A 108,582-nucleotide genomic window follows, 5' to 3' on the forward strand; every position below is an offset into this window, starting at 1 on the left:
GGCCAGGGTGAAGGGGCTGGTGGTGATGGGGAGGCGGCAGCCGATGGGCGGCATGCGGGTAGGCTTGACGGTGGCGGCGGCGGAGGCAGATGCGGGGGCGGCAGCAGGTTGGGTGGGAGGCCGGGTGCGGGGTCCAGGTGCAGATGCGGAGGTGGATGGTCGAGGCGACGGCTGACGAGCAGCGGAGGTCGATGGCTGAGTCGCGGCGGTCGTAGTCGGTCGGGGGGTGGTGCGGCGGGTGAGGTGTGAGATGCGGGATGACGTGGATGGTGCAGGTGACGAGTCCCGGGACGAGGTCCCCTCCTCGCCGGCGGAGTCGAGCTCGAGGGCGCCAAACCGGTTGGAGATGGAGGTGCGGTCCTCGGCGCGCCCCATCCTCGGCCGCTTCACCGTCCGGCGGGGGAGGCTGAAGCCGGTGTCCATCGGCACGTCCCGGGGGGCCGCAGGCTCGACAGGGATGAGTGGCAGTGAGGGGGAAGGCGCTGAGAATGGTGAGGAGATGGGGTGAGAAGCAGAGGGGGTGAAAGTGCAAACTGTCGTGGTCGTCATGGTGGTGGTCGTGGTGGTGAGGGTTGCTGCCATGGTGACGTCCGGGGTGAAGGGGGTGTCGGAGCAGAAGCCAGGTGGCACCATCTGGTGATGCTTGGACTCCGACACCTTCGTGCAGCGCTCCTGGGTGCGGATCCCGGTCCGGCTGGGGGTGGGGGGCGGCGAGCATCCCTCTGCTCCAGCATCGCCCGAGGCACCCGTCCGGTCTCGGTGGCCACCAGGAGGCCTGGTGTAGTCCCTCAATGGCGGTTGGAGTCGGCCCTCAAAGTCGGAGTCCCCCAGGGGCGGGTCCTCCCCGGACCCCCCCTCGGCCATGCCGACGAGAAACAATCAAGTCGGCAGGCCAAGAGCCACACCTGGGAGGAACTACTCTTCTCGGCCACCTGGTGACAGCCCCAGGAAGCAGCAGCAGCAGTCAGCAGTCAGTTAAAGGTGGAAGAAGATGGAGTGAATATAATAGGAGTGATGCTGAGTAGAACTTGTAAATAAAAATAAAATAATAATTAGTGGAACCCGAGGGTTGAATTTATTTCTGCAGAGTCCCCCCAGCAATGCCCAGGGGGGGACCCTGTTGCTTGCTGCTGAGAGTTACCAGATCCGGATATGCACCCAGCAGCAAGTCTTCGCACCAGAAACGACTGGTCGGATTATAAAAGCACGCGAGGAAAACTCGAATTAACTAAGGAAATCCCTGCAAACCACTCAGAGTAGCACCTAAGAGCAGTTTGAAGGGAAACCAGAGCACGGTTGAAACTTTGAAAATCCGGACTATATAGGAAAAATGTGCGGACCACCACTAATGGTGAAAATAGCGTACGGTCGTGCAGCCTGAAGCCGCGAATCGTCCGAAAATCGCCTCGTGGGACACGGCACTCGATATTTCGTGAAACCCTAGGTATGTTGCTAATGGAAAAAAGTTCCCCTCTCGACTGTGCCGTGGTGCCCGCCTTTTTGCCGAGGCGGACGCGACGACCCGAGTGCCGCCACGCGGCAAACGGTGTAACCAAGTGCCGCCACGCGGCAAACGGGGTAACCAAATGCACGCGGCGGTCGACCGTCGCCGTGGGTACAGAAACAAAGGAAACGAGGTGCGAGTAGAAACGGGCAGTTGTAGGAAGAAATTGTATTTGCATTGTTGGTGTGTACTGTCATGTAGTGTGATGAACTGGCACGGGAGTGTTATGTCTGGGGAAAGAGCTGTTTCGGAGGTAGAAGTACATAACCTCAAAACACGTTGATGAGGTGGTCCGAGCTCCAAGTGAAATAGAAAAGCGAAACACTGCGCAGCATACTTACCTGGCGTAGGGGCTACCCTGATCAAGCAGGGGGTTCCCCCAGGGTGAGGCTCTTCCCTTGCACTTCGGTTGAGCTGACCTCTGCGATTACCCCAAATGTGGGTAACTCGGGCGCGTAATTTTTGGTAGTCGGGACTGCGTTCGCGCTGTCCCGGTGAAAAAATTTCAACTTAGTAGTTGTGAAGTAGTGTTAAGAATTATGTACAGTGAAGTGTAATTTTTTTTTTTTTTTTCATCTGTGTATGGTATGTAATGCATTCGTAGGTCTCAAGTTTACGGTGCCTTGGCGAACAACCCCACCGTCTTGAAAGTGCGGAAGGAAGGTACGTAATTGTGCATGGTAATAGTTGAAAAAAGAAAAAAAAAATTCCCATGAACGATACTTGTCCAATTCGATTTTTCAGATTTCCCCCTCCCCGCCTCACCCCCGGGCCCAGTGGTTTAACGGTAACCGGCCCAGTGTGTAAACACTGGGCACAACAAAAAATTGTTTAAAGACTCATCAAATGTTCCCCTCCACGGAAATCTTTAGTAAAAGGCGAAAGATTTATGCGTTTGAAGGGAAACCAGAGCACGGTTGAAACTTTGAAAATCCGGACTATATAGGAAAAATGTGCGGACCACCACTAATGGTGAAAATAGCGTACGGTCGTGCAGCCTGAAGCCGCGAATCGTCCGAAAATCGCCTCGTGGGACACGGCACTCGATATTTCGTGAAACCCTAGGTATGTTGCTAATGGAAAAAAGTTCCCCTCTCGACTGTGCCGTGGTGCCCGCCTTTTTGCCGAGGCGGACGCGACGACCCGAGTGCCGCCACGCGGCAAACGGTGTAACCAAGTGCCGCCACGCGGCAAACGGGGTAACCAAATGCACGCGGCGGTCGACCGTCGCCGTGGGTACAGAAACAAAGGAAACGAGGTGCGAGTAGAAACGGGCAGTTGTAGGAAGAAATTGTATTTGCATTGTTGGTGTGTACTGTCATGTAGTGTGATGAACTGGCACGGGAGTGTTATGTCTGGGGAAAGAGCTGTTTCGGAGGTAGAAGTACATAACCTCAAAACACGTTGATGAGGTGGTCCGAGCTCCAAGTGAAATAGAAAAGCGAAACACTGCGCAGCATACTTACCTGGCGTAGGGGCTACCCTGATCAAGCAGGGGGTTCCCCCAGGGTGAGGCTCTTCCCTTGCACTTCGGTTGAGCTGACCTCTGCGATTACCCCAAATGTGGGTAACTCGGGCGCGTAATTTTTGGTAGTCGGGACTGCGTTCGCGCTGTCCCGGTGAAAAAATTTCAACTTAGTAGTTGTGAAGTAGTGTTAAGAATTATGTACAGTGAAGTGTAATTTTTTTTTTTTTTTTCATCTGTGTATGGTATGTAATGCATTCGTAGGTCTCAAGTTTACGGTGCCTTGGCGAACAACCCCACCGTCTTGAAAGTGCGGAAGGAAGGTACGTAATTGTGCATGGTAATAGTTGAAAAAAGAAAAAAAAAATTCCCATGAACGATACTTGTCCAATTCGATTTTTCAGATTTCCCCCTCCCCGCCTCACCCCCGGGCCCAGTGGTTTAACGGTAACCGGCCCAGTGTGTAAACACTGGGCACAACAAAAAATTGTTTAAAGACTCATCAAATGTTCCCCTCCACGGAAATCTTTAGTAAAAGGCGAAAGATTTATGCGTTTGAAGGGAAACCAGAGCACGGTTGAAACTTTGAAAATCCGGACTATATAGGAAAAATGTGCGGACCACCACTAATGGTGAAAATAGCGTACGGTCGTGCAGCCTGAAGCCGCGAATCGTCCGAAAATCGCCTCGTGGGACACGGCACTCGATATTTCGTGAAACCCTAGGTATGTTGCTAATGGAAAAAAGTTCCCCTCTCGACTGTGCCGTGGTGCCCGCCTTTTTGCCGAGGCGGACGCGACGACCCGAGTGCCGCCACGCGGCAAACGGTGTAACCAAGTGCCGCCACGCGGCAAACGGGGTAACCAAATGCACGCGGCGGTCGACCGTCGCCGTGGGTACAGAAACAAAGGAAACGAGGTGCGAGTAGAAACGGGCAGTTGTAGGAAGAAATTGTATTTGCATTGTTGGTGTGTACTGTCATGTAGTGTGATGAACTGGCACGGGAGTGTTATGTCTGGGGAAAGAGCTGTTTCGGAGGTAGAAGTACATAACCTCAAAACACGTTGATGAGGTGGTCCGAGCTCCAAGTGAAATAGAAAAGCGAAACACTGCGCAGCATACTTACCTGGCGTAGGGGCTACCCTGATCAAGCAGGGGGTTCCCCCAGGGTGAGGCTCTTCCCTTGCACTTCGGTTGAGCTGACCTCTGCGATTACCCCAAATGTGGGTAACTCGGGCGCGTAATTTTTGGTAGTCGGGACTGCGTTCGCGCTGTCCCGGTGAAAAAATTTCAACTTAGTAGTTGTGAAGTAGTGTTAAGAATTATGTACAGTGAAGTGTAATTTTTTTTTTTTTTTTCATCTGTGTATGGTATGTAATGCATTCGTAGGTCTCAAGTTTACGGTGCCTTGGCGAACAACCCCACCGTCTTGAAAGTGCGGAAGGAAGGTACGTAATTGTGCATGGTAATAGTTGAAAAAAGAAAAAAAAAATTCCCATGAACGATACTTGTCCAATTCGATTTTTCAGATTTCCCCCTCCCCGCCTCACCCCCGGGCCCAGTGGTTTAACGGTAACCGGCCCAGTGTGTAAACACTGGGCACAACAAAAAATTGTTTAAAGACTCATCAAATGTTCCCCTCCACGGAAATCTTTAGTTTTTTTTTTTTTTTTTTTTTTTTTTTTTTTTTTTTTTTTTTTTTTTTTTTTTTTTTTTTTTTTTTTTTTTTTAGGGGCCCACACACAAAAACATCATTTAATACATAAAGATACATACAAGGCAGTGGACAAGAACACTGTACAGAACATAAACACAAAGATGAAGAACATGACGATGCTGGACCCCGCCAACACGGAGGTTCTTGAAGGTCCCGGCTACTTGTTGGGTGGAGGGGGGGTGAGGGACTGCTGGGGGTGAAGAGATGCTGATCCAGGAGCCGCGCAGCTGATGGAGGCCGCGCGGAGAAAACGGCGATGCTGATGACGATGGGAAGAAGACGGAGTGGCGATGTAGATGGTGAACTATGGTGGCGGGTCCGCGGAGGCTACCGGTGGACGTGGAGGTCTACGCCGTCATCTACCGGGCCCACCGGCCGCCGGGACGTCGTCAGCGTCGTCGTCGGAGTCGTCGCGTAAGTGGTCAGTCGAAAAGAGCGGTCGTCGTGGGTGGGGTGCAGGAGGCAGCGGCTCCGCAAGTTGAAGGATGAGGGGGTTGTCGCTGCGTCGGCATCGGCGTAGGAAGTAAGTTGTCATGGAGCGAAGGAGAGGGTGAAGGTGGGGCAGGCCGGAGTCTGCCAGGAGAGTCAGCCTGGAGGTGGCGCGGGGGAGTCCGAGAAGGAGACGAATCCCCAGGAAGTAGGTGCGGGTAATGGGGCGAAGGTTGAAACGGGATGAATGAACCCACACGGGGGATGCGTAGGTGAAGCGTGGGATGACGTAGGAATGAAATGCGGTGATGCGAACCGGGAGGGGGGTGCCAGATGAGGGTCGCAGTATCGGTGCCAGCTGCGCCAAGACCGCCCTGGATTGAGTCTTCATGGAAGCAAGGTGCGGGATGAAAGTGAAGGTACTGTCCAGGGTCACCCCCAGATAGCGGACCTCGGGTGACCAGGGGATGGCAGTGCTGGAAACTCGTGGGGGGTGGTCCTGGCGTGGGTGGATGCGTGAGAAGAGAATGGATTGGGTCTTCGAGCAGTTCAGCCCGATGCCGTGCGCGAGGAACTGAGTAGAGAGTGATGTGAGCCCGCGGCTCAGGCGGTCGCCGAGCATCCGCTCGGAGACGGAGGAAGCGAGGAGGCAAGTGTCATCGGCGTACTGAACCAGGTGAGTGCCAGGTGGTGGTTGCAGGTCGGCGATGTGAAGGGTGAAGAGAAGGGGTGAAAGGATGGCGCCCTGGGGGACGCCGGCCATGATGTGACGGGGGTCGGAGAGTTCGCCCTCCACCCGAACCCGGAAGGTACGACCCCCCAGGAACGAGCAGATGAGGCGTATGAGATGAGGCGGAAGGTCGGTGGCGGAGAGACGGTGAACGAGTAGTGAATGGGGCACGGAATCAAATGCCCGGGCAAGGTCCAGAAGCACCATGCCCGTGTGTTGGCGCCGTGCGAAACCTTGGACAGCCAGCACCTCCACACGGGCGATGGCGTGGGAGGTGGAGTGACGTTTGCGGAAACCGAACTGGTGATGGGGGAGAAGATGCAAGAGGTTGACGTGAAGGAGAAGGCGTGTGAGAATGGTCCGCTCTGCGACCTTAGAGACGATGGGTAGAAGAGAAATGGGGCGGTACGATGATGGTAGGGAAGGGGGCTTCCCGGGTTTGGGTATGGGTGAGACAATGGCCACTTTCCAAGGGGTGGGGAAATGACAGAGAAGGAACATCGCGTTGATGATGCGGGTAAGGAAGACCGTCGCCTTCCGAGGAAGAGCACGGAGGACGGGTGCAGGCAGAGAGTCGGAACCGGGGGCAGAAGGGGGCTTGAGACGGAGGAGGAGTGTGCGCACCTCCGATGGCGTGGCGAGAGGGAATGGCAGAGAGTCCGGAAGAACGGGCAGAGTGACGTGATGTGCGAGGGGGGGGGGGTGTGTCCCCGTCGTCCGAAGACTCGGAGGAGAGGGTGGGGGGGTCAGCGGAGGCAAACGTGGTCGCGAGGTAGGCAGCGACCGCCTCCGATCGCTCAGGGGCAGTCTCCGCCACCCCGGCCGAGTGGGTGAGTGGGGGAATAGTGGTGGGGACCGATCGGAGGCGCCGGACGTAGGTCCACAGAGAGCCGGATGCAGAGGCGAGGGAGCCGAGACGCCGGGTCTCCAAATGCGCCTTCCACGCCGCGACCATCCGGCGGCACCGGCCCCGCAGCAGGAGGAACACCATCCGTGTCAACGGGGACCGGTTGGCCTGCCACAGGCCGCGGAAGCGGTCGCGCAGGACCACGGCGTCACGCAGGTAAGGCGGGAAGGGGGTGATGCGGGTACTTGGAGTGGCCAGCGGAATGTGAGCGGAGGCGGCCGCAGAGACGGCCCGGGTGAATGACACGACGTTGGCGTCGAGACGGTCGGGGGTGTCGAAGGGGAGGGTGAGGTCGAGTGATGATGAGAGGGTGGTCTGGAACCCATTCCAGTCGGCGTTGCGGAAGTCGAAGCGGGGAAGGTGCGGGTTGGAATGGGGGTAGAAGTGAAGGGAGCCGAGGACGGGCAGGTGATCCGAGGCCCCGGCGGTGAGCGTGGTGAGACCAGAGATGATGGGGAGCGGTGTGGTGAGGGCGAGGTCGATGATACTGGGATGACGGTGGTGCTGAGCGGGGAAGAATGTGGGGGTGGCGGGGGCGCAGATGGAGAGGTTAGTACGCCGGAGGAGCTGACGGAGGGAGCTGCCTCGGCGGTTGGCCGCGACGCAGCCCCAGTAGGGATGGGTGGCGTTGAAGTCCCCGGCCAGCACGACATGGGCATCGAGCCGACCGAGGGCGACAACGGCGGCAGAGGGGAAGGCAAATTGGGGTGGGAGATACACGGAGACTAGAGTCAGGGAGTAGGGCTGTCCGAACAGGCGCACGGCCACAGCCTCAGTCGCGGGTGAAGGTGGAATGTGTCGGCGGTGATGGGTGAAGGTGTCGCGCACCAGGAGTGCCACCCCACCCCCCCGACCATCACGGTCGGAGCGGTGGACGGCATATCCCGGGACGCGGAGGGGTACAGCGGGGGTCAGCCAGGTCTCTGATAGGAACACGACATCGGGTGAGTGCTCGTCGACGAGGTGAAGGAAGTCGAGAAGCTTAGGGAGCAAAGAAAAGGCGTTCCAGACTAGGAGCTTAAGGGGCGGCGGGGGATCCATCGAAGAGACTCAGAAGCGCTTGGAGGAGCACCTCGAATCTCTCCGAAGGGGACTTGGCATGGGACAGGGCGGTCAGGGTGCGGCGAACGAAGGGAAAGTACTGCCGAAACAGCTGGATGAGGTCACGTATGATCGTAGTGAAAGAAGTGTCGTCAGCGTCCGGTCGGTGAGATGAGGGGTCCTGAGGTGCAGATGGTGATGGCCCGTCGCGGGAGGGGAACAGGGTGGCGGCGGCGGAACCGCGCCGAGTCCAGGCGTTGGAGGTGACGGCGGGAAAGGCACGAGCGTCGGTCAAGTTTGGCGGTCGCGGTCGCGGTGCCGGGGTGGCCTCAGGCTGTTGTCGGGGGGGGTGGCGTCTGAGGTAGGCCTGGTTCACCCGGCAGTCCATGGAAGTCGCGAAGTGCGCCTCGCCGCAATTGACGCACTTCGGAGTCGTCGATGTGCACTCGCGGGACCGGTGGGGCCCGGCACACTTGAAACAGGCCACCGGCCTCTCGCAGCGTGTGGATGGGTGGCCGGCCTGCTGGCACCGGTAACACTGCGGGACCCGCCCGCTGCCACGATAGCGTTCGACGGAGACCACCCAGCAGCCCAGGGAGCGTAGAGCCAGGAAGGGAGCTGCCTCCCCCAGGTGGTGAGTATTAACCAGGAACGGACGGGTCGTGGCGGTGTCGGTGACGCGGAGCGGAGTGACGGAAGCAACGGGTAGGTCCAGGTCGAGGAGGGCGGCGTGCACCTCCTCGGGGGTAGTGGTGAGTGGGAGACGCTTCAGGACGAGTCGGTCCCCCTTCTCGTCCTGTCGCAGGTGCGTGAAAGGCTGATGGCCGAGCTGGGTGAGGTGGTTGTATAGGAAGGTGTGATCAGCGGCGTTAGAGGTGTAAAAGGAGGTGCGGCCGTCGACGGAGGTGATGGATAGCTTGCCAGAAAGGAGCGACTGAAACGATTGGGCCAGGGTGAAGGGGCTGGTGGTGATGGGGAGGCGGCAGCCGATGGGCGGCATGCGGGTAGGCTTGACGGTGGCGGCGGCGGAGGCAGATGCGGGGGCGGCAGCAGGTTGGGTGGGAGGCCGGGTGCGGGGTCCAGGTGCAGATGCGGAGGTGGATGGTCGAGGCGACAGCTGACGAGCAGCGGAGGTCGATGGCTGAGTCGCGGCGGTCGTAGTCGGTCGGGGGGTGGTGCGGCGGGTGAGGTGTGAGATGCGGGATGACGTGGATGGTGCAGGTGACGAGTCCCGGGACGAGGTCCCCTCCTCGCCGGCGGAGTCGAGCTCGAGGGCGCCAAACCGGTTGGAGATGGAGGTGCGGTCCTCGGCGCGCCCCATCCTCGGCCGCTTCACCGTCCGGCGGGGGAGGCTGAAGCCGGTGTCCATCGGCACGTCCCGGGGGGCCGCAGGCTCGACAGGGATGAGTGGCAGTGAGGGGGAAGGCGCTGAGAATGGTGAGGAGATGGGGTGAGAAGCAGAGGGGGTGAAAGTGCAAACTGTCGTGGTCGTCATGGTGGTGGTCGTGGTGGTGAGGGTTGCTGCCATGGTGACGTCCGGGGTGAAGGGGGTGTCGGAGCAGAAGCCAGGTGGCACCATCTGGTGATGCTTGGACTCCGACACCTTCGTGCAGCGCTCCTGGGTGCGGATCCCGGTCTGGCTGGGGGTGGGGGGCGGCGAGCATCCCTCTGCTCCAGCATCGCCCGAGGCACCCGTCCGGTCTCGGTGGCCACCAGGAGGCCTGGTGTAGTCCCTCAATGGCGGTTGGAGTCGGCCCTCAAAGTCGGAGTCCCCCAGGGGCGGGTCCTCCCCGGACCCCCCCTCGGCCATGCCGACGAGAAACAATCAAGTCGGCAGGCCAAGAGCCACACCTGGGAGGAACTACTCTTCTCGGCCACCTGGTGACAGCCCCAGGAAGCAGCAGCAGCAGTCAGCAGTCAGTTAAAAGTGGAAGAAGATGGAGTGAATATAATAGGAGTGATGCTGAGTAGAACTTGTAAATAAAAATAAAATAATAATTAGTGGAACCCGAGGGTTGAATTTATTTCTGCAGAGTCCCCCCAGCAATGCCCAGGGGGGGACCCTGTTGCTTGCTGCTGAGAGTTACCAGATCCGGATATGCACCCAGCAGCAAGTCTTCGCACCAGAAACGACTGGTCGGATTATAAAAGCACGCGAGGAAAACTCGAATTAACTAAGGAAATCCCTGCAAACCACTCAGAGTAGCACCTAAGAGCAGTTTGAAGGGAAACCAGAGCACGGTTGAAACTTTGAAAATCCGGACTATATAGGAAAAATGTGCGGACCACCACTAATGGTGAAAATAGCGTACGGTCGTGCAGCCTGAAGCCGCGAATCGTCCGAAAATCGCCTCGTGGGACACGGCACTCGATATTTCGTGAAACCCTAGGTATGTTGCTAATGGAAAAAAGTTCCCCTCTCGACTGTGCCGTGGTGCCCGCCTTTTTGCCGAGGCGGACGCGACGACCCGAGTGCCGCCACGCGGCAAACGGTGTAACCAAGTGCCGCCACGCGGCAAACGGGGTAACCAAATGCACGCGGCGGTCGACCGTCGCCGTGGGTACAGAAACAAAGGAAACGAGGTGCGAGTAGAAACGGGCAGTTGTAGGAAGAAATTGTATTTGCATTGTTGGTGTGTACTGTCATGTAGTGTGATGAACTGGCACGGGAGTGTTATGTCTGGGGAAAGAGCTGTTTCGGAGGTAGAAGTACATAACCTCAAAACACGTTGATGAGGTGGTCCGAGCTCCAAGTGAAATAGAAAAGCGAAACACTGCGCAGCATACTTACCTGGCGTAGGGGCTACCCTGATCAAGCAGGGGGTTCCCCCAGGGTGAGGCTCTTCCCTTGCACTTCGGTTGAGCTGACCTCTGCGATTACCCCAAATGTGGGTAACTCGGGCGCGTAATTTTTGGTAGTCGGGACTGCGTTCGCGCTGTCCCGGTGAAAAAATTTCAACTTAGTAGTTGTGAAGTAGTGTTAAGAATTATGTACAGTGAAGTGTAATTTTTTTTTTTTTTTTCATCTGTGTATGGTATGTAATGCATTCGTAGGTCTCAAGTTTACGGTGCCTTGGCGAACAACCCCACCGTCTTGAAAGTGCGGAAGGAAGGTACGTAATTGTGCATGGTAATAGTTGAAAAAAGAAAAAAAAAATTCCCATGAACGATACTTGTCCAATTCGATTTTTCAGATTTCCCCCTCCCCGCCTCACCCCCGGGCCCAGTGGTTTAACGGTAACCGGCCCAGTGTGTAAACACTGGGCACAACAAAAAATTGTTTAAAGACTCATCAAATGTTCCCCTCCACGGAAATCTTTAGTAAAAGGCGAAAGATTTATGCGTTTGAAGGGAAACCAGAGCACGGTTGAAACTTTGAAAATCCGGACTATATAGGAAAAATGTGCGGACCACCACTAATGGTGAAAATAGCGTACGGTCGTGCAGCCTGAAGCCGCGAATCGTCCGAAAATCGCCTCGTGGGACACGGCACTCGATATTTCGTGAAACCCTAGGTATGTTGCTAATGGAAAAAAGTTCCCCTCTCGACTGTGCCGTGGTGCCCGCCTTTTTGCCGAGGCGGACGCGACGACCCGAGTGCCGCCACGCGGCAAACGGTGTAACCAAGTGCCGCCACGCGGCAAACGGGGTAACCAAATGCACGCGGCGGTCGACCGTCGCCGTGGGTACAGAAACAAAGGAAACGAGGTGCGAGTAGAAACGGGCAGTTGTAGGAAGAAATTGTATTTGCATTGTTGGTGTGTACTGTCATGTAGTGTGATGAACTGGCACGGGAGTGTTATGTCTGGGGAAAGAGCTGTTTCGGAGGTAGAAGTACATAACCTCAAAACACGTTGATGAGGTGGTCCGAGCTCCAAGTGAAATAGAAAAGCGAAACACTGCGCAGCATACTTACCTGGCGTAGGGGCTACCCTGATCAAGCAGGGGGTTCCCCCAGGGTGAGGCTCTTCCCTTGCACTTCGGTTGAGCTGACCTCTGCGATTACCCCAAATGTGGGTAACTCGGGCGCGTAATTTTTGGTAGTCGGGACTGCGTTCGCGCTGTCCCGGTGAAAAAATTTCAACTTAGTAGTTGTGAAGTAGTGTTAAGAATTATGTACAGTGAAGTGTAATTTTTTTTTTTTTTTTCATCTGTGTATGGTATGTAATGCATTCGTAGGTCTCAAGTTTACGGTGCCTTGGCGAACAACCCCACCGTCTTGAAAGTGCGGAAGGAAGGTACGTAATTGTGCATGGTAATAGTTGAAAAAAGAAAAAAAAAATTCCCATGAACGATACTTGTCCAATTCGATTTTTCAGATTTCCCCCTCCCCGCCTCACCCCCGGGCCCAGTGGTTTAACGGTAACCGGCCCAGTGTGTAAACACTGGGCACAACAAAAAATTGTTTAAAGACTCATCAAATGTTCCCCTCCACGGAAATCTTTAGTAAAAGGCGAAAGATTTATGCGTTTGAAGGGAAACCAGAGCACGGTTGAAACTTTGAAAATCCGGACTATATAGGAAAAATGTGCGGACCACCACTAATGGTGAAAATAGCGTACGGTCGTGCAGCCTGAAGCCGCGAATCGTCCGAAAATCGCCTCGTGGGACACGGCACTCGATATTTCGTGAAACCCTAGGTATGTTGCTAATGGAAAAAAGTTCCCCTCTCGACTGTGCCGTGGTGCCCGCCTTTTTGCCGAGGCGGACGCGACGACCCGAGTGCCGCCACGCGGCAAACGGTGTAACCAAGTGCCGCCACGCGGCAAACGGGGTAACCAAATGCACGCGGCGGTCGACCGTCGCCGTGGGTACAGAAACAAAGGAAACGAGGTGCGAGTAGAAACGGGCAGTTGTAGGAAGAAATTGTATTTGCATTGTTGGTGTGTACTGTCATGTAGTGTGATGAACTGGCACGGGAGTGTTATGTCTGGGGAAAGAGCTGTTTCGGAGGTAGAAGTACATAACCTCAAAACACGTTGATGAGGTGGTCCGAGCTCCAAGTGAAATAGAAAAGCGAAACACTGCGCAGCATACTTACCTGGCGTAGGGGCTACCCTGATCAAGCAGGGGGTTCCCCCAGGGTGAGGCTCTTCCCTTGCACTTCGGTTGAGCTGACCTCTGCGATTACCCCAAATGTGGGTAACTCGGGCGCGTAATTTTTGGTAGTCGGGACTGCGTTCGCGCTGTCCCGGTGAAAAAATTTCAACTTAGTAGTTGTGAAGTAGTGTTAAGAATTATGTACAGTGAAGTGTAATTTTTTTTTTTTTTTTCATCTGTGTATGGTATGTAATGCATTCGTAGGTCTCAAGTTTACGGTGCCTTGGCGAACAACCCCACCGTCTTGAAAGTGCGGAAGGAAGGTACGTAATTGTGCATGGTAATAGTTGAAAAAAGAAAAAAAAAATTCCCATGAACGATACTTGTCCAATTCGATTTTTCAGATTTCCCCCTCCCCGCCTCACCCCCGGGCCCAGTGGTTTAACGGTAACCGGCCCAGTGTGTAAACACTGGGCACAACAAAAAATTGTTTAAAGACTCATCAAATGTTCCCCTCCACGGAAATCTTTAGTAAAAGGCGAAAGATTTATGCGTTTGAAGGGAAACCAGAGCACGGTTGAAACTTTGAAAATCCGGACTATATAGGAAAAATGTGCGGACCACCACTAATGGTGAAAATAGCGTACGGTCGTGCAGCCTGAAGCCGCGAATCGTCCGAAAATCGCCTCGTGGGACACGGCACTCGATATTTCGTGAAACCCTAGGTATGTTGCTAATGGAAAAAAGTTCCCCTCTCGACTGTGCCGTGGTGCCCGCCTTTTTGCCGAGGCGGACGCGACGACCCGAGTGCCGCCACGCGGCAAACGGTGTAACCAAGTGCCGCCACGCGGCAAACGGGGTAACCAAATGCACGCGGCGGTCGACCGTCGCCGTGGGTACAGAAACAAAGGAAACGAGGTGCGAGTAGAAACGGGCAGTTGTAGGAAGAAATTGTATTTGCATTGTTGGTGTGTACTGTCATGTAGTGTGATGAACTGGCACGGGAGTGTTATGTCTGGGGAAAGAGCTGTTTCGGAGGTAGAAGTACATAACCTCAAAACACGTTGATGAGGTGGTCCGAGCTCCAAGTGAAATAGAAAAGCGAAACACTGCGCAGCATACTTACCTGGCGTAGGGGCTACCCTGATCAAGCAGGGGGTTCCCCCAGGGTGAGGCTCTTCCCTTGCACTTCGGTTGAGCTGACCTCTGCGATTACCCCAAATGTGGGTAACTCGGGCGCGTAATTTTTGGTAGTCGGGACTGCGTTCGCGCTGTCCCGGTGAAAAAATTTCAACTTAGTAGTTGTGAAGTAGTGTTAAGAATTATGTACAGTGAAGTGTAATTTTTTTTTTTTTTTTCATCTGTGTATGGTATGTAATGCATTCGTAGGTCTCAAGTTTACGGTGCCTTGGCGAACAACCCCACCGTCTTGAAAGTGCGGAAGGAAGGTACGTAATTGTGCATGGTAATAGTTGAAAAAAGAAAAAAAAAATTCCCATGAACGATACTTGTCCAATTCGATTTTTCAGATTTCCCCCTCCCCGCCTCACCCCCGGGCCCAGTGGTTTAACGGTAACCGGCCCAGTGTGTAAACACTGGGCACAACAAAAAATTGTTTAAAGACTCATCAAATGTTCCCCTCCACGGAAATCTTTAGTAAAAGGCGAAAGATTTATGCGTTTGAAGGGAAACCAGAGCACGGTTGAAACTTTGAAAATCCGGACTATATAGGAAAAATGTGCGGACCACCACTAATGGTGAAAATAGCGTACGGTCGTGCAGCCTGAAGCCGCGAATCGTCCGAAAATCGCCTCGTGGGACACGGCACTCGATATTTCGTGAAACCCTAGGTATGTTGCTAATGGAAAAAAGTTCCCCTCTCGACTGTGCCGTGGTGCCCGCCTTTTTGCCGAGGCGGACGCGACGACCCGAGTGCCGCCACGCGGCAAACGGTGTAACCAAGTGCCGCCACGCGGCAAACGGGGTAACCAAATGCACGCGGCGGTCGACCGTCGCCGTGGGTACAGAAACAAAGGAAACGAGGTGCGAGTAGAAACGGGCAGTTGTAGGAAGAAATTGTATTTGCATTGTTGGTGTGTACTGTCATGTAGTGTGATGAACTGGCACGGGAGTGTTATGTCTGGGGAAAGAGCTGTTTCGGAGGTAGAAGTACATAACCTCAAAACACGTTGATGAGGTGGTCCGAGCTCCAAGTGAAATAGAAAAGCGAAACACTGCGCAGCATACTTACCTGGCGTAGGGGCTACCCTGATCAAGCAGGGGGTTCCCCCAGGGTGAGGCTCTTCCCTTGCACTTCGGTTGAGCTGACCTCTGCGATTACCCCAAATGTGGGTAACTCGGGCGCGTAATTTTTGGTAGTCGGGACTGCGTTCGCGCTGTCCCGGTGAAAAAATTTCAACTTAGTAGTTGTGAAGTAGTGTTAAGAATTATGTACAGTGAAGTGTAATTTTTTTTTTTTTTTTCATCTGTGTATGGTATGTAATGCATTCGTAGGTCTCAAGTTTACGGTGCCTTGGCGAACAACCCCACCGTCTTGAAAGTGCGGAAGGAAGGTACGTAATTGTGCATGGTAATAGTTGAAAAAAGAAAAAAAAAATTCCCATGAACGATACTTGTCCAATTCGATTTTTCAGATTTCCCCCTCCCCGCCTCACCCCCGGGCCCAGTGGTTTAACGGTAACCGGCCCAGTGTGTAAACACTGGGCACAACAAAAAATTGTTTAAAGACTCATCAAATGTTCCCCTCCACGGAAATCTTTAGTAAAAGGCGAAAGATTTATGCGTTTGAAGGGAAACCAGAGCACGGTTGAAACTTTGAAAATCCGGACTATATAGGAAAAATGTGCGGACCACCACTAATGGTGAAAATAGCGTACGGTCGTGCAGCCTGAAGCCGCGAATCGTCCGAAAATCGCCTCGTGGGACACGGCACTCGATATTTCGTGAAACCCTAGGTATGTTGCTAATGGAAAAAAGTTCCCCTCTCGACTGTGCCGTGGTGCCCGCCTTTTTGCCGAGGCGGACGCGACGACCCGAGTGCCGCCACGCGGCAAACGGTGTAACCAAGTGCCGCCACGCGGCAAACGGGGTAACCAAATGCACGCGGCGGTCGACCGTCGCCGTGGGTACAGAAACAAAGGAAACGAGGTGCGAGTAGAAACGGGCAGTTGTAGGAAGAAATTGTATTTGCATTGTTGGTGTGTACTGTCATGTAGTGTGATGAACTGGCACGGGAGTGTTATGTCTGGGGAAAGAGCTGTTTCGGAGGTAGAAGTACATAACCTCAAAACACGTTGATGAGGTGGTCCGAGCTCCAAGTGAAATAGAAAAGCGAAACACTGCGCAGCATACTTACCTGGCGTAGGGGCTACCCTGATCAAGCAGGGGGTTCCCCCAGGGTGAGGCTCTTCCCTTGCACTTCGGTTGAGCTGACCTCTGCGATTACCCCAAATGTGGGTAACTCGGGCGCGTAATTTTTGGTAGTCGGGACTGCGTTCGCGCTGTCCCGGTGAAAAAATTTCAACTTAGTAGTTGTGAAGTAGTGTTAAGAATTATGTACAGTGAAGTGTAATTTTTTTTTTTTTTTTCATCTGTGTATGGTATGTAATGCATTCGTAGGTCTCAAGTTTACGGTGCCTTGGCGAACAACCCCACCGTCTTGAAAGTGCGGAAGGAAGGTACGTAATTGTGCATGGTAATAGTTGAAAAAAGAAAAAAAAAATTCCCATGAACGATACTTGTCCAATTCGATTTTTCAGATTTCCCCCTCCCCGCCTCACCCCCGGGCCCAGTGGTTTAACGGTAACCGGCCCAGTGTGTAAACACTGGGCACAACAAAAAATTGTTTAAAGACTCATCAAATGTTCCCCTCCACGGAAATCTTTAGTAAAAGGCGAAAGATTTATGCGTTTGAAGGGAAACCAGAGCACGGTTGAAACTTTGAAAATCCGGACTATATAGGAAAAATGTGCGGACCACCACTAATGGTGAAAATAGCGTACGGTCGTGCAGCCTGAAGCCGCGAATCGTCCGAAAATCGCCTCGTGGGACACGGCACTCGATATTTCGTGAAACCCTAGGTATGTTGCTAATGGAAAAAAGTTCCCCTCTCGACTGTGCCGTGGTGCCCGCCTTTTTGCCGAGGCGGACGCGACGACCCGAGTGCCGCCACGCGGCAAACGGTGTAACCAAGTGCCGCCACGCGGCAAACGGGGTAACCAAATGCACGCGGCGGTCGACCGTCGCCGTGGGTACAGAAACAAAGGAAACGAGGTGCGAGTAGAAACGGGCAGTTGTAGGAAGAAATTGTATTTGCATTGTTGGTGTGTACTGTCATGTAGTGTGATGAACTGGCACGGGAGTGTTATGTCTGGGGAAAGAGCTGTTTCGGAGGTAGAAGTACATAACCTCAAAACACGTTGATGAGGTGGTCCGAGCTCCAAGTGAAATAGAAAAGCGAAACACTGCGCAGCATACTTACCTGGCGTAGGGGCTACCCTGATCAAGCAGGGGGTTCCCCCAGGGTGAGGCTCTTCCCTTGCACTTCGGTTGAGCTGACCTCTGCGATTACCCCAAATGTGGGTAACTCGGGCGCGTAATTTTTGGTAGTCGGGACTGCGTTCGCGCTGTCCCGGTGAAAAAATTTCAACTTAGTAGTTGTGAAGTAGTGTTAAGAATTATGTACAGTGAAGTGTAATTTTTTTTTTTTTTTTCATCTGTGTATGGTATGTAATGCATTCGTAGGTCTCAAGTTTACGGTGCCTTGGCGAACAACCCCACCGTCTTGAAAGTGCGGAAGGAAGGTACGTAATTGTGCATGGTAATAGTTGAAAAAAGAAAAAAAAAATTCCCATGAACGATACTTGTCCAATTCGATTTTTCAGATTTCCCCCTCCCCGCCTCACCCCCGGGCCCAGTGGTTTAACGGTAACCGGCCCAGTGTGTAAACACTGGGCACAACAAAAAATTGTTTAAAGACTCATCAAATGTTCCCCTCCACGGAAATCTTTAGTTTTTTTTTTTTTTTTTTTTTTTTTTTTTTTTTTTTTTTTTTTTTTTTAACAAAGGGAACTCCCACTGAAGGGAGTTACCCACCAAAAAATTCATCTTTAATATAAAAAGCGGATACAGGTGAACACAAATAAAACACAACATAGAACACGAATACATGGCCACAAGGGCGAATGGTGACAATCTTTATTCAACACTGACGAAACGGGGCCCCTCCGACGATACCGTCCTAGAGGTCCAGCTGCTTGTTGGGCGGCGAATCTTCTGTGGGCTGCCGGGGGCGACTCGGGGCGCAGAAGGTGCCGGGCCGCAGATGAAGACGGTCCGGAGCAGTGGCGATGGTAGGCAGTAGTTCACTGAGAGCAGAGATCGTGATGGGATGATGCCTGGTAACATTCCTCAGAGCCAACCGTGGACGTGGTGATCACCGTCGTCAGCTGCCGGGCCCACCAGCCGCGACTGCACCAGCGTCAACGTCATCGGGGTCAGGGCGTCTCAAATGATCGTAGGTAAAGAGCGGTCGGCGGGGGTGAGGGGCGTCAGGCAGGGGCTCTGCAAGGAGTCGGATCAGGGGGTTGTCAGAACGCCGGCAGTGGCGGAGGAACTTCTTAGTCACCTTGCAGAGCAGCTCGTGTAAGTGCGGGAGCCCAGTCTGGTCCAGGAGGGTCTGCCGTAAGGTGGCGCGAGGGAGACCGAGCAGGAGGCGGGCACCGAGAAAGTAGGACCGGGCGATCGGACGGAGGTTGTACAGAGAGGAGTGGACCCAAGCCGGGCACGCGTAGAGGAAGTGGGGAAGAACGAAGGAACGGTAGGCAGTCACACGAACGTCGAGAGGGGTGCCGGATGTCGGTCTGAGTACGGTGGCCAGCTGAGCCATGACGGCACGGGACTTGGTGCGGATGGAGTCGAGGTGCGGCAGAAAAGTAAAGGTATTGTCTAGGGTGACCCCCAGATAACGGATGCGAGGCGACCAGGGGATGGCTACGGCGGAGATGACTGGCGGGTGGTCGTGGTGTGGATGAAGTCGGGAGAAGAGGATGGATCGTGATTTAGAGTGATTGAGCCCGATGCCATGCGCGAGGAACTGATTGTTGAGGGAAGTGAGGCCGCGGCCGAGACGGTCGCAGAGCAGCCGCTCGGAAACTGAAGAGGCCAGGAGACAGGTATCATCGGCGTACTGGACAAGATAGGTGCCGGGAGGGGGCTTGAGATCAGAGATGTGGAGGGTAAAAAGTAGCGGTGAGAGAATGGCGCCCTGGGGGACGCCGGCGGAGATGGGGCGGGGGCCGGAGAGGACCCCCTCCACCCGAACCCGGAAGGTGCGACCCTCCAGGAAGGAGCAGAGGAGGCGGACGAGATGAGATGAGAGGTCGGTGGCAGAGAGGCGCTGGAGGAGCTGGGCATGCGGAACGGAATCGAAAGCACGGGCGAGGTCAAGAAGCACCATGCCCGTGTGTTGCCGCCTGGCGAATCCCTGGACCACCAGGTGCTCCACACGGGCAATGGCGTGGGTCGTCGAGTGGCGGGGGCGGAAACCGAACTGGTGGCGGGGTAGAAGGTCCAGGGTGGTGACTTGAAAGAGGAGACGGCGGTGGATCGCCCGTTCCGCGACCTTGGACAGAATAGGAAGAAGCGAGATGGGCCGAAAAGATGAAGGGAGAGACGGGGGCTTGCCAGGTTTGGGGATGGGTGAGACGATGGCGGTTTTCCAGGGGGTGGGGAAGTGGCAGAGGAGGAACATTGCGTTGAAAAGACGGGTCAGAAACACAAGGGCCTTGCGAGGTAGGGCACGGAGCACGGGGGAGGGCAGAGAGTCGTGGCCAGGAGCAGAACGGGGCCGAAGGCGGGCGAGCAGGGTGCGGACCTCGGAAGGCGTGACGAGCGGCAGGGGGAAGGTGGCCGGAAGGGGGGGCAAAGTGACGTGGCGAGACAGGAGGCGGGCCCCGTCCTCGTCGTCCGAAGACTCGGAGGACAGGGAAGGGCCGGGTGCGGATGCGAAGGTGGTCGCCAGGTAGGCGGCCACCGCCTCGGATCGCTCCGAGGCCGTTTCCGCCACACCCGTGGGGGTGGTCAGCGGGGGGATGGTGGTAGGAACCGAGCGGAGACGACGGACGTGAGACCAGAGGGAGCCGGAGCAAGCAGAGAGGGATTGGAGACGCCGAGTCTCCAGACGGGCCCTCCACTCCGCGACCAATCGCCGGCAGCGCCCCCGCAGCACCAGGTACACCCGCCGGTGCAGCAGGGAACGACTAGCCTGCCAGAGGACGCGGAAGCGGTTGCGCAAGGACAAGGCGTCCCGGAGGTAAGGCGGAAATGGGTCGACAAGGGGACGGGGGGGAACCAGAGGTATGTTGGCAGAGGCGGCCGCGGAAATGGCGTCGGTCAGCGAGAGAACGTTGGCGTCAAGGCGGGCAGGGGTATCGAACGGAACAGACAGGTCAATGGCAGCGGAGAGGGAACGCTGAAAACCGCCCCAGTCGGCCTTGGGAAAATCGAAGCGGGGGAGGTGGGGGTTAGAATGGGGGTGAAAGTGAAGTGTGGCAAGAACAGGCAAGTGGTCGGAGGTGCCGGAGGCGATGGTGGTGAGATCCGAGAGAATGGGGAGGGGCGTGGACAGTGCAAAGTCGATGATGCTGGGTTGCCGGTTGAGCTGGGCCGGAAAAAATGTCGGGGTCGGAGGGGCATAAAGAGAGAGAGGAGTACGCCGAAGGAGTTGCCGGAGGGAGCTGCCCCGCCGGTTTGCGGCGGCACAGCCCCAGAAGGGATGGGTGGCGTTGAAGTCCCCGGCCAGCACGACGTGGGCGTCGAGCCGACCGAGGGCGACAACGTCGGCCGTGGGAAAGGCGAACTGAGGGGGGAGGTACAAGGATACCAAGGTCAGGGAGTACGGGAGGCCGTGCAAGCGCACAGCAACCGCCTCGGCCGCGGGGGAAGAAGGGATGCGACGGCGATGATGTGAAATGGTGTTGCGGACGAGTAACGCCACCCCCCCGCCCCGACCAACGCGATCGGCACGGTGGACCGCATACCCGGGGACCAGGACGGGGGCAGAGGGGGAGAGCCAGGTCTCAGAAAGGAACACGACGTCGGGCGATCGCTCGTGGAGCAGGTGCAAAAGGTCGTGGAGCTTAGGGAGGAGGGAAAAGACGTTCCAGATGAGGACACTAAGGGGAGGGGCGGGATCCATCGAAGAAATTCAGAAGGGCCTGGAGGAGCACTTCGAACTTCTCGGTGGAGGTGCGGGCTCGGGAGAGTGCCGTCAGGACAGTCCGGATGAGCGGGAGGTACTGTCGGATGAATGAAATGAAGTCGTGAATGAGGGATGAAAGCGACGAGCAGTCTGAGTCGGAGGCAAGCGGTCGAGAGTCAGAAGAAGGAGCGGAAGGAGGAGGGTGCGAGGTGGCAGAGGGGGGAACAACCGGTACAACGGGGGGAGGGCGTGCCCAAGCATTGGTGGAGAGAGCAGGAAACGTCTTGGGATCGGACAGGGACGGGACAGAGGGCCCGGTCCCCACGGCAGTCGTCGTGGCGTCAGTGAGTCGTTGAGGGTGTCGGCGCAGGTAAGCCTGAATCACGCGACAGTCAGTGGAAGTAGCGAAGTGGGCCCCGTCACAGAGCGTGCAGCGTCGGGTAGTCGAGGTGCAGTCCCGAGACCAGTGGGGCCCAGCGCACTTGAAACAGGCGAGGTCCCGGTGGCATCGGGAGGACGGGTGTCCAGGCCGCTGGCAGCGGTAGCACTGAGGTACGCGCCCCGAGCCGCGGTATTTCTCAACTGCCACCACCCAGCAGCCCAATGTCTTCAACTTCAGGAAGGGGGCTGCCTCACCCAGACCGGATGTAGTGACCAGGAAAGGCCGGGTCGTTGAAGTAGGAGAGGTGCGCATGGCCACCACAGATGCCACAGGTAGGTGCAGGTCGAGCAGGGACTGGGTGACCTCGTCAGCCGTCGTGGAGAGAGGGAGTTTCTTGATCACAACTCGATCGGCACGCTCGTCGGGGCGGAGATGGGTGTAGGGTTTATATCCGAGGCGTTGGAGTTCGTCAAATAGGAGCTGGTGGTCCTGAGGGTTGCTGGTATAAAAGGAGGTGCGGTCATTGACGGAGGTGACAGAGAGAGGACCGGAGAGGAGAGACTGAAAACGTTGTGCAGTGGCGAAGGGGCCGGCTGTGGGCGTGAGAAGGCAGGCGATCGGAGGCATGCGAGGCGTGCGAGGAGTGGAGGTAGGCGGGCGAGGCGCCGCCGAGGAGGAGGCACGAGGCTGCGAGGCTGGAGGGCGGGGTGGAGCACGAGATGAGCTGGGACTCGTCGAAGAGGGGCCCGGGAGAGTGGTGAAGGGCACAGGAGGAGGTTGCGTGTCGGGCCGGTGCCGTTTAGCATGCTGCTTGCGGCGGGGCTTGGCAGTCAAGGGTCGGTCCGAGGAGGCAGCCCCAGCGCCGTCGTCGGTGTCGGTATCCGGTAGACTGAGGAGACTGTCGTAGCGGTTGCTGGTAGGGACGGCATCGTCGGAGGAGTGCTGGTCGGGGTGGGCGCGCTTGACGGTCTTCGTGGGAACGATGAAGCCGGTGTCCATGGGAGTAGCAGTCGCAGCAGGAGGAACGGCGGCAGGCGGTGAGTCGGTCGGCAACAGCGGAAGAGAAGGCGCAGGAGACATGATCGGTGAAGTGATGCAGGCCGTGGTGGTAGTAGTAGTCACAGTTGGTGGTGTTGGAGCAGAGGTAGTCGTAGGCAGAGCGAGGATGGTGGAGACGTCCAGGCCGTGAAGATGTTTCGTCTCGCTGACCTTAATGCAAACAGTCTGGGTGCGCAGCCCGGCCGGCGCGGGGGAGGGAGGCGGAGCCACCCCCCCGACCCCAGCAGCGCCCGCCTCCCCAGACCCGACTTGCATGGTCTCCAAGCGCTGGCGATGCGGTCCACAGTATTGTCGTGGCTGGGGTGGCCGATTGTCAGTAGTCATCACATCGCCAGAACCGGCCTCGGCCGAGGGCCTCGGACCAAAGTCGTCCCCGCCCTGGTTCGGCGTCATCGGGAGAGAGTCCATTCCAAACTCTCCCCTCGGCCTCCCCAATAGGCTACAACTTGGTTGCCGGGAGTCACAAGAAGTGGCCTCGGCCGATGGCCTCTGACCGAGGTCGCCCCCGCCCTGGTTTGGCTTCATCGGGAGGGAGTCCATTCCAAACTCCCCCCTCAGCCGCCCCAATAGGCCGCGACTCGGTGGCGCACAGCACTCACAAGAAGAAGATCTAGGATCTAAGAACTAGATCTACACAAGAGCACTCCTGGTGGTCGACTCAGGAACTAGCAGCAGCAGGTCTCGGCGGCTCGCTGAAATTGCTGAAAGGAAACCAGTTAGTTAATGGCCAAAAGTGCTCAGATTTGCTTCAAAAAGCTTTTAAAAAATTCCCCTGAACAGTTTGATGCCTTTGAAGGGAAACCAGAGCACGGTTGAAACTTTGAAAATCCGGACTATATAGGAAAAATGTGCGGACCACCACTAATGGTGAAAATAGCGTACGGTCGTGCAGCCTGAAGCCGCGAATCGTCCGAAAATCGCCTCGTGGGACACGGCACTCGATATTTCGTGAAACCCTAGGTATGTTGCTAATGGAAAAAAGTTCCCCTCTCGACTGTGCCGTGGTGCCCGCCTTTTTGCCGAGGCGGACGCGACGACCCGAGTGCCGCCACGCGGCAAACGGTGTAACCAAGTGCCGCCACGCGGCAAACGGGGTAACCAAATGCACGCGGCGGTCGACCGTCGCCGTGGGTACAGAAACAAAGGAAACGAGGTGCGAGTAGAAACGGGCAGTTGTAGGAAGAAATTGTATTTGCATTGTTGGTGTGTACTGTCATGTAGTGTGATGAACTGGCACGGGAGTGTTATGTCTGGGGAAAGAGCTGTTTCGGAGGTAGAAGTACATAACCTCAAAACACGTTGATGAGGTGGTCCGAGCTCCAAGTGAAATAGAAAAGCGAAACACTGCGCAGCATACTTACCTGGCGTAGGGGCTACCCTGATCAAGCAGGGGGTTCCCCCAGGGTGAGGCTCTTCCCTTGCACTTCGGTTGAGCTGACCTCTGCGATTACCCCAAATGTGGGTAACTCGGGCGCGTAATTTTTGGTAGTCGGGACTGCGTTCGCGCTGTCCCGGTGAAAAAATTTCAACTTAGTAGTTGTGAAGTAGTGTTAAGAATTATGTACAGTGAAGTGTAATTTTTTTTTTTTTTTTCATCTGTGTATGGTATGTAATGCATTCGTAGGTCTCAAGTTTACGGTGCCTTGGCGAACAACCCCACCGTCTTGAAAGTGCGGAAGGAAGGTACGTAATTGTGCATGGTAATAGTTGAAAAAAGAAAAAAAAAATTCCCATGAACGATACTTGTCCAATTCGATTTTTCAGATTTCCCCCTCCCCGCCTCACCCCCGGGCCCAGTGGTTTAACGGTAACCGGCCCAGTGTGTAAACACTGGGCACAACAAAAAATTGTTTAAAGACTCATCAAATGTTCCCCTCCACGGAAATCTTTAGTAAAAGGCGAAAGATTTATGCGTTTGAAGGGAAACCAGAGCACGGTTGAAACTTTGAAAATCCGGACTATATAGGAAAAATGTGCGGACCACCACTAATGGTGAAAATAGCGTACGGTCGTGCAGCCTGAAGCCGCGAATCGTCCGAAAATCGCCTCGTGGGACACGGCACTCGATATTTCGTGAAACCCTAGGTATGTTGCTAATGGAAAAAAGTTCCCCTCTCGACTGTGCCGTGGTGCCCGCCTTTTTGCCGAGGCGGACGCGACGACCCGAGTGCCGCCACGCGGCAAACGGTGTAACCAAGTGCCGCCACGCGGCAAACGGGGTAACCAAATGCACGCGGCGGTCGACCGTCGCCGTGGGTACAGAAACAAAGGAAACGAGGTGCGAGTAGAAACGGGCAGTTGTAGGAAGAAATTGTATTTGCATTGTTGGTGTGTACTGTCATGTAGTGTGATGAACTGGCACGGGAGTGTTATGTCTGGGGAAAGAGCTGTTTCGGAGGTAGAAGTACATAACCTCAAAACACGTTGATGAGGTGGTCCGAGCTCCAAGTGAAATAGAAAAGCGAAACACTGCGCAGCATACTTACCTGGCGTAGGGGCTACCCTGATCAAGCAGGGGGTTCCCCCAGGGTGAGGCTCTTCCCTTGCACTTCGGTTGAGCTGACCTCTGCGATTACCCCAAATGTGGGTAACTCGGGCGCGTAATTTTTGGTAGTCGGGACTGCGTTCGCGCTGTCCCGGTGAAAAAATTTCAACTTAGTAGTTGTGAAGTAGTGTTAAGAATTATGTACAGTGAAGTGTAATTTTTTTTTTTTTTTTCATCTGTGTATGGTATGTAATGCATTCGTAGGTCTCAAGTTTACGGTGCCTTGGCGAACAACCCCACCGTCTTGAAAGTGCGGAAGGAAGGTACGTAATTGTGCATGGTAATAGTTGAAAAAAGAAAAAAAAAATTCCCATGAACGATACTTGTCCAATTCGATTTTTCAGATTTCCCCCTCCCCGCCTCACCCCCGGGCCCAGTGGTTTAACGGTAACCGGCCCAGTGTGTAAACACTGGGCACAACAAAAAATTGTTTAAAGACTCATCAAATGTTCCCCTCCACGGAAATCTTTAGTAAAAGGCGAAAGATTTATGCGTTTGAAGGGAAACCAGAGCACGGTTGAAACTTTGAAAATCCGGACTATATAGGAAAAATGTGCGGACCACCACTAATGGTGAAAATAGCGTACGGTCGTGCAGCCTGAAGCCGCGAATCGTCCGAAAATCGCCTCGTGGGACACGGCACTCGATATTTCGTGAAACCCTAGGTATGTTGCTAATGGAAAAAAGTTCCCCTCTCGACTGTGCCGTGGTGCCCGCCTTTTTGCCGAGGCGGACGCGACGACCCGAGTGCCGCCACGCGGCAAACGGTGTAACCAAGTGCCGCCACGCGGCAAACGGGGTAACCAAATGCACGCGGCGGTCGACCGTCGCCGTGGGTACAGAAACAAAGGAAACGAGGTGCGAGTAGAAACGGGCAGTTGTAGGAAGAAATTGTATTTGCATTGTTGGTGTGTACTGTCATGTAGTGTGATGAACTGGCACGGGAGTGTTATGTCTGGGGAAAGAGCTGTTTCGGAGGTAGAAGTACATAACCTCAAAACACGTTGATGAGGTGGTCCGAGCTCCAAGTGAAATAGAAAAGCGAAACACTGCGCAGCATACTTACCTGGCTCGTGGCTACAATTGCGGACAAAGGGCTTGAAGTAAGCGGTTGAGCATGATATTCAAAGAGAATAGTTAGGGACAACAGTAAGTACAGATTATACCAGGGGATCGAATAGGATCCAAACTTCCTCCCTTTTCAGTTTTCAGTTTTCATTTTACACACTCCGACGATTACCATTATTTCTCACTAAGTTCCGTTTCTCACCACCGCGCGGCAGCACCGTCTTCGCACTGTGCTGCCGCCTGGCGCCCATTCCGCGAACTCGCTCTGTTTCTTCTGCTGTTCGCGATGTGCCGAATTCGCCGCTCGCCTTTCTTCCTGCGCGCAGTTGTCTGATGATGCTGTGTCGCCTTTTGTTTTTCTGTTTCTTGTTGCTGCTCCATTATTCCGCCGTTTTTTCGCTTACTGTCTCTCCTGATGCTCAACTCGCTACTTCTTGCTGTCCGCAATGTCTGCTCGCGCGCTGCCTGTGCGCGCGCATTTCTTTTGCTGCTCCCTGCCATCTAGTGGCGGCTTTTGCAACTGCTTGTCTCGCCTCGCGCGGTCTTCTCGCTGATTTCGCTGCTTTTGTGCAACCATCGGTCTTTATGTTTTGTTTTCGTCCTTTGCATATCTTGATAGTATATTTAATCCAGTTTGCTGATTTATATTGTGTTTTCTGTCTCCATTATGGCAGATAAATTTCGCAAATCTGACCGACTTTCTGACCGCCCTCGCGACTCCACAGTTCGCAGGGCGAAAATCACCTATACCAAAGATGACCCCGGCCAAGGCCGCAGTTGGCGCCGAATGAAGCCGACCCCCCCAGCTCCTACAGGCTCCTCGCAGGCGAGTGCAACAAGCACTGATGATGTTGACTCTCAGTCTTCGCGAGTGAGCTCCGACCACGAAGAGGAACTTTTGGTTACCAAGCAGCCTGCCGCAGCTTGCTATGGCATGCGGCCTCCTGCTACTTCCTCCAGCTTGGTTTCTTTGACCACCACCACGATTACGACTACTGTTTGTTCCGCCCCGATTTCTGCCTCGGCCATGTCTGCTTCGAGCCTTTACTCGCAGCCTGGCCCCTATTATGCCTCCACTCTTGCCAGTGGGGTGCCTGCTGATTCTGACACCTGCTCATCTCTGCCACTCGGCCAGGCCTCTGTGTCTGCCGCTGTTCGCCCTGCTTCGCCCTCTGCTTCGCATGGTCTCCCTGGGCCCGATTTGACGCCTTTTTCGCAGCCTCGGTCAGCCGCGCCTGAGTCTGGCATGCTGCCGCCGCCGATTGTTCTGCCCTCTTCTGACCACTCTGCGCGGTTGCCTGCTGTTTCTTCTGCCGACATGTTCTCGTCGCCGCTGCAGGAAGCCTCCGTGTCTCGCGCTGGCCATGGTGCTGCCGTCCCTTGTTCTGCACCCAACTTGTCTACGCGGCCTGACGCCACGGCGCCATTACAGGACCTCCCTGCTTCCGCGCAGCCTGGTATTTTCGACCCCTCTCGTGCCCCCGACTTTCAGTTCGGCGGCGCTCTGAGCTTCTCGATGGGGCCACCTGCTCCTGACACTTCCTCTGGCCGTTTGGGGAAACGTCAGACTGACCTTTGGGCGGACGACGAGTATGACTGGTCTGCTGCTCCAACTGGTGACCGTCCTCCAGCCCCGTCTTCGCCCCTACACGGCCTGCAGCCGCCCATGCCTCAACGCGCCTACGCCAAGCGTGCCAAGCGTGCTGCTACTGTGGTCCACACTTCGCAGATTGCTGGTCCTTCTCATGTGGACGTGCCGTTGATCTTGCCTCCGGTGTCTGTGCACGGTGGTCCTGAGGGCCGCCCGACGACGACTCAGTTGCCCCCGCCTCCCGTGTCTCGGCCGCCGCCGCCGTCGCAGAAAATGCCGCCGGCGCGGCCCGGCACTGATCTTCGCCCTCCAGACTCTGGAGTGGCTCGTGGTGCTCGTGCCACCAAGAAACCGCCGTTGATTGTGCGCAGGGGCGGTTTGTCCCCGAACGCCATTAAGGAACTGGATGCGCTGCGCGCAAAGTTCTCTCAGCCCTTTGTTGCCACGCATTATGACTCCACCTCGACTTTCCAAATGGCAAATAAGGAGGACCATTTTGCCATGACCAACTTGCTGCGGTCCAAGGGCGAGAAGTTCCACACCTGGACGTGCGCTGAGGACAGGAATGCCAGGGTGGTCATCCGCAAGTTGCACATAGACACGCCGATTGAGCACATTTCGGGGGCCTTGATGGAGAACGGCATTCGTCACTCCAAAGTGACTCGTCTCGCCAGCCGCTCTGCCTTTCCTGAGCCGTACCCACTGTTCCTGGTGGTGTTGGAGGGCACCACTCAGGTGGCTGAGGCTATGAAGATTCGCCATCTCGGCGGTGTCGGCGTGACCATAGAGCCCTTCCGCGGTGGTGGTGGGACCGTCCAGTGTTTTCGGTGCCAACGTCTGGGACACTCGTCGCATACCTGTGATGAAGACCCGGTCTGTGTCCGGTGTGGCGCTGACCATCCCTCGGCTGCCTGCCCTGTCCCTAAGTCGGACCCGCCGAAATGCGTTTTCTGCGAGGGCCCACATCCTGCGAATTATTCGCGATGTCCTGAACGGCTCCGTCTCATCCAGGCCAGGGAGTCCAGACAACAACAGCGCCAGCCACCTGTTCCTGCCGCACAAGCTCCGCGGTTGATCCCCCCTGGCATGCAATCGCGTCGATCTGGAGGCCGCTCTTATGCCGATGCTACGTCGCGTCAGCCGTCACAGCAACCGCCGCCCGTCTCTGGCCCTGAAGATCCAAGTCACTCCGAGTCTCTTCGTGACCTCCTTGACTTTTTCAAGCGGCTGGACATCTGCACATGGTTCAAGCGAGTCATGGCTGCGATTCACCGCTTTCAGGCTGCCTGCTCCTGGACTGCCAAGTGTGACATCATACTTGGACTCCTGGATCAGGTTCAACGCGCTTTTTCGTCCAGTTCTGAGGCCTTACCACCTACACACTGACATGCAGTACACTGTTCTTACCTGGAACATGCGGTCGGTCTCCTCACGCTTACCTGACTTGCTGGTCCTTCTCCATCAGTTCCGGCCTGCCTTGGTGGGGCTGACCGAGACTTGGTTGACTGCGGCAGATGACTTCTCCTTACCTGGCTACCGCATCCACCGTGCTGATCGTTCCTCTGGTCCACGTGGCGGCGTTGCTCTCCTCGTGCGGCAGGACATCAAGCATCATCGCCGTTCTGTTCCTCATCTCTCGGTGGTGGAAGCTGCGGCCGTTCGGTGTTCCGGCGCGGGTGCGTCTTTCACCTTCATCGTGGTTTACATGCGGCCGAAGACTCCCTTTCCCGCTGCCGAGTTGACTGCGCTCTTTCAGATGGATGCCAACTGCCTGATGGCCGGCGATTACAACTGCCGTAGCACCTCGTGGGGCTGTAGGACGACCGACTACAGGGGACGGGGTCTTGGCCGTCTGGTGTCACACCTGGGCCTCCAGATTTTTGCGCCGTCGGAGCCCTCTTACCGGCCTGCTCGTCTGGATCATGCTCCTTCTGTCCTTGATTTCTTCATCGCGCCTCCTTCTATGAGTCTCATTGATACGGCTGCTGTGACGTTGTCCGACTCGGACCACTTGCCTGTCCGTACTCTTCTTGAGCTGGCTTCCTCTTTGGATTCTTTGCCGCTCCACTGGGATTTTCGCCGTGCTGACTGGCCTCGCTATCGCCGCCTCCTTGATGATGGTCTCGACCTCACGGCTGTTCCACGTGATGCGCAATCTTTCGACCAGGCAGTGGATTCTTTCACGCTCCTTCTCAAGTCGGCCGCGCAGCAGGCCATCCCTTTGCGACCGCCGCGGCACGTCGGTACCCCGTTCCCTCGGGAGTTGCGTGCGCTTGTCAGGACTCGTGACAGGGCGAGGGAGCGGTGGCAACGCTCGCATCAGGAGGCCGACTTGGAACAGTACAAGTGTTGGAGGAGGGCCGCCCGGCACGCCATTCACCGTTGGCAGGCTCAGGACCAACTTGAGAAGCTCCAGGCACTTTCTGTCACGTCGGGCTCGGTGTGGACCTACATCCGTCGGCTCAAGGCTACCTCCCGTACGATTCCGCCTCTTACTGTTGGCGTTCGTCAGGTTGACTCTCCTGCGGAGCAGGCGGAGGTCATCGCCGCTCATTTCGAAGGAACGTTCCAGGTGCCGCGTCCCGTTCTGGGCGCAGGCCCAGCTCACACGTTGCCGACCTCCTTTACTTGCGTGGCGCCCCCTCCTGTTGAGGGGTGGATGCTCACAACGCCCAAAGAGGTCGGGAAGATCTTGAAGACTGTGCGCCTCTCTGCGGCTCCTGGACACGACGGCATTCCTCCACGACTGGTTACTTCGTTGTCCAGGAAAGGAATCGTCTACCTGACCGTCCTCATTAATGCTATCTTCTTGCTGCTCCACTTTCCGACCTCCTGGAAGCACTCTGTTGTGGTCCCGGTGCTGAAGAAGGATCAACTGCGTCATTTTCCGGCTTCCTATCGCCCCATTTCGCTCTTGTCGATCCTGTCGAAGGTGGCGGAGCAAGTGTTGTTGTCCCGTCTTCGCGTGGCCGTCGACGTCCTGCAGTTGTTGCCTGACCATCAATTTGGTTTCCGGAAGCGGCACTCGGCCATGCACGCTGTTGCGCTCCTCGTCGACAAGATCACAGCGGGTTTCAATAGGTCTGAGCACTCCATGTTAATCTCCTTGGACTTGGCAAAGGCCTTTGATTCCATTCAACATCCGGCGCTCCTTCACAAATTGCGCTCCTTTGGTCTGTCCGAGCGGCTGCTCACCATCCTCCACAGCGCGCTTCAGGCTCGGACGTTTCAGGTGCGGGTCGCCTCGTCACTCTCCACCACGCGGGACATCACCACCGGCGTTCCTCAGGGGTCCGTGCTCAGCCCCATGTTGTTCGCGCTGTACGTTTCCGACATTCCTGCTGTTCCGAACACTCAGATCGTACAATACGCTGACGACACGACCTTGCTCGCTTCTGGCACGGACGCTTATCTTCTGCGTGCGCGTGCACAGCTGGGCCTCAACGTTCTGCAGGACTATTTCTCGCGCTGGGGGGTCTCCGCCAATGCTGCTAAGTCCACGGCTCTGTTCTTCACCAAGCGTCGGAAACGTCCGCCCGCGCCCCTCACGCTTTGCGGCTCGCCTATCGCCTGGTCCGACAATGTGCGCATTCTTGGGTTCCATCTCGACCGCACTTTGACCTGGCACGACCACGTTCGTCAGTTGGCCGCTCGGACACGCACCGCTCTTCGTGCCGTCCGCTCCGTTCTCTTGCCGGTCAGCTCCATCGAACTGGACCTCCGTCTTTTCCTTTGGCGCACGCTCGTCCTTCCGGTTCTGTTGTACGGTGCCGTGGTGTGGGCCTACGTGCCCAAGTTCTGTTTCCGGCCTATCGCCTCCACCTACAACTTCTGCCTCCGCTTCGTCGCCGGCCGTTCCGTCCGCACGCCTCTTCCGGAGCTGTACGAGTTCACCGGCTCTCCTCATCCCGGCGATCTCGTCACGTCGCTGGCTCGGAACTTCTACTCCCGCACGCCGCGCCACCACAACCCCCTCGTCTCGTCTCTGGCCGACTACGACCCGACCGTCTGGCACCCCCATCGGCGTCTCCGAGACTTCAGCCTCGAACGCCCTCCATAGCCCTCGTGTGCTGCCGCCTGCTGCCCTCCACCGTCTCTGTGCAGTGTGGTGTCCTGCAGTGTTGTGCTCGCGTCATGGCCTGTCCGTTTTAACCTCTGTTTGTGTCTACTGCTCTCGTGAGCGAAGCTGCGGCCCGTGCTGCGAAGAACCTGTGTTTTGTGTTGAGTGGCCGCCGTGTCGGCGAAGAACCTGTGTTGGTGTGCCCCTCCGTCGCGCCGGTTTCGTATTTTGTTAAATATATTGAGTGTGCTGTCCATTTGCTACTGTAACTGTATTCGCCTAGTTATGCATTGTTAATTACTGCCGTGTTTTCTGTATTGTAATATTTAACCTTTATTATTCACTTGTTCCTTTTATTTTGCTGTACTGTAATTTTATGATTAACGCAGGGTTTTTATTATTTTCCCTGTAGCATTGCTGTGTTGTTTTGTGTAATGTATTATGTATGCTCATTATTGTTAAGTTGATGTATATGCTTAAAGGAACGGGCTAACCGTTGGGTTAAGTTTGTGTACAGTGTCTGTTTGTGTACTTTATTGTAAAGTGTACATGTCTTTCCGGGATGAATAAAGTCATCCTAACTAAAAAAAAAAAAAAAAAAAAAAAAAAAAAAAAAAAAAAAAAAAAAAAAAAAAAAAAAAAAAAAAAAAAAAAAAAAAAAAAAAAACTTGCACTTCGGTTGAGCTGACCTCTGCGATTACCCCAAATGTGGGTAACTCGGGCGCGTAATTTTTGGTAGTCGGGACTGCGTTCGCGCTGTCCCGGTGAAAAAATTTCAACTTAGTAGTTGTGAAGTAGTGTTAAGAATTATGTACAGTGAAGTGTAATTTTTTTTTTTTTTTTCATCTGTGTATGGTATGTAATGCATTCGTAGGTCTCAAGTTTACGGTGCCTTGGCGAACAACCCCACCGTCTTGAAAGTGCGGAAGGAAGGTACGTAATTGTGCATGGTAATAGTTGAAAAAAGAAAAAAAAAATTCCCATGAACGATACTTGTCCAATTCGATTTTTCAGATTTCCCCCTCCCCGCCTCACCCCCGGGCCCAGTGGTTTAACGGTAACCGGCCCAGTGTGTAAACACTGGGCACAACAAAAAATTGTTTAAAGACTCATCAAATGTTCCCCTCCACGGAAATCTTTAGTAAAAGGCGAAAGATTTATGCGTTTGAAGGGAAACCAGAGCACGGTTGAAACTTTGAAAATCCGGACTATATAGGAAAAATGTGCGGACCACCACTAATGGTGAAAATAGCGTACGGTCGTGCAGCCTGAAGCCGCGAATCGTCCGAAAATCGCCTCGTGGGACACGGCACTCGATATTTCGTGAAACCCTAGGTATGTTGCTAATGGAAAAAAGTTCCCCTCTCGACTGTGCCGTGGTGCCCGCCTTTTTGCCGAGGCGGACGCGACGACCCGAGTGCCGCCACGCGGCAAACGGTGTAACCAAGTGCCGCCACGCGGCAAACGGGGTAACCAAATGCACGCGGCGGTCGACCGTCGCCGTGGGTACAGAAACAAAGGAAACGAGGTGCGAGTAGAAACGGGCAGTTGTAGGAAGAAATTGTATTTGCATTGTTGGTGTGTACTGTCATGTAGTGTGATGAACTGGCACGGGAGTGTTATGTCTGGGGAAAGAGCTGTTTCGGAGGTAGAAGTACATAACCTCAAAACACGTTGATGAGGTGGTCCGAGCTCCAAGTGAAATAGAAAAGCGAAACACTGCGCAGCATACTTACCTGGCGTAGGGGCTACCCTGATCAAGCAGGGGGTTCCCCCAGGGTGAGGCTCTTCCCTTGCACTTCGGTTGAGCTGACCTCTGCGATTACCCCAAATGTGGGTAACTCGGGCGCGTAATTTTTGGTAGTCGGGACTGCGTTCGCGCTGTCCCGGTGAAAAAATTTCAACTTAGTAGTTGTGAAGTAGTGTTAAGAATTATGTACAGTGAAGTGTAATTTTTTTTTTTTTTTTCATCTGTGTATGGTATGTAATGCATTCGTAGGTCTCAAGTTTACGGTGCCTTGGCGAACAACCCCACCGTCTTGAAAGTGCGGAAGGAAGGTACGTAATTGTGCATGGTAATAGTTGAAAAAAGAAAAAAAAAATTCCCATGAACGATACTTGTCCAATTCGATTTTTCAGATTTCCCCCTCCCCGCCTCACCCCCGGGCCCAGTGGTTTAACGGTAACCGGCCCAGTGTGTAAACACTGGGCACAACAAAAAATTGTTTAAAGACTCATCAAATGTTCCCCTCCACGGAAATCTTTAGTTTTTTTTTTTTTTTTTTTTTTTTTTTTTTTTTTTTTTTTTTTTTTTTTTTTTTTTTTTTTTTTTTTTTTTTATTGAATAAGTGGGGCCCCTAGGGGCCCACACACAAAAACATCATTTAATACATAAAGATACATACAAGGCAGTGGACAAGAACACTGTACAGAACATAAACACAAAGATGAAGAACATGACGATGCTGCTGGACCCCGCCAACACGGAGGTTCCTGAAGGTCCCGGCTACTTGTTGGGTGGAGGGGGGGTGAGGGACTGCTGGGGGTGAAGAGATGCTGATCCAGGAGCCGCGCAGCTGATGGAGGCCGCGCGGAGAAAACGGCGATGCTGATGACGATGGGAAGAAGACGGAGTGGCGATGTAGATGGTGAACTATGGTGGCGGGTCCGCGGAGGCTACCGGTGGACGTGGAGGTCTACGCCGTCATCTACCGGGCCCACCGGCCGCCGGGACGTCGTCAGCGTCGTCGTCGGAGTCGTCGCGTAAGTGGTCAGTCGAAAAGAGCGGTCGTCGTGGGTGGGGTGCAGGAGGCAGCGGCTCCGCAAGTTGAAGGATGAGGGGGTTGTCGCTGCGTCGGCATCGGCGTAGGAAGTAAGTTGTCATGGAGCGAAGGAGAGGGTGAAGGTGGGGCAGGCCGGAGTCTGCCAGGAGAGTCAGCCTGGAGGTGGCGCGGGGGAGTCCGAGAAGGAGACGAATCCCCAGGAAGTAGGTGCGGGTAATGGGGCGAAGGTTGAAACGGGATGAATGAACCCACACGGGGGATGCGTAGGTGAAGCGTGGGATGACGTAGGAATGAAATGCGGTGATGCGAACCGGGAGGGGGGTGCCAGATGAGGGTCGCAGTATCGGTGCCAGCTGCGCCAAGACCGCCCTGGATTGAGTCTTCATGGAAGCAAGGTGCGGGATGAAAGTGAAGGTACTGTCCAGGGTCACCCCCAGATAGCGGACCTCGGGTGACCAGGGGATGGCAGTGCTGGAAACTCGTGGGGGGTGGTCCTGGCGTGGGTGGATGCGTGAGAAGAGAATGGATTGGGTCTTCGAGCAGTTCAGCCCGATGCCGTGCGCGAGGAACTGAGTAGAGAGTGATGTGAGCCCGCGGCTCAGGCGGTCGCCGAGCATCCGCTCGGAGACGGAGGAAGCGAGGAGGCAAGTGTCATCGGCGTACTGAACCAGGTGAGTGCCAGGTGGTGGTTGCAGGTCGGCGATGTGAAGGGTGAAGAGAAGGGGTGAAAGGATGGCGCCCTGGGGGACGCCGGCCATGATGTGACGGGGGTCGGAGAGTTCGCCCTCCACCCGAACCCGGAAGGTACGACCCCCCAGGAACGAGCAGATGAGGCGTATGAGATGAGGTGGAAGGTCGGTGGCGGAGAGACGGTGAATGAGTTGTGAATGGGGCACGGAATCAAATGCCCGGGCAAGGTCCAGAAGCACCATGCCCGTGTGTTGGCGCCGTGCGAAACCTTGGACAGCCAGCACCTCCACACGGGCGATGGCGTGGGAGGTGGAGTGACGTTTGCGGAAACCGAACTGGTGATGGGGGAGAAGATGCAAGAGGTTGACGTGAAGGAGAAGGCGTGTGAGAATGGTCCGCTCTGCGACCTTAGAGATGATGGGTAGAAGAGAAATGGGGCGGTACGATGATGGTAGGGAAGGGGGCTTCCCGGGTTTGGGTATGGGTGAGACAATGGCCACTTTCCAAGGGGTGGGGAAATGACAGAGAAGGAACATCGCGTTGATGATGCGGGTAAGGAAGACCGTCGCCTTCCGAGGAAGAGCACGGAGGACGGGTGCAGGCAGAGAGTCGGAACCGGGGGCAGAAGGGGGCTTGAGACGGAGGAGGAGTGTGCGCACCTCCGATGGCGTGGCGAGAGGGAATGGCAGAGAGTCCGGAAGAACGGGCAGAGTGACGTGATGTGCGAGGGGGGGGGGGTGTGTCCCCGTCGTCCGAAGACTCGGAGGAGAGGGTGGGGGGGTCAGCGGAGGCAAACGTGGTCGCGAGGTAGGCAGCGACCGCCTCCGATCGCTCAGGGGCAGTCTCCGCCACCCCGGCCGGGTGGGTGAGTGGGGGAATAGTGGTGGGGACCGATCGGAGGCGCCGGACGTAGGTCCACAGAGAGCCGGATGCAGAGGCGAGGGAGCCGAGACGCCGGGTCTCCAAATGCGCCTTCCACGCCGCGACCATCCGGCGGCACCGGCCCCGCAGCAGGAGGAACACCATCCGTGTCAACGGGGACCGGTTGGCCTGCCACAGGCCGCGGAAGCGGTCGCGCAGGACCACGGCGTCACGCAGGTAAGGCGGGAAGGGGGTGATGCGGGTACTTGGAGTGGCCAGCGGAATGTGAGCGGAGGCGGCCGCAGAGACGGCCCGGGTGAATGACACGACGTTGGCGTCGAGACGGTCGGGGGTGTCGAAGGGGAGGGTGAGGTCGAGTGATGATGAGAGGGTGGTCTGGAACCCATTCCAGTCGGCGTTGCGGAAGTCGAAGCGGGGAAGGTGCGGGTTGGAATGGGGGTAGAAGTGAAGGGAGCCGAGGACGGGCAGGTGATCCGAGGCCCCGGCGGTGAGCGTGGTGAGACCAGAGATGATGGGGAGCGGTGTGGTGAGGGCGAGGTCGATGATACTGGGATGACGGTGGTGCTGAGCGGGGAAGAATGTGGGGGTGGCGGGGGCGCAGATGGAGAGGTTAGTACGCCGGAGGAGCTGACGGAGGGAGCTGCCTCGGCGGTTGGCCGCGACGCAGCCCCAGTAGGGATGGGTGGCGTTGAAGTCCCCGGCCAGCACGACATGGGCATCGAGCCGACCGAGGGCGACAACGGCGGCAGAGGGGAAGGCAAATTGGGGTGGGAGATACACGGAGACTAGAGTCAGGGAGTAGGGCTGTCCGAACAGGCGCACGGCCACAGCCTCAGTCGCGGGTGAAGGTGGAATGTGTCGGCGGTGATGGGTGAAGGTGTCGCGCACCAGGAGTGCCACCCCACCCCCCCGACCATCACGGTCGGAGCGGTGGACGGCATATCCCGGGACGCGGAGGGGTACAGCGGGGGTCAGCCAGGTCTCTGATAGGAACACGACATCGGGTGAGTGCTCGTCGACGAGGTGAAGGAAGTCGAGAAGCTTAGGGAGCAAAGAAAAGGCGTTCCAGACTAGGAGCTTAAGGGGCGGCGGGGGATCCATCGAAGAGACCCAGAAGCGCTTGGAGGAGCACCTCGAATCTCTCCGAAGGGGACTTGGCATGGGACAGGGCGGTCAGGGTGCGGCGAATGAAGGGAAAGTACTGCCGAAACAGCTGGATGAGGTCACGTATGATCGCGGTGAATGAAGTGTCGTCAGCGTCCGGTCGGTGAGATGAGGGGCCCTGAGGTGCAGATGGAGATGGCCCGTCGCGGGAGGGGAACAGGGTGGCGGCGGCGGAACCGCGCCGAGTCCAGGCGTTGGAGGTGACGGCGGGAAAGGCACGAGCGTCGGTCAAGTTTGGCGGTCGCGGTCGCGGTGCCGGGGTGGCCTCAGGCTGTTGTCGGGGGGGGGTGGCGTCTGAGGTAGGCCTGGTTCACCCGGCAGTCCATGGAAGTCGCGAAGTGCGCCTCGCCGCAATTGACGCACTTCGGAGTCGTCGAAGTGCACTCGCGGGACCGGTGGGGCCCGGCACACTTGAAACAGGCCACCGGCCTCTCGCAGCGTGTGGATGGGTGGCCGGCCTGCTGGCACCGGTAACACTGCGGGACCCGCCCGCTGCCACGATAGCGTTCGACGGAGACCACCCAGCAGCCCAGGGAGCGTAGAGCCAGGAAGGGAGCTGCCTCCCCCAGGTGGTGAGTATTAACCAGGAACGGACGGGTCGTGGCGGTGTCGGTGACGCGGAGCGGAGTGACGGAAGCAACGGGTAGGTCCAGGTCGAGGAGGGCGGCGTGCACCTCCTCGGGGGTAGTGGTGAGTGGGAGACGCTTCAGGACGAGTCGGTCCCCCTTCTCGTCCTGTCGCAGGTGCGTGAAAGGCTGATGGCCGAGCTGGGTGAGGTGGTTGTATAGGAAGGTGTGATCAGCGGCGTTAGAAGTGTAAAAGGAGGTGCGGCCGTCGACGGAGGTGATGGATAGCTTGCCAGAAAGGAGCGACTGAAACGATTGGGCCAGGGTGAAGGGGCTGGTGGTGATGGGGAGGCGGCAGCCGATGGGCGGCATGCGGGTAGGCTTGACGGTGGCGGCGGCGGAGGCAGATGCGGGGGCGGCAGCAGGTTGGGTGGGAGGCCGGGTGCGGGGTCCAGGTGCAGATGCGGAGGTGGATGGTCGAGGCGACGGCTGACGAGCAGCGGAGGTCGATGGCTGAGTCGCGGCGGTCGTAGTCGGTCGGGGGGTGGTGCGGCGGGTGAGGTGTGAGATGCGGGATGACGTGGATGGTGCAGGTGACGAGTCCCGGGACGAGGTCCCCTCCTCGCCGGCGGAGTCGAGCTCGAGGGCGCCAAACCGGTTGGAGATGGAGGTGCGGTCCTCGGCGCGCCCCATCCTCGGCCGCTTCACCGTCCGGCGGGGGAGGCTGAAGCCGGTGTCCATCGGCACGTCCCGGGGGGCCGCAGGCTCGACAGGGATGAGTGGCAGTGAGGGGGAAGGCGCTGAGAATGGTGAGGAGATGGGGTGAGAAGCAGAGGGGGTGAAAGTGCAAACTGTCGTGGTCGTCATGGTGGTGGTCGTGGTGGTGAGGGTTGCTGCCATGGTGACGTCCGGGGTGAAGGGGGTGTCGGAGCAGAAGCCAGGTGGCACCATCTGGTGATGCTTGGACTCCGACACCTTCGTGCAGCGCTCCTGGGTGCGGATCCCGGTCCGGCTGGGGGTGGGGGGCGGCGAGCATCCCTCTGCTCCAGCATCGCCCGAGGCACCCGTCCGGTCTCGGTGGCCACCAGGAGGCCTGGTGTAGTCCCTCAATGGCGGTTGGAGTCGGCCCTCAAAGTCGGAGTCCCCCAGGGGCGGGTCCTCCCCGGACCCCCCCTCGGCCATGCCGACGAGAAACAATCAAGTCGGCAGGCCAAGAGCCACACCTGGGAGGAACTACTCTTCTCGGCCACCTGGTGACAGCCCCAGGAAGCAGCAGCAGCAGTCAGCAGTCAGTTAAAGGTGGAAGAAGATGGAGTGAATATAATAGGAGTGATGCTGAGTAGAACTTGTAAATAAAAATAAAATAATAATTAGTGGAACCCGAGGGTTGAATTTATTTCTGCAGAGTCCCCCCAGCAATGCCCAGGGGGGGACCCTGTTGCTTGCTGCTGAGAGTTACCAGATCCGGATATGCACCCAGCAGCAAGTCTTCGCACCAGAAACGACTGGTCGGATTATAAAAGCACGCGAGGAAAACTCGAATTAACTAAGGAAATCCCTGCAAACCACTCAGAGTAGCACCTAAGAGCAGTTTGAAGGGAAACCAGAGCACGGTTGAAACTTTGAAAATCCGGACTATATAGGAAAAATGTGCGGACCACCACTAATGGTGAAAATAGCGTACGGTCGTGCAGCCTGAAGCCGCGAATCGTCCGAAAATCGCCTCGTGGGACACGGCACTCGATATTTCGTGAAACCCTAGGTATGTTGCTAATGGAAAAAAGTTCCCCTCTCGACTGTGCCGTGGTGCCCGCCTTTTTGCCGAGGCGGACGCGACGACCCGAGTGCCGCCACGCGGCAAACGGTGTAACCAAGTGCCGCCACGCGGCAAACGGGGTAACCAAATGCACGCGGCGGTCGACCGTCGCCGTGGGTACAGAAACAAAGGAAACGAGGTGCGAGTAGAAACGGGCAGTTGTAGGAAGAAATTGTATTTGCATTGTTGGTGTGTACTGTCATGTAGTGTGATGAACTGGCACGGGAGTGTTATGTCTGGGGAAAGAGCTGTTTCGGAGGTAGAAGTACATAACCTCAAAACACGTTGATGAGGTGGTCCGAGCTCCAAGTGAAATAGAAAAGCGAAACACTGCGCAGCATACTTACCTGGCGTAGGGGCTACCCTGATCAAGCAGGGGGTTCCCCCAGGGTGAGGCTCTTCCCTTGCACTTCGGTTGAGCTGACCTCTGCGATTACCCCAAATGTGGGTAACTCGGGCGCGTAATTTTTGGTAGTCGGGACTGCGTTCGCGCTGTCCCGGTGAAAAAATTTCAACTTAGTAGTTGTGAAGTAGTGTTAAGAATTATGTACAGTGAAGTGTAATTTTTTTTTTTTTTTTCATCTGTGTATGGTATGTAATGCATTCGTAGGTCTCAAGTTTACGGTGCCTTGGCGAACAACCCCACCGTCTTGAAAGTGCGGAAGGAAGGTACGTAATTGTGCATGGTAATAGTTGAAAAAAGAAAAAAAAAATTCCCATGAACGATACTTGTCCAATTCGATTTTTCAGATTTCCCCCTCCCCGCCTCACCCCCGGGCCCAGTGGTTTAACGGTAACCGGCCCAGTGTGTAAACACTGGGCACAACAAAAAATTGTTTAAAGACTCATCAAATGTTCCCCTCCACGGAAATCTTTAGTTTTTTTTTTTTTTTTTTTTTTTTTTTTTTTTTTTTTTTTTTTTTTTTTTTTTTTTTTTTTTTTTTTTTTTTTTTTTTTTTTTTTTTAAAATAAGTGGGGCCCCTAGGGGCCCACACACAAAAACATCATTTAATACATAAAGATACATACAAGGCAGTGGACAAGAACACTGTACAGAACATAAACACAAAGATGAAGAACATGACGATGCTGCTGGACCCCGCCAACACGGAGGTTCTTGAAGGTCCCGGCTACTTGTTGGGTGGAGGGGGGGTGAGGGACTGCTGGGGGTGAAGAGATGCTGATCCAGGAGCCGCGCAGCTGATGGAGGCCGCGCGGAGAAAACGGCGACGCTGATGACGATGGGAAGAAGACGGAGTGGCGATGTAGATGGTGAACTATGGTGGCGGGTCCGCGGAGGCTACCGGTGGACGTGGAGGTCTACGCCGTCATCTACCGGGCCCACCGGCCGCCGGGACGTCGTCAGCGTCGTCGTCGGAGTCGTCGCGTAAGTGGTCAGTCGAAAAGAGCGGTCGTCGTGGGTGGGGTGCAGGAGGCAGCGGCTCCGCAAGTTGAAGGATGAGGGGGTTGTCGCTGCGTCGGCATCGGCGTAGGAAGTAAGTTGTCATGGAGCGAAGGAGAGGGTGAAGGTGGGGCAGGCCGGAGTCTGCCAGGAGAGTCAGCCTGGAGGTGGCGCGGGGGAGTCCGAGAAGGAGACGAATCCCCAGGAAGTAGGTGCGGGTAATGGGGCGAAGGTTGAAACGGGATGAATGAACCCACACGGGGGATGCGTAGGTGAAGCGTGGGATGACGTAGGAATGAAATGCGGTGATGCGAACCGGGAGGGGGGTGCCAGATGAGGGTCGCAGTATCGGTGCCAGCTGCGCCAAGACCGCCCTGGATTGAGTCTTCATGGAAGCAAGGTGCGGGATGAAAGTGAAGGTACTGTCCAGGGTCACCCCCAGATAGCGGACCTCGGGTGACCAGGGGATGGCAGTGCTGGAAACTCGTGGGGGGTGGTCCTGGCGTGGGTGGATGCGTGAGAAGAGAATGGATTGGGTCTTCGAGCAGTTCAGCCCGATGCCGTGCGCGAGGAACTGAGTAGAGAGTGATGTGAGCCCGCGGCTCAGGCGGTCGCCGAGCATCCGCTCGGAGACGGAGGAAGCGAGGAGGCAAGTGTCATCGGCGTACTGAACCAGGTGAGTGCCAGGTGGTGGGTGCAGGTCGGCGATGTGAAGGGTGAAGAGAAGGGGTGAAAGGATGGCGCCCTGGGGGACGCCGGCCATGATGTGACGGGGGTCGGAGAGTTCGCCCTCCACCCGAACCCGGAAGGTACGACCCCCCAGGAACGAGCAGATGAGGCGTATGAGATGAGGTGGAAGGTCGGTGGCGGAGAGACGGTGAATGAGTTGTGAATGGGGCACGGAATCAAATGCCCGGGCAAGGTCCAGAAGCACCATGCCCGTGTGTTGGCGCCGTGCGAAACCTTGGACAGCCAGCACCTCCACACGGGCGATGGCGTGGGAGGTGGAGTGACGTTTGCGGAAACCGAACTGGTGATGGGGGAGAAGATGCAAGAGGTTGACGTGAAGGAGAAGGCGTGTGAGAATGGTCCGCTCTGCGACCTTAGAGATGATGGGTAGAAGAGAAATGGGGCGGTACGATGATGGTAGGGAAGGGGGCTTCCCGGGTTTGGGTATGGGTGAGACAATGGCCACTTTCCAAGGGGTGGGGAAATGACAGAGAAGGAACATCGCGTTGATGATGCGGGTAAGGAAGACCGTCGCCTTCCGAGGAAGAGCACGGAGGACGGGTGCAGGCAGAGAGTCGGAACCGGGGGCAGAAGGGGGCTTGAGACGGAGGAGGAGTGTGCGCACCTCCGATGGCGTGGCGAGAGGGAATGGCAGAGAGTCCGGAAGAACGGGCAGAGTGACGTGATGTGCGAGGGGGGGGGGGTGTGTCCCCGTCGTCCGAAGACTCGGAGGAGAGGGTGGGGGGGTCAGCGGAGGCAAACGTGGTCGCGAGGTAGGCAGCGACCGCCTCCGATCGCTCAGGGGCAGTCTCCGCCACCCCGGCCGGGTGGGTGAGTGGGGGAATAGTGGTGGGGACCGATCGGAGGCGCCGGACGTAGGTCCACAGAGAGCCGGATGCAGAGGCGAGGGAGCCGAGACGCCGGGTCTCCAAATGCGCCTTCCACGCCGCGACCATCCGGCGGCACCGGCCCCGCAGCAGGAGGAACACCATCCGTGTCAACGGGGACCGGTTGGCCTGCCACAGGCCGCGGAAGCGGTCGCGCAGGACCACGGCGTCACGCAGGTAAGGCGGGAAGGGGGTGATGCGGGTACTTGGAGTGGCCAGCGGAATGTGAGCGGAGGCGGCCGCAGAGACGGCCCGGGTGAATGACACGACGTTGGCGTCGAGACGGTCGGGGGTGTCGAAGGGGAGGGTGAGGTCGAGTGATGATGAGAGGGTGGTCTGGAACCCATTCCAGTCGGCGTTGCGGAAGTCGAAGCGGGGAAGGTGCGGGTTGGAATGGGGGTAGAAGTGAAGGGAGCCGAGGACGGGCAGGTGATCCGAGGCCCCGGCGGTGAGCGTGGTGAGACCAGAGATGATGGGGAGCGGTGTGGTGAGGGCGAGGTCGATGATACTGGGATGACGGTGGTGCTGAGCGGGGAAGAATGTGGGGGTGGCGGGGGCGCAGATGGAGAGGTTAGTACGCCGGAGGAGCTGACGGAGGGAGCTGCCTCGGCGGTTGGCCGCGACGCAGCCCCAGTAGGGATGGGTGGCGTTGAAGTCCCCGGCCAGCACGACATGGGCATCGAGCCGACCGAGGGCGACAACGGCGGCAGAGGGGAAGGCAAATTGGGGTGGGAGATACACGGAGACTAGAGTCAGGGAGTAGGGCTGTCCGAACAGGCGCACGGCCACAGCCTCAGTCGCGGGTGAAGGTGGAATGTGTCGGCGGTGATGGGTGAAGGTGTCGCGCACCAGGAGTGCCACCCCACCCCCCCGACCATCACGGTCGGAGCGGTGGACGGCATATCCCGGGACGCGGAGGGGTACAGCGGGGGTCAGCCAGGTCTCTGATAGGAACACGACATCGGGTGAGTGCTCGTCGACGAGGTGAAGGAAGTCGAGAAGCTTAGGGAGCAAAGAAAAGGCGTTCCAGACTAGGAGCTTAAGGGGCGGCGGGGGATCCATCGAAGAGACCCAGAAGCGCTTGGAGGAGCACCTCGAATCTCTCCGAAGGGGACTTGGCATGGGACAGGGCGGTCAGGGTGCGGCGAATGAAGGGAAAGTACTGCCGAAACAGCTGGATGAGGTCACGTATGATCGCGGTGAATGAAGTGTCGTCAGCGTCCGGTCGGTGAGATGAGGGGCCCTGAGGTGCAGATGGAGATGGCCCGTCGCGGGAGGGGAACAGGGTGGCGGCGGCGGAACCGCGCCGAGTCCAGGCGTTGGAGGTGACGGCGGGAAAGGCACGAGCGTCGGTCAAGTTTGGCGGTCGCGGTCGCGGTGCCGGGGTGGCCTCAGGCTGTTGTCGGGGGGGGTGGCGTCTGAGGTAGGCCTGGTTCACCCGGCAGTCCATGGAAGTCGCGAAGTGCGCCTCGCCGCAATTGACGCACTTCGGAGTCGTCGAAGTGCACTCGCGGGACCGGTGGGGCCCGGCACACTTGAAACAGGCCACCGGCCTCTCGCAGCGTGTGGATGGGTGGCCGGCCTGCTGGCACCGGTAACACTGCGGGACCCGCCCGCTGCCACGATAGCGTTCGACGGAGACCACCCAGCAGCCCAGGGAGCGTAGAGCCAGGAAGGGAGCTGCCTCCCCCAGGTGGTGAGTATTAACCAGGAACGGACGGGTCGTGGCGGTGTCGGTGACGCGGAGCGGAGTGACGGAAGCAACGGGTAGGTCCAGGTCGAGGAGGGCGGCGTGCACCTCCTCGGGGGTAGTGGTGAGTGGGAGACGCTTCAGGACGAGTCGGTCCCCCTTCTCGTCCTGTCGCAGGTGCGTGAAAGGCTGATGGCCGAGCTGGGTGAGGTGGTTGTATAGGAAGGTGTGATCAGCGGCGTTAGAAGTGTAAAAGGAGGTGCGGCCGTCGACGGAGGTGATGGATAGCTTGCCAGAAAGGAGCGACTGAAACGATTGGGCCAGGGTGAAGGGGCTGGTGGTGATGGGGAGGCGGCAGCCGATGGGCGGCATGCGGGTAGGCTTGACGGTGGCGGCGGCGGAGGCAGATGCGGGGGCGGCAGCAGGTTGGGTGGGAGGCCGGGTGCGGGGTCCAGGTGCAGATGCGGAGGTGGATGGTCGAGGCGACGGCTGACGAGCAGCGGAGGTCGATGGCTGAGTCGCGGCGGTCGTAGTCGGTCGGGGGGTGGTGCGGCGGGTGAGGTGTGAGATGCGGGATGACGTGGATGGTGCAGGTGACGAGTCCCGGGACGAGGTCCCCTCCTCGCCGGCGGAGTCGAGCTCGAGGGCGCCAAACCGGTTGGAGATGGAGGTGCGGTCCTCGGCGCGCCCCATCCTCGGCCGCTTCACCGTCCGGCGGGGGAGGCTGAAGCCGGTGTCCATCGGCACGTCCCGGGGGGCCGCAGGCTCGACAGGGATGAGTGGCAGTGAGGGGGAAGGCGCTGAGAATGGTGAGGAGATGGGGTGAGAAGCAGAGGGGGTGAAAGTGCAAACTGTCGTGGTCGTCATGGTGGTGGTCGTGGTGGTGAGGGTTGCTGCCATGGTGACGTCCGGGGTGAAGGGGGTGTCGGAGCAGAAGCCAGGTGGCACCATCTGGTGATGCTTGGACTCCGACACCTTCGTGCAGCGCTCCTGGGTGCGGATCCCGGTCCGGCTGGGGGTGGGGGGCGGCGAGCATCCCTCTGCTCCAGCATCGCCCGAGGCACCCGTCCGGTCTCGGTGGCCACCAGGAGGCCTGGTGTAGTCCCTCAATGGCGGTTGGAGTCGGCCCTCAAAGTCGGAGTCCCCCAGGGGCGGGTCCTCCCCGGACCCCCCCTCGGCCATGCCGACGAGAAACAATCAAGTCGGCAGGCCAAGAGCCACACCTGGGAGGAACTACTCTTCTCGGCCACCTGGTGACAGCCCCAGGAAGCAGCAGCAGCAGTCAGCAGTCAGTTAAAGGTGGAAGAAGATGGAGTGAATATAATAGGAGTGATGCTGAGTAGAACTTGTAAATAAAAATAAAATAATAATTAGTGGAACCCGAGGGTTGAATTTATTTCTGCAGAGTCCCCCCAGCAATGCCCAGGGGGGGACCCTGTTGCTTGCTGCTGAGAGTTACCAGATCCGGATATGCACCCAGCAGCAAGTCTTCGCACCAGAAACGACTGGTCGGATTATAAAAGCACGCGAGGAAAACTCGAATTAACTAAGGAAATCCCTGCAAACCACTCAGAGTAGCACCTAAGAGCAGTTTGAAGGGAAACCAGAGCACGGTTGAAACTTTGAAAATCCGGACTATATAGGAAAAATGTGCGGACCACCACTAATGGTGAAAATAGCGTACGGTCGTGCAGCCTGAAGCCGCGAATCGTCCGAAAATCGCCTCGTGGGACACGGCACTCGATATTTCGTGAAACCCTAGGTATGTTGCTAATGGAAAAAAGTTCCCCTCTCGACTGTGCCGTGGTGCCCGCCTTTTTGCCGAGGCGGACGCGACGACCCGAGTGCCGCCACGCGGCAAACGGTGTAACCAAGTGCCGCCACGCGGCAAACGGGGTAACCAAATGCACGCGGCGGTCGACCGTCGCCGTGGGTACAGAAACAAAGGAAACGAGGTGCGAGTAGAAACGGGCAGTTGTAGGAAGAAATTGTATTTGCATTGTTGGTGTGTACTGTCATGTAGTGTGATGAACTGGCACGGGAGTGTTATGTCTGGGGAAAGAGCTGTTTCGGAGGTAGAAGTACATAACCTCAAAACACGTTGATGAGGTGGTCCGAGCTCCAAGTGAAATAGAAAAGCGAAACACTGCGCAGCATACTTACCTGGCGTAGGGGCTACCCTGATCAAGCAGGGGGTTCCCCCAGGGTGAGGCTCTTCCCTTGCACTTCGGTTGAGCTGACCTCTGCGATTACCCCAAATGTGGGTAACTCGGGCGCGTAATTTTTGGTAGTCGGGACTGCGTTCGCGCTGTCCCGGTGAAAAAATTTCAACTTAGTAGTTGTGAAGTAGTGTTAAGAATTATGTACAGTGAAGTGTAATTTTTTTTTTTTTTTTCATCTGTGTATGGTATGTAATGCATTCGTAGGTCTCAAGTTTACGGTGCCTTGGCGAACAACCCCACCGTCTTGAAAGTGCGGAAGGAAGGTACGTAATTGTGCATGGTAATAGTTGAAAAAAGAAAAAAAAAATTCCCATGAACGATACTTGTCCAATTCGATTTTTCAGATTTCCCCCTCCCCGCCTCACCCCCGGGCCCAGTGGTTTAACGGTAACCGGCCCAGTGTGTAAACACTGGGCACAACAAAAAATTGTTTAAAGACTCATCAAATGTTCCCCTCCACGGAAATCTTTAGTAAAAGGCGAAAGATTTATGCGTTTGAAGGGAAACCAGAGCACGGTTGAAACTTTGAAAATCCGGACTATATAGGAAAAATGTGCGGACCACCACTAATGGTGAAAATAGCGTACGGTCGTGCAGCCTGAAGCCGCGAATCGTCCGAAAATCGCCTCGTGGGACACGGCACTCGATATTTCGTGAAACCCTAGGTATGTTGCTAATGGAAAAAAGTTCCCCTCTCGACTGTGCCGTGGTGCCCGCCTTTTTGCCGAGGCGGACGCGACGACCCGAGTGCCGCCACGCGGCAAACGGTGTAACCAAGTGCCGCCACGCGGCAAACGGGGTAACCAAATGCACGCGGCGGTCGACCGTCGCCGTGGGTACAGAAACAAAGGAAACGAGGTGCGAGTAGAAACGGGCAGTTGTAGGAAGAAATTGTATTTGCATTGTTGGTGTGTACTGTCATGTAGTGTGATGAACTGGCACGGGAGTGTTATGTCTGGGGAAAGAGCTGTTTCGGAGGTAGAAGTACATAACCTCAAAACACGTTGATGAGGTGGTCCGAGCTCCAAGTGAAATAGAAAAGCGAAACACTGCGCAGCATACTTACCTGGCGTAGGGGCTACCCTGATCAAGCAGGGGGTTCCCCCAGGGTGAGGCTCTTCCCTTGCACTTCGGTTGAGCTGACCTCTGCGATTACCCCAAATGTGGGTAACTCGGGCGCGTAATTTTTGGTAGTCGGGACTGCGTTCGCGCTGTCCCGGTGAAAAAATTTCAACTTAGTAGTTGTGAAGTAGTGTTAAGAATTATGTACAGTGAAGTGTAATTTTTTTTTTTTTTTTCATCTGTGTATGGTATGTAATGCATTCGTAGGTCTCAAGTTTACGGTGCCTTGGCGAACAACCCCACCGTCTTGAAAGTGCGGAAGGAAGGTACGTAATTGTGCATGGTAATAGTTGAAAAAAGAAAAAAAAAATTCCCATGAACGATACTTGTCCAATTCGATTTTTCAGATTTCCCCCTCCCCGCCTCACCCCCGGGCCCAGTGGTTTAACGGTAACCGGCCCAGTGTGTAAACACTGGGCACAACAAAAAAAATGGCCAAAAGTGCTCAGATTTGCTTCAAAAAGCTTTTAAAAAATTCCCCTGAACAGTTTGATGCCTTTGAAGGGAAACCAGAGCACGGTTGAAACTTTGAAAATCCGGACTATATAGGAAAAATGTGCGGACCACCACTAATGGTGAAAATAGCGTACGGTCGTGCAGCCTGAAGCCGCGAATCGTCCGAAAATCGCCTCGTGGGACACGGCACTCGATATTTCGTGAAACCCTAGGTATGTTGCTAATGGAAAAAAGTTCCCCTCTCGACTGTGCCGTGGTGCCCGCCTTTTTGCCGAGGCGGACGCGACGACCCGAGTGCCGCCACGCGGCAAACGGTGTAACCAAGTGCCGCCACGCGGCAAACGGGGTAACCAAATGCACGCGGCGGTCGACCGTCGCCGTGGGTACAGAAACAAAGGAAACGAGGTGCGAGTAGAAACGGGCAGTTGTAGGAAGAAATTGTATTTGCATTGTTGGTGTGTACTGTCATGTAGTGTGATGAACTGGCACGGGAGTGTTATGTCTGGGGAAAGAGCTGTTTCGGAGGTAGAAGTACATAACCTCAAAACACGTTGATGAGGTGGTCCGAGCTCCAAGTGAAATAGAAAAGCGAAACACTGCGCAGCATACTTACCTGGCGTAGGGGCTACCCTGATCAAGCAGGGGGTTCCCCCAGGGTGAGGCTCTTCCCTTGCACTTCGGTTGAGCTGACCTCTGCGATTACCCCAAATGTGGGTAACTCGGGCGCGTAATTTTTGGTAGTCGGGACTGCGTTCGCGCTGTCCCGGTGAAAAAATTTCAACTTAGTAGTTGTGAAGTAGTGTTAAGAATTATGTACAGTGAAGTGTAATTTTTTTTTTTTTTTTCATCTGTGTATGGTATGTAATGCATTCGTAGGTCTCAAGTTTACGGTGCCTTGGCGAACAACCCCACCGTCTTGAAAGTGCGGAAGGAAGGTACGTAATTGTGCATGGTAATAGTTGAAAAAAGAAAAAAAAAATTCCCATGAACGATACTTGTCCAATTCGATTTTTCAGATTTCCCCCTCCCCGCCTCACCCCCGGGCCCAGTGGTTTAACGGTAACCGGCCCAGTGTGTAAACACTGGGCACAACAAAAAATTGTTTAAAGACTCATCAAATGTTCCCCTCCACGGAAATCTTTAGTAAAAGGCGAAAGATTTATGCGTTTGAAGGGAAACCAGAGCACGGTTGAAACTTTGAAAATCCGGACTATATAGGAAAAATGTGCGGACCACCACTAATGGTGAAAATAGCGTACGGTCGTGCAGCCTGAAGCCGCGAATCGTCCGAAAATCGCCTCGTGGGACACGGCACTCGATATTTCGTGAAACCCTAGGTATGTTGCTAATGGAAAAAAGTTCCCCTCTCGACTGTGCCGTGGTGCCCGCCTTTTTGCCGAGGCGGACGCGACGACCCGAGTGCCGCCACGCGGCAAACGGTGTAACCAAGTGCCGCCACGCGGCAAACGGGGTAACCAAATGCACGCGGCGGTCGACCGTCGCCGTGGGTACAGAAACAAAGGAAACGAGGTGCGAGTAGAAACGGGCAGTTGTAGGAAGAAATTGTATTTGCATTGTTGGTGTGTACTGTCATGTAGTGTGATGAACTGGCACGGGAGTGTTATGTCTGGGGAAAGAGCTGTTTCGGAGGTAGAAGTACATAACCTCAAAACACGTTGATGAGGTGGTCCGAGCTCCAAGTGAAATAGAAAAGCGAAACACTGCGCAGCATACTTACCTGGCGTAGGGGCTACCCTGATCAAGCAGGGGGTTCCCCCAGGGTGAGGCTCTTCCCTTGCACTTCGGTTGAGCTGACCTCTGCGATTACCCCAAATGTGGGTAACTCGGGCGCGTAATTTTTGGTAGTCGGGACTGCGTTCGCGCTGTCCCGGTGAAAAAATTTCAACTTAGTAGTTGTGAAGTAGTGTTAAGAATTATGTACAGTGAAGTGTAATTTTTTTTTTTTTTTTCATCTGTGTATGGTATGTAATGCATTCGTAGGTCTCAAGTTTACGGTGCCTTGGCGAACAACCCCACCGTCTTGAAAGTGCGGAAGGAAGGTACGTAATTGTGCATGGTAATAGTTGAAAAAAGAAAAAAAAAATTCCCATGAACGATACTTGTCCAATTCGATTTTTCAGATTTCCCCCTCCCCGCCTCACCCCCGGGCCCAGTGGTTTAACGGTAACCGGCCCAGTGTGTAAACACTGGGCACAACAAAAAATTGTTTAAAGACTCATCAAATGTTCCCCTCCACGGAAATCTTTAGTTTTTTTTTTTTTTTTTTTTTTTTTTTTTTTTTTTTTAAAAAGGGAACTCCCACTGAAGGGAGTTACCCACCAAAAAATTCATCTTTAATATAAAAAGCGGATACAGGTGAACACAAATAAAACACAACATAGAACACGAATACATGGCCACAAGGGCGAATGGTGACAATCTTTATTCAACACTGACGAAACGGGGCCCCTCCGACGATACCGTCCTAGAGGTCCAGCTGCTTGTTGGGCGGCGAATCTTCTGTGGGCTGCCGGGGGCGACTCGGGGCGCAGAAGGTGCCGGGCCGCAGATGAAGACGGTCCGGAGCAGTGGCGATGTTAGGCAGTAGTTCACTGAGAGCAGAGATCTTGATGGGATGATGCCTGGTAACATTCCTCAGAGCCAACCGTGGACGTGGTGATCACCGTCGTCAGCTGCCGGGCCCACCAGCCGCGACTGCACCAGCGTCAACGTCATCAGGGTCAGGGCGTCTCAAATGATCGTAGGTAAAGAGCGGTCGGCGGGGGTGAGGGGCGTCAGGCAGGGGCTCTGCAAGGAGTCGGATCAGGGGGTTGTCAGAACGCCGGCAGTGGCGGAGAAACTTCTTAGTCACCTTGCAGAGCAGCTCGTGTAAGTGCGGGAGCCCAGTCTGGTCCAGGAGGGTCTGTCGTAAGGTGGCGCGAGGGAGACCGAGCAGGAGGCGGGCACCGAGAAAGTAGGACCGGGTGATCGGACGGAGGTTGTACAGAGAGGAGTGGACCCAAGCCGGGCACGCGTAGAGGAAGTGGGGAAGAACAAAGGAACGGTAGGCAGTCACACGAACGTCGAGAGGGGTGCCGGATGTCGGTCTGAGTATGGTGGCCAGCGGAGCCATGACGGCACGGGACTTGGTGCGGATTGAGTCGAGGTGCGGCAGAAAAGTAAAGGTATTGTCTAGGGTGACCCCCAGATAACGGATGCGAGGCGACCAGGGGATGGCTACGGTGGAGATGACTGGCGGGTGGTCGTGGTGTGGATGAAGTCGGGAGAAGAGGATGGATCGTGATTTAGAGTGATTGAGCCCGATGCCATGCGCGAGGAACTGATTGTTGAGGGAAGTGAGGCCGCGGCCGAGACGGTCGCAGAGCAGCCGCTCGGAAACTGAAGAGGCCAGGAGACAGGTATCATCGGCGTACTGGACAAGATAGGTGCCGGGAGGGGGCTTGAGATCAGAGATGTGGAGGGTAAAAAGTAGCGGTGAGAGAATGGCGCCCTGGGGGACGCCGGCGGAGATGGGGCGGGGGCCGGAGAGGACCCCCTCCACCCGAACCCGGAAGGTGCGACCCTCCAGGAAGGAGCAGAGGAGGCGGATGAGATGAGATGAGAGGTCGGTGGCAGAGAGGCGCTGGAGGAGCTGGGCATGCGGAACGGAATCGAAAGCACGGGCGAGGTCAAGAAGCACCATGCCCGTGTGTTGCCGCCTGGCGAATCCCTGGACCACCAGGTGCTCCACACGGGCAATGGCGTGGGTCGTCGAGTGGCGGGGGCGGAAACCGAACTGGTGGCGGGGTAGAAGGTCCAGGGTGGTGACTTGAAAGAGGAGACGGCGGTGGATCGCCCGTTCCGCGACCTTGGACAGAATAGGAAGAAGCGAGATGGGCCGAAAAGATGAAGGGAGAGACGGGGGCTTGCCAGGTTTGGGGATGGGTGAGACGACGGCGGTTTTCCAGGGGGTGGGGAAGTGGCAGAGGAGGAACATTGCGTTGAAAAGACGGGTCAGAAACACAAGGGCCTTGCGAGGTAGGGCACGGAGCACGGGGGAGGGCAGAGAGTCGTGGCCAGGAGCAGAACGGGGCCGAAGGCGGGCGAGCAGGGTGCGGACCTCGGAAGGCGTGACGAGCGGCAGGGGGAAGGTGGCCGGAAGGGGGGGCAAAGTGACGTGGCGAGACAGGAGGCGGGCCCCGTCCTCGTCGTCCGAAGACTCGGAGGACAGGGAAGGGCCGGGTGCGGATGCGAAGGTGGTCGCCAGGTAGGCGGCCACCGCCTCGGATCGCTCCGAGGCCGTTTCCGCCACACCCGTGGGGGTGGTCAACGGGGGGATGGTGGTAGGAACCGAGCGGAGACGACGGACGTGAGACCAGAGGGAGCCGGAGCAAGCAGAGAGGGATTGGAGACGCCGAGTCTCCAGACGGGCCCTCCACTCCGCGACCAATCGCCGGCAGCGCCCCCGCAGCACCAGGTACACCCGCCGGTGCAGCAGGGAACGACTAGCCTGCCAGAGGACGCGGAAGCGGTTGCGCAAGGACAAGGCGTCCCGGAGGTAAGGCGGAAATGGGTCGACAAGGGGACGGGGGGGAACCAGAGGTATGTTGGCAGAGGCGGCCGCGGAAATGGCGTCGGTCAGCGAGAGAACGTTGGCGTCAAGGCGGGCAGGGGTATCGAACGGAACAGACAGGTCTATGGCAGCGGAGAGGGAACGCTGAAAACCGCCCCAGTCGGCCTTGGGAAAATCGAAGCGGGGGAGGTGGGGGTTAGAACGGGGGTGAAAGTGAAGTGTGGCAAGAACAGGCAAGTGGTCGGAGGTGCCGGAGGTGATGGTGGTGAGATCCGAGAGAATGGGGAGGGGCGTGGACAGTGCAAAGTCGATGATGCTGGGTTGCCGGTTGAGCTGGGCCGGAAAAAATGTCGGGGTCGGAGGGGCATAAAGAGAGAGAGGAGTACGCCGAAGGAGTTGCCGGAGGGAGCTGCCCCGCCGGTTCGCGGCGGCACAGCCCCAGAAGGGATGGGTGGCGTTGAAGTCCCCGGCCAGCACGACGTGGGCGTCGAGCCGACCGAGGGCGACAACGTCGGCCGTGGGAAAGGCGTACTGAGGGGGGAGGTACAAGGATACCAAGGTCAGGGAGTACGGGAGGCCGTGCAAGCGCACAGCAACCGCCTCGGCCGCGGGGGAAGAAGGGATGCGACGGCGATGATGTGAAATGGTGTTGCGGACGAGTAACGCCACCCCCCCGCCCCGACCATCGCGATCGGCACGGTGGACCGCATACCCGGGGACCAGGACGGGGGCAGAGGGGGAGAGCCAGGTCTCAGAAAGGAACACGACGTCGGGCGATCGCTCGTGGAGCAGGTGCAAAAGGTCGTGGAGCTTAGGGAGGAGGGAAAAGACGTTCCAGATGAGGACACTAAGGGGAGGGGCGGGATCCATCGAAGAAATTCAGAAGGGCCTGGAGGAGCACTTCGAACTTCTCGGTGGAGGTGCGGGCTCGGGAGAGTGCCGTCAGGACAGACCGGATGAGCGGGAGGTACTGTCGGATGAATGAAAGGAAGTCGTGAATGAGGGATGAAAGCGACGAGCAGTCTGAGTCGGAGGCAAGCGGTCGAGAGTCAGAAGAAGGAGCGGAAGGAGGAGGGTGCGAGGTGGCAGAGGGGGGAACAACCGGTACAACGGGGGGAGGGCGTGCCCAAGCATTGGTGGAGAGAGCAGGAAACGTCTTGGGATCGGACAGGGACGGGACAGAGGGCCCGGTCCCCACGGCAGTCGTCGTGGCGTCAGTGAGTCGTTGAGGGTGTCGGCGCAGGTAAGCCTGAATCACGCGACAGTCAGTGGAAGTAGCGAAGTGGGCCCCGTCACAAAGCGTGCAGCGTCGGGTAGTCGAGGTGCAGTCCCGAGACCAGTGGGGCCCAGCGCACTTGAAACAGGCGAGGTCCCGGTGGCATCGGGAGGACGGGTGTCCAGGCCGCTGGCAGCGGTAGCACTGAGGTACGCGCCCCGAGCCGCGGTATTTCTCAACTGCCACCACCCAGCAGCCCAATGTCTTCAACTTCAGGAAGGGGGCTGCCTCACCCAGACCGGATGTAGTGACCAGGAAAGGCCGGGTCGTTGAAGTAGGAGAGGTGCGCATGGCCACCACAGATGCCACAGGTAGGTGCAGGTCGAGCAGGGACTGGGTGACCTCGTCAGCCGTCGTGGAGAGAGGGAGTTTCTTGATCACAACTCGATCGGCACGCTCGTCGGGGCGGAGATGGGTGTAGGGTTTATATCCGAGGCGTTGGAGTTCGTCAAATAGGAGCTGGTGGTCCTGAGGGTTGCTGGTATAAAAGGAGGTGCGGTCATTGACGGAGGTGACAGAGAGAGGACCGGAGAGGAGAGACTGAAAACGTTGTGCAGTGGCGAAGGGGCCGGCTGTGGGCGTGAGAAGGCAGGCGATCGGAGGCATGCGAGGCGTGCGAGGAGTGGAGGTAGGCGGGCGAGGCGCCGCCGAGGAGGAGGCACGAGGCTGCGAGGCTGGAGGGCGGGGTGGAGCACGAGATGAGCTGGGACTCGTCGAAGAGGGGCCCGGGAGAGTGGTGAAGGGCACAGGAGGAGGTTGCGTGTCGGGCCGGTGCCGCTTAGCATGCTGCTTGCGGCGGGGCTTGGCAGTCAAGGGTCGGTCCGAGGAGGCAGCCCCAGCGCCGTCGTCGGTGTCGGTATCCGGTAGACTGAGGAGACTGTCGTAGCGGTTGCTGGTAGGGACGGCATCGTCGGAGGAGTGCTGGTCGGGGTGGGCGCGCTTGACGGTCTTCGTGGGAACGATGAAGCCGGTGTCCATGGGAGTAGCAGTCGCAGCAGGAGGAACGGCGGCAGGCGGTGAGTCGGTCGGCAACAGCGGAAGAGAAGGCGCAGGAGACATGATCGGTGAAGTGATGCAGGCCGTGGTGGTAGTAGTAGTCACAGTTGGTGGTGTTGGAGCAGAGGTAGTCGTAGGCAGAGCGAGGATGGTGGAGACGTCCAGGCCGTGAAGATGTTTCGTCTCGCTGACCTTAATGCAAACAGTCTGGGTGCGCAGCCCGGCTGGCGCGGGGGAGGGAGGCGGAGCCACCCCCCCGACCCCAGCAGCGCCCGCCTCCCCAGACCCGACTTGCATGGTCTCCAAGCGCTGGCGATGCGGTCCACAGTATTGTCGTGGCTGGGGTGGCCGATTGTCAGTAGTCATCTCATCGCCAGAACCGGCCTCGGCCGAGGGCCTCGGACCAAAGTCGTCCCCGCCCTGGTTCGGCGTCATCGGGAGAGAGTCCATTCCAAACTCTCCCCTCGGCCTCCCCAATAGGCTACAACTTGGTTGCCGGGAGTCACAAGAAGTGGCCTCGGCCGATGGCCTCTGACCGAGGTCGCCCCCGCCCTGGTTTGGCTTCATCGGGAGGGAGTCCATTCCAAACTCCCCCCTCAGCCGCCCCAATAGGCCGCGACTCGGTGGCGCACAGCACTCACAAGAAGAAGATCTAGGATCTAAGAACTAGATCTACACAAGAGCACTCCTGGTGGTCGACTCAGGAACTAGCAGCAGCAGGTCTCGGCGGCTCGCTGAAATTGCTGAAAGGAAACCAGTTAGTTAATGGCCAAAAGTGCTCAGATTTGCTTCAAAAAGCTTTTAAAAAATTCCCCTGAACAGTTTGATGCCTTTGAAGGGAAACCAGAGCACGGTTGAAACTTTGAAAATCCGGACTATATAGGAAAAATGTGCGGACCACCACTAATGGTGAAAATAGCGTACGGTCGTGCAGCCTGAAGCCGCGAATCGTCCGAAAATCGCCTCGTGGGACACGGCACTCGATATTTCGTGAAACCCTAGGTATGTTGCTAATGGAAAAAAGTTCCCCTCTCGACTGTGCCGTGGTGCCCGCCTTTTTGCCGAGGCGGACGCGACGACCCGAGTGCCGCCACGCGGCAAACGGTGTAACCAAGTGCCGCCACGCGGCAAACGGGGTAACCAAATGCACGCGGCGGTCGACCGTCGCCGTGGGTACAGAAACAAAGGAAACGAGGTGCGAGTAGAAACGGGCAGTTGTAGGAAGAAATTGTATTTGCATTGTTGGTGTGTACTGTCATGTAGTGTGATGAACTGGCACGGGAGTGTTATGTCTGGGGAAAGAGCTGTTTCGGAGGTAGAAGTACATAACCTCAAAACACGTTGATGAGGTGGTCCGAGCTCCAAGTGAAATAGAAAAGCGAAACACTGCGCAGCATACTTACCTGGCGTAGGGGCTACCCTGATCAAGCAGGGGGTTCCCCCAGGGTGAGGCTCTTCCCTTGCACTTCGGTTGAGCTGACCTCTGCGATTACCCCAAATGTGGGTAACTCGGGCGCGTAATTTTTGGTAGTCGGGACTGCGTTCGCGCTGTCCCGGTGAAAAAATTTCAACTTAGTAGTTGTGAAGTAGTGTTAAGAATTATGTACAGTGAAGTGTAATTTTTTTTTTTTTTTTCATCTGTGTATGGTATGTAATGCATTCGTAGGTCTCAAGTTTACGGTGCCTTGGCGAACAACCCCACCGTCTTGAAAGTGCGGAAGGAAGGTACGTAATTGTGCATGGTAATAGTTGAAAAAAGAAAAAAAAAATTCCCATGAACGATACTTGTCCAATTCGATTTTTCAGATTTCCCCCTCCCCGCCTCACCCCCGGGCCCAGTGGTTTAACGGTAACCGGCCCAGTGTGTAAACACTGGGCACAACAAAAAATTGTTTAAAGACTCATCAAATGTTCCCCTCCACGGAAATCTTTAGTAAAAGGCGAAAGATTTATGCGTTTGAAGGGAAACCAGAGCACGGTTGAAACTTTGAAAATCCGGACTATATAGGAAAAATGTGCGGACCACCACTAATGGTGAAAATAGCGTACGGTCGTGCAGCCTGAAGCCGCGAATCGTCCGAAAATCGCCTCGTGGGACACGGCACTCGATATTTCGTGAAACCCTAGGTATGTTGCTAATGGAAAAAAGTTCCCCTCTCGACTGTGCCGTGGTGCCCGCCTTTTTGCCGAGGCGGACGCGACGACCCGAGTGCCGCCACGCGGCAAACGGTGTAACCAAGTGCCGCCACGCGGCAAACGGGGTAACCAAATGCACGCGGCGGTCGACCGTCGCCGTGGGTACAGAAACAAAGGAAACGAGGTGCGAGTAGAAACGGGCAGTTGTAGGAAGAAATTGTATTTGCATTGTTGGTGTGTACTGTCATGTAGTGTGATGAACTGGCACGGGAGTGTTATGTCTGGGGAAAGAGCTGTTTCGGAGGTAGAAGTACATAACCTCAAAACACGTTGATGAGGTGGTCCGAGCTCCAAGTGAAATAGAAAAGCGAAACACTGCGCAGCATACTTACCTGGCGTAGGGGCTACCCTGATCAAGCAGGGGGTTCCCCCAGGGTGAGGCTCTTCCCTTGCACTTCGGTTGAGCTGACCTCTGCGATTACCCCAAATGTGGGTAACTCGGGCGCGTAATTTTTGGTAGTCGGGACTGCGTTCGCGCTGTCCCGGTGAAAAAATTTCAACTTAGTAGTTGTGAAGTAGTGTTAAGAATTATGTACAGTGAAGTGTAATTTTTTTTTTTTTTTTCATCTGTGTATGGTATGTAATGCATTCGTAGGTCTCAAGTTTACGGTGCCTTGGCGAACAACCCCACCGTCTTGAAAGTGCGGAAGGAAGGTACGTAATTGTGCATGGTAATAGTTGAAAAAAGAAAAAAAAAATTCCCATGAACGATACTTGTCCAATTCGATTTTTCAGATTTCCCCCTCCCCGCCTCACCCCCGGGCCCAGTGGTTTAACGGTAACCGGCCCAGTGTGTAAACACTGGGCACAACAAAAAATTGTTTAAAGACTCATCAAATGTTCCCCTCCACGGAAATCTTTAGTAAAAGGCGAAAGATTTATGCGTTTGAAGGGAAACCAGAGCACGGTTGAAACTTTGAAAATCCGGACTATATAGGAAAAATGTGCGGACCACCACTAATGGTGAAAATAGCGTACGGTCGTGCAGCCTGAAGCCGCGAATCGTCCGAAAATCGCCTCGTGGGACACGGCACTCGATATTTCGTGAAACCCTAGGTATGTTGCTAATGGAAAAAAGTTCCCCTCTCGACTGTGCCGTGGTGCCCGCCTTTTTGCCGAGGCGGACGCGACGACCCGAGTGCCGCCACGCGGCAAACGGTGTAACCAAGTGCCGCCACGCGGCAAACGGGGTAACCAAATGCACGCGGCGGTCGACCGTCGCCGTGGGTACAGAAACAAAGGAAACGAGGTGCGAGTAGAAACGGGCAGTTGTAGGAAGAAATTGTATTTGCATTGTTGGTGTGTACTGTCATGTAGTGTGATGAACTGGCACGGGAGTGTTATGTCTGGGGAAAGAGCTGTTTCGGAGGTAGAAGTACATAACCTCAAAACACGTTGATGAGGTGGTCCGAGCTCCAAGTGAAATAGAAAAGCGAAACACTGCGCAGCATACTTACCTGGCGTAGGGGCTACCCTGATCAAGCAGGGGGTTCCCCCAGGGTGAGGCTCTTCCCTTGCACTTCGGTTGAGCTGACCTCTGCGATTACCCCAAATGTGGGTAACTCGGGCGCGTAATTTTTGGTAGTCGGGACTGCGTTCGCGCTGTCCCGGTGAAAAAATTTCAACTTAGTAGTTGTGAAGTAGTGTTAAGAATTATGTACAGTGAAGTGTAATTTTTTTTTTTTTTTTCATCTGTGTATGGTATGTAATGCATTCGTAGGTCTCAAGTTTACGGTGCCTTGGCGAACAACCCCACCGTCTTGAAAGTGCGGAAGGAAGGTACGTAATTGTGCATGGTAATAGTTGAAAAAAGAAAAAAAAAATTCCCATGAACGATACTTGTCCAATTCGATTTTTCAGATTTCCCCCTCCCCGCCTCACCCCCGGGCCCAGTGGTTTAACGGTAACCGGCCCAGTGTGTAAACACTGGGCACAACAAAAAATTGTTTAAAGACTCATCAAATGTTCCCCTCCACGGAAATCTTTAGTAAAAGGCGAAAGATTTATGCGTTTGAAGGGAAACCAGAGCACGGTTGAAACTTTGAAAATCCGGACTATATAGGAAAAATGTGCGGACCACCACTAATGGTGAAAATAGCGTACGGTCGTGCAGCCTGAAGCCGCGAATCGTCCGAAAATCGCCTCGTGGGACACGGCACTCGATATTTCGTGAAACCCTAGGTATGTTGCTAATGGAAAAAAGTTCCCCTCTCGACTGTGCCGTGGTGCCCGCCTTTTTGCCGAGGCGGACGCGACGACCCGAGTGCCGCCACGCGGCAAACGGTGTAACCAAGTGCCGCCACGCGGCAAACGGGGTAACCAAATGCACGCGGCGGTCGACCGTCGCCGTGGGTACAGAAACAAAGGAAACGAGGTGCGAGTAGAAACGGGCAGTTGTAGGAAGAAATTGTATTTGCATTGTTGGTGTGTACTGTCATGTAGTGTGATGAACTGGCACGGGAGTGTTATGTCTGGGGAAAGAGCTGTTTCGGAGGTAGAAGTACATAACCTCAAAACACGTTGATGAGGTGGTCCGAGCTCCAAGTGAAATAGAAAAGCGAAACACTGCGCAGCATACTTACCTGGCGTAGGGGCTACCCTGATCAAGCAGGGGGTTCCCCCAGGGTGAGGCTCTTCCCTTGCACTTCGGTTGAGCTGACCTCTGCGATTACCCCAAATGTGGGTAACTCGGGCGCGTAATTTTTGGTAGTCGGGACTGCGTTCGCGCTGTCCCGGTGAAAAAATTTCAACTTAGTAGTTGTGAAGTAGTGTTAAGAATTATGTACAGTGAAGTGTAATTTTTTTTTTTTTTTTCATCTGTGTATGGTATGTAATGCATTCGTAGGTCTCAAGTTTACGGTGCCTTGGCGAACAACCCCACCGTCTTGAAAGTGCGGAAGGAAGGTACGTAATTGTGCATGGTAATAGTTGAAAAAAGAAAAAAAAAATTCCCATGAACGATACTTGTCCAATTCGATTTTTCAGATTTCCCCCTCCCCGCCTCACCCCCGGGCCCAGTGGTTTAACGGTAACCGGCCCAGTGTGTAAACACTGGGCACAACAAAAAATTGTTTAAAGACTCATCAAATGTTCCCCTCCACGGAAATCTTTAGTAAAAGGCGAAAGATTTATGCGTTTGAAGGGAAACCAGAGCACGGTTGAAACTTTGAAAATCCGGACTATATAGGAAAAATGTGCGGACCACCACTAATGGTGAAAATAGCGTACGGTCGTGCAGCCTGAAGCCGCGAATCGTCCGAAAATCGCCTCGTGGGACACGGCACTCGATATTTCGTGAAACCCTAGGTATGTTGCTAATGGAAAAAAGTTCCCCTCTCGACTGTGCCGTGGTGCCCGCCTTTTTGCCGAGGCGGACGCGACGACCCGAGTGCCGCCACGCGGCAAACGGTGTAACCAAGTGCCGCCACGCGGCAAACGGGGTAACCAAATGCACGCGGCGGTCGACCGTCGCCGTGGGTACAGAAACAAAGGAAACGAGGTGCGAGTAGAAACGGGCAGTTGTAGGAAGAAATTGTATTTGCATTGTTGGTGTGTACTGTCATGTAGTGTGATGAACTGGCACGGGAGTGTTATGTCTGGGGAAAGAGCTGTTTCGGAGGTAGAAGTACATAACCTCAAAACACGTTGATGAGGTGGTCCGAGCTCCAAGTGAAATAGAAAAGCGAAACACTGCGCAGCATACTTACCTGGCGTAGGGGCTACCCTGATCAAGCAGGGGGTTCCCCCAGGGTGAGGCTCTTCCCTTGCACTTCGGTTGAGCTGACCTCTGCGATTACCCCAAATGTGGGTAACTCGGGCGCGTAATTTTTGGTAGTCGGGACTGCGTTCGCGCTGTCCCGGTGAAAAAATTTCAACTTAGTAGTTGTGAAGTAGTGTTAAGAATTATGTACAGTGAAGTGTAATTTTTTTTTTTTTTTTCATCTGTGTATGGTATGTAATGCATTCGTAGGTCTCAAGTTTACGGTGCCTTGGCGAACAACCCCACCGTCTTGAAAGTGCGGAAGGAAGGTACGTAATTGTGCATGGTAATAGTTGAAAAAAGAAAAAAAAAATTCCCATGAACGATACTTGTCCAATTCGATTTTTCAGATTTCCCCCTCCCCGCCTCACCCCCGGGCCCAGTGGTTTAACGGTAACCGGCCCAGTGTGTAAACACTGGGCACAACAAAAAATTGTTTAAAGACTCATCAAATGTTCCCCTCCACGGAAATCTTTAGTAAAAGGCGAAAGATTTATGCGTTTGAAGGGAAACCAGAGCACGGTTGAAACTTTGAAAATCCGGACTATATAGGAAAAATGTGCGGACCACCACTAATGGTGAAAATAGCGTACGGTCGTGCAGCCTGAAGCCGCGAATCGTCCGAAAATCGCCTCGTGGGACACGGCACTCGATATTTCGTGAAACCCTAGGTATGTTGCTAATGGAAAAAAGTTCCCCTCTCGACTGTGCCGTGGTGCCCGCCTTTTTGCCGAGGCGGACGCGACGACCCGAGTGCCGCCACGCGGCAAACGGTGTAACCAAGTGCCGCCACGCGGCAAACGGGGTAACCAAATGCACGCGGCGGTCGACCGTCGCCGTGGGTACAGAAACAAAGGAAACGAGGTGCGAGTAGAAACGGGCAGTTGTAGGAAGAAATTGTATTTGCATTGTTGGTGTGTACTGTCATGTAGTGTGATGAACTGGCACGGGAGTGTTATGTCTGGGGAAAGAGCTGTTTCGGAGGTAGAAGTACATAACCTCAAAACACGTTGATGAGGTGGTCCGAGCTCCAAGTGAAATAGAAAAGCGAAACACTGCGCAGCATACTTACCTGGCGTAGGGGCTACCCTGATCAAGCAGGGGGTTCCCCCAGGGTGAGGCTCTTCCCTTGCACTTCGGTTGAGCTGACCTCTGCGATTACCCCAAATGTGGGTAACTCGGGCGCGTAATTTTTGGTAGTCGGGACTGCGTTCGCGCTGTCCCGGTGAAAAAATTTCAACTTAGTAGTTGTGAAGTAGTGTTAAGAATTATGTACAGTGAAGTGTAATTTTTTTTTTTTTTTTCATCTGTGTATGGTATGTAATGCATTCGTAGGTCTCAAGTTTACGGTGCCTTGGCGAACAACCCCACCGTCTTGAAAGTGCGGAAGGAAGGTACGTAATTGTGCATGGTAATAGTTGAAAAAAGAAAAAAAAAATTCCCATGAACGATACTTGTCCAATTCGATTTTTCAGATTTCCCCCTCCCCGCCTCACCCCCGGGCCCAGTGGTTTAACGGTAACCGGCCCAGTGTGTAAACACTGGGCACAACAAAAAATTGTTTAAAGACTCATCAAATGTTCCCCTCCACGGAAATCTTTAGTAAAAGGCGAAAGATTTATGCGTTTGAAGGGAAACCAGAGCACGGTTGAAACTTTGAAAATCCGGACTATATAGGAAAAATGTGCGGACCACCACTAATGGTGAAAATAGCGTACGGTCGTGCAGCCTGAAGCCGCGAATCGTCCGAAAATCGCCTCGTGGGACACGGCACTCGATATTTCGTGAAACCCTAGGTATGTTGCTAATGGAAAAAAGTTCCCCTCTCGACTGTGCCGTGGTGCCCGCCTTTTTGCCGAGGCGGACGCGACGACCCGAGTGCCGCCACGCGGCAAACGGTGTAACCAAGTGCCGCCACGCGGCAAACGGGGTAACCAAATGCACGCGGCGGTCGACCGTCGCCGTGGGTACAGAAACAAAGGAAACGAGGTGCGAGTAGAAACGGGCAGTTGTAGGAAGAAATTGTATTTGCATTGTTGGTGTGTACTGTCATGTAGTGTGATGAACTGGCACGGGAGTGTTATGTCTGGGGAAAGAGCTGTTTCGGAGGTAGAAGTACATAACCTCAAAACACGTTGATGAGGTGGTCCGAGCTCCAAGTGAAATAGAAAAGCGAAACACTGCGCAGCATACTTACCTGGCGTAGGGGCTACCCTGATCAAGCAGGGGGTTCCCCCAGGGTGAGGCTCTTCCCTTGCACTTCGGTTGAGCTGACCTCTGCGATTACCCCAAATGTGGGTAACTCGGGCGCGTAATTTTTGGTAGTCGGGACTGCGTTCGCGCTGTCCCGGTGAAAAAATTTCAACTTAGTAGTTGTGAAGTAGTGTTAAGAATTATGTACAGTGAAGTGTAATTTTTTTTTTTTTTTTCATCTGTGTATGGTATGTAATGCATTCGTAGGTCTCAAGTTTACGGTGCCTTGGCGAACAACCCCACCGTCTTGAAAGTGCGGAAGGAAGGTACGTAATTGTGCATGGTAATAGTTGAAAAAAGAAAAAAAAAATTCCCATGAACGATACTTGTCCAATTCGATTTTTCAGATTTCCCCCTCCCCGCCTCACCCCCGGGCCCAGTGGTTTAACGGTAACCGGCCCAGTGTGTAAACACTGGGCACAACAAAAAATTGTTTAAAGACTCATCAAATGTTCCCCTCCACGGAAATCTTTAGTAAAAGGCGAAAGATTTATGCGTTTGAAGGGAAACCAGAGCACGGTTGAAACTTTGAAAATCCGGACTATATAGGAAAAATGTGCGGACCACCACTAATGGTGAAAATAGCGTACGGTCGTGCAGCCTGAAGCCGCGAATCGTCCGAAAATCGCCTCGTGGGACACGGCACTCGATATTTCGTGAAACCCTAGGTATGTTGCTAATGGAAAAAAGTTCCCCTCTCGACTGTGCCGTGGTGCCCGCCTTTTTGCCGAGGCGGACGCGACGACCCGAGTGCCGCCACGCGGCAAACGGTGTAACCAAGTGCCGCCACGCGGCAAACGGGGTAACCAAATGCACGCGGCGGTCGACCGTCGCCGTGGGTACAGAAACAAAGGAAACGAGGTGCGAGTAGAAACGGGCAGTTGTAGGAAGAAATTGTATTTGCATTGTTGGTGTGTACTGTCATGTAGTGTGATGAACTGGCACGGGAGTGTTATGTCTGGGGAAAGAGCTGTTTCGGAGGTAGAAGTACATAACCTCAAAACACGTTGATGAGGTGGTCCGAGCTCCAAGTGAAATAGAAAAGCGAAACACTGCGCAGCATACTTACCTGGCGTAGGGGCTACCCTGATCAAGCAGGGGGTTCCCCCAGGGTGAGGCTCTTCCCTTGCACTTCGGTTGAGCTGACCTCTGCGATTACCCCAAATGTGGGTAACTCGGGCGCGTAATTTTTGGTAGTCGGGACTGCGTTCGCGCTGTCCCGGTGAAAAAATTTCAACTTAGTAGTTGTGAAGTAGTGTTAAGAATTATGTACAGTGAAGTGTAATTTTTTTTTTTTTTTTCATCTGTGTATGGTATGTAATGCATTCGTAGGTCTCAAGTTTACGGTGCCTTGGCGAACAACCCCACCGTCTTGAAAGTGCGGAAGGAAGGTACGTAATTGTGCATGGTAATAGTTGAAAAAAGAAAAAAAAAATTCCCATGAACGATACTTGTCCAATTCGATTTTTCAGATTTCCCCCTCCCCGCCTCACCCCCGGGCCCAGTGGTTTAACGGTAACCGGCCCAGTGTGTAAACACTGGGCACAACAAAAAATTGTTTAAAGACTCATCAAATGTTCCCCTCCACGGAAATCTTTAGTAAAAGGCGAAAGATTTATGCGTTTGAAGGGAAACCAGAGCACGGTTGAAACTTTGAAAATCCGGACTATATAGGAAAAATGTGCGGACCACCACTAATGGTGAAAATAGCGTACGGTCGTGCAGCCTGAAGCCGCGAATCGTCCGAAAATCGCCTCGTGGGACACGGCACTCGATATTTCGTGAAACCCTAGGTATGTTGCTAATGGAAAAAAGTTCCCCTCTCGACTGTGCCGTGGTGCCCGCCTTTTTGCCGAGGCGGACGCGACGACCCGAGTGCCGCCACGCGGCAAACGGTGTAACCAAGTGCCGCCACGCGGCAAACGGGGTAACCAAATGCACGCGGCGGTCGACCGTCGCCGTGGGTACAGAAACAAAGGAAACGAGGTGCGAGTAGAGAACGGGCAGTTGTAGGAAGAAATTGTATTTGCATTGTTGGTGTGTACTGTCATGTAGTGTGATGAACTGGCACGGGAGTGTTATGTCTGGGGAAAGAGCTGTTTCGGAGGTAGAAGTACATAACCTCAAAACACGTTGATGAGGTGGTCCGAGCTCCAAGTGAAATAGAAAAGCGAAACACTGCGCAGCATACTTACCTGGCGTAGGGGCTACCCTGATCAAGCAGGGGGTTCCCCCAGGGTGAGGCTCTTCCCTTGCACTTCGGTTGAGCTGACCTCTGCGATTACCCCAAATGTGGGTAACTCGGGCGCGTAATTTTTGGTAGTCGGGACTGCGTTCGCGCTGTCCCGGTGAAAAAATTTCAACTTAGTAGTTGTGAAGTAGTGTTAAGAATTATGTACAGTGAAGTGTAATTTTTTTTTTTTTTTTCATCTGTGTATGGTATGTAATGCATTCGTAGGTCTCAAGTTTACGGTGCCTTGGCGAACAACCCCACCGTCTTGAAAGTGCGGAAGGAAGGTACGTAATTGTGCATGGTAATAGTTGAAAAAAGAAAAAAAAAATTCCCATGAACGATACTTGTCCAATTCGATTTTTCAGATTTCCCCCTCCCCGCCTCACCCCCGGGCCCAGTGGTTTAACGGTAACCGGCCCAGTGTGTAAACACTGGGCACAACAAAAAATTGTTTAAAGACTCATCAAATGTTCCCCTCCACGGAAATCTTTAGTAAAAGGCGAAAGATTTATGCGTTTGAAGGGAAACCAGAGCACGGTTGAAACTTTGAAAATCCGGACTATATAGGAAAAATGTGCGGACCACCACTAATGGTGAAAATAGCGTACGGTCGTGCAGCCTGAAGCCGCGAATCGTCCGAAAATCGCCTCGTGGGACACGGCACTCGATATTTCGTGAAACCCTAGGTATGTTGCTAATGGAAAAAAGTTCCCCTCTCGACTGTGCCGTGGTGCCCGCCTTTTTGCCGAGGCGGACGCGACGACCCGAGTGCCGCCACGCGGCAAACGGTGTAACCAAGTGCCGCCACGCGGCAAACGGGGTAACCAAATGCACGCGGCGGTCGACCGTCGCCGTGGGTACAGAAACAAAGGAAACGAGGTGCGAGTAGAAACGGGCAGTTGTAGGAAGAAATTGTATTTGCATTGTTGGTGTGTACTGTCATGTAGTGTGATGAACTGGCACGGGAGTGTTATGTCTGGGGAAAGAGCTGTTTCGGAGGTAGAAGTACATAACCTCAAAACACGTTGATGAGGTGGTCCGAGCTCCAAGTGAAATAGAAAAGCGAAACACTGCGCAGCATACTTACCTGGCGTAGGGGCTACCCTGATCAAGCAGGGGGTTCCCCCAGGGTGAGGCTCTTCCCTTGCACTTCGGTTGAGCTGACCTCTGCGATTACCCCAAATGTGGGTAACTCGGGCGCGTAATTTTTGGTAGTCGGGACTGCGTTCGCGCTGTCCCGGTGAAAAAATTTCAACTTAGTAGTTGTGAAGTAGTGTTAAGAATTATGTACAGTGAAGTGTAATTTTTTTTTTTTTTTTTCATCTGTGTATGGTATGTAATGCATTCGTAGGTCTCAAGTTTACGGTGCCTTGGCGAACAACCCCACCGTCTTGAAAGTGCGGAAGGAAGGTACGTAATTGTGCATGGTAATAGTTGAAAAAAGAAAAAAAAAATCCCATGAACGATACTTGTCCAATTCGATTTTTCAGATTTCCCCCTCCCCGCCTCACCCCCGGGCCCAGTGGTTTAACGGTAACCGGCCCAGTGTGTAAACACTGGGCACAACAAAAAATTGTTTAAAGACTCATCAAATGTTCCCCTCCACGGAAATCTTTAGTAAAAGGCGAAAGATTTATGCGTTTGAAGGGAAACCAGAGCACGGTTGAAACTTTGAAAATCCGGACTATATAGGAAAAATGTGCGGACCACCACTAATGGTGAAAATAGCGTACGGTCGTGCAGCCTGAAGCCGCGAATCGTCCGAAAATCGCCTCGTGGGACACGGCACTCGATATTTCGTGAAACCCTAGGTATGTTGCTAATGGAAAAAAGTTCCCCTCTCGACTGTGCCGTGGTGCCCGCCTTTTTGCCGAGGCGGACGCGACGACCCGAGTGCCGCCACGCGGCAAACGGTGTAACCAAGTGCCGCCACGCGGCAAACGGGGTAACCAAATGCACGCGGCGGTCGACCGTCGCCGTGGGTACAGAAACAAAGGAAACGAGGTGCGAGTAGAAACGGGCAGTTGTAGGAAGAAATTGTATTTGCATTGTTGGTGTGTACTGTCATGTAGTGTGATGAACTGGCACGGGAGTGTTATGTCTGGGGAAAGAGCTGTTTCGGAGGTAGAAGTACATAACCTCAAAACACGTTGATGAGGTGGTCCGAGCTCCAAGTGAAATAGAAAAGCGAAACACTGCGCAGCATACTTACCTGGCGTAGGGGCTACCCTGATCAAGCAGGGGGTTCCCCCAGGGTGAGGCTCTTCCCTTGCACTTCGGTTGAGCTGACCTCTGCGATTACCCCAAATGTGGGTAACTCGGGCGCGTAATTTTTGGTAGTCGGGACTGCGTTCGCGCTGTCCCGGTGAAAAAATTTCAACTTAGTAGTTGTGAAGTAGTGTTAAGAATTATGTACAGTGAAGTGTAATTTTTTTTTTTTTTTTCATCTGTGTATGGTATGTAATGCATTCGTAGGTCTCAAGTTTACGGTGCCTTGGCGAACAACCCCACCGTCTTGAAAGTGCGGAAGGAAGGTACGTAATTGTGCATGGTAATAGTTGAAAAAAGAAAAAAAAAATTCCCATGAACGATACTTGTCCAATTCGATTTTTCAGATTTCCCCCTCCCCGCCTCACCCCCGGGCCCAGTGGTTTAACGGTAACCGGCCCAGTGTGTAAACACTGGGCACAACAAAAAATTGTTTAAAGACTCATCAAATGTTCCCCTCCACGGAAATCTTTAGTTTTTTTTTTTTTTTTTTTTTTTTTTTTTTTTTTTTTTTTATCAAAGGGAACTCCCACTGAAGGGAGTTACCCACCAAAAAATTCATCTTTAATATAAAAAGCGGATACAGGTGAACACAAATAAAATAAAACACAACATAGAACACGAATACATGGCCACAAGGGCGAATGGTGACAATCTTTATTCAACACTGACGAAACGGGGCCCCTCCGACGATACCGTCCTAGAGGTCCAGCTGCTTGTTGGGCGGCGAATCTTCTGTGGGCTGCCGGGGGCGACTCGGGGCGCAGAAGGTGCCGGGCCGCAGATGAAGACGGTCCGGAGCAGTGGCGATGGTAGGCAGTAGTTCACTGAGAGCAGAGATCGTGATGGGATGATGCCTGGTAACATTCCTCAGAGCCAACCGTGGACGTGGTGATCACCGTCGTCAGCTGCCGGGCCCACCAGCCGCGACTGCACCAGCGTCAACGTCATCGGGGTCAGGGCGTCTCAAATGATCGTAGGTAAAGAGCGGTCGGCGGGGGTGAGGGGCGTCAGGCAGGGGCTCTGCAAGGAGTCGGATCAGGGGGTTGTCAGAACGCCGGCAGTGGCGGAGGAACTTCTTAGTCACCTTGCAGAGCAGCTCGTGTAAGTGCGGGAGCCCAGTCTGGTCCAGGAGGGTCTGCCGTAAGGTGGCGCGAGGGAGACCGAGCAGGAGGCGGGCACCGAGAAAGTAGGACCGGGCGATCGGACGGAGGTTGTACAGAGAGGAGTGGACCCAAGCCGGGCACGCGTAGAGGAAGTGGGGAAGAACGAAGGAACGGTAGGCAGTCACACGAACGTCGAGAGGGGTGCCGGATGTCGGTCTGAGTACGGTGGCCAGCTGAGCCATGACGGCACGGGACTTGGTGCGGATGGAGTCGAGGTGCGGCAGAAAAGTAAAGGTATTGTCTAGGGTGACCCCCAGATAACGGATGCGAGGCGACCAGGGGATGGCTACGGCGGAGATGACTGGCGGGTGGTCGTGGTGTGGATGAAGTCGGGAGAAGAGGATGGATCGTGATTTAGAGTGATTGAGCCCGATGCCATGCGCGAGGAACTGATTGTTGAGGGAAGTGAGGCCGCGGCCGAGACGGTCGCAGAGCAGCCGCTCGGAAACTGAAGAGGCCAGGAGACAGGTATCATCGGCGTACTGGACAAGATAGGTGCCGGGAGGGGGCTTGAGATCAGAGATGTGGAGGGTAAAAAGTAGCGGTGAGAGAATGGCGCCCTGGGGGACGCCGGCGGAGATGGGGCGGGGGCCGGAGAGGACCCCCTCCACCCGAACCCGGAAGGTGCGACCCTCCAGGAAGGAGCAGAGGAGGCGGACGAGATGAGATGAGAGGTCGGTGGCAGAGAGGCGCTGGAGGAGCTGGGCATGCGGAACGGAATCGAAAGCACGGGCGAGGTCAAGAAGCACCATGCCCGTGTGTTGCCGCCTGGCGAATCCCTGGACCACCAGGTGCTCCACACGGGCAATGGCGTGGGTCGTCGAGTGGCGGGGGCGGAAACCGAACTGGTGGCGGGGTAGAAGGTCCAGGGTGGTGACTTGAAAGAGGAGACGGCGGTGGATCGCCCGTTCCGCGACCTTGGACAGAATAGGAAGAAGCGAGATGGGCCGAAAAGATGAAGGGAGAGACGGGGGCTTGCCAGGTTTGGGGATGGGTGAGACGATGGCGGTTTTCCAGGGGGTGGGGAAGTGGCAGAGGAGGAACATTGCGTTGAAAAGACGGGTCAGAAACACAAGGGCCTTGCGAGGTAGGGCACGGAGCACGGGGGAGGGCAGAGAGTCGTGGCCAGGAGCAGAACGGGGCCGAAGGCGGGCGAGCAGGGTGCGGACCTCGGAAGGCGTGACGAGCGGCAGGGGGAAGGTGGCCGGAAGGGGGGGCAAAGTGACGTGGCGAGACAGGAGGCGGGCCCCGTCCTCGTCGTCCGAAGACTCGGAGGACAGGGAAGGGCCGGGTGCGGATGCGAAGGTGGTCGCCAGGTAGGCGGCCACCGCCTCGGATCGCTCCGAGGCCGTTTCCGCCACACCCGTGGGGGTGGTCAGCGGGGGGATGGTGGTAGGAACCGAGCGGAGACGACGGACGTGAGACCAGAGGGAGCCGGAGCAAGCAGAGAGGGATTGGAGACGCCGAGTCTCCAGACGGGCCCTCCACTCCGCGACCAATCGCCGGCAGCGCCCCCGCAGCACCAGGTACACCCGCCGGTGCAGCAGGGAACGACTAGCCTGCCAGAGGACGCGGAAGCGGTTGCGCAAGGACAAGGCGTCCCGGAGGTAAGGCGGAAATGGGTCGACAAGGGGACGGGGGGGAACCAGAGGTATGTTGGCAGAGGCGGCCGCGGAAATGGCGTCGGTCAGCGAGAGAACGTTGGCGTCAAGGCGGGCAGGGGTATCGAACGGAACAGACAGGTCAATGGCAGCGGAGAGGGAACGCTGAAAACCGCCCCAGTCGGCCTTGGGAAAATCGAAGCGGGGGAGGTGGGGGTTAGAATGGGGGTGAAAGTGAAGTGTGGCAAGAACAGGCAAGTGGTCGGAGGTGCCGGAGGCGATGGTGGTGAGATCCGAGAGAATGGGGAGGGGCGTGGACAGTGCAAAGTCGATGATGCTGGGTTGCCGGTTGAGCTGGGCCGGAAAAAATGTCGGGGTCGGAGGGGCATAAAGAGAGAGAGGAGTACGCCGAAGGAGTTGCCGGAGGGAGCTGCCCCGCCGGTTTGCGGCGGCACAGCCCCAGAAGGGATGGGTGGCGTTGAAGTCCCCGGCCAGCACGACGTGGGCGTCGAGCCGACCGAGGGCGACAACGTCGGCCGTGGGAAAGGCGAACTGAGGGGGGAGGTACAAGGATACCAAGGTCAGGGAGTACGGGAGGCCGTGCAAGCGCACAGCAACCGCCTCGGCCGCGGGGGAAGAAGGGATGCGACGGCGATGATGTGAAATGGTGTTGCGGACGAGTAACGCCACCCCCCCGCCCCGACCATCGCGATCGGCACGGTGGACCGCATACCCGGGGACCAGGACGGGGGCAGAGGGGGAGAGCCAGGTCTCAGAAAGGAACACGACGTCGGGCGATCGCTCGTGGAGCAGGTGCAAAAGGTCGTGGAGCTTAGGGAGGAGGGAAAAGACGTTCCAGATGAGGACACTAAGGGGAGGGGCGGGATCCATCGAAGAAATTCAGAAGGGCCTGGAGGAGCACTTCGAACTTCTCGGTGGAGGTGCGGGCTCGGGAGAGTGCCGTCAGGACAGTCCGGATGAGCGGGAGGTACTGTCGGATGAATGAAATGAAGTCGTGAATGAGGGATGAAAGCGACGAGCAGTCTGAGTCGGAGGCAAGCGGTCGAGAGTCAGAAGAAGGAGCGGAAGGAGGAGGGTGCGAGGTGGCAGAGGGGGGAACAACCGGTACAACGGGGGGAGGGCGTGCCCAAGCATTGGTGGAGAGAGCAGGAAACGTCTTGGGATCGGACAGGGACGGGACAGAGGGCCCGGTCCCCACGGCAGTCGTCGTGGCGTCAGTGAGTCGTTGAGGGTGTCGGCGCAGGTAAGCCTGAATCACGCGACAGTCAGTGGAAGTAGCGAAGTGGGCCCCGTCACAGAGCGTGCAGCGTCGGGTAGTCGAGGTGCAGTCCCGAGACCAGTGGGGCCCAGCGCACTTGAAACAGGCGAGGTCCCGGTGGCATCGGGAGGACGGGTGTCCAGGCCGCTGGCAGCGGTAGCACTGAGGTACGCGCCCCGAGCCGCGGTATTTCTCAACTGCCACCACCCAGCAGCCCAATGTCTTCAACTTCAGGAAGGGGGCTGCCTCACCCAGACCGGATGTAGTGACCAGGAAAGGCCGGGTCGTTGAAGTAGGAGAGGTGCGCATGGCCACCACAGATGCCACAGGTAGGTGCAGGTCGAGCAGGGACTGGGTGACCTCGTCAGCCGTCGTGGAGAGAGGGAGTTTCTTGATCACAACTCGATCGGCACGCTCGTCGGGGCGGAGATGGGTGTAGGGTTTATATCCGAGGCGTTGGAGTTCGTCAAATAGGAGCTGGTGGTCCTGAGGGTTGCTGGTATAAAAGGAGGTGCGGTCATTGACGGAGGTGACAGAGAGAGGACCGGAGAGGAGAGACTGAAAACGTTGTGCAGTGGCGAAGGGGCCGGCTGTGGGCGTGAGAAGGCAGGCGATCGGAGGCATGCGAGGCGTGCGAGGAGTGGAGGTAGGCGGGCGAGGCGCCGCCGAGGAGGAGGCACGAGGCTGCGAGGCTGGAGGGCGGGGTGGAGCACGAGATGAGCTGGGACTCGTCGAAGAGGGGCCCGGGAGAGTGGTGAAGGGCACAGGAGGAGGTTGCGTGTCGGGCCGGTGCCGTTTAGCATGCTGCTTGCGGCGGGGCTTGGCAGTCAAGGGTCGGTCCGAGGAGGCAGCCCCAGCGCCGTCGTCGGTGTCGGTATCCGGTAGACTGAGGAGACTGTCGTAGCGGTTGCTGGTAGGGACGGCATCGTCGGAGGAGTGCTGGTCGGGGTGGGCGCGCTTGACGGTCTTCGTGGGAACGATGAAGCCGGTGTCCATGGGAGTAGCAGTCGCAGCAGGAGGAACGGCGGCAGGCGGTGAGTCGGTCGGCAACAGCGGAAGAGAAGGCGCAGGAGACATGATCGGTGAAGTGATGCAGGCCGTGGTGGTAGTAGTAGTCACAGTTGGTGGTGTTGGAGCAGAGGTAGTCGTAGGCAGAGCGAGGATGGTGGAGACGTCCAGGCCGTGAAGATGTTTCGTCTCGCTGACCTTAATGCAAACAGTCTGGGTGCGCAGCCCGGCCGGCGCGGGGGAGGGAGGCGGAGCCACCCCCCCGACCCCAGCAGCGCCCGCCTCCCCAGACCCGACTTGCATGGTCTCCAAGCGCTGGCGATGCGGTCCACAGTATTGTCGTGGCTGGGGTGGCCGATTGTCAGTAGTCATCTCATCGCCAGAACCGGCCTCGGCCGAGGGCCTCGGACCAAAGTCGTCCCCGCCCTGGTTCGGCGTCATCGGGAGAGAGTCCATTCCAAACTCTCCCCTCGGCCTCCCCAATAGGCTACAACTTGGTTGCCGGGAGTCACAAGAAGTGGCCTCGGCCGATGGCCTCTGACCGAGGTCGCCCCCGCCCTGGTTTGGCTTCATCGGGAGGGAGTCCATTCCAAACTCCCCCCTCAGCCGCCCCAATAGGCCGCGACTCGGTGGCGCACAGCACTCACAAGAAGAAGATCTAGGATCTAAGAACTAGATCTACACAAGAGCACTCCTGGTGGTCGACTCAGGAACTAGCAGCAGCAGGTCTCGGCGGCTCGCTGAAATTGCTGAAAGGAAACCAGTTAGTTAATGGCCAAAAGTGCTCAGATTTGCTTCAAAAAGCTTTTAAAAAATTCCCCTGAACAGTTTGATGCCTTTGAAGGGAAACCAGAGCACGGTTGAAACTTTGAAAATCCGGACTATATAGGAAAAATGTGCGGACCACCACTAATGGTGAAAATAGCGTACGGTCGTGCAGCCTGAAGCCGCGAATCGTCCGAAAATCGCCTCGTGGGACACGGCACTCGATATTTCGTGAAACCCTAGGTATGTTGCTAATGGAAAAAAGTTCCCCTCTCGACTGTGCCGTGGTGCCCGCCTTTTTGCCGAGGCGGACGCGACGACCCGAGTGCCGCCACGCGGCAAACGGTGTAACCAAGTGCCGCCACGCGGCAAACGGGGTAACCAAATGCACGCGGCGGTCGACCGTCGCCGTGGGTACAGAAACAAAGGAAACGAGGTGCGAGTAGAAACGGGCAGTTGTAGGAAGAAATTGTATTTGCATTGTTGGTGTGTACTGTCATGTAGTGTGATGAACTGGCACGGGAGTGTTATGTCTGGGGAAAGAGCTGTTTCGGAGGTAGAAGTACATAACCTCAAAACACGTTGATGAGGTGGTCCGAGCTCCAAGTGAAATAGAAAAGCGAAACACTGCGCAGCATACTTACCTGGCGTAGGGGCTACCCTGATCAAGCAGGGGGTTCCCCCAGGGTGAGGCTCTTCCCTTGCACTTCGGTTGAGCTGACCTCTGCGATTACCCCAAATGTGGGTAACTCGGGCGCGTAATTTTTGGTAGTCGGGACTGCGTTCGCGCTGTCCCGGTGAAAAAATTTCAACTTAGTAGTTGTGAAGTAGTGTTAAGAATTATGTACAGTGAAGTGTAATTTTTTTTTTTTTTTTCATCTGTGTATGGTATGTAATGCATTCGTAGGTCTCAAGTTTACGGTGCCTTGGCGAACAACCCCACCGTCTTGAAAGTGCGGAAGGAAGGTACGTAATTGTGCATGGTAATAGTTGAAAAAAGAAAAAAAAAATTCCCATGAACGATACTTGTCCAATTCGATTTTTCAGATTTCCCCCTCCCCGCCTCACCCCCGGGCCCAGTGGTTTAACGGTAACCGGCCCAGTGTGTAAACACTGGGCACAACAAAAAATTGTTTAAAGACTCATCAAATGTTCCCCTCCACGGAAATCTTTAGTAAAAGGCGAAAGATTTATGCGTTTGAAGGGAAACCAGAGCACGGTTGAAACTTTGAAAATCCGGACTATATAGGAAAAATGTGCGGACCACCACTAATGGTGAAAATAGCGTACGGTCGTGCAGCCTGAAGCCGCGAATCGTCCGAAAATCGCCTCGTGGGACACGGCACTCGATATTTCGTGAAACCCTAGGTATGTTGCTAATGGAAAAAAGTTCCCCTCTCGACTGTGCCGTGGTGCCCGCCTTTTTGCCGAGGCGGACGCGACGACCCGAGTGCCGCCACGCGGCAAACGGTGTAACCAAGTGCCGCCACGCGGCAAACGGGGTAACCAAATGCACGCGGCGGTCGACCGTCGCCGTGGGTACAGAAACAAAGGAAACGAGGTGCGAGTAGAAACGGGCAGTTGTAGGAAGAAATTGTATTTGCATTGTTGGTGTGTACTGTCATGTAGTGTGATGAACTGGCACGGGAGTGTTATGTCTGGGGAAAGAGCTGTTTCGGAGGTAGAAGTACATAACCTCAAAACACGTTGATGAGGTGGTCCGAGCTCCAAGTGAAATAGAAAAGCGAAACACTGCGCAGCATACTTACCTGGCGTAGGGGCTACCCTGATCAAGCAGGGGGTTCCCCCAGGGTGAGGCTCTTCCCTTGCACTTCGGTTGAGCTGACCTCTGCGATTACCCCAAATGTGGGTAACTCGGGCGCGTAATTTTTGGTAGTCGGGACTGCGTTCGCGCTGTCCCGGTGAAAAAATTTCAACTTAGTAGTTGTGAAGTAGTGTTAAGAATTATGTACAGTGAAGTGTAATTTTTTTTTTTTTTTTCATCTGTGTATGGTATGTAATGCATTCGTAGGTCTCAAGTTTACGGTGCCTTGGCGAACAACCCCACCGTCTTGAAAGTGCGGAAGGAAGGTACGTAATTGTGCATGGTAATAGTTGAAAAAAGAAAAAAAAAATTCCCATGAACGATACTTGTCCAATTCGATTTTTCAGATTTCCCCCTCCCCGCCTCACCCCCGGGCCCAGTGGTTTAACGGTAACCGGCCCAGTGTGTAAACACTGGGCACAACAAAAAATTGTTTAAAGACTCATCAAATGTTCCCCTCCACGGAAATCTTTAGTAAAAGGCGAAAGATTTATGCGTTTGAAGGGAAACCAGAGCACGGTTGAAACTTTGAAAATCCGGACTATATAGGAAAAATGTGCGGACCACCACTAATGGTGAAAATAGCGTACGGTCGTGCAGCCTGAAGCCGCGAATCGTCCGAAAATCGCCTCGTGGGACACGGCACTCGATATTTCGTGAAACCCTAGGTATGTTGCTAATGGAAAAAAGTTCCCCTCTCGACTGTGCCGTGGTGCCCGCCTTTTTGCCGAGGCGGACGCGACGACCCGAGTGCCGCCACGCGGCAAACGGTGTAACCAAGTGCCGCCACGCGGCAAACGGGGTAACCAAATGCACGCGGCGGTCGACCGTCGCCGTGGGTACAGAAACAAAGGAAACGAGGTGCGAGTAGAAACGGGCAGTTGTAGGAAGAAATTGTATTTGCATTGTTGGTGTGTACTGTCATGTAGTGTGATGAACTGGCACGGGAGTGTTATGTCTGGGGAAAGAGCTGTTTCGGAGGTAGAAGTACATAACCTCAAAACACGTTGATGAGGTGGTCCGAGCTCCAAGTGAAATAGAAAAGCGAAACACTGCGCAGCATACTTACCTGGCGTAGGGGCTACCCTGATCAAGCAGGGGGTTCCCCCAGGGTGAGGCTCTTCCCTTGCACTTCGGTTGAGCTGACCTCTGCGATTACCCCAAATGTGGGTAACTCGGGCGCGTAATTTTTGGTAGTCGGGACTGCGTTCGCGCTGTCCCGGTGAAAAAATTTCAACTTAGTAGTTGTGAAGTAGTGTTAAGAATTATGTACAGTGAAGTGTAATTTTTTTTTTTTTTTTCATCTGTGTATGGTATGTAATGCATTCGTAGGTCTCAAGTTTACGGTGCCTTGGCGAACAACCCCACCGTCTTGAAAGTGCGGAAGGAAGGTACGTAATTGTGCATGGTAATAGTTGAAAAAAGAAAAAAAAAATTCCCATGAACGATACTTGTCCAATTCGATTTTTCAGATTTCCCCCTCCCCGCCTCACCCCCGGGCCCAGTGGTTTAACGGTAACCGGCCCAGTGTGTAAACACTGGGCACAACAAAAAATTGTTTAAAGACTCATCAAATGTTCCCCTCCACGGAAATCTTTAGTAAAAGGCGAAAGATTTATGCGTTTGAAGGGAAACCAGAGCACGGTTGAAACTTTGAAAATCCGGACTATATAGGAAAAATGTGCGGACCACCACTAATGGTGAAAATAGCGTACGGTCGTGCAGCCTGAAGCCGCGAATCGTCCGAAAATCGCCTCGTGGGACACGGCACTCGATATTTCGTGAAACCCTAGGTATGTTGCTAATGGAAAAAAGTTCCCCTCTCGACTGTGCCGTGGTGCCCGCCTTTTTGCCGAGGCGGACGCGACGACCCGAGTGCCGCCACGCGGCAAACGGTGTAACCAAGTGCCGCCACGCGGCAAACGGGGTAACCAAATGCACGCGGCGGTCGACCGTCGCCGTGGGTACAGAAACAAAGGAAACGAGGTGCGAGTAGAAACGGGCAGTTGTAGGAAGAAATTGTATTTGCATTGTTGGTGTGTACTGTCATGTAGTGTGATGAACTGGCACGGGAGTGTTATGTCTGGGGAAAGAGCTGTTTCGGAGGTAGAAGTACATAACCTCAAAACACGTTGATGAGGTGGTCCGAGCTCCAAGTGAAATAGAAAAGCGAAACACTGCGCAGCATACTTACCTGGCGTAGGGGCTACCCTGATCAAGCAGGGGGTTCCCCCAGGGTGAGGCTCTTCCCTTGCACTTCGGTTGAGCTGACCTCTGCGATTACCCCAAATGTGGGTAACTCGGGCGCGTAATTTTTGGTAGTCGGGACTGCGTTCGCGCTGTCCCGGTGAAAAAATTTCAACTTAGTAGTTGTGAAGTAGTGTTAAGAATTATGTACAGTGAAGTGTAATTTTTTTTTTTTTTTTCATCTGTGTATGGTATGTAATGCATTCGTAGGTCTCAAGTTTACGGTGCCTTGGCGAACAACCCCACCGTCTTGAAAGTGCGGAAGGAAGGTACGTAATTGTGCATGGTAATAGTTGAAAAAAGAAAAAAAAAATTCCCATGAACGATACTTGTCCAATTCGATTTTTCAGATTTCCCCCTCCCCGCCTCACCCCCGGGCCCAGTGGTTTAACGGTAACCGGCCCAGTGTGTAAACACTGGGCACAACAAAAAATTGTTTAAAGACTCATCAAATGTTCCCCTCCACGGAAATCTTTAGTTTTTTTTTTTTTTTTTTTTTTTTTTTTTTTTTTTTTTTTTTTTTTTTTTTTTTTTTTTTTTTTTTTTTTTTTTTTTTTTTTTATATAAGTGGGGCCCCTAGGGGCCCACACACAAAAACATCATTTAATACATAAAGATACATACAAGGCAGTGGACAAGAACACTGTACAGAACATAAACACAAAGATGAAGAACATGACGATGCTGCTGGACCCCGCCAACACGGAGGTTCTTGAAGGTCCCGGCTACTTGTTGGGTGGAGGGGGGGTGAGGGACTGCTGGGGGTGAAGAGATGCTGATCCAGGAGCCGCGCAGCTGATGGAGGCCGCGCGGAGAAAACGGCGATGCTGATGACGATGGGAAGAAGACGGAGTGGCGATGTAGATGGTGAACTATGGTGGCGGGTCCGCGGAGGCTACCGGTGGACGTGGAGGTCTACGCCGTCATCTACCGGGCCCACCGGCCGCCGGGACGTCGTCAGCGTCGTCGTCGGAGTCGTCGCGTAAGTGGTCAGTCGAAAAGAGCGGTCGTCGTGGGTGGGGTGCAGGAGGCAGCGGCTCCGCAAGTTGAAGGATGAGGGGGTTGTCGCTGCGTCGGCATCGGCGTAGGAAGTAAGTTGTCATGGAGCGAAGGAGAGGGTGAAGGTGGGGCAGGCCGGAGTCTGCCAGGAGAGTCAGCCTGGAGGTGGCGCGGGGGAGTCCGAGAAGGAGACGAATCCCCAGGAAGTAGGTGCGGGTAATGGGGCGAAGGTTGAAACGGGATGAATGAACCCACACGGGGGATGCGTAGGTGAAGCGTGGGATGACGTAGGAATGAAATGCGGTGATGCGAACCGGGAGGGGGGTGCCAGATGAGGGTCGCAGTATCGGTGCCAGCTGCGCCAAGACCGCCCTGGATTGAGTCTTCATGGAAGCAAGGTGCGGGATGAAAGTGAAGGTACTGTCCAGGGTCACCCCCAGATAGCGGACCTCGGGTGACCAGGGGATGGCAGTGCTGGAAACTCGTGGGGGGTGGTCCTGGCGTGGGTGGATGCGTGAGAAGAGAATGGATTGGGTCTTCGAGCAGTTCAGCCCGATGCCGTGCGCGAGGAACTGAGTAGAGAGTGATGTGAGCCCGCGGCTCAGGCGGTCGCCGAGCATCCGCTCGGAGACGGAGGAAGCGAGGAGGCAAGTGTCATCGGCGTACTGAACCAGGTGAGTGCCAGGTGGTGGTTGCAGGTCGGCGATGTGAAGGGTGAAGAGAAGGGGTGAAAGGATGGCGCCCTGGGGGACGCCGGCCATGATGTGACGGGGGTCGGAGAGTTCGCCCTCCACCCGAACCCGGAAGGTACGACCCCCCAGGAACGAGCAGATGAGGCGTATGAGATGAGGTGGAAGGTCGGTGGCGGAGAGACGGTGAATGAGTTGTGAATGGGGCACGGAATCAAATGCCCGGGCAAGGTCCAGAAGCACCATGCCCGTGTGTTGGCGCCGTGCGAAACCTTGGACAGCCAGCACCTCCACACGGGCGATGGCGTGGGAGGTGGAGTGACGTTTGCGGAAACCGAACTGGTGATGGGGGAGAAGATGCAAGAGGTTGACGTGAAGGAGAAGGCGTGTGAGAATGGTCCGCTCTGCGACCTTAGAGATGATGGGTAGAAGAGAAATGGGGCGGTACGATGATGGTAGGGAAGGGGGCTTCCCGGGTTTGGGTATGGGTGAGACAATGGCCACTTTCCAAGGGGTGGGGAAATGACAGAGAAGGAACATCGCGTTGATGATGCGGGTAAGGAAGACCGTCGCCTTCCGAGGAAGAGCACGGAGGACGGGTGCAGGCAGAGAGTCGGAACCGGGGGCAGAAGGGGGCTTGAGACGGAGGAGGAGTGTGCGCACCTCCGATGGCGTGGCGAGAGGGAATGGCAGAGAGTCCGGAAGAACGGGCAGAGTGACGTGATGTGCGAGGGGGGGGGGGTGTGTCCCCGTCGTCCGAAGACTCGGAGGAGAGGGTGGGGGGGTCAGCGGAGGCAAACGTGGTCGCGAGGTAGGCAGCGACCGCCTCCGATCGCTCAGGGGCAGTCTCCGCCACCCCGGCCGGGTGGGTGAGTGGGGGAATAGTGGTGGGGACCGATCGGAGGCGCCGGACGTAGGTCCACAGAGAGCCGGATGCAGAGGCGAGGGAGCCGAGACGCCGGGTCTCCAAATGCGCCTTCCACGCCGCGACCATCCGGCGGCACCGGCCCCGCAGCAGGAGGAACACCATCCGTGTCAACGGGGACCGGTTGGCCTGCCACAGGCCGCGGAAGCGGTCGCGCAGGACCACGGCGTCACGCAGGTAAGGCGGGAAGGGGGTGATGCGGGTACTTGGAGTGGCCAGCGGAATGTGAGCGGAGGCGGCCGCAGAGACGGCCCGGGTGAATGACACGACGTTGGCGTCGAGACGGTCGGGGGTGTCGAAGGGGAGGGTGAGGTCGAGTGATGATGAGAGGGTGGTCTGGAACCCATTCCAGTCGGCGTTGCGGAAGTCGAAGCGGGGAAGGTGCGGGTTGGAATGGGGGTAGAAGTGAAGGGAGCCGAGGACGGGCAGGTGATCCGAGGCCCCGGCGGTGAGCGTGGTGAGACCAGAGATGATGGGGAGCGGTGTGGTGAGGGCGAGGTCGATGATACTGGGATGACGGTGGTGCTGAGCGGGGAAGAATGTGGGGGTGGCGGGGGCGCAGATGGAGAGGTTAGTACGCCGGAGGAGCTGACGGAGGGAGCTGCCTCGGCGGTTGGCCGCGACGCAGCCCCAGTAGGGATGGGTGGCGTTGAAGTCCCCGGCCAGCACGACATGGGCATCGAGCCGACCGAGGGCGACAACGGCGGCAGAGGGGAAGGCAAATTGGGGTGGGAGATACACGGAGACTAGAGTCAGGGAGTAGGGCTGTCCGAACAGGCGCACGGCCACAGCCTCAGTCGCGGGTGAAGGTGGAATGTGTCGGCGGTGATGGGTGAAGGTGTCGCGCACCAGGAGTGCCACCCCACCCCCCCGACCATCACGGTCGGAGCGGTGGACGGCATATCCCGGGACGCGGAGGGGTACAGCGGGGGTCAGCCAGGTCTCTGATAGGAACACGACATCGGGTGAGTGCTCGTCGACGAGGTGAAGGAAGTCGAGAAGCTTAGGGAGCAAAGAAAAGGCGTTCCAGACTAGGAGCTTAAGGGGCGGCGGGGGATCCATCGAAGAGACCCAGAAGCGCTTGGAGGAGCACCTCGAATCTCTCCGAAGGGGACTTGGCATGGGACAGGGCGGTCAGGGTGCGGCGAATGAAGGGAAAGTACTGCCGAAACAGCTGGATGAGGTCACGTATGATCGCGGTGAATGAAGTGTCGTCAGCGTCCGGTCGGTGAGATGAGGGGCCCTGAGGTGCAGATGGAGATGGCCCGTCGCGGGAGGGGAACAGGGTGGCGGCGGCGGAACCGCGCCGAGTCCAGGCGTTGGAGGTGACGGCGGGAAAGGCACGAGCGTCGGTCAAGTTTGGCGGTCGCGGTCGCGGTGCCGGGGTGGCCTCAGGCTGTTGTCGGGGGGGGTGGCGTCTGAGGTAGGCCTGGTTCACCCGGCAGTCCATGGAAGTCGCGAAGTGCGCCTCGCCGCAATTGACGCACTTCGGAGTCGTCGAAGTGCACTCGCGGGACCGGTGGGGCCCGGCACACTTGAAACAGGCCACCGGCCTCTCGCAGCGTGTGGATGGGTGGCCGGCCTGCTGGCACCGGTAACACTGCGGGACCCGCCCGCTGCCACGATAGCGTTCGACGGAGACCACCCAGCAGCCCAGGGAGCGTAGAGCCAGGAAGGGAGCTGCCTCCCCCAGGTGGTGAGTATTAACCAGGAACGGACGGGTCGTGGCGGTGTCGGTGACGCGGAGCGGAGTGACGGAAGCAACGGGTAGGTCCAGGTCGAGGAGGGCGGCGTGCACCTCCTCGGGGGTAGTGGTGAGTGGGAGACGCTTCAGGACGAGTCGGTCCCCCTTCTCGTCCTGTCGCAGGTGCGTGAAAGGCTGATGGCCGAGCTGGGTGAGGTGGTTGTATAGGAAGGTGTGATCAGCGGCGTTAGAAGTGTAAAAGGAGGTGCGGCCGTCGACGGAGGTGATGGATAGCTTGCCAGAAAGGAGCGACTGAAACGATTGGGCCAGGGTGAAGGGGCTGGTGGTGATGGGGAGGCGGCAGCCGATGGGCGGCATGCGGGTAGGCTTGACGGTGGCGGCGGCGGAGGCAGATGCGGGGGCGGCAGCAGGTTGGGTGGGAGGCCGGGTGCGGGGTCCAGGTGCAGATGCGGAGGTGGATGGTCGAGGCGACGGCTGACGAGCAGCGGAGGTCGATGGCTGAGTCGCGGCGGTCGTAGTCGGTCGGGGGGTGGTGCGGCGGGTGAGGTGTGAGATGCGGGATGACGTGGATGGTGCAGGTGACGAGTCCCGGGACGAGGTCCCCTCCTCGCCGGCGGAGTCGAGCTCGAGGGCGCCAAACCGGTTGGAGATGGAGGTGCGGTCCTCGGCGCGCCCCATCCTCGGCCGCTTCACCGTCCGGCGGGGGAGGCTGAAGCCGGTGTCCATCGGCACGTCCCGGGGGGCCGCAGGCTCGACAGGGATGAGTGGCAGTGAGGGGGAAGGCGCTGAGAATGGTGAGGAGATGGGGTGAGAAGCAGAGGGGGTGAAAGTGCAAACTGTCGTGGTCGTCATGGTGGTGGTCGTGGTGGTGAGGGTTGCTGCCATGGTGACGTCCGGGGTGAAGGGGGTGTCGGAGCAGAAGCCAGGTGGCACCATCTGGTGATGCTTGGACTCCGACACCTTCGTGCAGCGCTCCTGGGTGCGGATCCCGGTCCGGCTGGGGGTGGGGGGCGGCGAGCATCCCTCTGCTCCAGCATCGCCCGAGGCACCCGTCCGGTCTCGGTGGCCACCAGGAGGCCTGGTGTAGTCCCTCAATGGCGGTTGGAGTCGGCCCTCAAAGTCGGAGTCCCCCAGGGGCGGGTCCTCCCCGGACCCCCCCTCGGCCATGCCGACGAGAAACAATCAAGTCGGCAGGCCAAGAGCCACACCTGGGAGGAACTACTCTTCTCGGCCACCTGGTGACAGCCCCAGGAAGCAGCAGCAGCAGTCAGCAGTCAGTTAAAGGTGGAAGAAGATGGAGTGAATATAATAGGAGTGATGCTGAGTAGAACTTGTAAATAAAAATAAAATAATAATTAGTGGAACCCGAGGGTTGAATTTATTTCTGCAGAGTCCCCCCAGCAATGCCCAGGGGGGGACCCTGTTGCTTGCTGCTGAGAGTTACCAGATCCGGATATGCACCCAGCAGCAAGTCTTCGCACCAGAAACGACTGGTCGGATTATAAAAGCACGCGAGGAAAACTCGAATTAACTAAGGAAATCCCTGCAAACCACTCAGAGTAGCACCTAAGAGCAGTTTGAAGGGAAACCAGAGCACGGTTGAAACTTTGAAAATCCGGACTATATAGGAAAAATGTGCGGACCACCACTAATGGTGAAAATAGCGTACGGTCGTGCAGCCTGAAGCCGCGAATCGTCCGAAAATCGCCTCGTGGGACACGGCACTCGATATTTCGTGAAACCCTAGGTATGTTGCTAATGGAAAAAAGTTCCCCTCTCGACTGTGCCGTGGTGCCCGCCTTTTTGCCGAGGCGGACGCGACGACCCGAGTGCCGCCACGCGGCAAACGGTGTAACCAAGTGCCGCCACGCGGCAAACGGGGTAACCAAATGCACGCGGCGGTCGACCGTCGCCGTGGGTACAGAAACAAAGGAAACGAGGTGCGAGTAGAAACGGGCAGTTGTAGGAAGAAATTGTATTTGCATTGTTGGTGTGTACTGTCATGTAGTGTGATGAACTGGCACGGGAGTGTTATGTCTGGGGAAAGAGCTGTTTCGGAGGTAGAAGTACATAACCTCAAAACACGTTGATGAGGTGGTCCGAGCTCCAAGTGAAATAGAAAAGCGAAACACTGCGCAGCATACTTACCTGGCGTAGGGGCTACCCTGATCAAGCAGGGGGTTCCCCCAGGGTGAGGCTCTTCCCTTGCACTTCGGTTGAGCTGACCTCTGCGATTACCCCAAATGTGGGTAACTCGGGCGCGTAATTTTTGGTAGTCGGGACTGCGTTCGCGCTGTCCCGGTGAAAAAATTTCAACTTAGTAGTTGTGAAGTAGTGTTAAGAATTATGTACAGTGAAGTGTAATTTTTTTTTTTTTTTTCATCTGTGTATGGTATGTAATGCATTCGTAGGTCTCAAGTTTACGGTGCCTTGGCGAACAACCCCACCGTCTTGAAAGTGCGGAAGGAAGGTACGTAATTGTGCATGGTAATAGTTGAAAAAAGAAAAAAAAAATTCCCATGAACGATACTTGTCCAATTCGATTTTTCAGATTTCCCCCTCCCCGCCTCACCCCCGGGCCCAGTGGTTTAACGGTAACCGGCCCAGTGTGTAAACACTGGGCACAACAAAAAATTGTTTAAAGACTCATCAAATGTTCCCCTCCACGGAAATCTTTAGTAAAAGGCGAAAGATTTATGCGTTTGAAGGGAAACCAGAGCACGGTTGAAACTTTGAAAATCCGGACTATATAGGAAAAATGTGCGGACCACCACTAATGGTGAAAATAGCGTACGGTCGTGCAGCCTGAAGCCGCGAATCGTCCGAAAATCGCCTCGTGGGACACGGCACTCGATATTTCGTGAAACCCTAGGTATGTTGCTAATGGAAAAAAGTTCCCCTCTCGACTGTGCCGTGGTGCCCGCCTTTTTGCCGAGGCGGACGCGACGACCCGAGTGCCGCCACGCGGCAAACGGTGTAACCAAGTGCCGCCACGCGGCAAACGGGGTAACCAAATGCACGCGGCGGTCGACCGTCGCCGTGGGTACAGAAACAAAGGAAACGAGGTGCGAGTAGAAACGGGCAGTTGTAGGAAGAAATTGTATTTGCATTGTTGGTGTGTACTGTCATGTAGTGTGATGAACTGGCACGGGAGTGTTATGTCTGGGGAAAGAGCTGTTTCGGAGGTAGAAGTACATAACCTCAAAACACGTTGATGAGGTGGTCCGAGCTCCAAGTGAAATAGAAAAGCGAAACACTGCGCAGCATACTTACCTGGCGTAGGGGCTACCCTGATCAAGCAGGGGGTTCCCCCAGGGTGAGGCTCTTCCCTTGCACTTCGGTTGAGCTGACCTCTGCGATTACCCCAAATGTGGGTAACTCGGGCGCGTAATTTTTGGTAGTCGGGACTGCGTTCGCGCTGTCCCGGTGAAAAAATTTCAACTTAGTAGTTGTGAAGTAGTGTTAAGAATTATGTACAGTGAAGTGTAATTTTTTTTTTTTTTTTCATCTGTGTATGGTATGTAATGCATTCGTAGGTCTCAAGTTTACGGTGCCTTGGCGAACAACCCCACCGTCTTGAAAGTGCGGAAGGAAGGTACGTAATTGTGCATGGTAATAGTTGAAAAAAGAAAAAAAAAATTCCCATGAACGATACTTGTCCAATTCGATTTTTCAGATTTCCCCCTCCCCGCCTCACCCCCGGGCCCAGTGGTTTAACGGTAACCGGCCCAGTGTGTAAACACTGGGCACAACAAAAAATTGTTTAAAGACTCATCAAATGTTCCCCTCCACGGAAATCTTTAGTAAAAGGCGAAAGATTTATGCGTTTGAAGGGAAACCAGAGCACGGTTGAAACTTTGAAAATCCGGACTATATAGGAAAAATGTGCGGACCACCACTAATGGTGAAAATAGCGTACGGTCGTGCAGCCTGAAGCCGCGAATCGTCCGAAAATCGCCTCGTGGGACACGGCACTCGATATTTCGTGAAACCCTAGGTATGTTGCTAATGGAAAAAAGTTCCCCTCTCGACTGTGCCGTGGTGCCCGCCTTTTTGCCGAGGCGGACGCGACGACCCGAGTGCCGCCACGCGGCAAACGGTGTAACCAAGTGCCGCCACGCGGCAAACGGGGTAACCAAATGCACGCGGCGGTCGACCGTCGCCGTGGGTACAGAAACAAAGGAAACGAGGTGCGAGTAGAAACGGGCAGTTGTAGGAAGAAATTGTATTTGCATTGTTGGTGTGTACTGTCATGTAGTGTGATGAACTGGCACGGGAGTGTTATGTCTGGGGAAAGAGCTGTTTCGGAGGTAGAAGTACATAACCTCAAAACACGTTGATGAGGTGGTCCGAGCTCCAAGTGAAATAGAAAAGCGAAACACTGCGCAGCATACTTACCTGGCGTAGGGGCTACCCTGTGTGCGGGTCGTTTTGAGTGTGCTTACGCGCGTAGTTGTGCTCTTTTCGCTGAATTTCGGTTTTCCCCCCCTCCCCGCTTCACCCCCGGGTCCATCGGTTTTGCTGTAACCCCGCGAGTGTGTAAATTCCTGGTCGTGTGCGCGTGCGTCGGTGCTGCCGCCTAGCGGCGGCAGTCAGAAGCTGCTGGTGTTGCGGTGCCTGGTGCTGCTCCTGGTGGCGGGATCTACAAGCCGCTGGCCTGCGCGGGACTTCGCCGAGCGCCGCCTGGATGGTGCTGCCCCTGGTGGCGGCCTGCGGAACTCCGTGCTGCCCGCGCCCTGTGTCGTCATCGCAGGTGATCGTCTGCTGAATAATGTGAGCCCGACCCATATTTCACGCCCGATTCAGGTCTGTTTCATTTCCCTTATTTTCTGGTTTAATTTTATGCTGCTTGTTGTTCCACATTCTTTCCTTGCTGGTTCTATTAATTTTCTGCGCATTCATTTCCCGTTTTTGCTGTTCACGCTTGCTGCTCCTTGTGACGAGTCCGCGTGTCATGGCCGCCAGGTCTCTCGTTCCTGCACATTTAATTTTGCAAGGCCGACTCATGCCTTTCTGTTTGCACTATTAATTGCTGCTGCGTTTATTTCTGTTTTCGTGATTGCTGATTGTTTATTGGTCCGTGATCTGTGTCTCGCGCGCGGTTTATTTACGTTTTCTGTGTTCGCTGATTTTTCGTTTTGCTGTTTGCGATCTCGTGGTATTTTTGTGGTCGTCATTTCGTGTCATTTTGCTCTGTACTTTCGTGTTTTCGCTCTGTATTTTTTCTGTTTTCTGTTCTTGTGTTTGGGTCTCGTGTCTTTCGCTCCTTTGCGTATTTTTCGTTGCCGATTTGTTTATTTAGTATTTTTGTGGTTCGTGTTTTCTGTTTGCTATAATAGTCTCGCTGGCCATCTTGTCTTCTTCGGCTTGCCTGGTGGTTGGCCTCCGGCAGTTCCGGCAACGGCCGGTGCTTGTTTTCTGTTGCAGTTAATGGCCGCCTATGTGGCCCGCAATCGATTGCTGTTGGCCTCGTTAGTTGGAGCGCGGCATACTTGCGACCAATTAATTATATTTAATTTTCTGTTCCTGCGCCCAGGTTTTGTTGTGGGTTATTTTTGCTGTTCTGTTACTTCTTTATTTTCTTCTTATTATGGCGAGTGAACCTACTTGTGACATTATTTCCTGTACCACTGATACTGATGATTACGAACATTACTACATTGCTGACTGTCCTGCCCAGCCTGTGCGCACTGTGTCTCTCTCCCAGCCTTCTGTTTGTGTGGCGGTCAGCGCGGTGGCGCCTGGCTGCATTGTGTCACCTGTTATGTCCTCCTCGCAGCCTGAGCGGATTGCGCGGCCTTTGTCCCGGCGTCTGGCGCGCGCTGATGGTTCTGGTGGCGATGGCCCCCGGCCTGGGGCTGGGGCGCGGCGCTCCCTCAGTCTTGATCGGCGGGCGGATGGCCCCCGCACTCGTACCCAGTCTTCGTACGTTGGGTCCAAGCAGCCCAGTGGGGGCGGCGTGCCGCCGCCTGTGCCGGATCCGTACGCGGCCCAGCGGCCCGGCCTGACGCCGCCGTCTGCCTCGGGGGTGGACCAGCCCCCGGGTGGTTCGTGCCAGCTGCCTGCGACGCCTGTTGCTGTCTTTTCTGATGTGGGGCTACCGGTGGCCTGCCTCCGGTGTGCCACCGCCACCGTCACCACCTCAAGCGTGACGACGACTAGCCGGACAACTGCTGCTGGGGGGCACGTCTTTGCGGTGCCTGACTATTCGCTGCGGTATCGTGGCATGGCGGGCGATTCCACTGCGCCTGCTGTCACTGTGGCGCCTGTGGCTGTGGATGGCGCGCCCGCGCCGCCCGTCTCGTCGGGTGCTGGGGTTCCTGTGTCTGTTTATTCAGGTCCTCCTTTGGTGGTGCCCCGCCCGAAGCCCCTGGTGGTGGCTCCGCGGGACCAGGAGCCGGTGCTGCTGGGCAAGCGGAAGCGCGCTGCGGCCCCGGGCGACCATTTGCTGTCCCCTGACTCGGAGCGTGAGGAGCAGGGTGGAGGTTCTGGTGGGCCTCTGCCTCCCCGGGCCAAGCCGCCGCCCAAGGGGAAACGCCCCAAGTCTGGGGGCGCCCGCGGCCGGTCGTCCCGGCTGTCGCAGACCTCTGGTGATCTGTCTACCTCACGGGACGACCTCTCCGATGTGTCTGCTGTTGCTGGCCCTAGCTCTGGCCGCCCAGCACGGCCGCCAGCGCCCGGGGCCCCCTCGCCGCGGCCGGCGGTGTCCTCTGCTGGTGGTGCGCCGGCCCCTGCGCCGCCTCTTACAGGCCGGAAGTCCTGGCCGCCTGTCATCGTGTGCCAGGGGGGTCTTTCGCCTACTGCGCTGCGGGACTTGCGGGATCTGCGGCCGCACTTCTCTGCAGATTTCGAGGCCAAGAGTTTCGCCCGCACGTCCACCTTTCAGATGCGCAACAAGGCGGACTTCGAGAAGATGCGCACCATTCTGCGGGAGCGTGGCATGGCGTTCCACACCTGGGCCAGTCAGGAGGACCGCAATGCTCGGGTGGTGATCCGGAACCTCCACCTGGACACCCCGGTGGAGCTCATCTCCGAGTTCCTGACAGAGCAGGGCATCGCCCACAGCAAGGTGGTGCGTATGGGCAGCCGCGGACCTCAGGCCACTCCTTGGCCGCTCTTTCTCGTGGTGCTGAACGGGACGGAGCAGAAGGCGCAGGCTCTCCAGCTGAAGCACCTGGGACACGTCGCGGTCAAGGTAGAGCTGTACCGCGGCAGCCTTCGGGCTGTCCAGTGTTATAGGTGCCAGGAGTTCGGCCACTCCAGCCACAACTGCGATAACCCCGCGGTGTGTGTGCGCTGTGGGGGGCCCCACCGGTCTACCGACTGCTCGCTTGATCCTGCCTCTCCGCCCACGTGTGCGCTGTGTGGCCTGGATCACCCGGCCAACTTCTCTGGCTGTCCTTCTCGGTTGGCGTACGAGGAGCGTCAGGCGCGCCGCCGCAAGCCTCCAGCCCGGGGCCCTGGCGGGTTTGATGCGACCCGGGGCAGTCAGTTTCCAGGTCTGCCGGCCTCTCGTCGTGACGGCGTGGACTATGCGGGGGCGGTTGCGGGCTCTTCCCGCGGCCGGCCTGCTGCTGGCGGTGCAGATGCGCCCCCCGAGGGCGGGCGCGGCTTGGCTGCTGATGTGCAGGAGATCATCCGCCTGCTGAAGGACCTGCGCCTCTCGTCCTGGCTGCAGTGCATCCGGCGCACGCTTGTTGCCCTGGCGCGTGCCCCCACTCTCCTGGAGAAGGGCGAGGTGCTGCTGTCTGCTCTGCTGCGGCTCTTTGGCGATGACGATGCGGGGCCCGGGCAGGCTGTGCCCGCCGCTGGTGCTGCCTCTCATGACTAGCCTGCTTCTGTGGAATGCCCGGTCTGTCCGTTCTCATTCCCAGGAGCTGGCTGACATCCTTCACCGCTGGTCGCCCGACCTGGTGCTGCTCACCGAGACCTGGCTCAAGCCGCATTTGGCGCTTGACGTCCCGGGCTACGTGTGCCACCGGGCTGACCGCCCTGCTGGGCCGCGTGGCGGGGTTGCTGTGCTGGTGCGGTGCCACATCTCCCACTACCGCCGTGCTGTTCCTGCGCTGGCCGCGGCGGAGGCGGTGGCTGTTCGGCTGACGTCCACGCGCCCGGCCCTCACGGTGGTGGCCGCCTACCTGCAGCCTAATCGGGTGCTGCCCACGGATGACCTGGTGCTGCTGGCGCGGCTGGACGCTGCTGTCTTGCTCGCTGGCGATTTCAACTGCCGCCATACTCGCTGGGGCTGCGCCGCTGACACCTTCCGTGGCCGTGCGCTCCTGCGGTTCACGGCTGCTTGCGATCTGACCATCCATGCGCCTCCCTCGCCTACCTACTGTCCCACCCGGGCTAACCAGCGCCCTTCTGTCCTGGACTTGTGCCTGACCACCCAACGGCTGACCGTCGTTTCCCTGGCCGTCCTCTCTGACCTCGCCTCTGACCATTTACCGGTGGTCGGTGTTCTCCAGGGTCTTCAGGCTGCTGGCCCTCCTCTGCGGCGGCGCGACTACCAGCGGGCGGATTGGCCGGCCTTTCGGAGGCACCTGGATGACCAGCTGGACCTGGGGCTGACGGTGGCGACCCCTGAGGACCTGGATGACGTGGTGGAGCGGTTCGCTGCCGCACTTGGCAGTGCGGAGCGTGCGGCCGTCCCGTTGCGGCCTGTGCGCCCGGGGGGCAAGCCTTTACCGCCGCCCCTGCGTGCGCTGATCCGGATGCGGAATGCTGCCCGGCGTTGCTGGCAGCGCCTGCGCCACCCCCAGGCGCTGGAAGACTACCGGTACTACAAGGGCCGCTGCCGCCGTGCCGTTACCGACTGGCAGGCCTCTCAGCACCTTCTGGCCCTGCGGTCTTTATCGGCGCAGACGGGCTCGGTGTGGGGCTACGTCCGGGGCCTGCGCTCCCGTGCCGCTGGTGTCCCGCCGCTGCAGTCTGGTCAGCGCTTCCTGGATGACCCCCGGGATAAAGCGGAGCTGTTGGCGGGCCACTTCGTGTCCACCTTCGTGCCGCACGCTGTTCCGGCGGCTGGGCCGACTGCTGCCGCCTTCCGGGATCTGCCGCCGCTGCCGCTCCCGGCCGCCGTGGGCTCCCTGCTGGTCACGCCTCGTGAGGTGGAGCGTGCCGTGGGCCGGCTGAAGCTGGGGAAGGCTCCTGGCCCTGATGGTGTGCGCCCCGTTTTGGTGAAGTCCCTCTCCCGGAAGGCGCTTATTTATTTCACCAAGCTGTGCAACTTCAGCCTTCTTCTGGCACACTTTCCTCTGCCGTGGCGTCATGCTGTGATCGTCCCGGTCCCCAAGACGCATCCTGCTTCTCCAGATGTTGCCCTGTACCGGCCTATCTCTCTGCTGTCTTGCCTCTCCAAGGTCTTTGAGCGTATGGTTCTTGGGCGTTTGGGGCTCCACCTGGCGGTTCATGGCACTCTCCAGGACTTCCAGTTTGGGTTCCGCCGGCACCTGTCTGCGCTCCAAGCTGTTGCATACGTGACTGACCTGATTTCTGCCGGCTTCAATCGGCGGGCGCACTCCATTCTCGTGCTGCTGGATTTAAAGCGCGCCTTTGACTCGGTTCACCATGCTGCCCTGGTGCACAAGCTGCGGCGGACGGAGCTGAGCCCCCATCTGATCAATCTCCTCCAGAGCTTCCTTGCTGACCGTACGTTTGCTGTCCGGGTTGATGGCGCGCTCTCCGGGATTCATCGCGTGGCTGCTGGGGTGCCGCAGGGGGCGATCCTGAGTCCGACGCTGTTCGCTGTGTTCCTGGCGGACATGGCGCCCCCGCCTGGGGCTACTTTGGCGCTCTACGCCGATGACACGGCGGTTCTGGTGACCGGTGACGACGCGCAGGTGCTGCAGGCGCAGGCGCAGGTGGCGCTGCGTCACTTGAGCGGCTACATGGCCTCCTGGGGCATCTTGCCGAACCCCGCGAAGACCCAGGTGCTCTTCTGCACCAAGCGCCGCCGCCGACCACCGGCCCCCCTGGTGCTCCTGGGCGTCTTGCTGCCGTACTTGCCTGCGGTGAAGTACCTGGGGGTGCTGCTGGACGCCACTTTCACCTGGCAGCCCCACATCACGGCGGCGGTTCGGAGGACGCGGATTCTGCACAGGACGTTGCGGCCGGTGCTGGGGGCGCGGAGTGGCGTGCCTCTGCCCACCCGGCAACTGGTGTACAGGGCCTACATCCTGCCAGTGTTGCTGTACGCGTCGGTGGTCTGGGCGGCGCTTCCCCGGACTTGCTGGCGCCCCATCAATTCTGTGCTGCACGCTGGTCTGCGCCTGGTGCTCGGCTACCCGCTGTGGACGCCTGTGGAGCTGCTGTACCGCCTCTCTGGTCTCCGGCGGCCGGTGGAGATGGTTGCTGACTTCGCCCGGCGGTTCTTCAGGCGCAATGCGCGCAGCCTTAACCCGTTGGTCCGGTCTATTGGGGACTACGACGTTGCTGCGCCACACGCCCATCCCCGGTTGCGTGACATTCTTCGTGACGACCCACCCTAACTTTGACATTTTTACGTGCTGTGCGTCGTTTGACTCTGGCTGTCTTCGGTGTACTTTGTGTGCTTCGGTGTGTTTTTGTTTTCTTTTTCAGGGTTATTTTTGGACTTTAAATGCTTTATTGTGTCAGGGTGGTGTTTGTGTATCGTGTCTTGTTTGCTGTCTGTGTTTATTAAATTAGTGTTTTGTGTGCCTTCCCCCTCCCTCCTCGACCCACTTGGTTCTCTGTTAGGGTTCGGGGGGGGTGCTCTTGTTCAGCCTTATGCTGTAAATTTATTTTAGGGTACTGTTTCATTGAGTGACATCTTGCCTGCGCTGGGTGTCTTTTCATGTATTTGCTTTGCGCCACGCTTCTCGTGGGTGCCTTTTGGCTTCCTTCTGGCCCTTTCTTGTAGGGGATTTAATTGTTATTGCTTTCCCCCTTCGTTTGCTGGTATGCTGCCATTTATGATACCACTTTGCTTTAAATGTTCTTAATTATTTTTCCTATATTTTTGCAACCAACATGGCTGCCTTTTAGCTTTTCCTTTGGGATCTTTTATTTGCCTCTCTAGGCATTCTTTTTGCGATGTTTTTATTCGTCGCTTTCTTTTGTTGCCGCGGCCCGCGAGTGTTCGGGTCGCCTTTTTTTTTTCCTCTCTCTTTTGGCCTCGGTGGCGTTTCGCCACCCATTCTTCGCTTTTTGTTTTCTTTGCCTCGTGGGGGTTTTCGGGGTTTTTATTCCCCGCCCTCCTTCTCGTTAGCTGTTTTGGGGCTTCTCCTGTTTCTGGTCATTTTTCCTTTCCCCTTTTTCAATTTGTTTTGGGGTTTTTCGTGTTTTTCCCCACTTATTTTTACCGACTTGTTTTCTTTCGTTCTTTTTGTGTATTTTTTATTTAAATTTGTTTTCATGTAGGAGCCTGCGGCTGAGGCATGTAATTGTATCTTTTTGTTTGTAAACCGACCAAGGTGTATTTTAATTTTCTGTTAATAAATGTTATGAACTTGAACTTGAACTTGCACTTCGGTTGAGCTGACCTCTGCGATTACCCCAAATGTGGGTAACTCGGGCGCGTAATTTTTGGTAGTCGGGACTGCGTTCGCGCTGTCCCGGTGAAAAAATTTCAACTTAGTAGTTGTGAAGTAGTGTTAAGAATTATGTACAGTGAAGTGTAATTTTTTTTTTTTTTTTCATCTGTGTATGGTATGTAATGCATTCGTAGGTCTCAAGTTTACGGTGCCTTGGCGAACAACCCCACCGTCTTGAAAGTGCGGAAGGAAGGTACGTAATTGTGCATGGTAATAGTTGAAAAAAGAAAAAAAAAATTCCCATGAACGATACTTGTCCAATTCGATTTTTCAGATTTCCCCCTCCCCGCCTCACCCCCGGGCCCAGTGGTTTAACGGTAACCGGCCCAGTGTGTAAACACTGGGCACAACAAAAAATTGTTTAAAGACTCATCAAATGTTCCCCTCCACGGAAATCTTTAGTAAAAGGCGAAAGATTTATGCGTTTGAAGGGAAACCAGAGCACGGTTGAAACTTTGAAAATCCGGACTATATAGGAAAAATGTGCGGACCACCACTAATGGTGAAAATAGCGTACGGTCGTGCAGCCTGAAGCCGCGAATCGTCCGAAAATCGCCTCGTGGGACACGGCACTCGATATTTCGTGAAACCCTAGGTATGTTGCTAATGGAAAAAAGTTCCCCTCTCGACTGTGCCGTGGTGCCCGCCTTTTTGCCGAGGCGGACGCGACGACCCGAGTGCCGCCACGCGGCAAACGGTGTAACCAAGTGCCGCCACGCGGCAAACGGGGTAACCAAATGCACGCGGCGGTCGACCGTCGCCGTGGGTACAGAAACAAAGGAAACGAGGTGCGAGTAGAAACGGGCAGTTGTAGGAAGAAATTGTATTTGCATTGTTGGTGTGTACTGTCATGTAGTGTGATGAACTGGCACGGGAGTGTTATGTCTGGGGAAAGAGCTGTTTCGGAGGTAGAAGTACATAACCTCAAAACACGTTGATGAGGTGGTCCGAGCTCCAAGTGAAATAGAAAAGCGAAACACTGCGCAGCATACTTACCTGGCGTAGGGGCTACCCTGATCAAGCAGGGGGTTCCCCCAGGGTGAGGCTCTTCCCTTGCACTTCGGTTGAGCTGACCTCTGCGATTACCCCAAATGTGGGTAACTCGGGCGCGTAATTTTTGGTAGTCGGGACTGCGTTCGCGCTGTCCCGGTGAAAAAATTTCAACTTAGTAGTTGTGAAGTAGTGTTAAGAATTATGTACAGTGAAGTGTAATTTTTTTTTTTTTTTTCATCTGTGTATGGTATGTAATGCATTCGTAGGTCTCAAGTTTACGGTGCCTTGGCGAACAACCCCACCGTCTTGAAAGTGCGGAAGGAAGGTACGTAATTGTGCATGGTAATAGTTGAAAAAAGAAAAAAAAAATTCCCATGAACGATACTTGTCCAATTCGATTTTTCAGATTTCCCCCTCCCCGCCTCACCCCCGGGCCCAGTGGTTTAACGGTAACCGGCCCAGTGTGTAAACACTGGGCACAACAAAAAATTGTTTAAAGACTCATCAAATGTTCCCCTCCACGGAAATCTTTAGTTTTTTTTTTTTTTTTTTTTTTTTTTTTTTTTTTTCAAAGGGAACTCCCACTGAAGGGAGTTACCCACCAAAAAATTCATCTTTAATATAAAAAGCGGATACAGGTGAACACAAATAAAACACAACATAGAACACGAATACATGGCCACAAGGGCGAATGGTGACAATCTTTATTCAACACTGACGAAACGGGGCCCCTCCGACGATACCGTCCTAGAGGTCCAGCTGCTTGTTGGGCGGCGAATCTTCTGTGGGCTGCCGGGGGCGACTCGGGGCGCAGAAGGTGCCGGGCCGCAGATGAAGACGGTCCGGAGCAGTGGCGATGGTAGGCAGTAGTTCACTGAGAGCAGAGATCGTGATGGGATGATGCCTGGTAACATTCCTCAGAGCCAACCGTGGACGTGGTGATCACCGTCGTCAGCTGCCGGGCCCACCAGCCGCGACTGCACCAGCGTCAACGTCATCGGGGTCAGGGCGTCTCAAATGATCGTAGGTAAAGAGCGGTCGGCGGGGGTGAGGGGCGTCAGGCAGGGGCTCTGCAAGGAGTCGGATCAGGGGGTTGTCAGAACGCCGGCAGTGGCGGAGGAACTTCTTAGTCACCTTGCAGAGCAGCTCGTGTAAGTGCGGGAGCCCAGTCTGGTCCAGGAGGGTCTGCCGTAAGGTGGCGCGAGGGAGACCGAGCAGGAGGCGGGCACCGAGAAAGTAGGACCGGGCGATCGGACGGAGGTTGTACAGAGAGGAGTGGACCCAAGCCGGGCACGCGTAGAGGAAGTGGGGAAGAACGAAGGAACGGTAGGCAGTCACACGAACGTCGAGAGGGGTGCCGGATGTCGGTCTGAGTACGGTGGCCAGCTGAGCCATGACGGCACGGGACTTGGTGCGGATGGAGTCGAGGTGCGGCAGAAAAGTAAAGGTATTGTCTAGGGTGACCCCCAGATAACGGATGCGAGGCGACCAGGGGATGGCTACGGCGGAGATGACTGGCGGGTGGTCGTGGTGTGGATGAAGTCGGGAGAAGAGGATGGATCGTGATTTAGAGTGATTGAGCCCGATGCCATGCGCGAGGAACTGATTGTTGAGGGAAGTGAGGCCGCGGCCGAGACGGTCGCAGAGCAGCCGCTCGGAAACTGAAGAGGCCAGGAGACAGGTATCATCGGCGTACTGGACAAGATAGGTGCCGGGAGGGGGCTTGAGATCAGAGATGTGGAGGGTAAAAAGTAGCGGTGAGAGAATGGCGCCCTGGGGGACGCCGGCGGAGATGGGGCGGGGGCCGGAGAGGACCCCCTCCACCCGAACCCGGAAGGTGCGACCCTCCAGGAAGGAGCAGAGGAGGCGGACGAGATGAGATGAGAGGTCGGTGGCAGAGAGGCGCTGGAGGAGCTGGGCATGCGGAACGGAATCGAAAGCACGGGCGAGGTCAAGAAGCACCATGCCCGTGTGTTGCCGCCTGGCGAATCCCTGGACCACCAGGTGCTCCACACGGGCAATGGCGTGGGTCGTCGAGTGGCGGGGGCGGAAACCGAACTGGTGGCGGGGTAGAAGGTCCAGGGTGGTGACTTGAAAGAGGAGACGGCGGTGGATCGCCCGTTCCGCGACCTTGGACAGAATAGGAAGAAGCGAGATGGGCCGAAAAGATGAAGGGAGAGACGGGGGCTTGCCAGGTTTGGGGATGGGTGAGACGATGGCGGTTTTCCAGGGGGTGGGGAAGTGGCAGAGGAGGAACATTGCGTTGAAAAGACGGGTCAGAAACACAAGGGCCTTGCGAGGTAGGGCACGGAGCACGGGGGAGGGCAGAGAGTCGTGGCCAGGAGCAGAACGGGGCCGAAGGCGGGCGAGCAGGGTGCGGACCTCGGAAGGCGTGACGAGCGGCAGGGGGAAGGTGGCCGGAAGGGGGGGCAAAGTGACGTGGCGAGACAGGAGGCGGGCCCCGTCCTCGTCGTCCGAAGACTCGGAGGACAGGGAAGGGCCGGGTGCGGATGCGAAGGTGGTCGCCAGGTAGGCGGCCACCGCCTCGGATCGCTCCGAGGCCGTTTCCGCCACACCCGTGGGGGTGGTCAGCGGGGGGATGGTGGTAGGAACCGAGCGGAGACGACGGACGTGAGACCAGAGGGAGCCGGAGCAAGCAGAGAGGGATTGGAGACGCCGAGTCTCCAGACGGGCCCTCCACTCCGCGACCAATCGCCGGCAGCGCCCCCGCAGCACCAGGTACACCCGCCGGTGCAGCAGGGAACGACTAGCCTGCCAGAGGACGCGGAAGCGGTTGCGCAAGGACAAGGCGTCCCGGAGGTAAGGCGGAAATGGGTCGACAAGGGGACGGGGGGGAACCAGAGGTATGTTGGCAGAGGCGGCCGCGGAAATGGCGTCGGTCAGCGAGAGAACGTTGGCGTCAAGGCGGGCAGGGGTATCGAACGGAACAGACAGGTCAATGGCAGCGGAGAGGGAACGCTGAAAACCGCCCCAGTCGGCCTTGGGAAAATCGAAGCGGGGGAGGTGGGGGTTAGAATGGGGGTGAAAGTGAAGTGTGGCAAGAACAGGCAAGTGGTCGGAGGTGCCGGAGGCGATGGTGGTGAGATCCGAGAGAATGGGGAGGGGCGTGGACAGTGCAAAGTCGATGATGCTGGGTTGCCGGTTGAGCTGGGCCGGAAAAAATGTCGGGGTCGGAGGGGCATAAAGAGAGAGAGGAGTACGCCGAAGGAGTTGCCGGAGGGAGCTGCCCCGCCGGTTTGCGGCGGCACAGCCCCAGAAGGGATGGGTGGCGTTGAAGTCCCCGGCCAGCACGACGTGGGCGTCGAGCCGACCGAGGGCGACAACGTCGGCCGTGGGAAAGGCGAACTGAGGGGGGAGGTACAAGGATACCAAGGTCAGGGAGTACGGGAGGCCGTGCAAGCGCACAGCAACCGCCTCGGCCGCGGGGGAAGAAGGGATGCGACGGCGATGATGTGAAATGGTGTTGCGGACGAGTAACGCCACCCCCCCGCCCCGACCATCGCGATCGGCACGGTGGACCGCATACCCGGGGACCAGGACGGGGGCAGAGGGGGAGAGCCAGGTCTCAGAAAGGAACACGACGTCGGGCGATCGCTCGTGGAGCAGGTGCAAAAGGTCGTGGAGCTTAGGGAGGAGGGAAAAGACGTTCCAGATGAGGACACTAAGGGGAGGGGCGGGATCCATCGAAGAAATTCAGAAGGGCCTGGAGGAGCACTTCGAACTTCTCGGTGGAGGTGCGGGCTCGGGAGAGTGCCGTCAGGACAGTCCGGATGAGCGGGAGGTACTGTCGGATGAATGAAATGAAGTCGTGAATGAGGGATGAAAGCGACGAGCAGTCTGAGTCGGAGGCAAGCGGTCGAGAGTCAGAAGAAGGAGCGGAAGGAGGAGGGTGCGAGGTGGCAGAGGGGGGAACAACCGGTACAACGGGGGGAGGGCGTGCCCAAGCATTGGTGGAGAGAGCAGGAAACGTCTTGGGATCGGACAGGGACGGGACAGAGGGCCCGGTCCCCACGGCAGTCGTCGTGGCGTCAGTGAGTCGTTGAGGGTGTCGGCGCAGGTAAGCCTGAATCACGCGACAGTCAGTGGAAGTAGCGAAGTGGGCCCCGTCACAGAGCGTGCAGCGTCGGGTAGTCGAGGTGCAGTCCCGAGACCAGTGGGGCCCAGCGCACTTGAAACAGGCGAGGTCCCGGTGGCATCGGGAGGACGGGTGTCCAGGCCGCTGGCAGCGGTAGCACTGAGGTACGCGCCCCGAGCCGCGGTATTTCTCAACTGCCACCACCCAGCAGCCCAATGTCTTCAACTTCAGGAAGGGGGCTGCCTCACCCAGACCGGATGTAGTGACCAGGAAAGGCCGGGTCGTTGAAGTAGGAGAGGTGCGCATGGCCACCACAGATGCCACAGGTAGGTGCAGGTCGAGCAGGGACTGGGTGACCTCGTCAGCCGTCGTGGAGAGAGGGAGTTTCTTGATCACAACTCGATCGGCACGCTCGTCGGGGCGGAGATGGGTGTAGGGTTTATATCCGAGGCGTTGGAGTTCGTCAAATAGGAGCTGGTGGTCCTGAGGGTTGCTGGTATAAAAGGAGGTGCGGTCATTGACGGAGGTGACAGAGAGAGGACCGGAGAGGAGAGACTGAAAACGTTGTGCAGTGGCGAAGGGGCCGGCTGTGGGCGTGAGAAGGCAGGCGATCGGAGGCATGCGAGGCGTGCGAGGAGTGGAGGTAGGCGGGCGAGGCGCCGCCGAGGAGGAGGCACGAGGCTGCGAGGCTGGAGGGCGGGGTGGAGCACGAGATGAGCTGGGACTCGTCGAAGAGGGGCCCGGGAGAGTGGTGAAGGGCACAGGAGGAGGTTGCGTGTCGGGCCGGTGCCGTTTAGCATGCTGCTTGCGGCGGGGCTTGGCAGTCAAGGGTCGGTCCGAGGAGGCAGCCCCAGCGCCGTCGTCGGTGTCGGTATCCGGTAGACTGAGGAGACTGTCGTAGCGGTTGCTGGTAGGGACGGCATCGTCGGAGGAGTGCTGGTCGGGGTGGGCGCGCTTGACGGTCTTCGTGGGAACGATGAAGCCGGTGTCCATGGGAGTAGCAGTCGCAGCAGGAGGAACGGCGGCAGGCGGTGAGTCGGTCGGCAACAGCGGAAGAGAAGGCGCAGGAGACATGATCGGTGAAGTGATGCAGGCCGTGGTGGTAGTAGTAGTCACAGTTGGTGGTGTTGGAGCAGAGGTAGTCGTAGGCAGAGCGAGGATGGTGGAGACGTCCAGGCCGTGAAGATGTTTCGTCTCGCTGACCTTAATGCAAACAGTCTGGGTGCGCAGCCCGGCCGGCGCGGGGGAGGGAGGCGGAGCCACCCCCCCGACCCCAGCAGCGCCCGCCTCCCCAGACCCGACTTGCATGGTCTCCAAGCGCTGGCGATGCGGTCCACAGTATTGTCGTGGCTGGGGTGGCCGATTGTCAGTAGTCATCTCATCGCCAGAACCGGCCTCGGCCGAGGGCCTCGGACCAAAGTCGTCCCCGCCCTGGTTCGGCGTCATCGGGAGAGAGTCCATTCCAAACTCTCCCCTCGGCCTCCCCAATAGGCTACAACTTGGTTGCCGGGAGTCACAAGAAGTGGCCTCGGCCGATGGCCTCTGACCGAGGTCGCCCCCGCCCTGGTTTGGCTTCATCGGGAGGGAGTCCATTCCAAACTCCCCCCTCAGCCGCCCCAATAGGCCGCGACTCGGTGGCGCACAGCACTCACAAGAAGAAGATCTAGGATCTAAGAACTAGATCTACACAAGAGCACTCCTGGTGGTCGACTCAGGAACTAGCAGCAGCAGGTCTCGGCGGCTCGCTGAAATTGCTGAAAGGAAACCAGTTAGTTAATGGCCAAAAGTGCTCAGATTTGCTTCAAAAAGCTTTTAAAAAATTCCCCTGAACAGTTTGATGCCTTTGAAGGGAAACCAGAGCACGGTTGAAACTTTGAAAATCCGGACTATATAGGAAAAATGTGCGGACCACCACTAATGGTGAAAATAGCGTACGGTCGTGCAGCCTGAAGCCGCGAATCGTCCGAAAATCGCCTCGTGGGACACGGCACTCGATATTTCGTGAAACCCTAGGTATGTTGCTAATGGAAAAAAGTTCCCCTCTCGACTGTGCCGTGGTGCCCGCCTTTTTGCCGAGGCGGACGCGACGACCCGAGTGCCGCCACGCGGCAAACGGTGTAACCAAGTGCCGCCACGCGGCAAACGGGGTAACCAAATGCACGCGGCGGTCGACCGTCGCCGTGGGTACAGAAACAAAGGAAACGAGGTGCGAGTAGAAACGGGCAGTTGTAGGAAGAAATTGTATTTGCATTGTTGGTGTGTACTGTCATGTAGTGTGATGAACTGGCACGGGAGTGTTATGTCTGGGGAAAGAGCTGTTTCGGAGGTAGAAGTACATAACCTCAAAACACGTTGATGAGGTGGTCCGAGCTCCAAGTGAAATAGAAAAGCGAAACACTGCGCAGCATACTTACCTGGCGTAGGGGCTACCCTGATCAAGCAGGGGGTTCCCCCAGGGTGAGGCTCTTCCCTTGCACTTCGGTTGAGCTGACCTCTGCGATTACCCCAAATGTGGGTAACTCGGGCGCGTAATTTTTGGTAGTCGGGACTGCGTTCGCGCTGTCCCGGTGAAAAAATTTCAACTTAGTAGTTGTGAAGTAGTGTTAAGAATTATGTACAGTGAAGTGTAATTTTTTTTTTTTTTTTCATCTGTGTATGGTATGTAATGCATTCGTAGGTCTCAAGTTTACGGTGCCTTGGCGAACAACCCCACCGTCTTGAAAGTGCGGAAGGAAGGTACGTAATTGTGCATGGTAATAGTTGAAAAAAGAAAAAAAAAATTCCCATGAACGATACTTGTCCAATTCGATTTTTCAGATTTCCCCCTCCCCGCCTCACCCCCGGGCCCAGTGGTTTAACGGTAACCGGCCCAGTGTGTAAACACTGGGCACAACAAAAAATTGTTTAAAGACTCATCAAATGTTCCCCTCCACGGAAATCTTTAGTAAAAGGCGAAAGATTTATGCGTTTGAAGGGAAACCAGAGCACGGTTGAAACTTTGAAAATCCGGACTATATAGGAAAAATGTGCGGACCACCACTAATGGTGAAAATAGCGTACGGTCGTGCAGCCTGAAGCCGCGAATCGTCCGAAAATCGCCTCGTGGGACACGGCACTCGATATTTCGTGAAACCCTAGGTATGTTGCTAATGGAAAAAAGTTCCCCTCTCGACTGTGCCGTGGTGCCCGCCTTTTTGCCGAGGCGGACGCGACGACCCGAGTGCCGCCACGCGGCAAACGGTGTAACCAAGTGCCGCCACGCGGCAAACGGGGTAACCAAATGCACGCGGCGGTCGACCGTCGCCGTGGGTACAGAAACAAAGGAAACGAGGTGCGAGTAGAAACGGGCAGTTGTAGGAAGAAATTGTATTTGCATTGTTGGTGTGTACTGTCATGTAGTGTGATGAACTGGCACGGGAGTGTTATGTCTGGGGAAAGAGCTGTTTCGGAGGTAGAAGTACATAACCTCAAAACACGTTGATGAGGTGGTCCGAGCTCCAAGTGAAATAGAAAAGCGAAACACTGCGCAGCATACTTACCTGGCGTAGGGGCTACCCTGATCAAGCAGGGGGTTCCCCCAGGGTGAGGCTCTTCCCTTGCACTTCGGTTGAGCTGACCTCTGCGATTACCCCAAATGTGGGTAACTCGGGCGCGTAATTTTTGGTAGTCGGGACTGCGTTCGCGCTGTCCCGGTGAAAAAATTTCAACTTAGTAGTTGTGAAGTAGTGTTAAGAATTATGTACAGTGAAGTGTAATTTTTTTTTTTTTTTTCATCTGTGTATGGTATGTAATGCATTCGTAGGTCTCAAGTTTACGGTGCCTTGGCGAACAACCCCACCGTCTTGAAAGTGCGGAAGGAAGGTACGTAATTGTGCATGGTAATAGTTGAAAAAAGAAAAAAAAAATTCCCATGAACGATACTTGTCCAATTCGATTTTTCAGATTTCCCCCTCCCCGCCTCACCCCCGGGCCCAGTGGTTTAACGGTAACCGGCCCAGTGTGTAAACACTGGGCACAACAAAAAATTGTTTAAAGACTCATCAAATGTTCCCCTCCACGGAAATCTTTAGTTTTTTTTTTTTTTTTTTTTTTTTTTTTTTTTTTTTTTTTTTTTTACAAAGGGAACTCCCACTGAAGGGAGTTACCCACCAAAAAATTCATCTTTAATATAAAAAGCGGATACAGGTGAACACAAATAAAACACAACATAGAACACGAATACATGGCCACAAGGGCGAATGGTGACAATCTTTATTCAACACTGACGAAACGGGGCCCCTCCGACGATACCGTCCTAGAGGTCCAGCTGCTTGTTGGGCGGCGAATCTTCTGTGGGCTGCCGGGGGCGACTCGGGGCGCAGAAGGTGCCGGGCCGCAGATGAAGACGGTCCGGAGCAGTGGCGATGTTAGGCAGTAGTTCACTGAGAGCAGAGATCTTGATGGGATGATGCCTGGTAACATTCCTCAGAGCCAACCGTGGACGTGGTGATCACCGTCGTCAGCTGCCGGGCCCACCAGCCGCGACTGCACCAGCGTCAACGTCATCAGGGTCAGGGCGTCTCAAATGATCGTAGGTAAAGAGCGGTCGGCGGGGGTGAGGAGCGTCAGGCAGGGGCTCTGCAAGGAGTCGGATCAGGGGGTTGTCAGAACGCCGGCAGTGGCGGAGAAACTTCTTAGTCACCTTGCAGAGCAGCTCGTGTAAGTGCGGGAGCCCAGTCTGGTCCAGGAGGGTCTGTCGTAAGGTGGCGCGAGGGAGACCGAGCAGGAGGCGGGCACCGAGAAAGTAGGACCGGGTGATCGGACGGAGGTTGTACAGAGAGGAGTGGACCCAAGCCGGGCACGCGTAGAGGAAGTGGGGAAGAACAAAGGAACGGTAGGCAGTCACACGAACGTCGAGAGGGGTGCCGGATGTCGGTCTGAGTATGGTGGCCAGCTGAGCCATGACGGCACGGGACTTGGTGCGGATTGAGTCGAGGTGCGGCAGAAAAGTAAAGGTATTGTCTAGGGTGACCCCCAGATAACGGATGCGAGGCGACCAGGGGATGGCTACGGTGGAGATGACTGGCGGGTGGTCGTGGTGTGGATGAAGTCGGGAGAAGAGGATGGATCGTGATTTAGAGTGATTGAGCCCGATGCCATGCGCGAGGAACTGATTGTTGAGGGAAGTGAGGCCGCGGCCGAGACGGTCGCAGAGCAGCCGCTCGGAAACTGAAGAGGCCAGGAGACAGGTATCATCGGCGTACTGGACAAGATAGGTGCCGGGAGGGGGCTTGAGATCAGAGATGTGGAGGGTAAAAAGTAGCGGTGAGAGAATGGCGCCCTGGGGGACGCCGGCGGAGATGGGGCGGGGGCCGGAGAGGACCCCCTCCACCCGAACCCGGAAGGTGCGACCCTCCAGGAAGGAGCAGAGGAGGCGGATGAGATGAGATGAGAGGTCGGTGGCAGAGAGGCGCTGGAGGAGCTGGGCATGCGGAACGGAATCGAAAGCACGGGCGAGGTCAAGAAGCACCATGCCCGTGTGTTGCCGCCTGGCGAATCCCTGGACCACCAGGTGCTCCACACGGGCAATGGCGTGGGTCGTCGAGTGGCGGGGGCGGAAACCGAACTGGTGGCGGGGTAGAAGGTCCAGGGTGGTGACTTGAAAGAGGAGACGGCGGTGGATCGCCCGTTCCGCGACCTTGGACAGAATAGGAAGAAGCGAGATGGGCCGAAAAGATGAAGGGAGAGACGGGGGCTTGCCAGGTTTGGGGATGGGTGAGACGACGGCGGTTTTCCAGGGGGTGGGGAAGTGGCAGAGGAGGAACATTGCGTTGAAAAGACGGGTCAGAAACACAAGGGCCTTGCGAGGTAGGGCACGGAGCACGGGGGAGGGCAGAGAGTCGTGGCCAGGAGCAGAACGGGGCCGAAGGCGGGCGAGCAGGGTGCGGACCTCGGAAGGCGTGACGAGCGGCAGGGGGAAGGTGGCCGGAAGGGGGGGCAAAGTGACGTGGCGAGACAGGAGGCGGGCCCCGTCCTCGTCGTCCGAAGACTCGGAGGACAGGGAAGGGCCGGGTGCGGATGCGAAGGTGGTCGCCAGGTAGGCGGCCACCGCCTCGGATCGCTCCGAGGCCGTTTCCGCCACACCCGTGGGGGTGGTCAGCGGGGGGATGGTGGTAGGAACCGAGCGGAGACGACGGACGTGAGACCAGAGGGAGCCGGAGCAAGCAGAGAGGGATTGGAGACGCCGAGTCTCCAGACGGGCCCTCCACTCCGCGACCAATCGCCGGCAGCGCCCCCGCAGCACCAGGTACACCCGCCGGTGCAGCAGGGAACGACTAGCCTGCCAGAGGACGCGGAAGCGGTTGCGCAAGGACAAGGCGTCCCGGAGGTAAGGCGGAAATGGGTCGACAAGGGGACGGGGGGGAACCAGAGGTATGTTGGCAGAGGCGGCCGCGGAAATGGCGTCGGTCAGCGAGAGAACGTTGGCGTCAAGGCGGGCAGGGGTATCGAACGGAACAGACAGGTCTATGGCAGCGGAGAGGGAACGCTGAAAACCGCCCCAGTCGGCCTTGGGAAAATCGAAGCGGGGGAGGTGGGGGTTAGAACGGGGGTGAAAGTGAAGTGTGGCAAGAACAGGCAAGTGGTCGGAGGTGCCGGAGGTGATGGTGGTGAGATCCGAGAGAATGGGGAGGGGCGTGGACAGTGCAAAGTCGATGATGCTGGGTTGCCGGTTGAGCTGGGCCGGAAAAAATGTCGGGGTCGGAGGGGCATAAAGAGAGAGAGGAGTACGCCGAAGGAGTTGCCGGAGGGAGCTGCCCCGCCGGTTCGCGGCGGCACAGCCCCAGAAGGGATGGGTGGCGTTGAAGTCCCCGGCCAGCACGACGTGGGCGTCGAGCCGACCGAGGGCGACAACGTCGGCCGTGGGAAAGGCGTACTGAGGGGGGAGGTACAAGGATACCAAGGTCAGGGAGTACGGGAGGCCGTGCAAGCGCACAGCAACCGCCTCGGCCGCGGGGGAAGAAGGGATGCGACGGCGATGATGTGAAATGGTGTTGCGGACGAGTAACGCCACCCCCCCCGCCCCGACCATCGCGATCGGCACGGTGGACCGCATACCCGGGGACCAGGACGGGGGCAGAGGGGGAGAGCCAGGTCTCAGAAAGGAACACGACGTCGGGCGATCGCTCGTGGAGCAGGTGCAAAAGGTCGTGGAGCTTAGGGAGGAGGGAAAAGACGTTCCAGATGAGGACACTAAGGGGAGGGGCGGGATCCATCGAAGAAATTCAGAAGGGCCTGGAGGAGCACTTCGAACTTCTCGGTGGAGGTGCGGGCTCGGGAGAGTGCCGTCAGGACAGACCGGATGAGCGGGAGGTACTGTCGGATGAATGAAATGAAGTCGTGAATGAGGGATGAAAGCGACGAGCAGTCTGAGTCGGAGGCAAGCGGTCGAGAGTCAGAAGAAGGAGCGGAAGGAGGAGGGTGCGAGGTGGCAGAGGGGGGAACAACCGGTACAACGGGGGGAGGGCGTGCCCAAGCATTGGTGGAGAGAGCAGGAAACGTCTTGGGATCGGACAGGGACGGGACAGAGGGCCCGGTCCCCACGGCAGTCGTCGTGGCGTCAGTGAGTCGTTGAGGGTGTCGGCGCAGGTAAGCCTGAATCACGCGACAGTCAGTGGAAGTAGCGAAGTGGGCCCCGTCACAAAGCGTGCAGCGTCGGGTAGTCGAGGTGCAGTCCCGAGACCAGTGGGGCCCAGCGCACTTGAAACAGGCGAGGTCCCGGTGGCATCGGGAGGACGGGTGTCCAGGCCGCTGGCAGCGGTAGCACTGAGGTACGCGCCCCGAGCCGCGGTATTTCTCAACTGCCACCACCCAGCAGCCCAATGTCTTCAACTTCAGGAAGGGGGCTGCCTCACCCAGACCGGATGTAGTGACCAGGAAAGGCCGGGTCGTTGAAGTAGGAGAGGTGCGCATGGCCACCACAGATGCCACAGGTAGGTGCAGGTCGAGCAGGGACTGGGTGACCTCGTCAGCCGTCGTGGAGAGAGGGAGTTTCTTGATCACAACTCGATCGGCACGCTCGTCGGGGCGGAGATGGGTGTAGGGTTTATATCCGAGGCGTTGGAGTTCGTCAAATAGGAGCTGGTGGTCCTGAGGGTTGCTGGTATAAAAGGAGGTGCGGTCATTGACGGAGGTGACAGAGAGAGGACCGGAGAGGAGAGACTGAAAACGGTGTGCAGTGGCGAAGGGCCGGCTGTGGGCGTGAGAAGGCAGGCGATCGGAGGCATGCGAGGCGTGCGAGGAGTGGAGGTAGGCGGGCGAGGCGCCGCCGAGGAGGAGGCACGAGGCTGCGAGGCTGGAGGGCGGGGTGGAGCACGAGATGAGCTGGGACTCGTCGAAGAGGGGCCCGGGAGAGTGGTGAAGGGCACAGGAGGAGGTTGCGTGTCGGGCCGGTGCCGCTTAGCATGCTGCTTGCGCGGGGCTTGGCAGTCAAGGGTCGGTCCGAGGAGGCAGCCCCAGCGCCGTCGTCGGTGTCGGTATCCGGTAGACTGAGGAGACTGTCGTAGCGGTTGCTGGTAGGGACGGCATCGTCGGAGGAGTGCTGGTCGGGGTGGTGCGCGCTTGACGGTCTTCGTGGGAACGATGAAGCCGGTGTCCATGGGAGTAGCAGTCGCAGCAGGAGGAACGGCGGCAGGCGGTGAGTCGGTCGGCAACAGCGGAAGAGAAGGCGCAGGAGACATGATCGGTGAAGTGATGCAGGCCGTGGTGGTAGGTAGTAGTCACAGTTGGTGGTGTTGGAGCAGAGGTAGTCGTAGGCAGAGCGAGGATGGTGGAGACATCCAGGCCGTGAAGATGTTCGTCTCGCTGACCTTAATGCAAACAGTCTGGGTGCGCAGCCCTGGCCGGCGCGGGGGAGGGAGGCGGAGCCACCCCCCCGACCCCAGCAGCGCCCGCCTCCCAGACCCGACTTGCATGGTCTCCAAGCGCTGGCGATTGCGGTCCACAGTATTGTCGTGGCTGGGGTGGCCGATTGTCAGTAGTCATCTCATCGCCAGAACCGGCCTCGGCCGAGGGCCTCGGACCAAAGTCGTCCCCGCCCTGGTTCGGCGTCATCGGGAGAGAGTCCATTCCAAACTCTCCCCTCGCCTCCCCAATAGGCTACAACTTGGTTGCCGGGAGTCACAAGAAGTGGCCCTCGGCCGATGGCCTCTGACCGAGGTCGCCCCCGCCCTGGTTTGGCTTCATCGGGAGGGAGTCCATTCCAAACTCCCCCCTCAGCCGCCCCAATAGGCCGCGACTCGGTGGCGCACAGCACTCACAAGAAGAAGATCTAGGATCTAAGAACTAGATCTACACAAGAGCACTCCTGGTGGTCGACTCAGGAACTAGCAGCAGCAGGTCTCGGCGGCTCGCTGAAATTGCTGAAAGGAAACCAGTTAGTTAATGGCCAAAAGTGCTCAGATTTGCTTCAAAAAGCTTTTAAAAAATTCCCCTGAACAGTTTTGATGCCTTTGAAGGGAAACCAGAGCACGGTTGAAACTTTGAAAATCCGGACTATATAGGAAAAATGTGCGGACCACCACTATGGTGAAAATAGCGTACGGTCGTGCAGCCTGAAGCCGCGAATCGTCCGAAAATCGCCTCGTGGGACACGGCACTCGATATTTCGTGAAACCCTAGGTATGTTGCTAATGGAAAAAAGTTCCCCTCTCGACTGTGCCGTGGTGCCCGCCTTTTTGCCGAGGCGGACGCGACGACCCGAGTGCCGCCACGCGGCAAACGGTGTAACCAAGTGCCGCCACGCGGCAAACGGGGGTAACCAAATGCACGCGGCGGTCGACCGTCGCCGTGGGTACAGAAACAAAGGAAACGAGGTGCGAGTAGAAACGGGCAGTTGTAGGAAGAAATTGTATTTGCATTGTTGGTGTGTACTGTCATGTAGTGTGATGAACTGGCACGGGAGTGTTATGTCTGGGGAAAGAGCTGTTTCGGAGGTAGAAGTACATAACCTCAAAACACGTTGATGAGG

General features: G+C 56.2%; 68 non-coding genes across 68 annotated transcripts; 38 read left to right on the forward strand and 30 right to left on the reverse strand.

Moving 5' to 3' along the window:
- The first annotated feature begins 1,837 nt into the window (after positions 1-1,837).
- LOC134546062 (U1 spliceosomal RNA) lies at positions 1,838-2,000 on the forward strand. Its single transcript, XR_010079011.1, has one exon. It is a non-coding gene; the product is annotated as a U1 spliceosomal RNA (small nuclear RNA).
- A 299-nt stretch (positions 2,001-2,299) lies between these two features.
- On the reverse strand, positions 2,300-2,419 carry LOC134546117 (U5 spliceosomal RNA). The gene has a single exon (XR_010079066.1). It is a non-coding gene; the product is annotated as a U5 spliceosomal RNA (small nuclear RNA).
- A 543-nt stretch (positions 2,420-2,962) lies between these two features.
- On the forward strand, positions 2,963-3,125 carry LOC134546091 (U1 spliceosomal RNA). Its single transcript, XR_010079040.1, has one exon. It is a non-coding gene; the product is annotated as a U1 spliceosomal RNA (small nuclear RNA).
- A 299-nt stretch (positions 3,126-3,424) lies between these two features.
- On the reverse strand, positions 3,425-3,544 carry LOC134546118 (U5 spliceosomal RNA). Its single transcript, XR_010079067.1, has one exon. It is a non-coding gene; the product is annotated as a U5 spliceosomal RNA (small nuclear RNA).
- Positions 3,545-4,087: 543 nt separating this feature from the next.
- LOC134546102 (U1 spliceosomal RNA) lies at positions 4,088-4,250 on the forward strand. Its single transcript, XR_010079051.1, has one exon. It is a non-coding gene; the product is annotated as a U1 spliceosomal RNA (small nuclear RNA).
- A 6,326-nt stretch (positions 4,251-10,576) lies between these two features.
- Positions 10,577-10,739, forward strand: LOC134546113 (U1 spliceosomal RNA). Its single transcript, XR_010079062.1, has one exon. It is a non-coding gene; the product is annotated as a U1 spliceosomal RNA (small nuclear RNA).
- Positions 10,740-11,038: 299 nt separating this feature from the next.
- Positions 11,039-11,158, reverse strand: LOC134546119 (U5 spliceosomal RNA). Its single transcript, XR_010079068.1, has one exon. It is a non-coding gene; the product is annotated as a U5 spliceosomal RNA (small nuclear RNA).
- A 543-nt stretch (positions 11,159-11,701) lies between these two features.
- LOC134546124 (U1 spliceosomal RNA) lies at positions 11,702-11,864 on the forward strand. The gene has a single exon (XR_010079073.1). It is a non-coding gene; the product is annotated as a U1 spliceosomal RNA (small nuclear RNA).
- Positions 11,865-12,163: 299 nt separating this feature from the next.
- LOC134546120 (U5 spliceosomal RNA) lies at positions 12,164-12,283 on the reverse strand. Its single transcript, XR_010079069.1, has one exon. It is a non-coding gene; the product is annotated as a U5 spliceosomal RNA (small nuclear RNA).
- A 543-nt stretch (positions 12,284-12,826) lies between these two features.
- On the forward strand, positions 12,827-12,989 carry LOC134546068 (U1 spliceosomal RNA). Its single transcript, XR_010079017.1, has one exon. It is a non-coding gene; the product is annotated as a U1 spliceosomal RNA (small nuclear RNA).
- Positions 12,990-13,288: 299 nt separating this feature from the next.
- On the reverse strand, positions 13,289-13,408 carry LOC134546121 (U5 spliceosomal RNA). Its single transcript, XR_010079070.1, has one exon. It is a non-coding gene; the product is annotated as a U5 spliceosomal RNA (small nuclear RNA).
- A 543-nt stretch (positions 13,409-13,951) lies between these two features.
- On the forward strand, positions 13,952-14,114 carry LOC134546079 (U1 spliceosomal RNA). Its single transcript, XR_010079028.1, has one exon. It is a non-coding gene; the product is annotated as a U1 spliceosomal RNA (small nuclear RNA).
- A 299-nt stretch (positions 14,115-14,413) lies between these two features.
- LOC134546122 (U5 spliceosomal RNA) lies at positions 14,414-14,533 on the reverse strand. The gene has a single exon (XR_010079071.1). It is a non-coding gene; the product is annotated as a U5 spliceosomal RNA (small nuclear RNA).
- A 543-nt stretch (positions 14,534-15,076) lies between these two features.
- Positions 15,077-15,239, forward strand: LOC134546083 (U1 spliceosomal RNA). The gene has a single exon (XR_010079032.1). It is a non-coding gene; the product is annotated as a U1 spliceosomal RNA (small nuclear RNA).
- A 299-nt stretch (positions 15,240-15,538) lies between these two features.
- Positions 15,539-15,658, reverse strand: LOC134546123 (U5 spliceosomal RNA). Its single transcript, XR_010079072.1, has one exon. It is a non-coding gene; the product is annotated as a U5 spliceosomal RNA (small nuclear RNA).
- Positions 15,659-16,201: 543 nt separating this feature from the next.
- LOC134546084 (U1 spliceosomal RNA) lies at positions 16,202-16,364 on the forward strand. Its single transcript, XR_010079033.1, has one exon. It is a non-coding gene; the product is annotated as a U1 spliceosomal RNA (small nuclear RNA).
- A 299-nt stretch (positions 16,365-16,663) lies between these two features.
- Positions 16,664-16,783, reverse strand: LOC134546125 (U5 spliceosomal RNA). Its single transcript, XR_010079074.1, has one exon. It is a non-coding gene; the product is annotated as a U5 spliceosomal RNA (small nuclear RNA).
- A 543-nt stretch (positions 16,784-17,326) lies between these two features.
- On the forward strand, positions 17,327-17,489 carry LOC134546085 (U1 spliceosomal RNA). The gene has a single exon (XR_010079034.1). It is a non-coding gene; the product is annotated as a U1 spliceosomal RNA (small nuclear RNA).
- Positions 17,490-23,848: 6,359 nt separating this feature from the next.
- Positions 23,849-24,011, forward strand: LOC134546086 (U1 spliceosomal RNA). The gene has a single exon (XR_010079035.1). It is a non-coding gene; the product is annotated as a U1 spliceosomal RNA (small nuclear RNA).
- Positions 24,012-24,310: 299 nt separating this feature from the next.
- LOC134546126 (U5 spliceosomal RNA) lies at positions 24,311-24,430 on the reverse strand. The gene has a single exon (XR_010079075.1). It is a non-coding gene; the product is annotated as a U5 spliceosomal RNA (small nuclear RNA).
- A 543-nt stretch (positions 24,431-24,973) lies between these two features.
- Positions 24,974-25,136, forward strand: LOC134546087 (U1 spliceosomal RNA). The gene has a single exon (XR_010079036.1). It is a non-coding gene; the product is annotated as a U1 spliceosomal RNA (small nuclear RNA).
- A 299-nt stretch (positions 25,137-25,435) lies between these two features.
- On the reverse strand, positions 25,436-25,555 carry LOC134546127 (U5 spliceosomal RNA). The gene has a single exon (XR_010079076.1). It is a non-coding gene; the product is annotated as a U5 spliceosomal RNA (small nuclear RNA).
- Positions 25,556-32,824: 7,269 nt separating this feature from the next.
- LOC134546128 (U5 spliceosomal RNA) lies at positions 32,825-32,944 on the reverse strand. The gene has a single exon (XR_010079077.1). It is a non-coding gene; the product is annotated as a U5 spliceosomal RNA (small nuclear RNA).
- A 543-nt stretch (positions 32,945-33,487) lies between these two features.
- LOC134546088 (U1 spliceosomal RNA) lies at positions 33,488-33,650 on the forward strand. Its single transcript, XR_010079037.1, has one exon. It is a non-coding gene; the product is annotated as a U1 spliceosomal RNA (small nuclear RNA).
- Positions 33,651-39,999: 6,349 nt separating this feature from the next.
- LOC134546089 (U1 spliceosomal RNA) lies at positions 40,000-40,162 on the forward strand. The gene has a single exon (XR_010079038.1). It is a non-coding gene; the product is annotated as a U1 spliceosomal RNA (small nuclear RNA).
- Positions 40,163-46,523: 6,361 nt separating this feature from the next.
- Positions 46,524-46,686, forward strand: LOC134546090 (U1 spliceosomal RNA). The gene has a single exon (XR_010079039.1). It is a non-coding gene; the product is annotated as a U1 spliceosomal RNA (small nuclear RNA).
- A 299-nt stretch (positions 46,687-46,985) lies between these two features.
- LOC134546129 (U5 spliceosomal RNA) lies at positions 46,986-47,105 on the reverse strand. The gene has a single exon (XR_010079078.1). It is a non-coding gene; the product is annotated as a U5 spliceosomal RNA (small nuclear RNA).
- A 543-nt stretch (positions 47,106-47,648) lies between these two features.
- Positions 47,649-47,811, forward strand: LOC134546092 (U1 spliceosomal RNA). The gene has a single exon (XR_010079041.1). It is a non-coding gene; the product is annotated as a U1 spliceosomal RNA (small nuclear RNA).
- Positions 47,812-48,773: 962 nt separating this feature from the next.
- On the forward strand, positions 48,774-48,936 carry LOC134546093 (U1 spliceosomal RNA). Its single transcript, XR_010079042.1, has one exon. It is a non-coding gene; the product is annotated as a U1 spliceosomal RNA (small nuclear RNA).
- A 299-nt stretch (positions 48,937-49,235) lies between these two features.
- Positions 49,236-49,355, reverse strand: LOC134546063 (U5 spliceosomal RNA). The gene has a single exon (XR_010079012.1). It is a non-coding gene; the product is annotated as a U5 spliceosomal RNA (small nuclear RNA).
- A 543-nt stretch (positions 49,356-49,898) lies between these two features.
- LOC134546094 (U1 spliceosomal RNA) lies at positions 49,899-50,061 on the forward strand. Its single transcript, XR_010079043.1, has one exon. It is a non-coding gene; the product is annotated as a U1 spliceosomal RNA (small nuclear RNA).
- A 6,347-nt stretch (positions 50,062-56,408) lies between these two features.
- Positions 56,409-56,571, forward strand: LOC134546095 (U1 spliceosomal RNA). Its single transcript, XR_010079044.1, has one exon. It is a non-coding gene; the product is annotated as a U1 spliceosomal RNA (small nuclear RNA).
- A 299-nt stretch (positions 56,572-56,870) lies between these two features.
- On the reverse strand, positions 56,871-56,990 carry LOC134546064 (U5 spliceosomal RNA). The gene has a single exon (XR_010079013.1). It is a non-coding gene; the product is annotated as a U5 spliceosomal RNA (small nuclear RNA).
- A 543-nt stretch (positions 56,991-57,533) lies between these two features.
- LOC134546096 (U1 spliceosomal RNA) lies at positions 57,534-57,696 on the forward strand. The gene has a single exon (XR_010079045.1). It is a non-coding gene; the product is annotated as a U1 spliceosomal RNA (small nuclear RNA).
- Positions 57,697-57,995: 299 nt separating this feature from the next.
- On the reverse strand, positions 57,996-58,115 carry LOC134546065 (U5 spliceosomal RNA). The gene has a single exon (XR_010079014.1). It is a non-coding gene; the product is annotated as a U5 spliceosomal RNA (small nuclear RNA).
- Positions 58,116-58,658: 543 nt separating this feature from the next.
- Positions 58,659-58,821, forward strand: LOC134546097 (U1 spliceosomal RNA). Its single transcript, XR_010079046.1, has one exon. It is a non-coding gene; the product is annotated as a U1 spliceosomal RNA (small nuclear RNA).
- Positions 58,822-59,120: 299 nt separating this feature from the next.
- On the reverse strand, positions 59,121-59,240 carry LOC134546066 (U5 spliceosomal RNA). The gene has a single exon (XR_010079015.1). It is a non-coding gene; the product is annotated as a U5 spliceosomal RNA (small nuclear RNA).
- Positions 59,241-59,783: 543 nt separating this feature from the next.
- On the forward strand, positions 59,784-59,946 carry LOC134546098 (U1 spliceosomal RNA). Its single transcript, XR_010079047.1, has one exon. It is a non-coding gene; the product is annotated as a U1 spliceosomal RNA (small nuclear RNA).
- A 299-nt stretch (positions 59,947-60,245) lies between these two features.
- On the reverse strand, positions 60,246-60,365 carry LOC134546067 (U5 spliceosomal RNA). Its single transcript, XR_010079016.1, has one exon. It is a non-coding gene; the product is annotated as a U5 spliceosomal RNA (small nuclear RNA).
- Positions 60,366-60,908: 543 nt separating this feature from the next.
- Positions 60,909-61,071, forward strand: LOC134546099 (U1 spliceosomal RNA). Its single transcript, XR_010079048.1, has one exon. It is a non-coding gene; the product is annotated as a U1 spliceosomal RNA (small nuclear RNA).
- Positions 61,072-61,370: 299 nt separating this feature from the next.
- LOC134546069 (U5 spliceosomal RNA) lies at positions 61,371-61,490 on the reverse strand. The gene has a single exon (XR_010079018.1). It is a non-coding gene; the product is annotated as a U5 spliceosomal RNA (small nuclear RNA).
- Positions 61,491-62,033: 543 nt separating this feature from the next.
- Positions 62,034-62,196, forward strand: LOC134546100 (U1 spliceosomal RNA). The gene has a single exon (XR_010079049.1). It is a non-coding gene; the product is annotated as a U1 spliceosomal RNA (small nuclear RNA).
- A 299-nt stretch (positions 62,197-62,495) lies between these two features.
- LOC134546070 (U5 spliceosomal RNA) lies at positions 62,496-62,615 on the reverse strand. The gene has a single exon (XR_010079019.1). It is a non-coding gene; the product is annotated as a U5 spliceosomal RNA (small nuclear RNA).
- Positions 62,616-63,158: 543 nt separating this feature from the next.
- Positions 63,159-63,321, forward strand: LOC134546101 (U1 spliceosomal RNA). Its single transcript, XR_010079050.1, has one exon. It is a non-coding gene; the product is annotated as a U1 spliceosomal RNA (small nuclear RNA).
- Positions 63,322-63,620: 299 nt separating this feature from the next.
- On the reverse strand, positions 63,621-63,740 carry LOC134546071 (U5 spliceosomal RNA). Its single transcript, XR_010079020.1, has one exon. It is a non-coding gene; the product is annotated as a U5 spliceosomal RNA (small nuclear RNA).
- Positions 63,741-64,283: 543 nt separating this feature from the next.
- LOC134546103 (U1 spliceosomal RNA) lies at positions 64,284-64,446 on the forward strand. Its single transcript, XR_010079052.1, has one exon. It is a non-coding gene; the product is annotated as a U1 spliceosomal RNA (small nuclear RNA).
- A 299-nt stretch (positions 64,447-64,745) lies between these two features.
- Positions 64,746-64,865, reverse strand: LOC134546072 (U5 spliceosomal RNA). The gene has a single exon (XR_010079021.1). It is a non-coding gene; the product is annotated as a U5 spliceosomal RNA (small nuclear RNA).
- Positions 64,866-65,409: 544 nt separating this feature from the next.
- LOC134546104 (U1 spliceosomal RNA) lies at positions 65,410-65,572 on the forward strand. Its single transcript, XR_010079053.1, has one exon. It is a non-coding gene; the product is annotated as a U1 spliceosomal RNA (small nuclear RNA).
- A 299-nt stretch (positions 65,573-65,871) lies between these two features.
- LOC134546073 (U5 spliceosomal RNA) lies at positions 65,872-65,991 on the reverse strand. Its single transcript, XR_010079022.1, has one exon. It is a non-coding gene; the product is annotated as a U5 spliceosomal RNA (small nuclear RNA).
- Positions 65,992-66,534: 543 nt separating this feature from the next.
- LOC134546105 (U1 spliceosomal RNA) lies at positions 66,535-66,697 on the forward strand. The gene has a single exon (XR_010079054.1). It is a non-coding gene; the product is annotated as a U1 spliceosomal RNA (small nuclear RNA).
- A 299-nt stretch (positions 66,698-66,996) lies between these two features.
- Positions 66,997-67,116, reverse strand: LOC134546074 (U5 spliceosomal RNA). The gene has a single exon (XR_010079023.1). It is a non-coding gene; the product is annotated as a U5 spliceosomal RNA (small nuclear RNA).
- Positions 67,117-67,659: 543 nt separating this feature from the next.
- LOC134546106 (U1 spliceosomal RNA) lies at positions 67,660-67,822 on the forward strand. Its single transcript, XR_010079055.1, has one exon. It is a non-coding gene; the product is annotated as a U1 spliceosomal RNA (small nuclear RNA).
- Positions 67,823-74,178: 6,356 nt separating this feature from the next.
- On the forward strand, positions 74,179-74,341 carry LOC134546107 (U1 spliceosomal RNA). Its single transcript, XR_010079056.1, has one exon. It is a non-coding gene; the product is annotated as a U1 spliceosomal RNA (small nuclear RNA).
- A 299-nt stretch (positions 74,342-74,640) lies between these two features.
- On the reverse strand, positions 74,641-74,760 carry LOC134546075 (U5 spliceosomal RNA). The gene has a single exon (XR_010079024.1). It is a non-coding gene; the product is annotated as a U5 spliceosomal RNA (small nuclear RNA).
- Positions 74,761-75,303: 543 nt separating this feature from the next.
- LOC134546108 (U1 spliceosomal RNA) lies at positions 75,304-75,466 on the forward strand. Its single transcript, XR_010079057.1, has one exon. It is a non-coding gene; the product is annotated as a U1 spliceosomal RNA (small nuclear RNA).
- A 299-nt stretch (positions 75,467-75,765) lies between these two features.
- On the reverse strand, positions 75,766-75,885 carry LOC134546076 (U5 spliceosomal RNA). Its single transcript, XR_010079025.1, has one exon. It is a non-coding gene; the product is annotated as a U5 spliceosomal RNA (small nuclear RNA).
- A 543-nt stretch (positions 75,886-76,428) lies between these two features.
- On the forward strand, positions 76,429-76,591 carry LOC134546109 (U1 spliceosomal RNA). The gene has a single exon (XR_010079058.1). It is a non-coding gene; the product is annotated as a U1 spliceosomal RNA (small nuclear RNA).
- Positions 76,592-76,890: 299 nt separating this feature from the next.
- Positions 76,891-77,010, reverse strand: LOC134546077 (U5 spliceosomal RNA). Its single transcript, XR_010079026.1, has one exon. It is a non-coding gene; the product is annotated as a U5 spliceosomal RNA (small nuclear RNA).
- A 543-nt stretch (positions 77,011-77,553) lies between these two features.
- Positions 77,554-77,716, forward strand: LOC134546110 (U1 spliceosomal RNA). The gene has a single exon (XR_010079059.1). It is a non-coding gene; the product is annotated as a U1 spliceosomal RNA (small nuclear RNA).
- Positions 77,717-84,072: 6,356 nt separating this feature from the next.
- On the forward strand, positions 84,073-84,235 carry LOC134546111 (U1 spliceosomal RNA). Its single transcript, XR_010079060.1, has one exon. It is a non-coding gene; the product is annotated as a U1 spliceosomal RNA (small nuclear RNA).
- Positions 84,236-84,534: 299 nt separating this feature from the next.
- On the reverse strand, positions 84,535-84,654 carry LOC134546078 (U5 spliceosomal RNA). The gene has a single exon (XR_010079027.1). It is a non-coding gene; the product is annotated as a U5 spliceosomal RNA (small nuclear RNA).
- A 543-nt stretch (positions 84,655-85,197) lies between these two features.
- On the forward strand, positions 85,198-85,360 carry LOC134546112 (U1 spliceosomal RNA). Its single transcript, XR_010079061.1, has one exon. It is a non-coding gene; the product is annotated as a U1 spliceosomal RNA (small nuclear RNA).
- A 299-nt stretch (positions 85,361-85,659) lies between these two features.
- LOC134546080 (U5 spliceosomal RNA) lies at positions 85,660-85,779 on the reverse strand. The gene has a single exon (XR_010079029.1). It is a non-coding gene; the product is annotated as a U5 spliceosomal RNA (small nuclear RNA).
- An 8,033-nt stretch (positions 85,780-93,812) lies between these two features.
- Positions 93,813-93,932, reverse strand: LOC134546081 (U5 spliceosomal RNA). Its single transcript, XR_010079030.1, has one exon. It is a non-coding gene; the product is annotated as a U5 spliceosomal RNA (small nuclear RNA).
- Positions 93,933-94,475: 543 nt separating this feature from the next.
- On the forward strand, positions 94,476-94,638 carry LOC134546114 (U1 spliceosomal RNA). The gene has a single exon (XR_010079063.1). It is a non-coding gene; the product is annotated as a U1 spliceosomal RNA (small nuclear RNA).
- A 6,344-nt stretch (positions 94,639-100,982) lies between these two features.
- LOC134546115 (U1 spliceosomal RNA) lies at positions 100,983-101,145 on the forward strand. Its single transcript, XR_010079064.1, has one exon. It is a non-coding gene; the product is annotated as a U1 spliceosomal RNA (small nuclear RNA).
- A 299-nt stretch (positions 101,146-101,444) lies between these two features.
- On the reverse strand, positions 101,445-101,564 carry LOC134546082 (U5 spliceosomal RNA). The gene has a single exon (XR_010079031.1). It is a non-coding gene; the product is annotated as a U5 spliceosomal RNA (small nuclear RNA).
- A 543-nt stretch (positions 101,565-102,107) lies between these two features.
- LOC134546116 (U1 spliceosomal RNA) lies at positions 102,108-102,270 on the forward strand. The gene has a single exon (XR_010079065.1). It is a non-coding gene; the product is annotated as a U1 spliceosomal RNA (small nuclear RNA).
- The last annotated feature ends 6,312 nt before the right edge of the window (positions 102,271-108,582 follow it).

The sequence above is a fragment of the Bacillus rossius genome, unplaced genomic scaffold (assembly GCF_032445375.1).
Source record: "Bacillus rossius redtenbacheri isolate Brsri unplaced genomic scaffold, Brsri_v3 Brsri_v3_scf97, whole genome shotgun sequence".
In the NCBI taxonomy this organism is placed as follows: Eukaryota; Metazoa; Arthropoda; class Insecta; order Phasmatodea; family Bacillidae; genus Bacillus; species Bacillus rossius.